Source organism: Hyperolius riggenbachi, chromosome 2 (genome assembly GCF_040937935.1).
Source record: "Hyperolius riggenbachi isolate aHypRig1 chromosome 2, aHypRig1.pri, whole genome shotgun sequence".
Lineage (NCBI taxonomy): Eukaryota > Metazoa > Chordata > Amphibia > Anura > Hyperoliidae > Hyperolius > Hyperolius riggenbachi.
The window spans coordinates 147,889,554-148,024,315 of NC_090647.1; the positions used below are offsets into that span (position 1 = coordinate 147,889,554).

Here is a 134,762-nt window from a genome sequence, read left to right on the forward strand (position 1 = left end):
AGGTTACGGCAGTAGATGATTCCCCCCTGCAAAGTAATCATCCGCTGTCTCAGACACCAGAGGTGGAAGTCAATATAGGGGTGTTACATAAAGAGAGACTACAGTTTTTTGTGTTACACATGACCACCTCCACAGTCATCCTTGGCATGCCATGGCTGCACTTACACTCTCCACAGATTAATTGGGCTACCGGTCAGCTAACTAGCTGGTCAACTCACTGTTTTCAGCAGTGTTTAGGGAGAGTGACACTGGGCCAGACCAGGATCCAGTTGGAGGGGGTACCTGTACAATATTCCGAGTATTCTGATGTGTTGTGTCCCAAGGCTGCAGATAAGTTACCTTCACATCGCCCCTTTGATTGCCCCATCGATCTCCGATCGGGTTGTATGCCCCCTAGGGGCCATCTTTACAACTAGCTAAGGGGTTCATTCGCCCTTCCCGGTCGCCTGCTGGCACAGGTTTTTTTTTTGTTAAGAAAAAAGACGGAGGCCTGAGGCCTTGCATTGATTACCGGGGCCTGAATAAAATCACAGTAAAGAATCGCTACCCTTTGCCCTTGATAGATGACTTGTTTACACAGATAACCGACGCTAAGATATTTTCAAAATTGGATTTACGGGGTGCATACAACCTGGTGCGGATCAGGAAGAGCGATGAATGGAAGACGGCCTTTAACACGCCCGACGGGCATTACGAGTACCTGGTGATGCCCTTCGGGCTGTGTAACGCCCCGGCCGTCTTTCAGGAACTGATTAATGAGGTATTCAGGGAGGTATTGGGCAGGTTCGTGTTGGTATACCTAGATGATATACTTATCTTTTCTAACAACCTCTCTGAGCACAGAACACATGTCAAGTTTGTATTGGGTAAACTAAGGCAAAACATGCTTTACGCTAAATTGGAGAAATGCATCTTCGAGGTAACATTTGTCACCTTTTTAGGGTACATTATTTCCACCTCGGGCCTGTCTATGGATCCTGCCAAGGTTTCTGCTGTGTTGGAATGGCCTCAACCAGTGGGGTTATGTAACGATTGTGGAATCGTCTCCGTGGTCAGCGCACCAGACGTGCGCTGACGCGGCGGATTTCCTCCACAAGCGTATTATTGCGGACACCCAGGCTAGGTGCTATGCACCCGCAGAGGGCAATTCCCACCGGCAGATGGCGCTGTGGAGTGCAGGCGAACACAGCCGCTGCACAGACACAGATGCCAAATGGGAATTGTACAGATCCGGGACAAGGTACAATCAGGCAGGGCTGGATAGCCCACAGGGAACAGAGCAAAAGGACAGAACCAATGTGTGCCCACCAAATTAGTCGCCACCCAGCGACGGCGAACACACAACGGCGGAAACGAAGTAGGAAACGCAATCGCAAGAATGGCGATTGCCAATAGCGACACAAGACTGAGCAGGACAGAGCACAAGGGTAGCAAAGGCACAGCAAATCATACAAAGAGAAAGATAAAGACAATAACAAATGCTAGCTGAACGCGAACACCGCACTCATTCGCAACAGTGCACGCGTTCCTGCGCGGTCTCCGCGTGTTACGCACAACAGAGACAAGCACGCCTAACTAACCAAAGACAGACAAACACGAAACAGAGAATGCGAGCGCTTGCTTAACGGTTACCTCACCGAGCCTACAGCAAGCGTTTCGAATCAGACAAGACAGACACACGAAAACAGGGACAAGCGAGAGATAGGATCCACAGCACTAGCGAAAAGTGGCTAGCGCGATCCAGTTACAGAGTAGCAGAACAGAAGGATCCCCAGCGCTAGCGAAAAGTGGCTAGCGCGATCCCAGAAGACAGAACAGAAGGATCCCCAGCGCTAGCGAAAAGTAGCTAGCGCGATCCCAGGAGACAGAACAGATGAGGTAGGCAGAAACAACCGCTGTTCCAACCTACACTCCAGACTCAATCAGAAGGATCCACAGCCGCTAACGCTAGGGCTTGTGCGATCCAAACACAAGACAGACGGAACAGGCAAAACAGATAATACAACCTGACTGGGCTAGAAGGGGAGCCTAAAGCAACCCCCAGGAATTAACTATACTAGATAGCAATGGCTGACACTCCAGCAGTGTCCATCAGGAACAGACCATGGAAGGGAAATGTCCAGCAAAGCATTCTGGGAGCAGAATGCTTTTATAGTGCCAGTCATCAAAAGAAGGCAGGTAAGGGATTTGCATGACTAATGTATGCAAATCCCTCAGCAACACAAGCTGCACAACTGACAGAAGGTCTCCTTTCCAGAGTCCTGCAGCAAGCAAACCTAAACAATGGTCAAAAGGCTGCCTGCCTGCGCAGGCAGCTGAGCGGATTCTCACAGGTTAAAATCTCTTCAGAGATTTCTAGGCTTTGCCAATTACTATAGAAGGTTCATAAAGGGGTACTCCACGGTTATTGCACCCCTCACCTGTCTCACTAAGAAAGGGGCAGATACTACCCACTGGTCTCCAGAGGCTCTGCATGCATTCTCCACTTTGAAAGATTTGTTTTGCTCTGCACCCATCCTGAGACACGTTGACACTTCCTATCCCTTTATTGTTGAGGTGGACGCCTCAGAGGTCGGGGTAGGGGCTGTGCTGTCCCAGCGGTCAGGGTTGCAGGGTAGATTGCACCCATGTGCCTACTTTTCTCGTAGGTTCTCTCCGGCAGAGAGAAATTACGATATAGGCAACAGGGAGCTCCTGGCCATCAAATTGGCCTTTGAAGAATGGCGTCATTGGTTGGAAGGAGCAGAACATACGATTACAGTTTACACTGACCACAAAAATTTAGAATACATTGAGGGAGCCAAGAGATTAAGCCCCCGTCAGGCTTAATGGTCATTGTTTTTCTCGAGATTCATATTTATAATTCCGTACACCCCAGGGAGCAAAAACATTAAGGCAGATGCCCTGTCTAGATGCTTTGAGCCAGAGACAGCACAGCCCTCCCTCCCAGAGACCATTGTCCCACAGAGACTGGTATTAGCTACAACTGAGACTTGGGAAGATTGGACAGAGACTTTAGGTCCTTTTCAGCAGGACATCCCGGAGGGGAAGCCCAAAGGGGTTATGTTTATTCCACTGCCATTTCGCCTTCAGATTTTGCAGATGTTCCATTCACACAGGAATGCGGGACACCCTGGGGCCTCCAGAACACAGGTCCTTGTAGCCAGATGCGCTTGGTGGCCGTCTCTGGCAGCCGATTGCAAAGAGTTTGTTAGAGAGTGTGCGGTGTGTGCGAAGAGTAAGCCCTCCCGACTGGCACCTGTGGGAAGATTGCAGCCCTTGCCCACCCCGAGTGAGCCATGGACCCACTTATCCATGGATTTTGTGGGTGAGCTCCCCAGGTCTGAGGGCATGTCAGTCATTTGGGTGGTAGTCGACCGCTTTAGTAAAATGGCCCATTTTGTGCCCTTGAAAGGACTCCCCTCGGCCCAGGAATTAGCCGATTTGTTCATCATCCACGTTTTCCGATTGCATGGCATTCCGGAAAACATCGTGTCAGATAGGGGAGTCCAATTTGTTTCCAGATTTTGGAGGGCATTCTGTCACCAAATGGGCATGGAACTGTCATTTTCGTCGGGCTACCACCCACAGACCAATGGTCAGACAGAAAGAGTCAACCAATCATTGGAACAGTTTTTGAGGTGTTACGTTGCAGAAGCGCAAAATGATTGGGTCAAGTTTTTGCCCTTCGCAGAATTTGCGCACAATAATTTGAAAAGTTCCTCTTCAGGATTTTGTCCATTCCAGGTAGTGACCGGGAAGTTGCCTAAATTCTCCCCATTGCCAGTTGCCTCCACTCCGTTTCCAGCTCTAGAGGCCTGGCAAAGGTCATTTAAAGATATATGGTGGATTGTGAAAAATAATTTGGAGAAGGCGTTTCAAAGTCAAAAAGGTCAAGCTGACAAGAGACGTTCCTTAGAGTGGAGGTTTTTGCCAGGAGATTTAGTCTGGGTGTCCACACGTCACTTGAAACAGCCCTCAGCTAAGTTGGGGCCCAGGTATGTGGGTCCATTCCCAGTAACCAGAAAGATCAACGATGTCAATTATGCCATTGACCTCCCTGCCAGTATGCGCGGCGTAAGATCCTTTCACGTATCCCAGCTTAAGCCAGCAGTTCATGTGGGTCCTACTCCTCCTCCTCTTGTGATGATAGATGACCAACCTGAGTACGAAGTAGAGAAGATTTTAGACTCTCGCATAGTTCAGAACTCAGTACAATATCTGGTTCATTGGAAAGGGTATGGTGTTGAGGAGAGATCATGGGTACCTGAATGTCGCATGCATGCTGACAAATGAAGAAGGGAGTTCCACGCGTTGCATCCTGAGAAGCCTGCTAGGGGCTGTCCGGAGTCCACTCCTCGGGGGGGGGGGTACTGTGAGGAAACGCGGAAAAGCCGCCGCAAGGGCTCAGAGTGAGGCGGCTGTTTCCGCGTCTAACATGGCGGCACAACGCGAAGAAACCGTCGCATGGGCAGAGCGGTGGAGTCCGCGTTGGATGAGGCGGATTGCACGCATGGCAAAGCAGCTGACATTGCGGCTGGACGCGGGGAAACCGCCGCTCGCTTAGAGAGCGGGGCGGCAGTTCCCGCGCCTGAATCAGTGGTCACATTACAAGACATGTCTGGTGTGGCTGGGACTGCTGGTCCACGCAGGTTCAGAAGGGCGTGCGCTGAGAGACAGAGCTTATTATATGACGGCAAGAAAAGGGTCAGCTGACCAGGCGGGTCAGCTGACATTTTCACCACCTGCCATTGGTCCAGCACTTAGGGGAGGCGCTGGAGAGCGCTTTGATATATATACTGGGTGCTGGTCATTCTCTGGTTGTCTGCCGTTGCGATCACTACGTGGTAGCACTCAGACCTTGTCTGTATCTGTGTTCTAGCATAGTTTCCAAAGGTGTTGACGATCAAGGAACTCACACCTTAGCATTAGGAATATTGAACTGTATTATTTGTTATGACCTTCTGCCTGTCTGACCATCCCTCTGAACTATGATTCTGTACCTTGCTATTTCTGTTACCCTGTTGCCAATCTCTGCTCGTTCCTGGACTCTGTATTTGCCTCCTGATTCTGTACTATGCTATTCTGATACTCCGTTGCCAAACCCTGTCTGTTTATTGGATTCCGTATCTGCCTACTGAATCTGTACCTTATCTGTCTGTATGTTAACGACCTGGCTTGCCGACCTCGAGAACTGGCCTTACTGTTAGAGGCAGTTCCCAGACCTGTTAGTGACACCCTCCCTCTCGGGTGTCACTCACGCTCTGTCCTTCCTCCCCTCAGCCTAGCTCCTCCCTCCTGGAGAGTCTAGGCCAGAGGAAGGAACATACTCCTGGAGAAGTACTCAAAGTATACTGTTGCATCTAACACTCACTTGTTCTATCTGGTGTCCAGAGGTTAGTAGATATATCTGATTATCGGTGATACTGCAGATCACCAATAATCGGGTATATTCTGTATTCCTGGTGAGACTGCAGTTCACCGGTAATCAGATCCTCTCTGTGTTACACCGATCGTTACACTACCATTTTGAATTTACTTCTTTTTATGCCCCAAAACACTCTTTCATTCATAACTAATCAGCACATAACACATACAGTAAGGGATGATTCACACTACAAGAGCTTTTTAAGTGCTAGAGATTTTAAAAGCTATTGCTAATGCAATTGTAATGATCTGCTCAGCTGCCCGAGCAGGCAGGCAGCTTTTTGACCATTGTTTAGGTTTGCATGCTGCAGGACTCTGGAAAGGAGAGCTTCTGTCAGTTTTGCAGCTTGTGCTTGCTGAGGAATTTGCATGCGTTGTCATGCAAATTGCCTGGCCACATTCATTGGAGGCGTGTACTATAAGTACTATGTGTTTCCCACAATGCTTGGCTGGTCATAAGGATCCCTTCCTGTGAAACACTCCTGGAGGAGTGTCAACCTTACTCTTTGTTTGAAGATCAGCTTAGAGTAATTCCTGAAACTGCGCTAGGCAGGTTTTCTCTAGTGCAGTTAGGATTGCTTATCTGTTTTGTTTGTTCTGTTGCGATTGTCCTGTCCCAGGGGTGGTCGACAGGAAATCGTTCTGATCTCTGTTCTTGAAGTATAGCTGGTGCAGCGGTTGCTACCAGCTATCTCACTGATCTGTCTCATTTTGATCGCACTAGCATCTTGCGCTAGCGCTGTGGATCCTTCTGTTCTGTCTCCTTGGATGCGCTAGCCACTTTCCGCTAGTGCTGTGGATCCTTCTGTTCTGCCTTCCTGGATCGCACTAGCATCCTGTGCTAGTGCTGTGGATCCTTCTGTTCTGCTACTCTGTCTGCCTGGATCGCACTCGCCTAGCGCTAGTGTTGTGGATCCTTCTGTTCTGCTACTCTGTACCTGGATTGCACTATCATCCTGCGCTAGTACTGTGGATCTTTCTGTTCTGTCTTCCTGGATCGCGCTAGCCACTTTCGCTAGTGCTGTGGATCCTATCTCTCGCTTGTCCCTGTTTTCCTGTGTCTGTCTTGTCTGCTACGAACGCTTGCTGGAGGCTCGGCGAGGTAACCGTTAAGCAAGCGCTCGCGTCTTCTGTTACATGTTTGTCTGTCGATGGTTAGTTAGGCGTGCTTGTCTCTATTGTGCTTATCACGTGGAGACCGCGCATGAACGCGTGCACTGTTGCGAATGAGTGCGGTGTTCGCGTTCAGTTAGCGTTTGTTATTTTTCGTATCTCCTCATTGTATGATTTGCTGTGCCTTTGCTATCCTCGTATTCTGTTCTGATCTGCCTTGTGTCACTTTTGGCAATCGCCTTTCTTGTGGTTGCGTTTCTGTTTCGTATCTGCTGTTGTGTGTGCGCTGTCGCGGGGTGGCGACTAGATTGGCGCACACACATACAACCTGTCCCTTTACTCGTTCTCATTCGCAATCGCTTCCCTTGCGATTGCGTTCTGCTCTTCATACAATACCTGTCTGGCATTTGTGGAGGTACAGAGGATTGGTTCCTCTGCACTCCTCAGCGCCATCTGCCGACAGGAATTTCCCTCTACGGGTGCGTAGCACCTTTTGCTGGGTGCCTGCAATTATACGCTTGTGGAGGATTTCCGCCGTATCAGCGCACGCGTTGTGCGCTGATCACGGAGAAAGTTCCACAATTGTTACAGCAATGCAATCGCTCCAATGTGAACACACACATGGCATAACATTAGCAGGAGCTTTTAAAATCACATGCGCTCAGAAAAGCTCTTTGTAGTGTGAACCAGCCCTTACTTCTAGTTTTTGTTACATCAAATTTGAAATAACCATGTTTTTTCATGACGCATTTCTTGCCTTTAACTTTCACTATGTTGTGTCTGCACTATTTTCAATTGCAAATCTTTTTTATCCGTTTTCAGCTTTAGTTTTCAGAGTATTCCAGCTTTTTCGAGTGTACTTGGCCTCTGTGTTGTATGAAAAAGAACAATTATGTATCACTGCTCGAGTGGGCTAAGAACAACAAAACCGAGTATTCCGAGCACGGTTTAAATACATTCATTACGTTAACAAGAAGCACTTTAGAAACATTTCTAGGACTGAATGTGAAGTCACATAATCCACAAATAAAATTAGCCTGAATTATTGTCAAAAAAATATTTAATTATAATTACCCCCTTAAATATTAAAAACAAAAAGTATGCTAAAAAAAACATTACCGCAGTCAGTATGTTACAAAGATGCCTTTAGCCTAAAAAAATCTTCATAGAAGATTTTCAGACCACATTTTGAAAGTTTTCAAGCAATTAGAAATTGTATGTCACAAATATTGCAGACCTGAACTTTTTGAACAAATACCCACTTTTCACTTTTAGTCATTTTGTAGAGAAACATGAATTCATATCACTAGGAGTTATGTACTGCATGAAGTGTATGTTTTAAGGAGATATGGACATTAGCATTTTAGCAAAATTGATATCTGTCCATCACAATTTGGATTTAATACTTGATCCATTTCATCTTCATACTCCAGTTCCTTCCTCTCTGGAATAGCTTTCACTTTCCATGTTGCCTCCTCTGTTTGGCAGGATAAAATGCATTTCCACAGAGTGTGAGTCTGTTGCATTATGCGGGTCTTCCCCAGTGAGTGGGGAAGGGGCTGGTTGACTGAAGTCTCGCTGCTCAAACCCTGTGTAATGCAGCCATAAAGGTGTAGGAGGTGTCCAAAGCCAAGACAAATGTCCCTCAGAGCAGGCTGTTGAAGCACTGTGTACATAGCAAACCTGAGAAGCCTTCTCCACTCGTGGAGGATGGAAGAGTGATGAACATGTCGTTGCTGCATCTCCAGGAGAGTGCAGGTTTCCCCCATAATGTGTATGGAAGTCTCCTCCATGACAACAAGGTGAGGTATTGCATGGCAATAAAGAAAGCTGAACTGCATGACGAAGAGACTGAAGTCCTTCCCTCAATTCCTGTACTTGGCATGACAGGTCTGATACCTGGATTGGACAGAAGGTGATACAATTCATGAGGACGATACATACTTCTGTAATTATTACACCACCACCAGACGATGAGTTTGTCTGCTTCAATTGTTGGTGCTGTTTAGTTTTGTTTTTTTTTAACATATATACATTATTGACTTTACAGGCTAAAACAGTGACAACGTACTAAGAGAATTATCTCCATCTGCCAACACAGTGCTGTCCACCATACTTTGCACTTGTGTATAATATGATTTCTATACTGTAATATACTAAGATTTCTTAATGCAATTTTCATCATCTCTATCCTATACATGCTATGCTAACAACACATGGCCTTTATTCCATTCCCCTTTTCTCCTAAGTTTTGTCATAGGTGATAATTTTTCATCTTTGCTTTAAGCACTTCACCACTGAGGGGTTTTACCCCCTGAGCACCAGAGCAATTTTCACCTTTCAGCGCTCCTTCCATTCATTCGTCTATAACTTTATCATTACTTATCACAATGAAATGAACTATATCTTGTTTTTTTCCGCCACCAATTAGGCTTTCTTTAGGTGGGACATTATGCAAAGAATTATTTTATTCTAAATGTGTTTTAATGGGAAAATAGGAAAAATGTGGGAAAAAATTTATTATTTTTCAGTTTTTGGCCATTATAGTTTTTAAATAATGCATGCTACTGTAATTAAAACCCATGAAATTTATTTGCCCTTTTGTCCCGGTTATAAAACCGTTTAAATTATGTCCCTATCACAGTGTTTGGCGCCAATATTTTATTTGGAAATAAAGGTGCATTTCTTTCAGTTTTGCGTCCATCCCTAATTACAAGCCCATAGTTTATAAAGTAACAGTGTTGTACCCTCCTGACATAAAGATTTAAAAAGTTCAGTCCCTAAGGTGACTATTTATGTATTTTTTTTTAACTGTAAATTTTTTAATTTTTTTTTAATTACAAAAAAAAAAATGGGGAGTGTGGGAGGTAATGAGTTAATTTTTTGTGTATAAGTAATTCATTTGTATGTGAAAAATGGTTAGGGTGTAGTTTTACTATTTGGCCACAAGATGGCAACAGTGACTTTTTGTTTAATGCGACAAGGAGGTTGGGTAAGCGGAAGTACTAGGAGGCTGGGTAAGTTTTTTTTTTTTCACAATGATCGCGCTGCTTAGCGGAAAAGCAGCGGATCATTGCGGGGCTTAGATTAACAAACGGGAATGGATTTTCCCGTTCATTGATCTCTGGGCGAGCGGCGGGTGGCATGTTTACCTGCGGGAATGCGCACTAGAGCGAGCGGGAGCGCGGGCAGCGGCGGGAGCGTGGAAAGTACGGATTTCTCCGTCCCTGGGGGTTAAAGGATGGAAAAAGGGACGGAGAAATTCGTACGGGCGGGGGTAAAGTGGTTAAAATAACTTTTCAGCACTCTGCAGTTGAAAAAGTACTAAAAGGTACTGTCATTCTTGCTCGATGGGAGCTTAAAAGGCATTTTACTGATAAGTTGTGAAAATATCACCTAGTAGAAAACGTAGGAATGAAGGGATTGAATATGATCCATGGTATGGTAAATACTTTTAGTGGTATATTTGACAATATTTGCTTTTTGTAATCTTACTTAACATTTCTATGTAACCTGAACACCCGACAGCCCCTCCGGTAGCTGCCTTGTGGAGGAAGTGACCCCTGGCTGGTCACAACACAAATGAGTGTTTAGACATTTAGGCCCATATAAAATTCACTTTTTCACCTTAGTTTTCTCCTTACTCTGCACTCTGCACTGTGATTACACCGTTTAGTTTGGTTTCTACTGTGAGTAAACATTTTTATATTCTTATAATTACATTATTATACAGTACTGAAATCTGAGGGAACTACTCACTGCTTGACTCAGTCGGTCCATACTTTCAGTAGCTCGTGGTTCTGATGTCAGAAACAAATGATTTGAAGGAAAAAAAATTCAGTTTACACCAGTATACAGTCTACTCAACAATTTAAATTACACATTTTTTACAGCACTCAATTCAATGGCTTGCAATGATGAGGTGCTTGCTGTGATTAATATGTAGACAAACTGACAGGTTTCCTCTTCTTCATCTCAAAGACTCACTGCACAATAAAACACATGTAAAATATTTTTTTAATCAAATGTATTCATTTTAATAAAAGGTGGATTTGGAAAACTGTAAAAGCAACAAATGAAATATATCTTTTTTTTTTCTTTAGAATATTTTGCAACTGTTTTAACAAGATTGCATAAAAATTTAGACGCATCTGATTAACATGAAAGTGGTAGCAAGAAAAATAAAATAAACCATTCCAACGCATCCAGACTTTTATTCTTAAATGCTGTGGATTGCAATGGTGTGAATCACCAAACTCTGAGGCTGACAAAATCCCCCCCAAGAATCAGAACTTCCCAGATTCTGCGTTTGCATTGTGAAATTGCAAAAATAACTGTAATTTACTGCAAATATATTTTGGCACTAATTAAGCACTTCCTGCAAAAAGGGCATTTTAAAACATCCTGTTTTTTGCACTTTTCAGTGCAAAATGGACATTTTTAAATGACCTGTTTGGCAGGGCAGACATTTAAGATACACTCACTGGTGCTGTGGGAGGGGGGGGGGGGGAGGGGAACAGCGCATGTGTACGTGCGCATCCGTGTTGCAACTTTCCGACGCCTATGGGCGGTCGGTAAGTTATTAAAATGCATTATGACTGATGCAAAAACATGCTCACAATGGGTTACTATTTTATTTACGACTTCATTGAAAAAGCTTTAAATATGTACCAAGTTTTGCATTGAATTCATTTTTCTTTTCCCATTTTTTTGCTGTTTACGTGAAAAATAGGGGGATAAAAGTTGTTTTCTGAGTTTGCATTAAACTCGTAAAGTGAAATTGTAACCTACTGTGAACATGTTTTTACAGTAACCATAAGTAAAATGGATACTTACTGTATCCATGCTGCCCGGAGATACATACAGGGTGCATGTCTATAGGTTTCCTTCTCTCCTGTGCAAGAGTTCAGGTCCAGTTTAAAGAAAAATAAGAGGATAAATATGGCCAGCTCCACCCTTCTTCTCTTAAGTTTCACAAGGAAGCAAGCTGTACTGTATGCAGCTCCTTGTTTCCTTACCTGCATCCTACCTAATAAAACAGGTCCCATGTCCCTGTGTGTGTCTTTTTTGTTGTGCGCATGTGCAGAGAGGTACACAGAGACACTGAGGAGAGCTGGGGAATGACGCGGCGGGGGGCCAGGAGGGGCGGGCGTGTGTACGTGAGTGCGCATGCACGCGCGGAAGATGAGCAATGACAGACCTAGCCCGTATTCAAACGGGCTAAGGTCACTACTACATAATATAAGGCATATGTAAAGGCTTTTGTATGGAATAATCCACTCATGCATGAGCAGCTCTGTCTGTGCTACTGCACAGGTGCAGCTGTGCCCTTGCATGGAGAGGCGCACGGACCAGATCTACCAGAGGATCCCAGCAAGTGGTAGTAGGAGCAAGGAGGACATGGGAACCTCTGGAGGATCCAGAATCTTCCCTCGAGCTAGGCAAGTATCTTGTTTTTTTAGGAGATTCCAACTCAGGTTTAAAGCAAACTTCTGCAATTCGAATATCGAGCGATCGCGTTACAGTGCTTAAACAAGCACTGATGGTCGAGAATCGAGGTAGTGTACAATGATTTTACTGTGCTAAATGTGGTAAAATCACCTGCACAAAATGTCAGCGCTAAGCGCTACTATTTTGCACTTTTAAGTGTGAATGGGTCCTTGAACAAGGACATTTGAACTGGCATAAACAAGTTCCTGAACTGTGCATGCCCTTTGAAAGGAAGCGCTCACACATCTTTCCTTTGTGCACTTCCTATTGTAAGGCATGCATGCATGGTTCATAACCCACGCATACCTACTTTCTTGTCCATGGCACTTTTTGTCCATGCTCCATGGTACTTTTGACTGAGGATTCAGCTGCCATTGTAGAATATTAAAAATGGACAGGTCAGGGAATAAAAGGGACCCTGCAGGAAATGAAAAGTAGCATGTGCCTTTAAAGAGAACCCCAGGTGGGGTTCTAAGAATTATATCTGCACACAGAGGCTGGGTCTGCCTATACTGCCCAGCCTCTGTTGCTATCTCAATCCCCCCTAAGTTCCCCCTGCGCTCTGCTATGCCCTCACAAATCACAGCTGCGCTGTCGACACGCAGCGGGATGTGTTTACCTCTGTACTGTCACTCTCGGCGCTCCCCCCACCCCCCTCCTCCTCCCTCCCGATCTCCCCCCCACCTCCCTGTCTCAGTCTGTTGAGTAAATAGATCTACTCACCCGAGGGCTTTCTCCAGCGTTGGCTGCGGCGCACACCCTCCTCCATCTCTGAAGTCTCTGTTCTCTGTACAGTTACATTACGAGACTTGATGAAATCACCAAGTCTCGTAATGTAACTGTACAGAGAACAAGACTTTGGAGATGGAGGAGGGTGTGCGAAGCAGCCGTCGCTGGAGAAAGCCCTCGGGTGAGTAGATCTATTTACTCAATGGACTGAGACGGGGGAGGGGGGGAAATCGAGAGGGAGGGGGAAGGAGGGGGATAGGCCACCCACACAGCCGCCATAGAAGGGGGATCCCCCGCCCGCACAGAGGGGGATCCCCTGCCCACACAGCCACCACAGAAGGGGGTTCCCCCCGCCTGCAAGGAGGGGGATCCCCTGCCCGTACAGCCTCCGCATACAAGGGGGAACCCCCGCACATTCTCTGCCCCGCTGGCTGCCCATGGATTCCCTAGGGTGGCTGGATGCTTGTTCTGCATGCTGGGGTAGCACAGATCGCTACCCACAGCGTGCTAGGAGGGGGGGAGAGGATCGGGAGGGGAGGCATCTGGCTACCTATACCTGGCTGCGCATCTGGCTAACTATACCTGGCTGCACATCTGGCTAGCTATACCTGGTTGCACATCTGGCTAACTATACATCTGGCTAACTATACCTGGCTGCACATCTGGCTACCTATACATCTGGCTAACTATACCTGGCTGCACATCTGGCTACCTATACATCTGGCTAACTATACCTGGCTGCACATCTGGCTACCTATTGTGAGAAAACGCGGAAAAGCCGCTCAGAGCAAGGCGGCTGATTCCGCGTCTAACGCGGCGGTTTGCACGCATAAGCCTACATCTGTCAGTATGGCTAAACGCGGAGAAACCGCCGCATGCTCTGATATCGGTGCGGCTGGTTCCGCGTCCAGCACAGCGGATGCATTACAACACATGTCTGGTGTGGCTGGGACTGATAGTCCACACGGGTTCAGAAGGACGCGCGCGCGCGCTGAGAGGCAGGGCTTTTATGACAGCCAGAAGGGTGTCAGCTGACCAAGACGGTCAGCTGACAATTCTATCAGTTCCCATTGGTCCAGCACTTAGGGGAGGCGCTGGAGAGCGCTTTGGTATATATACTGGGTGCTGGTCATTTCTCTGGTGTCTGCCGTTGCGATCACTACGTGGTAGCTCTCAGACCTTTTTGTCAGAATCTGTGTTATTCTCTAGACCAGTTCCAGGCTGTTGATGACCAAGGAGCTCACACCCAAGACTAGGAATACTGTGTATCATCTGTGTTATTCTCTAGACCAGTTCCAGGGTGTTGATGACCAAGGAACTCACACCCAAGACTAGGAATACTGTGTATCATCTGTGTTATTCTCCAGACTAGTTCCAGGGTGTTGATGACTACGGAGCTCACACCCAAGACTAGGAATACTGTGTATTATCTGTGTTATTATTCAGACTAGTTCCAGGGTGTTGATGACTACGGAGCTCACACCCAAGACTAGGAAATAGCTTTACCATCTTGTTATATTCAGACTAGTTCCAGTGTGTGGATGTACGGAGCTCACACCTAAGACTAGGCATTGTTGATTATTTGTTATGACCTTCTGCTTTCCTGACCACTCTCCTGATCTCTTATTTGGTACTTCGCTATATCTGATACTCTGTTGCCAAACCCTGCTTGCCTTAGGATTCCGTGTCTGTCTCCTGTCTCTATATCTGATCTGTCCGTGTGTTGCCGACCTGGCCTGTCCGACCTCGAGAGCTATCTCTCTCGTTAAGAGATAGTTCACAGTCTGTTAGTGACATCCTTCTATTGGTGTCACTCACACTCTAGTCCTTCCCTCTCTCAGCCTGACTCCTCCCCTTGGGGAGCCTCAGGCCAGTGGAAGGAACCTGTTCTTTGGGCAGTACCCTTTACTGCCTTGCACCCTCTATACGGGTGCTCTCCTCAAAGTATTACTGTTGCACCAAACACTCTTATTACTCAGGTGTCCAGAGGTTAGAGATATATCTGATTATCGGTGATACTGCAGATTATCAATAATCAGGTATATATCTGTATTCTCGGTGATACTGCAGATCACTGATAATCAGATCCTCTCTGAGTTACACCGATCGTTACACCTATACATCTGGCTATACATCTGGGTCTTATACTCACCATTGGCATGCTGATCCCTCGTCGCGTACCTCCGATAGCTTCCCCAGTGTCTTCTTCCATGTCCCTTGGCGGATTTTGCTTCTCCCTCGGCAATCACATGTCCCCCGTTGATCGGCGTTGATGACACCAGGGTCACACAGCGTCATCAACATCTTGCAGAAAACACTTTTTTTTTTGTTTAAATTGAATTCAATACAATAACCTGTATTGAATTCAATATAAAAAAAAATTGATTGCAAAAAAAAAAAAAAAGGTTGAAAATTATTGGAAATTAATTGAAACACTTTTTGCACAGAAATCCTTGGGGAATTGAACACCAGGGTAGTTAAGAGTCCTTTTACATTATATACTTTGTGTTGCACTAGGATTGCAATGGTACGGTGCTTAAAATTCACACTGTGCATTAGGTGTGCGATGTGGCCATACAGAGAAGCATACAGTGCAATTAAAGTATGCTTTACTGCCATTGTAAACATGCACATTGTCGGGTAAACTCACAGCATGCTGTGTGTTACTCCAATGGGACCCACTGCATTGCATCACATTGCCAAGAAGGGACCTATACACACAAAGGCAGGGCAGCTGCTGTACATGGAAAGGAAGGCCCAACAAAGTTAGCCTAGTGGTGAAAGAAGTATATGTGACTACTTCATCTGTGACAAATAAAAGCTCAAAATCACACTATACTGATCTCACCTGAAGCATTTGGAATAGAATTGCAGTTGGAGAATGTGAACTTCTGCTGGTTTAGACCAGTTGTTTCTTCAGTTCCATCAACAACTCTGGAGAAATAAATGGAATTATGTTAATAAAGTTTGTTATAACTATTTATAAATGCCATACTGTAATTTAAAGAAAATAGCCATATAATGAACCAATTGTGAATCAAATCGGTTCATTACATGGCTATGAACCAGTTGTGAATCAATTGAATACTAAGACATATTTTTAAAACGTTATCAAAATGTATGAGATGGTGTTACGTGATATGTCTTGTGTGCCTATTTCTGGCTCCTACTAGGAAATTCAGCAGTGTATTTTTACATTTTTATTTATTTATTTTTTGTGGAGGAAATCTATAAATGTATGTCTGCACCATGAGGCTTTTATATTACTTTCTCTGATACCTACATGGATATGTTCACAGTAGATTATAATGCAGTAGTGCTGCGTTATAAAGTCTTATAACGCACCTTACCGTAATGCAATTAAAACTATGAACATTCACAGTGTGATGTTAGCACTGCATTGTAATGTGTAGCATTATGGTAACGCACTGCTGCAGTGCGTTACCTCTAAATCAGGGGTAGGGAACCTTGGCTCTCCAGCTGTTAAGGAACTACAAATCCTACAATGCATTGCAGGAGTCTGAAAGCCACAGTCACAATTTAATAAAGGCAAATGCATTGTGGGATTTGTAGTTGTATCACAGCTGGAGAGCCAAGGTTCCCTACCACTGCTCTAAATGCACACGTTACCAGGTACAGGAAAACATAATTTTCATTGACTGTATGTAAGAGCATTACATTAACAGTGTAAAAATGGCAGGAATTTAAATATTCCCCTTGAAAATCAATAGGTTGGCTGTTGTAGGCTCCCCCCACTTTCCTGAATATTAATCCCAGTCACCCAGTGACCAACTGTGCCAAGTTTGAGAACCTTGCCATTAACAGTGTAAAGATGGCTGACATCACCTAAACAAATCTGATTGGCTGTTTGTGACTCCGTTACTCCATCTCCTTTTTTGAATTTGAACCCCAGTCACACACTGACCGACTGTACCAGAATTGAGGACTGTACTGAAGAAGCTTGAGGAGTCACTATTGCAAAAACATTATTTGCGAGTACGATAAACAATACCTTGGACTCAGATCTGGTGACCTTGAGCGGGACATCAGTGGTATCTGTAGTTCCGAAGTGCTCAGTCTATGAGGAGAATGCTTTGGTGTCACTTCATAAGACCTGCGTTGTGGACTATAGTTAGAATATCGGGATGGAGACAGGCGGAGACGAGGAGAACTCTTTGGGGTGAGTGCTGAAGCACTTAAATTTGGGGAACCTTGCTCTAAGAGATCTTCTGTTTTGGAAGAGTGTTGAGTGTGGATCTGAGTCTAAAACAGCAGAGAATGACATGATGTTAGTATCAGGAACATATCTAAAGTAACGTATATTGCAAAAGGCTTCAGAGCAAATAGGTCTCCCTTTGTACATGGGCCTACTGTATATAGAGAGATTATGAAAACTGTCATTGCTTAATTTATGATCAAATTTTAATTGCTCGGTTTTGGTGATTTCTGAGAACAACACCGCTAAGGATAGGGAGCTCAGACCTGAACAACTCAGACTGTGTGCGCAGCCTGGGAGTACTGATTGATGGCAAATTAAGCTTCAGGAATCAAATCTCAGCTGTTGTGAAACATTCCTTCTTTCATCTAAGGAATATTGCAAGGATTAAACACCTAATTCCTTCAGAGGATCTTCCAACCCTAGTTCATGCCTTCGTCACATCAGGGTTAGACTACTGCAACGTCCTCTACACAGGCCTGCATAAAAAAGACTTACGCCGCCTGCAATTAGTACAGAATGCCGCCGCAAGGCTGTTAACGAGCCAACCGCGCCATTGCCACATAACACCAACCCTGTGCTCACTCCACTGACTACCGATAAAATGGAGAATTCTGTTTAAGATTGGCTTACTGACATTCAAATCCTTGCACAATCTGGGCCCTGGATACCTGAAGGACTTGTTGCAACTGCATCACTCCCCCCACAATCTTCGATCAAAAAGATGTAACACCTTGGTCACCCCCAGAGTCCACCTCAAAACCTTTGGAGACAGAGCCTTTTGTCATGCTGCCCCTACACTTTGGAACTCCCTGCCACACCCAATCAGGACATCTCCATCCCTGGAAGCATTTAAGTCTAAACTGAAAACCTACCTCTTCAGTCTGGCATTCATGAACATCTGATCTCCTCTGTAACACAACCCAGCCTGCAACCCTGTTTTAATCTGAGACACAACTATGCGCTTTAAGTCCTATGGGAGAAAAGAGCTTTACAAATGTTATTGTATTGTATTGTATTGTATTGAGAAAGACAACAGCAGCAAACATTAAGGTAGCTGAGGCAAAGTAGAGTTACAACTGATCTGCAAATCTGTTTTGGGTTGGTTACTGGCTGTTTTCATAGTTTCTCACAATAGATCCTGCTTTAAAGTCCTAGTTCAGCCCCATTTTTATTACTGAATTTTGAAGAAATGCAACTGATAAAATATATTCAATAAAAACTATTATTTCATTTTTGAATACAAAAAAAAATCAGGCACCACAAGCAGCCTGCAGCTCCCTTGCACCACAGACATTAGGTCTTCTGGTCCCTCCAGAATGCTAGCCAAGCCATGGGGGGGGGGGGGGGGGGGTGAAGAAGCCTGTTTTTTTTCTTTCTGAGGTGAATTGAGGTGAAAGACTGTATACTATATACTACCGTATTTATACAGTGGACCTTGATGCCACTGACAGCTTGCATTCTGAACGTTGGATTCACATATGGCAAAACCAAAATATTTTTGAAATACAATTATTAATGCACCTTTTTCAATACAATTATATTAAAGAGAACCCGAGGTGGGTTTGAAGAATGTTATCTGCATACAGAGGCTGGATCTGCCTATACAGCCCAGCCTCTGTTGCTATCCCAAACCCCCTTAAGGTCCCCCTGCACTCTGAAATCCCTCATAAATCACAGCCATGCTGCTGACAAACAGCTTGTCAGAGCTGGCTGTGCTTATCTCTATAATGTCAGTCTGCTGCTCTCCCCGCCTCCTGCAGAACTCCGGTCCCCGCCTGCATCCCTTCCCTCCCTGCTGATTGGAGGGAAGGGATGGGGGCAGGGACCGGAGCTATGCAGGAGGCGGGGGAGCAGCCGAGACTGACACTACAGATGTAAACACAGCCTCACAGCACGGCTGTGATTTATAGGGGATTGCAGAGTGCAGGGGGACCTTAGGGAGGTTTGGGATAGCAACAGAGGCTGGGCTGTATAGGCAGATCCAGCCTTTGTATGCAGATAACATTCTTTAAACACACCTCGGATTCTCTTTAAGTGTAATTATAAAAATGGAATCTACATTATGAATTGAAAGGCACTCCTGTCACATTTTCATTCTAGATCCCTAGAAAACAGCGGTAACAGCTCTATGCAAATGATTTTCATTTTAAATTGTTTGAGGAAGAATGTTATTTCTCAGAAGATTAAATTATGTAGTTGCTTAACACTGAGGCCACCTATACTCCAGAACAGTTGAAGTAGGTTCGAGACGCATTCTGTTCAAAAGGGCTCCTGCTAAGCGAACTGCAGGCTGGCAGGCCCAGCACCTAATATCATAGCAGGCATCCTTTTAAATAGGATGCGTCCCGGCATTGAGGTTGGGTGACCATGGACTGGGAAGGGGGGGGGGGGGGAGGGTTCAGGTTAGTTGGAGGGTTTCAGGTTAGTTGTTAGTTGGGGGGGGGGCTTAAGTTAGGCACCCACCAGGAGGAGTTAAATGTTAGGCACCACTTCTGTGTGAGTAGGTTGAGGTAAGTTCATAATAAAATATCAGTAAATATTACCAATGCAATGTATTACTATATGAATGACGTTGTAGCATATCTGTAAATCTACTGATATTCTACTACTGCTATTCTGCGCAATTTTAAACTACCACTGTTATCAGATGTGCGCCCTATACACCACTGAGCACCATAGCAACCACCTGGTTTGCTATAGTCACACCCTTAACTTTTTGATGTAAAAACAAAACAAAACACTAAAGCCCATGAATATCAAAAGCAGCCTTTCTCCATATCTTTATGCTGAATGAAATAATGTCTTCTAAGCATATTTACCAGAGAGGTGGATAACTATGTGCCTGTAGGGAGAGTATAGTGGCTGGAGAGTATAGTAGCAGTGGTTGGATGGTGTAATGGTTAAGGGCTCTGCCTCTCATACAGGAGACCAGGGTTTGAATCTTGGCTCTGCCTGTTCAGTAAGCCAGCACCTATTCAGTAGGAGACCTTAGGCAAGTCTCCCTAACACTGCTACTGCCTATAGAGCGCGTCCTAGTGGCTGCAGCTCTGGTGCTTTGAGTCCGCCAGGACTGTTATTTGTCTTTGTCTATAGCACCTAATTATCCAGATACCGTAATTTGGTCTTTCTTGGCTTGACTGAAGTGACTCAGCAGATGACTCATTTCTCACGGGCAAACTAAGACGTTTGACCTTTATTTAATTACTAGAGGTAAAAAGCAACAATATGCATTAACCCATAACACAGAAATATAATTCAGCTGTCAGATGACAACTAATGATTCTTTGTGTTAATATGATACAGAACCACTGTAAATTTATATGTATGATATTTTTCACTTACCTCAGGCTCACATCTGCTACTGCCCAAGTTGTAACTGAGCTGGTGTATGATCTGACAAGTGAATTTATGTGCGTATTCTGGGTACAGCGACAGAGTGTCACGGAGTCCCTTCAGGCTGATTCCCTGAAGGTCACAATACGTCAATGCTTTAACATCTGCGTTGGCTTTAATGACCGTGTCATCACAAGAAACTTCACAACCAATTAGGTCACCTTTACCTGTAGATATAGATAAACGGAAGTCATTAACTGCATATTGAATAATCTTCTAATAAGTTTGCAATAATGTGTAGGCCAAAAAATATGTTCTTTCTCGTTAGGAAAATAAGCTATTGATGATAGAAATGGTCAGTGAGATGTTAATAATTGTAGCTTGCATGCAAATGTAATGTAGCTTGAAATAAACTAGTCCAAACAGTCAGGGTCTGATTGGTCCAATTCCAAGTTGCATACAACTGCAATAAATTTGCATGCTGGACTCAATTATTAATATCTCATGGACCATCTCTATTATGGGATGTTTAAACAGCAATGTAAAGTTGGATTTATGTCTCTGCAGCCAGCAGTTGGGCAGAAAGCAATGGGCAGCTGTTTGCTGGGTGACTGGGAGCCAGTGGAGATTTAAGAATAAATATATTGTATTTATTCTTTTATGGGTCAAAGAGTTCACTTCCTGATTGATGTCAGGAAGTGAATACATTAATTGCTCAGCAAAAGTGCTTAGAAAAGTGCCTACAAAAGCGCTTTTCTAAGCGCAAAGTGCAGGAAAAAGTGATAGCGCTGGCGATTTATAATGTGAACAAAGCCTAAAAGCGTGTGAAAAAATTGGATCACTTTCAAAAACTAAAATCTGGAAATAATCATACCGCTAGGGAGGGTAAAGGGAACCCTCAAGTGACTTGTGATATGATGAGATAGACATGTGTATGTACAGTGACAAGCAAACAAATAAGTATGCTGTGTTCCATTTCTTCTTTTTCTGCCTGAAAGAGTTAATATTCAGCTATGCAACTAACAGTTTCTCTTCCCTCACTGATAAGAAATTACAGCAATAAAACACTTTCCTGGCAGAGAACTGGGCTTCTTCGAGCAAGGGATAGAGAAAAAGGGTCAATAGTTCATATATTTTAGCTTTCTGAGACAGAGGACTGATTGACATTGAGTTGAGACAAAACAATAAATCTATTTATTTATTTTTACAAAAGAACATAAAACAATGGGATATCTAAACGTCATTTTTAGGAGTAGGAGGATAGATACAATTGTTTATCTCATTAGTTTATTTTCACTTAAGGTTCACTTTAAGGCTGGTTTCACAGTGGGACGTTACAGGCGCACGTTAGAGCAGCCTGTAACGCAGCCCACCGCACAGTAATGAAAAATCAATGGGGCTGTTCACAGTGCGGACGTTGCGTTACATTGTAACGCTGCGTCACAAGGCAACGTACTGCAGCCGCGTTAGACTGCTTGCACATGCTCAGTAATGTTGGGGAGGAGCGGAGAGCGGCCAGGCACATGGCTAATTAATATGCACTGCACGTTATGACGTGCAGTGTTTACTTCCTGGAGCAGCCACTCTGTGCGGCGATTGGCCGGCGGGACCACGTGATGCCGCATGCGCACAAGAGTGCGCATCACGGCATCACTGACGCCAGAGTGAGCTGCACAACGCGGCTCACTCTGACGTCCAGATCCAGCACCACCAGGCGTTGAGTTAGGGGGACGTTATGCGACCTTAACGCCCCCTCTAACGCAACGTCCTGGTGTGAAATTAGCCTAAATATTTTTTTAAATGTCAATTCACACATGCTGTTGACGTATGGGAAAGTAACATTGAGGTAACTTAGACTGTGAGGTAGTTATCATCATGATTGTTCATTCTCATTGCCCATTTCTAAATGTTCATGCAAAATATGTTTTATTAGCATGTATGCAATGTAATACCAGGCAATTTGCTTATTTCTAGAATTATAATTAAAGTAAGCCTGGTTACATTCAGTCTCAGTTATTATGTTATACAACTCGTCCCCTTGATACACACCTAATATTGCCAGTACTACGCCATCATGGAGGACTTCCATGGATCCTGAGCAGACGCAGTATAGAGATTCCAGGGCATCCCCTTGTCGGATGAGGTACTCCCCAGGCGTGCAGAAGGAAGGTTTAATGTTAAGTGACAAGGAACGCAGGCAACCTCGACTTGCAAGTGCAAACAGTGGCATCTGCAGCAGATCCTTGTTGAGGTGCATGGCAATGTCAGCTCGCAGTTCATCTGGAAGACTGTGCAGAAGCTGCAGAGTGCAAAAGAACATGACTGTAAAATAAAATTATGGTTCAAAAGTAAAGAAAAGGTAGCCCATGCCCTCACCGAGACTGAAGAAAACAATACATATATTGAGAGAGAGAGAGAGAGAGAGAGAGAGACTGCAGCCTATCAAGGTTTTTTGTTTTTTTTTCTCTGCAGGAGATCCAGCCCTGCTCAAAAGCTGGCCTGGATCAAGGCAACAGGGATGCAAATGACCTGAACCTGGGTGAGACATAAATCCCGTCCTGGACTGTTCCACCCAAATCCTCCCGATATCTGTCACAGTTAAGTATAGGAAAGTGGAAAATCGCTCTGAAAAGCGCTAGATCAGAGCAATTTTTCAAGTGTTTTTTTTTGTTACAGAGGCTGTTCAGTTACAGCTCTACTGTAACAAGATATAAAAAAACGCTACTCCAAAACACTCCTGAAAATCGCTTGGCATGTTTAGAAAATCACTCTGCACATGCCTAGCCCTAAAATCGCTCTGAAAAATCGCTTCAAAAAGCGCTAAGAGTTTGCGATTATGTTAGCGCATTTTGGTGTGCACTGGGTCTTATTTGCAACATTTGTTTTCCCCAAGATTGCAGCAATTTGAAACACGTGTGTGTGTGTGTTAACCACTGGACGACCGCAGTGTTAACCCCCCCTTCCTAACGACCAGGCTCATTTTTGCAGCACTGGGCTGTGCAGGAGGATGAAAAGCTATGGAGCCCAGCGATCGGACTCACCTCCTTTTTTGTCCCTAAGGGGACATGCGGCCGGAGGGGTCCGATCGCTGCAGCCATATTTGTTTTTTGGTTTTTCTCAGCCTCTATAAGGCTCTACCTTCCTCCCTTCTCCCTCCCCTTCTCTCCTCCGTAATTGTTATGGAACAGGACAGTGAGCCGTCCTGTTCCGCCTCTCATAGGCATCAGCCTATGAGAGGACGGCGATCCCCGGCCAATCAGAGGCCGGGGATCGCCAATCTCGTACAGCGTTGCAGGGGACCGCAGCACTGTACAGTTTTAAACAAAGGGGATTCCTTTCCCCTTTCGTTTACAAACAGCCAGCTAGCTGTGATCGGCGGCTAGCAGGCTAATCACAGAACTCCGTTCCGTGAAGTTGCAGGAAACGATCGCGCATGCGCTCGGCCATTCCCTGGGAAACTGCAGCCCCAGGACTTGACGCCAATTGGTGTTAGGCGGTCCTGGGGCTGCCGCCGCAACCACACCCAGCGGCGTAAGGTGGTACCCAGATGGTTAAATTGAACAATTTCTTCAAAACTTCTGATCAACTAAAATTTGGATTGCATTGGTCGAATCAAATAAAAAATAAAAAAAACAAACGTGTGTGGCTCATATCGTTGACTATCTAAACAATACCTTCTCTTTCTTGTCCTCTTACTTCTTTTGGCTGGGTGCACACATAGCATAACATGAAAGGCTGCGTTTGTCATGTGCATATTTTTTTGTGTGTGTGTGTTCGTTTTTTCTGCGGTTTGCATATACAAAACGCATATGCTTTTGTATGCGTTTTAATATTTTGTTTTATGCAAATCACTAGGAAGACAACAGGAAGCGGAAATACATCACAAAACAATAAATAAAAATGCATATAAAAAGGCATGGAAAACGCATGAAAAACGTTCATTTTGTGCGTTTTTGATGCATTTTTGAATGTTATGCAACAAAACCAGCGTTTTTAAAAACGCAAGCATACTGTACAAAATGCATATGTGTTTTTTTATATGCATTTTTTCATGCGGCCTATAGACTTCCATTAGTGGCGTTTCTGCTTGCGTTTCTGCTAAGTGTGCCCCTAGTGTGCAAACTCAATATGGACAAAACAAAAAACAAATTTTTTTTTTAACCTACAAATTCATCCTACTTGTATGACATTGCAATTAACATTGAGAGCACTATGGATGATCTATTAGATGCAAATATTTCCGAATTCATGCAGATTAACTAATCAATTGAAACCTCGGTGGGATTTAATTGGTCCATTTTCAAGCTGCATACTGTATAGTTCAAAAAAATGTACATAAATCTGCATGAACTTGGAAATATTTGCAAGAGAGCACCCTAATAATTTCAGTTACTCAAGCTCATTGCTTTAGTATTATTTGATGCAGCACTCTCATTTGAATGTCACATTAACTAGTTAATCACATCCTGCGATCTCCAGCAAAATACACCTCATAGATCCATTCCTTCCTGATGCAGAACACGACTAAAAAACACCCTCATCATATCTCAACAAAGCTATTGCAACATCCTCCTCTGTGGTCTACCAACGAATAGGTTACCACCTTTTCAGTCCATCCTGAACTCTGCTACTTAACTCACTCCTCAGATACTGTTCCTCCATGCCAGCCCTTTAACTAGTTGTCAAATAAGGGGTACAGTTTAACCCCTTCCCAACCGCCTAATGATGATAGGCGTCGGGAAGGCCATGGACCACCTAATGCCGAAAGGAGTTTACAGGGGTTTTACAGGGGATCACACGCCGATGCGCGCACATTCGCACTTGAGAGATGGAGCTACGCACCTTCACCAGTCTACCAGCGGCTAGCAGACTGTTAGACAGTGAAACCGCCATCTATTTACATTATACAGCACTGAGATCTACGGCAGCGCTGTACTGGGGACAGCCATGTCACTCGGCTGTCCCCTAAAGAGGCTTTGATTGTGATCCCCTTTCATAGGCTGATGCCTATGAGAGAGGATCGCCCTGATTGGCTGTTGGGGGGAGGGAGGGGAGTAGTAAAAATAAATAAAAATAGACGGGGGGGGGGGGGGGAAATACACTTGCGTGCTAAGTGATATGGCTCTGCAGCAAGCTATTAAAGCTACAGAGCACTAAATTGTAAAAAATAGCCTGGTCACTAAGGGGTGTAAGCCTTTGGTCCTGAACTGGTTAAAGGACAACGGAAGCGAGATATATGGAGGCTGCCATGTTTATTTCCTCTTAAACAATACCAGTTGCCTGGCAGCCCTGCTGATCTATTTGTCTGCGGTAGTGTCTAAATAACACCAGAAACAAGCATGCAGCTAATCCAGACAGATCTGTCACAAACATATGTTCTGCATATGCTTGTTCAGGGTCTATGGCTAAAAGTATTAGAGGCAAAGGATCAGCAGGATAGGGAATATGTATTGCTTATAAGGAAATAAATATGGCAGCCGCCAGAGCTCTCTTGCTTCAGTTGTCCTTAGTATCACTTGCATTACCAGACCAAGATGGCCAACAGCTGATATAGAAAGCAGAAAAATCCACAAGGCAAACAAAGCAAGTGCCTTGGACTTGGTGTGCATCCATGAGCCTCTTTGAGCCCCTACTCTACATCAGTTTACCTAAAATTGCGAGTTGGGGAGCACTTGTAGCCAATACTGCCGCCTTGCATAGGGACCCATTATAGCTTAATCCATCTCTGACTCATATAATAATCAATATTAAAGAGGAAATCCAGCCTAAACAAACATACTGTCATTAAGTTACATTTGTTATGTTAATTAAAATAGATAGGTAATATAATCTCTTACCCACACTGTTTTAAAAGAACAGGCAAATGTTTGCTTTCATGATGGCAGCCATCTTTTTGGTTGAAAGGAGGTGACAGGGAGCATGAGACACAGTTCCAACTGTCCTGTGTCCTGAGTACCTCTCCCAGTTGCTAGGCAACGTGAATATCAACATAGGAAATCCCATCATGCTCTGCACAGCATCAGGGAAAAAAAGCCCGGGCTTTTTTTCTTTGATGGGTGGAGCTTAGTTAAAAATGCAGTTAAAAATGATGCTTTGGTAAGAAAAACAAAGTTCTGATGCTGTGAAACTGTTAAAGAAACACCAAGCCTTTTCAGTTCTGCTGAGTAGATTTTTAGTCCGGAGGTTCACTTTAAGGTTTTCTCACCTCATTAGTGTCAATGCCATTGTTCACTGCCCACGTAGTCTGGACATACTCCAACATACGTTGCTTCAGAGGTTTGGGAATGCCATGAATACGGATATAATCTCGAAGATCCCGAGTTCGGCTGTGGTATAGGAAGCGTCTTGCATACAGGCGCTGGATAATTGCTGTCACATTTCCAAACACCAGAGCATGCATCAAAGCTAAGCCAAAATATAAAAAAAATAATATTTTATTAATGAATAAGTTAAGAAGATGCACAGTAACAGCAAACAAACTGGAATTTGCATTAGTGGATACAGTATTGGACAAGAAATGAAAAATGCCTAAACTGCCATTGGCAACTTTACACCAGTGCTTAAAAAATTATGATTATACTAATATAACCAACTGTGAGCTTAGAAATGAGGAAATCAATCATGAAGGCATGCAAAGCCTTCACAAACAGAGAGCGTTCTGTAGCAAGCCCACATTTAGGGAAAGGCCACAAAGTTCCATGTCTTGGGCAGCTGCTCTGTAGGGGGTGGCTAGACAAAGAAGTGGGGTTGTTCCATATGGAAGAGGAGGCTGCAGATGGAAAAGGGAGGCTGCAAATGGGGAAAAAACACATGACAGAGGTAAACATCTGCAAAAAGGAACAGTACACGAAGAGAGGGGATTGCTGGTTGTAGATTTTAAACATGGAAGAGTGGGTTGAACTTGGAACTGGAGGGCAGATTAAATGTGCCCCCAAGAAAGCTGGCCTAGGGGTGGAAAAGATATAAATATGGTCTTATTATGTGGGGCTTAGCGATTTCAAAAAGTAAACTGGGTGACATCTATCCCAGATCGTGGTGGCCTAGGTGACATCACGTCCTAATAATATTCTTCTTTGGCAGCGACCAAAGCGCACAGAGCATAAAGAAAAGAAATGACTAAGGAATGACTATTGGATGAAAACCCCTATGGTTCCCAAATAAAAACATAGCTTACAAGACTTCTTGCCAGCCTATCTGCATGTCAAGATGCAACAATTACAGTATTACTAAACTGAGGTTAACTGCGATGAGTTGAGCATAATGCATTGCATATAATATATTGCATGCTGCTCTACTCATTGTGCGGTAAGACTTTACGCACTCTTACGCATTCTGATTACCACAGTTTGATGAATATACCCCATTGAAACTACCCAAAGCTGGATATCTACCAAACTTCAGATTCCCATTCCTGATGCCACAGACTAAATGTTTATCAGGCCATGTTGTTAATTCCACTGACATCTGTCACCTAATCCCCTTCAAATCACTGTTACGGTGGCCACACACAATACAGTAAAATGCTTCAATTTTACAGCAATTCGATAAATATAATCGGTTGAACAGAATTCTTTACTTTTTCATTTTTACTTGTTTGAGAAATTTCCCAGCTTTTTTTTTTTTAAAAAAGAAGGCAGAGTGATGTAGGGTAGATCGTCAATTTCTTTAAATTGACACACTCAAGCATTTTTATTCAGCATTGTCAATCATTTTTTTTCAGAGCTGGGGAAACATGTGTGGAATATTGGTCAGATTTTGTTGAATGTTACAATCAATCAGGAAAATTGATTGCAATTCTTGAAAAGAAATAAAAAAAAATGAACATAGTTCGGGGTAAGCCGTGCAGGAGGTTTTCTCAGGCCCTGCTGGGCCGATCTGCGTATTTTTTTTTTTTGCTGAACGCAGCTAGCACTTTGCTAGCTGCGTCAGCATACCGATCGCCGCCGCCCCGCGCCGATTCGCCGCCATCCGCGTCGCCGTACAGCACCGCCCCCTAGACCCCTGCGCTGCCTGACCTAGCAGCGCCGGGCAGCGCTAAGGGGTGGATCGGGTCTCCCTTAGACGTCATGACGTCGGTGACGTCATCCCGCCCCGTCGCCATGGCGACGGGGAAAGCCCTCCAGGAAATCCCGTTCTTTGAACGGGACTTCCTGATCGCCTATCGCCGGAGGTGATCCGCGGGGCTGGGGGGATGCCCTAGGCTCGCTACATGATTTAAAAAATAAAAAATAAAAAAAACGGCTGCGCTGCCCCCTGGCGGTTTTTAATAGACCGCCAGGAGGGTTAACAGCTATTTGACACACATATGACTGAATTTGTAATAATAACATGAGCCCCACCTAAGCTGACCATGTCCAAGTTTTGGTTTCAGTTACTATTTATTAAGGCTCCTTTCACATTAGCATAAAAATGTTTCTGCTTAGCAACGGACCGGATGTGAACTGATCCTATTAAGCAATAGGATCCAGTAACATCAGTCCATTAGTAATGTAGCTATTCATTTGGATTCCACATGATTTTTTCTGATTGATTGGGTGCAACAGTTGGCAGTGGAGGCTGAGTGAATCAATGCTAGCCTGTGAGAACAAACGGTTCTCACAGGCTAGTCATGTGCTTTTTGCAAGATACTCACCAGTCTCTGTCCATTCTGGTCCCTGCATGCTGGAAACACCTCGAGGCCCAGATCGGCATACCGGCATTTCCAGCTTGAAGGGACCCAAATGGGTGGCAGCAGCCATGGCTGAGGATGTGAATGGAAGGCGGCAGCAGTGAACAGGTAGCAAATTGTAACGATCGGTGTAACACAGAGAGGATCTGATTACCGGTGATCTGCAGTATCACTGGCAATACAGATATATACTCGATTATTGATGATCTGCAGTATCACCGATAATCAGATATACAAGCTAACCTCTGGACACCTGAGTAGAGTGTTTGGTGCAAACAGTAATAATGAGAGGACTGAGCCTCAGAGCAGTAAGGAGTACTGCACAAATCCTTCTGGACTCCCCCGGAGGGGGGAGTCAGGCTGAGAGAAGGAACGACAGAACGAGAGTGACACTCAAGAGGAAGTGTCACTATCAGGACTGGGAACCGCCTCTAACAGTAAGGTCGGTTCTCGGTAGTCAGACAGATCAGGTCGAAACCACACGGACAGACAAAGTACAGATTCAGAAGGCAAGGCGGAGTCTAAAGTACAGGCAGGGTTCGGCAACAGGGTATCAGAAATATCGAGGTACAGAATCAGAAGGCAGATGCAGAGTCTAAGGACGAGCCGGGGTTCGGCAACAGAGTATCAGAATGACAAAGTACAGGATCAGAGTTCAGGAGAATGGTCAGGCAGGCAGAAGGTCATAACAGATAATCACAATCAAACTAGTACTTTAAACTATCAACAATCTCTAGCTAAGTGTAGGATTACAGCTCCAGCTGGTCCCGGCACACTTTCGGATCTGACTCAGGTCTGCGTGCTACCACATAGTGATCGCAACGCCAGACAACCAGCAACTGAACAGCCAGCAGTATATATACCAGAACACTCTCCAGGCCCCTCCCTAAGTGCTGGACCAATGAGAGGTGTAGAAAATGTCAGCTGACCAGCCTGGTCAGCTGACTCACTTCTGGCTGTCATATAAGCTCTGCCTCTGTGCGCGCGCGCGTGTCACTCTGAATCTTGGTGGACTATCAGTCCCAGCCACACCAGTACTGTCTTGCAATGTATCCAGTGAACTGAGCGCGGGAGCCGCCGCACCGCTCACTACACCAGCGGCGGCTTCCCCGCGCTCAACCCCCTTGTCAGGGACACTGCCATGTGGCAAGTTCGCCGCCTCCAATGCGGATTCCGCCGCTTCCAATGCGGATTCCGCCATTCCCAATGCGGATTCCGCCGTTCCCAATGCGGATTCCGCTGCTCTGCCTATGCGGCATGCGGCGGTTTTTCCGCGTTGTGACGCCATGCTGGACGCGGAAACAGCCGCCTCACCCTGAGGAGCGGCGGCTTTTCCGCGTTTCTTCACAGTACCCCCTCCCGAGGAGTGGACTCCGGACAACTCCTCCCAGGTTTCTCGGGATATAAGGCATGAAACTCCTTCCTCCTTCCTTAACTCGTCCGCATGCATGCGAGTCCCAGGTACCCATTGTCTCTCCTCGGTGCCATACCCTCTCCAATGCACCAGATATTGTACCGAGTTCTGGACCATGCGTGAGTCTAATATTTTCTCTACCTCGTACTCAGGTTTATAATCCACTATCACAGGAGGAGGAGGAATGGGACCCACATGAACTGCAGGTTTAAGCAGGGAGACGTGGAAAGATCTTACGCCCCGCCTGCTGGCCGGAAGATCTACAGCATAAGTGACGTTGTTGATCTTTCTGGCTACCGGAAAAGGACCGACAAATCTGGGACCCAGTTTGTCTGAGGGCTGTTTCAGGGTCAAGTGACGTGTGGATACCCAAACCAGGTCTCCTGGTTGGAATCTCCACTCCAAAGACCGTTTCTTGTCAGCTTGACCCTTCTGACTCAGAAACGCCTTTTCTAAACTGTCTCTCACCATCCGCCAAATGTCTTTCAAAGACCTTTGCCAGGCCTCCAGAGCTGGAAACGGAGTGGGGGCCACTGGTAATGGTGAGAATTTGGGCAATCTTCCAGACACTACCTGGAACGGAGAAAATCCGGTGGAAGAACTTTTCAAATTATTTTGTGCAAATTCTGCAAAGGGCAGAAATTTGACCCAGTCATTCTGCGCCACTGCAACGTAGCATCTCAAAAACTGCTCCAATGACTGGTTGACTCTCTCCGTCTGACCATTGGTCTGTGGGTGGTAGCCCGATGAAAATGACAGCTTCATGCCCATTTGGTGGCAGAATGCCCTCCAGAATCTAGACACAAATTGGACTCCCCGATCGGATACTATGTTTTCCGGAATGCCGTGCAGCCGGAACACGTGTATGATAAACAAGTCGGCCAATTCCTGGGCCGAGGGGAGTCCTTTCAAGGGCACAAAATGGGCCATCTTGCTGAAGCGGTCGACTACCACCCAAATGACCGACATGCCCTCTGACCACCTGGGAAGCTCACCCACAAAATCCATGGATAAGTGGGTCTATGGTTCACTCGGGGTGGGTAAAGGCTGCAACGTACCTACAGGTGCCAGCCGAGAGGGTTTGCTTTTAGCACATACCGCACATTCCTTAACAAATTATTTGCAGTCAGCAGCCAGAGAAGGCCACCAAGCACACCTGGCCACAAGATCCTGCGTTCTAGATGCCCCGGGATGTCCCGCATTCTTGTGTGAATGGAACATCTGTAGCACCTGGAGACGGAATGGCAGAGTCACAAATAAAACCCCCTCAGGCTTCCCATCAGGGACATCCTGCTGAAAAGGACTCAAGGTCTCTGTCCAGTCTTCCCAAGTCTCTGTTACTGCTAGCACCAAATTCTGTGGGATAATGGTCTCTGGGGCAGAGGGCTGTGCGGTCTCCAGCTTAAAGCACCTGGACAGGGCATCTGCCTTAATGTTCTTGCTACTCGGGGTATACGTAATTACGAATCTGAACCTCGAAAAAAATAAAGACCATCGAGCCTGACGGGGACTTAGTCTCTTAGCCCCCTCGATGTATTCTAAATTCTTGTGATCCGTATATACAGTAATCGTATGTTCTGCTCCTTCCAGCCAGTGACGCCACTCCTCAAAGGCAAGTTTAATGGCTAGGAGCTCTCTGTTGCCTATATCGTAGTTTCTCTCTGCCGGAGAGAACCTACGAGAGAAATAAGCACAAGAGTGTAGCCTTCCCTGCAACCCTGACCGCTAAGACAGCACAGCCCCTACCCCAACCTCCGAGGCATCTACCTCAACAATAAACGGATAAGAGGTCTACATGTCTCAGGATCGGTGCGGAACAAAACAAATCTTTTAAAGTGGAAAATGCACTTAATGCTTCAGAAGACCAGTGGGTGGTATCTGCCCCTTTTTTCGTAAGACAGGTGAGGGGTGCAATGACCGTGGAATACCCCTTTATGAACCTTCTATTATAATTCGCAAAGCCTAAAAACTGCTGTAAAGACTTCAACCCCACTGGCTGCGGCCATTCCAGAACAGCGGAGACTTTGGCAGGGTCCATGGACAGGCCTGAGGTGGAAATTATATACCCCAGAAAGGCGACAGATGTTACCTCAAATATACATTTTTCCAGTTTGGCGTAAAGCTGATTCCGCCTAATTTATCCAACACAAACTTAACATGAACCCTATGCTCAGAGAGGTTGTTGGAGAAAATAAGTATATCATCTAGGTATACTAGAACGAATCTCCCCAACACCTCCCTGAAGACCTCATTGATAAGCTCCTGAAAAACGGCTGGCGCATTGCATAGCCCGAAGGGCATCACTAAATACTCGTAATGCCCGTCGGGCGTATTAAAGGCCGTCTTCCACTCATCATGAATAAGTCGTCAATTAGGGGAAGCGGATAACGATTCTTCACCGTAATCTTATTCAGGCCCCGGTAATCAATGCAAGGCCGCAGACCTCCGTCTTTCTTCTTAACAAAGAAGAAACCTGCTCCAGCAGGCGACCGGGACGGGCGAATGAAACCCTTGGCCAAATTTTCACGAATATAAACTTGCATGGCCAATTTTTCGGGCCCAGATAGATTGTACAAATGGCCCCGGGGAGGCATGCACCCTGAACGGAGATCGATGGGACAGTCGAAAGGGCGATGTGGGGGCAACTTATCAGCGGCTTTGGGACAGAACACATCAGAATATTCAGAGTACTGGTCTGGTACACCTTCCACCTGAACCCTAGTTTGACCCAACGTCAGCTTCCCTAAACACTGCTGAAAACAATGAGGTGACCAGGTTGTTAACTGACCCGTGGCCCAGTCTATCTGTGGTGAATGGACCTGTAACCACGGCATGCCTAGGATGATAGTGGAGGTTGACATATGTAACACAAAAAACTGTAATTGTTCCCCATGCAGCACCCCTATAGTGACCTTCACCTCTGGGGTCTGTGACAAGGAATGATTCTGTTGCAGGGGAGAATCGTCCACTGCCGTGACTTGAATGGAAGGTCTCACTGGGGTGAGAGGAATACCCAAATTCTGAGAAAATTCATAATTCATAAAATTAGCCGCTGAGCCAGAATCAATAAAAGCCTCAGTGGCTACAGACTTGTTATCCCATGTAATCCTACAAGGGAGAAGCAACCTTTTTTCCTTAAGGGGTGAGAATTGTGTGCCTAGGTTGTCACCCCCCACTACTCCTAGGCAAGCTAGTCTCCCGGCTTGTTGGGGCAATTTCGATCGACCTATCTGCATAGGCTCGGGTGGAGACAAGACTGGAGCAGATGAGACTGAGGGAGGTGATGCTACTTGAGGTGCAGTGTAAGATACCACTCTGACGCGATGACTACCCCTGATCTGTTCTTGGTGGCGCAGCCTGCGGTCAATTCGGATGGCCGCAGAAATGGCCTCATCGACCGTTCTGGGCTCGGGCTGACTTAACATCAGGTCGGAGACCTCATCAGACAACCCTGTCAGAAAACAATCCAACAGGGCATAGGTGTCCCACCTGGCTGTAACTGACCACCTTCTAAATTCAGCCGCATAATCTTCGACCGGACCTTTGCCCTGACGCAAAAGCTTGAGCTTCTGCTCAGAAGTCGAGACAAGGTCCGGATCGTCGTAAATTACTGACATGGCTTTAAAGAATTCCTCCACAGAGGTAAGGGCTGAGTCACCGGTGGGTAAATTGTACGCCCAGGTCTGGGAGTCACCAGAAAGCAAGGTTTTAATAAATATGACCCGTTGGGTCTCAGTTCCCGAGGATCGGGGTCTTAAGTCGAAATACGATAACACTCTACTCTTAAAATTCCGGAAGTCAGACTTGTGGCCGGAAAATTTATCAGGTACGGGCATACGTAAGTCATCACTAGGAGGGGATCGCACCTCATCAACTGACGTCTGGAGGGTTCGTACAGAGCCTGATAGGGCATCAATTAATGCTTTGTGCTGGCCCAGTGCTTGATGGATGTTATCCACCGAAGTGGCAAGCACACCCAGAGGGTCAGCGCGTGCGTCCATCTATTTTTTGGGTCTGGCGTTCTGTAACGATCGGTGTAACACAGAGAGGATCTGATTACCGGTGATCTGCAGTATCACTGGCAATACAGATATATAGCCGATTATTGATGATCTGCAGTATCACCGATAATCAGATATACAAGCTAACCTCTGGACACCTGAGTAGAGTGTTTGGTGCAAACAGTAATAATGAGAGGACTGAGCCTCAGAGCAGTAAGGAGTACTGCACAATTCCTTCTGGACTCTCCCGGAGGGAGGAGTCAGGCTGAGAGAAGGAATGACAGAACGAGAGTGACACTCAAGAGGAAGTGTCACTATCAGGACTGGGAACCGCCTCTAACAGTAAGGTCGGTTCTCGAGGTCGGACAGATCAGGTCGAAACCACACGGACAGACAAAGTGTCAGGATCACGCGGAAATCTTACCACAAGTCGGTGGGTTGATGGCCTTAGCATCCTCCGGGGATCCGCAGTCCAGATGGGCCTCACTGGGGCAGGAGGCACGATACTCCGTGTTCCATCGGAGGCCAGCACTTCCGGGTGGTCCGTGTGGAGGAACGCGTACTGACGCGTCATCATGGTGGTTGCCGGTGGCTGGAAGGGCGGAAGTACAAGCCGCGACTGTGGGCAAACAGAGTACGCATGCGCCATTCCTGGCGGACAAGAGTACGCATGCGTCAAGATGGCAGTACGCATGCGCTGGCCTTTGCGGCCGTTAGTACGCATGCGTGGCGCGCAATTCAATTGGAAGGCCAGCCCTCCTTCAGTATAAAAGGCAAGGACTCACAGCACTCCACGCTGATTCCTCTGTCAGCTAGTGTGTGAGATAGCCTGAAGCTCTGTTCGTTTCCTGATTGATTCGTTACCGACCCGGCCTGTTTCTCGACTATTCCTGATCTGATCTACCCGGCTTTGACCCTTGGCTCGTCCCTGACTCTCCTGGATTGCCGCCTGCCCTGACCTCAGCCTGTTACCGGATCTGAACCTCTGCCGCCTCCCCTGACCTCAGCTTGTTACCGGATCTGAACATTTGCCGCCTGCCCTGACCTCAGCCTGTTACCGGATCCTCAGTCAACCATCCAGCCTCCACATCGAGGTGTCATCTGTTCTCCTGACCACTGTTGGAGTCTTTCTCGGGTGCAACCTGGTGGGCACTAGGCAGCTAAGTAGTCCGTAACCCACTAGGGGTTGCGGCCCATCACCCCCTCCTGGGGTACTCTGGTGAAGACCCGTGGTCACTTAGACTCTGCACTCGGAAGGCTCTTTTCCTCAGTGGAACGGTCAACGGTACACTTTCATACCAGAAGGAATCAGCCATAATGGACGCCTCTGGAGGAGTATCTCCAATAGACCAGCTATGTCAACAAATTGCTAACTTAACAATCTCAGTTCAGAAGATTGAGCAAGGATACCAACAACTACAAGTTCAAGTACAAGGTCTTGCAGTCAACCCTGTGCCAGTTCAGCCCGCCGCTCAAAACATCACTCTGACTACTCCAGCCCCGGAACCCAAACTTCTATTGCCAGATCGGTTTTCCGGAGATAGGAGCAAATTCTGACTATTCAAGAGTGCTTGCCAACTGTTCTTCTCTCTACAACCCAGAACCTATTCCTCAGAAGCCACCCAAGTTGGAGTCATCATATCTCTTCTGCAAGGAGAACCTCAAGCCTGGGCCCTCCGGATGATGGAGCAGGGTCAGGACTCGGTGAAGACTGTTCAAGCTCTCTTTGATGCTCTAGCGGAACTTTATGATGATCCGGGTCGGGCAGCCTCCGCCGAAGCAGCACTCCAAACTCTACGTCAGGGTAGACGCCCGGTAGAGGAATAAGTGTCTGACTTCAGGCGGTGGGAGGCCGATACCCAGTGGAACGACGCGGCTCTGAGGTTCCAGTTCCGTAAAGGTTTATCGGACCAGTTAAAAGACGAGATAGCACGGGTTGGTGTCCCTGCAACTCTTAAAGATCTGACTGCCCTGTCGATACAGATTGATAGACGACTAAGAGAGAGAAGATTGGAAAGGACTGAAGTCACTGTTCCCTTTGGACCTTATGTTTCTTCCGGCCAAGTTTCTTCAGTTCCCTCCGGAGTTACTGCCAGCACTGGGGATGATACGGAACCTATGCAAATAGGCTTGGCCAGACCATCTCTTTCCACTGAGGAACGACAACGTCGGATTACTTCCCGCCTCTGTCTCTACTGCGGAGCCTCTGGACATTTCAGACAAACTTGTCCCATAAGACCCTCGGGTAAGACTTCATTACTGGAATCAGGACATGAGTTCTCAGGGATCCCTTCGTTCACTCATGTACCTTTGCTTTTGTCTCTTCAGGGGCCAGGAGGAATCAACGAGATTAAAGCCATCCTGGATTCTGGGGCCTGTTCCTGCTTCATAGACTCATCCCTCGCCCAGAAACGTAATCTCCCTCTCCGAGACAAGGAACAAGCTCTTCCCATCCAGTTAGCGGATGGCTCTCCCATCAATTCGGGTCCCATCACTCAAGAGACCATGCCTCTTCTGGTTACAACCAACCATCACCATCAGGAATATATATGTTTCAACCTGATCTGCTCCCCTTTATTTCCAATTATTTTGGGAATGCCATGGTTACAGACCCATAATCCTAAAATTAACTGGACTAAGCAGAGTGTTTCCTTTGAATCTGATTATTGTAGAAATCATTGTCTCCCTTCCTGCGGACCAATCCTCTGTCTAGAAGTCAAGAAACAGAGTTTAATACCTGCTGCGTATCATGAATTCCTGGATGTCTTCGACAAAAGAGGTGCTGACCAGTTACCGCCCCATCGTATTTATGATTGTCCAATTGAACTTCGACCAGGAGCAGAAATTCCTTTCGGTCACCTCTACTCTCTGTCTGAACCTGAACTTTCCACTCTCAAGGATTACATGGATGAAAATTTAAAGAAAGGATTTATCCGACCTTCTACCTCCTCAGCTGGTGCAGGAATATTTTTTGTGGAAAAAAAAGATGGATCCTTAAGACCTTGCATCGATTATCGAGAACTTAATAAAGTGACTGTCAAAAATCGGTACCCTCTACCACTAATTACCGATCTATTTCAGAGATTACGATCTGCCAAGATTTTCTCAAAACTCGACTTAAGGGGAGCTTATAACCTTGTACGGATAAGAGAGGGGGACGAATGGAAAACGGCCTTCCGTTCCCGCTTTGGCCACTATGAATACTTGGTGATGCCATTCGGCCTATGCAATGCCCCAGCAACCTTCCAACATTTCGTTAATGATATCTTCCGAGATTTCCTGGATGTGTTTATGGTGGTGTACTTGGATGACATCCTTGTGTTTTCATCATCTCTGGAGGAGCATCAGGGTCATGTGAAGAAAATATTAGGTAGGCTCAGAGTTCATGGACTGTATGCAAAACCAGAAAAGTGTGAATTCCATAAAGAAGAAATTCAATTTCTGGGTCTTCAGATCTCTCCTCAAGGAATCTCCATGGATCAGAAAAAGATTTCAGCAATCCTTGACTGGCCGGTTCCTGTTGATAAAAAAGGAGTGCAAAGATTTTTAGGGTTTGCTAATTTTTATCGCAAGTTTATAAAAAATCTTTCCTCCGTAGTTCTTCCAATTACTCAACTAACTAGACAAAATCAAACTTTCCAGTGGAACCAGGTAGCACAATCTGCATTTGACAAATTAAAACAGCTGTTTACATCTGCTCCTATCCTTCACCATGCTGACCCATCACTACCTTTTGTTGTTGAAGTTGATGCCTCCGCCTTTGCCATAGGCGCTATTATTTCCCAACGTTTCGGTCCCAAGAGTCTGTTACATCCTATTGCTTTCTTTTCGAGAAAACTCAGCCCAGCGGAAAAGAATTACGACATTGGGGATAAAGAATTACTGGCCATTAAATCAGCTTTGGAAGAATGGAGATATCTATTAGAAGGAGCACAACACCCAATTTTAATATTCACAGATCATAAAAATCTTGAATACCTCCGAACAGCCAAGAGATTGAAGCCTCGTCAAGCCAGGTGGGCGTTATTCTTTTCTCGGTTTGAATTCCATGTGACTTATCGACCAGGTTCAAAGAATAGCAAACCTGACGCCTTGTCTAGAATGTTCCCCGACGATATAGAAGGGGGTTCATGTGAACCACCCGACACCATTCTTTCCAGCCACAACTTCCTTCTTCTTCTCCATGAGTTGAAGGAACAACTTCAGCAAGCATCCACTGTGTTACCTGCAGATGTGAAAGCTCAACTAACTCCTAAGGATGGAATCTTTTATAAAGATGAGAAGATCTTTGTACCTGACAACCTTCGCACCACTGTTCTTCAATGGAATCACGACTATAAATTGGCAGGACACTATGGATTTAAAAAGACACTGGATCTCCTCCAAAGAAAATTCTGGTGGCCGGAAATGTCAAAAGATTGTAAGCAATTTGTAGACTCATGTTTGATCTGTGCACGTGCTAAAACACCAAGGGTACGACCCTGGGGACTACTTTCTCCGCTCCCTATACCCTCCTGCCCTTGGGAAAAAATCTCCTTGGACTTCATAGTCGAACTTCCTCCCTCTCAAGGGTTCACTAAAATTCTGGTCGTAGTAGACAGATTCTCAAAGATGGTGCATTTCATTCCCCTGAAGAAACTTCCTTCTGCAGCTCTCACCGCCCAGACTTTCTTGCAGGAAATAGTTAAACTACACGGATTGCCTTCTGACATTGTCTCGGATAGAGGTGTTCAATTCACGTCCAAATTTTGGAAAGAGCGCTGTTCACAATTAGGAATTCAGGTGTCATTATCCTCGGGTTATCATCCCGAATCCAATGGGCAGACTGAGAGGGTCAACCAGGTGCTGGAGCAATATCTTAGATGTTTTTCCTCAGCTACCCAAGATGACTGGGTTTCGCTTTTACCAATGGCCAAATTTTCCTTTAACAATACTGTACATTCATCCACGAAGCAAACTCCATTTTTTTTAAATTACGGGTTCCATCCTACTAGTATTCCTGGAGAATTGGGAGAGATCTCAGTCCCTGAAGTTCAGGAGAGACTTACCAGGATGAAGGAAAACTTTGAAGTCATTCAAACAGTGTTGCAGCAAACCCAAGGGAGAATGAAGGAGCAGGCAGACAGGAGAAGGAGGAAGAGTCCAGAATTCACGCCAGGAGAATTAGTTTGGCTGGCAACTACTAATCTCAAACTCCGATGTCCTTCCAAAAAGTTGAGTCCCAAATACATAGGCCCATTTGCTATTGAAAAAAGAATTAATACTGTTGCATTCAAACTTACCTTACCGGAATCCCTGAAAATACATCCAGTGTTTCATGTATCTTGTTTTAAAAGATTTACTCCAGATTTATCAGGAAGGGCACCTGCTGGTCCACCTCAACCCATTCTGATAGAAGGTACGGAGGAATTCGAGGTTGAGAAAATATTGGATTCCCGAAGACGATCTGGAAAGTTGCAGTATTTAATTAAATGGAAGGGGTTTGGAGTGGAGGAAAATTCTTGGGAACCCATCTCAAATATTCACGCTCCAAGATTAATTAATCTGTTTCATAAAAGTAATCCAGGAAAACCTAAGCCAGAGGTCATTCGGAGACTGCCCTTAAGGGGGGGGGCAATGTCAGGATCACGCGGAAATCTTACCACAAGTCGGTGGGTTGATGGCCTTAGCATCCTTCGGGGATCCGCAGTCCAGATGGGCCTCACTGGGGCAGGAGGCACGATACTCCGTGTTCCATCGGAGGCCAGCACTTCCGGGTGGTCCGTGTGGAGGAACGCGTACTGACGCGTCATCATGGTGGTTGCCGGTGGCTGGAAGGGCGGAAGTACAAGCCGCGACTGTGGGCAAACAGAGTACGCATGCACCATTCCTGGCGGACAAGAGTATGCATGCGTCAAGATGGCAGTACGCATGCGCTGGCCTTTTCGGCCGTTAGTACGCATGCGTGGCGCGCACTTCAATTGGAAGGTCAGCCCTCCTTCAGTATAAAAGGCAAGGACTCACAGCACTCCACGCTGATTCCTCTGTCAGCTAGTGTGTGAGATAGCCTGAAGCTCTGTTCGTTTCCTGATTGATTCGTTACCGACCCGGCCTGTTTCTCGACTATTCCTGATCTGATCTACCCGGCTTTGACCCTTGGCTCGTCCCTGACTCTCCTGGATTGCCGCCTGCCCTGACCTCAGCTTGTTACCGGATCTGAACATTTGCCGCCTGCCCTGACCTCAGCCTGTTACCGGATCCTCAGTCAACCATCCAGCCTCCACATCGAGGTGTCATCTGTTCTCCTGACCACTGTTGGAGTCTTTCTCGGGTGCAACCTGGTGGGCACTAGGCAGCTAAGTAGTCCGTAACCCACTAGGGGTTGCGGCCCATCACCCCCTCCTGGGGTGCTCTGGTGAAGACCCGTGGTCACTTAGACTCTGCACTCGGAAGGCTCTTTTCCTCAGTGGAATGGTCAACGGTACACTTTCATAACACAAAGTACAGATTCAGAAGGCAAGGAGGAGTCTAAAGTACAGGCAGGGTTCGGCAACAGGGTATCAGAAATATCGAGGTACACAATCAGAAGGCAGATGCAGAGTCTAAGGACAAGCCGGGGTTCGGCAACAGAGTATCAGAATGACAAAGTACAGGATCAGAGTTCAGGAGAATGGTCAGGCAGGCAGAAGGTCATAACAGATAATCACAATCAAACTAGTACTTTAAACTATCAACAATCTCTAGCTAAGTGTAGGATTACAGCTCCAGCTGGTCCCGGTACACTTTCGGATCTGACTCAGGTCTGCGTGCTACCACATAGTGATCGCAACGCCAGACAACCAGCAACTGAACAGCCAGCAGTATATATACCAGAACACTCTCCAGGCCCCTCCCTAAGTGCTGGACCAATGAGAGGTGTAGAAAATGTCAGCTGACCAGCCTGGTCAGCTGACTCACTTCTGGCTGTCATATAAGCTCTGCCTCTGTGCGCGCGCGCGTGTCACTCTGAATCTTGGTGGACTATCAGTCCCAGCCACACCAGAACTGTCTTGCAATGTATCCAGTGAACTGAGCGCGGGAGCCGCCGCACCGCTCACTACACCAGCGACGGCTTCCCCACGCTCAACCCCCTTGTCAGGGACACTGCCATGCGGCAAGTTCGCCGCCTCCAATGCGGATTCCGCCGCTTCCAATGCGGATTCCGCCGTTCCCAATGTGGATTCCGCAGTTCCCAATGCGGATTCCGCCGCTCTGCCTATGCGGCATGCAGCGGTTTTTCCGCGTTGTGACGCCATGCTGGACGCGGAAACAGCCGCCTCACCCTGAGAAGCGGCGGCTTTTCCGCGTTTCTTCACACAAATGAAGGGATTGGAAAACCAGATGAAAAAAACTGATGCACAATGTAATGCTAGGTACACACCATACAATTTTCTGTTAGATTTACCTACAACATGGAAAAAAGCTATCTGGCAGGTAAATCTAAGATAAAATCTAACAGAAAATTGTATGGTGTGTACCTACATTAGATGGATCTACATTAGAAGTAGCAGTTAACCCCACCCAAAGAAAGCCTAATTGGTGGCGGAAAAAACAAGATATAGATCAGTTCATTGTGGTAAAGTTCCCAGACTCTTTCTCCCCACAACTGCCACAATACACAGTATATGGCTGAATTCACACTATACCGGATGAAAAACTGATTCTGTATAATCTGATCTGTTTTCATCGATCAGTTTCTTATGCTAGGTACATAAGAAACTGATCGATGAAAACAGATCAAATTATACAGAATCAGTTTTTCATCCGGTATAGTGTGAATTCAGCCATATACTGTGTATAGTGGCAGTTGTGGGGAGAAAGAGTCTGGGAACTTTAACTGCTACTTCTAATGTAGATCCTTCCCGGTAGTGCTCCAGTAACTCCCATATTATCTACTTACAAACCGACAGTTTAAAAAATTACGGGTAATGGTAAGCTTTTCCTAGGGTTTTAAAATGAGCATCTTACAGTTTTTAATGTGGTTCAGTTTTAATGATGCTGTTCTCTGGCATATTTACAATATATTCTTCTTGACAGCAACATTCTTCCTGACAGCACAGCACGTTGCCAAGAAGCTTCTACTGATATGCATGCAGAACTTTCTGTAACTGTTTCTTATGATTCTATTAATACCGCAGTCCAGGAGACCCTCATCCAGCCAGCATATGCACACATACACCCACACTCGTATGCACACGCTGTTGCCATAGAAATATCACACACTTGTCCCACACATGCATAAATCAGAAATCTGATTTGCTCTGCATACTCTTAATTAGCAAGGATTTAAAAATAAGTAAAAAAAAAAGGCAGAAAATCTTGTGAGGGATAATTATTTACATTTACTCAAATGGCAGATCTATTTGCATATTATCATAATATGTGGTTTAGAAGAAACGGTAATTTGCTTGTCATCTGTTTCTGTCATCAAACAAGGTGAAAATTTTTCCATAAGATTGGCAAGCAAGCCTTCTTCTCCTGGTTACCCCTTTTTACTTCACCAAAATCCACCCAAATGTGTGGATCTAGCAGTGAGCAAGATATCTTCCTCTACTCCTTCTGGAGGAGTCATTGCAGTGTGCATGAAATGCAGGATTGGAGCCACTTTGCAGAGGATGCCATCAACAGCAGGCCCAGAAAGCTGGAAATGATCTAAGCAGTTTTTTTTACTGCTAATAAAGTAGGGAATAGAAATACTCAGTGTCACGGACGATTGCGGGGACGCAGGCGCGTCCTGGAACCGCCCGTGAAAAAAAGAACGATCGCACTCGATTCCTGCGTCGATTGCGCTTCAAATCGGTACAATCTGGATTTATTGTGTAGGAGGTCTGCAGTCCCTTCTTAGCAGAGGAATAGCATCACCTTAACTGCAGGATGGCTCTTTTGATATGCTAATGAGCCTAATCTGCCCTGGAGGGCCCTGGCTTCAAGCTGTGCTGATGGCCATCCATCAGGTACAAGGTGACAAGCATCCTGGCAGAAGCAATCTAGCTGGGGGGAAAGCCAGACCCACTGGCTCCCTCACTGCAGGGGAGATGACACCTAGCTGGCTGCCCCAAACTTCAAAGAAGCCTTTGCCTGGGAATAACCTCTGTCTCATAGCCATATCTATAACTTCCCAGATCTGTCATATTTCTGGGGTTCCTAAGGTGGCAGCAGTGCCAAACGTGGGGGAAGGGTAGCATGAGCCCCGGTGCTGGTTCTGAGGAAGTTTCAGAACATTCTGAGGTAAGGACTACCAGTTAGGCAGTCTCAAAATGCCCTGATGATACCGCAGGGGTCCCACCCCTCATGTCTGGTATCAGGGCGCTGGGTAAATCGAGACAGACCTGAAAATGTTAATAAATCTGCCCTGACCTGTACGGTTCTGTGAGATAGAGCCCATATATGGGTAGATATGATTTCTAGCCCCAGTACAAGAGGAGGGCTCATCTCATCTTTGAAGGAGGTGTATAGCTCCCCGCCCTCACTCCCTCCTACTGAAGCAGGGGCATAAGAATGGCTGAGGACTAAAACTCAGTGTCCTCCATTCTGAAACATCTTGAACTCATTTATGCCAGCTTGAGGATATGCTGGCATCTGCCTGGTCTGAACTCTGGACTTTGATTGAAACCAAGGACTTTACAAGTTTTCCCACTAAAGGACCTCTTTCCACCTACTAAGTATTTTTCTCCCTTCTTTTATTTTCTTACTGGTTATTACTGTCTTAACGATTGTTGATTTTAATAATTGTCTGTATATATTAATTATTTATATTGCGTGAATAAACGACTTTCTCCAAGTCATTCACTTTCCGCTACCCTACTTATCAGCACACACACAGAAGTGATCCCGTGTCTCTGAAGATACGCTACTGTTTGTTGTTGGCTAGACAGAATATCGTGTGTTTAACCGTTTTATTCGCAGGATTAGTCAGTCAGTAAATCGGGTCCACTGGCCCATACCAGTGGTGGTGGCAAATCCCATGAACCAGTGGGTGACGTTGTAATCACCCATATCTCACAGGCTCCCTTCTGAGTTGTCTGCGGCTAATTCTTAACGGTTCCTGCGCATTGACTGCGACCAGAGTTCGCACGATCTGTGCGCTGGCACCGTTTAGAAGGCTAAGTGCGGTCAGCCACGAGGGCTCCTGTGACAGTGGTGGCAGCGGGTGGGATCTGTGTTGTGCTGAAAGTATCTACGATAGCGCTAGCGCTATCGAGAAACGAACTAATTCGTTGGTGTAGCTGGAAGGCAATATATTTTTTATATATACAGAGAGACTGTGTAGCCAGTACCCCTCCCCAAAAGTTTTATTTTATTTGGCATGGAAATGTCCGGGAACTACAAGAAAATGGGCCTGGCGGACCTGCAAAATCTTTGCCAAGAGAGAGGCATTGATGTCGGCCGCAAGAAACAACAGGACCTGGTAACGGAATTGTTTCAATGGGATACCCAGCAACTGCGGGAGCCGGGAGTGTCCGCTGAAGTGGATACCAGCCCATCTGACAATCGAGGGGAACCAGAGACTGAGACTCCTGACCGTACAGAGGTTGTGCATCCTGAGGGCCCTGCATCAACAGTTACGCCGGAGAATGTCAGTGTGGACCCCAATCCCAGAGTTTCTGACAGTACTCGCCCGGAACTGGCCAGTACTGGACTGTCCGTTTGTACTGATCCGCTAATGCAGCAGGCGTTACAAAAGCTGATGGACACTGACCTGGACAAGTACCTGCAGTACATGCGTGAGGAGCGCCAATCTGCAGAAGCGCGGACAGAGCGCCAAATGCGGGAGGAACGGGAGCGGCAAGCGGCTGCTACGGAACGGGAGCTCCAACGGCAGCATGAGCTAAACATGGCAAAAGTGCAACAGGCCAGCCGGAGTTCACCGCCCAGCCTCCCTGCTGAAGGAGCTGCAGCACCCGTAAGTGCAAAATTTAAATTTGCTAATATTGAAAAAGACACTGACATTGACTTGTTTTTGCGGTCTTTTGAAAAAGCATGCCGTCAGTATCGTCTGTCCCCAGACCAGTGGGCCAGACATCTGACACCTTTGCTGCGCTACAAAGCGCTTGATGCTTTCGCAGAATTGCCTGCGGAAAAGGATAATGATTATGCTGCTATAAAAGACGCTATCATTACTAAGTACCAGCTGACGCCAGAAGCCTATCGGAAAAAGTTCAGGGCCTGGCAGAAAAAATCTTCTGACTCGTACCGAGATGTGGTCAGCAGCTTGCTTACCACACTCCGGCAGTGGACTCTAGGCCTCACCAAAGGGTCTTATGGCGTCCTGGAGGACTTGATAGTCCTGGAACAATTTCTGAACATTTGCCCTGCTGATGTACGACAGTTTGTGTTAGAACGCAGGCCGGCTTCAGCCACTGTCGCTGCAGACCTTGCGGAGACTTTTGCAACTACCCGGGTGGCTGATACCCGCAGAACTGTTCCATCCAGCTGGAGAGGAGGTCAGCCCAATACCTCGGCAGACCCTCCTGCCCCTGTGAGCCGTCCGCCACAGAGGCCACCCAGCGCAGCTGCTGCACCCAGGCCTGCAGCGCCTGGAGAGGTCATCTGTCACTACTGCCGCCAGCCCGGACACATGAAATTCGACTGTCCGGAGCGGAGACAGACACCACCAGCACCTGGATCATCTGCATCACCTGCACCTCACCCACAGCAGAGGCAACCCGCCAGCGAACCACAGCCTGGATCATCAGATTTTGTCCTGTTTGCCCGCGGAAAGGAAATCCGCGACCGAACCGACCAGCAGCAACTTGTTAGAGTGAACGGCAAAGTTGTCACCGGATTCCGAGACACCGGAGCTGACATCACGTTAGTTCACTCACACCTTGTGCCAAAGGAGAGCATCAGCTCCAGCCGATCCCTTGCCCTTACTGGAGTAGAAGGCACCCTTTTTCACATAGCCCACGCCAGAGTGAAGCTGGATTGGGGAGTGGGAGGGGTCCAAGAAAGGGTTGTTGGGGTTATGAAGGATCTCCCAGTCCCTGTGTTGCTAGGGACTGATTTGGGCAAGCTTGTGTCCTACTATGAACCTGCCACGACCGCCTTGTCGCTCACGGAAGGAGACGGACTCTCCACCCACCACCAGGTACTTTATACACTTGGGGGAGCACCAGGGGGAGGCGGGTTGAATGTGCCCAGTTCAAGGGTACCAGGTTCAATAGTGCCTGCTTCAAAGGCACCTGAGTTTGATGTACAGACTGTCTGTTGTGAGGATGCTGTAACTGTACCTGAGTTTACTGTACAAACTGTCCGTGATGAAAATGTTCATGTTACTGTTATAAATGCTTGTGACAATGATGTAGGTAATGCCAATATGTGCCATTCTGACAGTGTACCTGTGCTAGCCATACCGCACAGCTGCACTGCTCGGAACCCGAGCTCAGAACAGGTGGAGGGGGTTCCGGCCTCCTCCCCCTCCTCTGACCGCAGGGATGAGACCTTTCAGCCGCTGGCCTCGTGTGACATGAGCCAGTTGGCTGAAACTGACAGCGCCATATTCTCAGCCGCACTACAAAGTGACCCAAGCCTGGAGGTGCTCAGGCAGCGAGCCGCTGAGCCCCTCGCAGACGGGGCCGCTTTCAAGGTGTACTGGGAAGGTGGGAGACTGTACAGTGAGTCTGCACAGCCCCCTACAGGTAGATCCCACGCGAATACCAAATGGCTTGTGGTCCCGAGTGCGTTCAGGGGACATGTGCTGAAATCCGCACATGGTAATCCTCTGACCGGGCACTCGGGTGTCCGCAAGACACTCGCCGGTATTCGGAAACAGTTTTATTGGCCCCGGATGAACAGGGATGTAGCCAACTACTGCAGGGCATGTGCCGTCTGTCAGGAGCTGGGAAGGTCCAGGGATTCCCGCGGGGTTCCCTTAGGTCCACAGCCACTCAGCAGGGGAACCCTGCGTGGGCTGGCTGTTGACCTAACCAACCCACTGCCCGTTGTCCGCAGTCCCGGCAGACACCACGTCCGACTGCAGTGGCGCAAACGCCCTGTCCAGAACGGTCCATGTTGGGTCAACCCTGAGGGTAGCCGACCGCGACCGGTCCAGGGGAACCGAGCCACAGGCTCCAATAGGTTTTCCCGCCGTACCGGCAACTCGAGACCCGTCAGCCAGGCTAGCGGCGCCGCCACACATCTTGCGGATGAGTGGCTAAGCCACGGACAAGGGGGGGGGCTGTCACGGACGATTGCGGGGACGCAGGCGCGTCCTGGAACCGCCCGTGAAAAAAAGAACGATCGCACTCGATTCCTGCGTCGATTGCGCTTCAAATCGGTACAATCTGGATTTATTGTGTAGGAGGTCTGCAGTCCCTTCTTAGCAGAGGAATAGCATCACCTTAACTGCAGGATGGCTCTTTTGATATGCTAATGAGCCTAATCTGCCCTGGAGGGCCCTGGCTTCAAGCTGTGCTGATGGCCATCCATCAGGTACAAGGTGACAAGCATCCTGGCAGAAGCAATCTAGCTGGGGGGAAAGCCAGACCCACTGGCTCCCTCACTGCAGGGGAGATGACACCTAGCTGGCTGCCCCAAACTTCAAAGAAGCCTTTGCCTGGGAATAACCTCTGTCTCATAGCCATATCTATAACTTCCCAGATCTGTCATATTTCTGGGGTTCCTAAGGTGGCAGCAGTGCCAAACGTGGGGGAAGGGTAGCATGAGCCCCGGTGCTGGTTCTGAGGAAGTTTCAGAACATTCTGAGGTAAGGACTACCAGTTAGGCAGTCTCAAAATGCCCTGATGATACCGCAGGGGTCCCACCCCTCATGTCTGGTATCAGGGCGCTGGGTAAATCGAGACAGACCTGAAAATGTTAATAAATCTGCCCTGACCTGTACGGTTCTGTGAGATAGAGCCCATATATGGGTAGATATGATTTCTAGCCCCAGTACAAGAGGAGGGCTCATCTCATCTTTGAAGGAGGTGTATAGCTCCCCGCCCTCACTCCCTCCTACTGAAGCAGGGGCATAAGAATGGCTGAGGACTAAAACTCAGTGTCCTCCATTCTGAAACATCTTGAACTCATTTATGCCAGCTTGAGGATATGCTGGCATCTGCCTGGTCTGAACTCTGGACTTTGATTGAAACCAAGGACTTTACAAGTTTTCCCACTAAAGGACCTCTTTCCACCTACTAAGTATTTTTCTCCCTTCTTTTATTTTCTTACTGGTTATTACTGTCTTAACGATTGTTGATTTTAATAATTGTCTGTATATATTAATTATTTATATTGCGTGAATAAACGACTTTCTCCAAGTCATTCACTTTCCGCTACCCTACTTATCAGCACACACACAGAAGTGATCCCGTGTCTCTGAAGATACGCTACTGTTTGTTGTTGGCTAGACAGAATATCGTGTGTTTAACCGTTTTATTCGCAGGATTAGTCAGTCAGTAAATCGGGTCCACTGGCCCATACCAGTGGTGGTGGCAAATCCCATGAACCAGTGGGTGACGTTGTAATCACCCATATCTCACAGGCTCCCTTCTGAGTTGTCTGCGGCTAATTCTTAACGGTTCCTGCGCATTGACTGCGACCAGAGTTCGCACGATCTGTGCGCTGGCACCGTTTAGAAGGCTAAGTGCGGTCAGCCACGAGGGCTCCTGTGACACTCAGTACCAAGTCTTACCTAATAATCTGGAAACACAGGCACTTATGTATGTTAAAGAGACACTGAAGCAAAAAAAAAAAATGATATAATGATTTGTATGTGTAGTACAGCTAAGAAATAAAATATTAGGAGCAGAGACAGAAGTCTAATGTTGTTTCCAGTACAGGAAGAGTTAACCACCTTAGCGGTATGGACGAGCTCAGCTCGTCCATTACCGCCAGAGGGTGCCGCTCAGGCCCTGCTGGGCCGATTTACATGAAATAAAGAGCAGCACACGCAGCCGGCACTTTGCCAGCCGCGTGTGCTGCCCGATCGCCGCCGCTCTGCGGCGATCCGCCGCGAGCAGCGGCGAAAGAGGGTCCCCCCAGCCGCCTGAGCCCTGCGCAGCCGGAACAAATAGTTCCGGCCAGCGCTAAGGGCTGGATCGGAGGCGGCAGACGTCAGGACGTCGGCTGACGTCCATGACGTCACTCCGCTCGTCGCTATGGCGACGATCTAAGCAAAACAAGGAAGGCCGCTCATTGCGGCCTTCCTTGTTTATTCTGGGCGCCGGAGGCGATCAGAAGAACGCCTCCGGAGCGCCATCTAGTGGGCTTTCATGCAGCCAACTTTCAGTTGGCTGCATGAAATATTTTTTTTTTTATTTAAAAAAAACCCTCATGCAGCTGCCCTGGCGATCTTAATAGAACGCCAGGGTGGTTAAGAAACACCAGTTATCTATGCAAAAGAGCCATTGAGCGTCACGATTTTCAAAGTCGCAGAAAGCTCTGTCTTCTAAAGCTTGTTATCTCAACTGTCACTGTATTTTCTTTTTCTCTCCTGAGGACAGTTCAAAAGTTCACTGGCCTGCTCTGTAAAATCACTTAGATTGCTGAGTAGTGTGTAAACCGCAAATATTACAGAATGATGCAATGTTATAAAACACACTATAAGGCCTCTTGCACACTGCATGCATTTCCGATTCCGATTCCGCTTTTTAATCGGTTTTTACATCCGATTCAGATTCAGATTTTTAATCTTTACTGCATGCTACATTTATTGATCCGTTTTTCTGTTGAATGTATTCAGAATCGGAAACGGAATCGAAATCAGAATCGGAAAACGGATTTGCAGTGTGCAGGGAGCCTATAACTGAACATAAAAACATGAGAATGTTTTCTTTGCTACTAATGTTGTCTCTTTAAGTATGACTGCTTTAGTGCTTTACTAAAATAGTGCTTTAAAGAAAAAAGCACTATGCATTAAATAAAAGTATTCTTCAAATTAGATTAAATTTGGCAATTAATTTTCTGACACCTCCCTTTCCTGGGTTACAATCTGCTTTAAATAACCTTTTTATTTTATTTTTTACAGCTTGGTCTTAGTTTAATGTATGTGTACAGATGCATTGCCCCTTCTGCCCAAGCTTGAAAGCTGCCCGCCATCAATATTCTTTTGAAGTTTAAAAATGTTACAATGTGACCTCTGGCTGGAGAACTGCTGTCTTGTGAAAGATGGCTGCCACATCATTGCATCCTTGCAATCATTTCTGGGAGGGGGCGTGGCACATGCTGCCCACTGGGGTAGGGTAGGGGTTTTACAGCCCCCAAACTCTCCCTATTATTCTCTCCATTGGGATTGATGCAGAGGTTTCTGGAATACATTGCAGATGTGGCAGCCAGTGGGAGGAGGCAAGGCCAACCTACCACTCAGCCTCTCTTCTGCTCTTCCCTCTGGTAGCGATGTGTAAACCAGGAAGGCGAGCAGCACTTGGACAATGGAGAGGAGCAAGTTGTAGCAACATGGTTCTCTGAAAGGTGGGTGAATGGGGTGACAAGTTCTCCAAAGTTGAAGAGTCCTTTAGGTCAGTATGCAGGGAGTTTGGGTAGGTGGAAATACAACTTTAGGGTAGAACAGGGGCAATAAATAATTAATGCAAGTAAGTTTTAAATGCACTTCTTAGAAGGCGATTCTTACAGCTCCTGTGCTAACAAATATCATTTCTTTAGAGAACTATATTATTTTTGAACTTGGCAGTGAAAAAAAAAATCTGTTTCTCTTTAGTTATCCCTATTATTGATTTCCAGAGAATAGACAAAATGCTGGCTAACAATGGATTGAGGAATCTTCAAACACTTTTTTATCATGGGTCTACATTACACATAGGCCTCGATTCATAAAAGTGCTGTCGGTAAGGTAAACTCGAGCGGGGAAACACCGCTGTCGGTATTTCAGCCTTCAGGGTGGTAATTCATAAAAATGTTTCTAGTTGTGATAGGCGTGCGGAGATTTTCCGCTGTAGGCTAGCGTTAGGCTGTCGGGAGACATGCGGAAACAGGAGAAGCTGGCCGAGTCCCTCCGTGCGGTGTTCTCTCTGCAGCTGCTTGGGAGGTCTGTCCCATTCACTGCAATGGATTCCGCACGCTTCTCGCCACATCAGAGGTAGCGGTAATCCCCGTCCGCATACCGCTTCCTCTAATCTTTATGAATTGACATTTGTTACTTTTGTTAAGATAATCACCGCGCAAGGCGGTGATTTATCACTCTGCTCGCGAATGTCGGCTTTTCATGCGGAAAAAGCCGTTATGAATACAGATTTTGCTGTGTGGTCGGTAAAGTGAGCTGTTTTCAGCATTTCCGCATGCGGAAATGCTTTATGAATCGAGGCCATAGTTTCGATTGATAGAACAAGTCACCTTCATGATCTTTTTTAGAATATTTTCCACCACACCCATGTCACACCAGCGAATTCACCAAATACATTTGATTGGTGGGTGCTGTCCTTGTAAAGCTCATTAGCAGACACTGGCATTAAAAACAAGGAAGAAATTTGTGCCTTTAATGCATCCATTTACCCCTATGAAACTTCCCTCTGTCCTGCAGTCCTTCGCAACACAATTTGTTTTTCTTATGTAAACAGGCCCATACTGTAGAAGGATCTTGACAAGAGACCTGGACAGGTAAATGGCACATGCAATTTGATGTTGACACATGTAAGGTTCCATATCTTGGCCATGGGAAAAGTACAGCACCATATCAACTAAACGGGATACATCTGGGGATATCAGACTTGGATAGGGACTGGCAGACAACAACTTAAGCAATTGTATTTAATGCCAAGCAGCAGCAGCTACATCAAATAACATTTTGGGATGCACAAAAAGGGGGAAAAATATGATGCTGGTATAATGTGTTGTTTGAAATTGGGTTTCCTTATTCAGAAACTCAGATAATGCCACGCACATGTCAGGAACCTTGTGTTGCCACTTTCTGCCTGCTGGTTGCGACATGGAGCAGGACTGTCATGGACTTCTATTATTCCATCACCAGATGGCACTGAGGACTTTGCATTGTCCTGAAGCTCCACCATCCACTAGCAGGGGGCCGGTTAATGCTAAGGACTTGCAGTTCTTTGTCTGGCCTGCAGAGGCCTCTAATGGAACGCTCACCACCAGCTGCATCCTGTGTTTGCTATCACATGGGCTATTTAAGGACTGCCTCTTCCTCCTGCTAATTGCCAGAACTTTGAGCTCCCAGGTCTGAGTTTTTGGACATCCAGGTTCCTGATCCTTGCCCCATTTTCTGTGTATGCTTTCCTGTTGCCGAACCATGTTTATCCGGTCTGAGACCTTGCTTTTGCCTAATCCCTGGTACTGTGCTTTTCTGATAACCTGTTGCTGACCTTACTCTCCTGCTGACTCTGATATTCTGCCTGATCCCTTTTGTACTGAGATTGTGTATATATTTGCTGTATATATTTAGTTAGTTGAACAGTCAGGGTGTTGATATATTTGTCACTACTTCCCGGGTTGTTTGTATATATTGTGTGCTGTGCAAAAAGTTTGCATGATATTTGCATTCACGTTTGCATGTATGCCTGCATTTGAAATAAAACATTATATTTGCACCATATTCCAAGGTTCAGTGTCTGTATACTGCAAACTGTGGTCAAAATCCTGTTCCTCCGTTCAGGCTTGTGACAGCACAGCAGTTCAGCACCTTTTACGATCGGAGAGAGTCACAAAGCTGCGAACCACTTTGCGCTTCATGTGACTGTGATGTTTCCTCTTTCCAAGCCAGATCAGTTCATTACTGTTGTTTCCATTCATTGGATAGATGTTCAAGTGAGTTGACTACTTAGTGGCTGGATTTAAAAAATAAATAAATAAATGCTGTTCTTTTGTATTCCGTCATGTTCTAGATGTAGCCTCACAAGTAATGTTGTTCCAATCTGGGTTTCCTTATTTGGAACCCTGAAATCAACAACAACACTACTTGTGAGGTAACATCTACACAGCGATGCCAAACTCCAGTCCTCAAGGGCCGAGGTCATTTTTGGCACATCTCACATTAATTGATGGGATAGAATCAGGACAGAAGTTGTTCATCAAGTAGAGCACATTTCTCTGTTTCTCATTCAATCCTAAACACTGGCATGGGTGTTATCCTTGAGGACTGGAGTCTGACACCTGTGATCTAGAAGATGGAGTACAATTTCAGGTACTACATTACAGGAAAGACATGGATTTTAAATCAACCTAAAAAATAAGCTGCTACATTTATGAATGGTATACATGGCCTCACTCACAAAACGTTAGGCAAAACTGGGGTTTGGAAATGAGAGAACTTGAATGTAGCTATACTTGTTATTAGGGTACCTCTAAAGGCAAAATAAAAGCATGGCAAGTGAAGTTTTTACACCTCGCTCTGTATAAAGGACAAGAGGACATGAACAATCTGTATGCATACAGAAGAAAAAAGATTTTATCACTCATTTAGAAAGGGTTTCTTTACAGTAAAGCTATATACACACTAGATTTTTGTTACCCAAAATATTCTTTTATGATCATTTCAGCTGACAATCTAGCATGAGTAAAGGGGTCTCATTACATTGTTCATAACATGGTTACTGATCCACCATGCTTTCATCACTAACAAATGACCACTATTGTTAAGTTTGTACAGTGTTTGAAATCTCTGTTTATCCTCCACCCTTTCCATTTCATAGGACATAGCAGATAACTAAGCCAAGCATCATGTGTGTACACTAGGGTTGCCGCGGTATACCGGTATGACGGTATACCACGGTTTCAATATGCATGATAATCATACCATGCACTTTTTGAAAATACCGGTTTTTGGCTCTATTTCCGCATCTCCCGTCACTGTCCGGCTCTCCGTCAACCTCCATTACAAAAGCAAGCTCCCGAAGCTAGTTCGTGGTAGCGGGAGGCTTGCCAACAGACTGTGCAGGCGCCGGGTGATGACACAGCCGGATCGCATAGGCAGAGCGCTGCTGGCGGCTGGAGCGCAAACGCTCATTCTGCGTCATGAAGGGACGCTCGTTCTGCGGCTCTCCGTAGTGTGCACTGCGCACACTGTATGACACTCCCTGAGAGACGAAGAAGGAGCCTAGGCGGGGGGTGCCAAGTTATTTATAACGGAGGGGGACAGAGAGAAGGACAAGTGGGAAGCAGAGGCAAGGATGATCCCCTGCGGACAATTAGAAGGAACGCAAGCACCATAAGGTATGTCAGTGCCAGAGACATTAGTCCACCACTACTCAGCCCCCACACGCCCAGTCACTCCAGCGGCCTCTACGTTCCCCCACTGGGAGTTGAGACACAATTACTCAGAGGGCCTGCCTGCCTGAGCACCACACCATTGCACCTCCAGCATTTTTAAAGTGGACCTGAACTTTTGCACAAATTCAAGGAAAACAGAGAACTGGATCCTGTATGCATAGAGAGTGTTTAGACTGTCTAATTCCCCCTCATCTGTGGCACAGCAGCAAACATTTTTGATCTCTCCCGTCCCGTGTCCCTACCTGTGACCTGTCACCTGACTGAGGACAGAAGGAAAAACGAGACATGCACCCTGCATGTATTTAGAGAATAGACACTGTCTAATGCCTTCTCATCTGTGACTGAGCAGCACAGCACATGTTGTATTTTGATCTCTCCCCGTGTCAGCTGACTGCCACCGCAGCTATGCTCATTTTGAAAGCACGTCTGTGAGAAATTGAAGTAAAAGTGGCCATACACTTATAGATTTGCAGCATTTTTCGACCATCAGATAGATTTCTGTCAGATGCCTGTCAAGTGGAATCTAACAGGAATCTATCTGATGTGTGACACACACACTAGGAACAGATTTCCAATAGATTTCAGAATGAAATGCATTATTGGACCATTAGATTCAATGCAACTCTATGGGCCATCGATCTGCTGCCAGCAGCAGATCGACCTAGATTTTTCATCCTGTCAGATAGATCAAATCGATCGAAATCAGTTGAAATCTGCCGCAAATCGATCAAATGGGGGAATTTGATAGAATTGATTTCTGATCAATTGATTCTATAGAAATCGATCGATGGCTGAAATTGACCAGTGTATGGGCCCCTTTAGTTGTAATTTGGTCACCTGTGACCCGTCACCCGACTGCCACCACTGCAGATAAGCTTATTTTTAAAGAGAACCTGTTGCACTGCAGATAGCTGAGGAATACCAGACACAAATCAGGTAACAGAGATGCAGGACGCTGTATCCGAGCCTATACTAGTTAGGTTAATTGTAATGAGAATAAATGTGTAATACCGTATACCGTGATACCGCCATACCGCGGTATTTTTTTTTGACGGTTATCATACCGTGAATTTTCATACCGTTGCAACCCTAGTGTACACAGATCATTCCTAAACCATTTGGCACCCAAATTAATGACTTATGATTGTTTTGGGCAATAGTTACTGGGGATCTGTATGTTGCTATATTGTGGTTAAAATGGGATTAGGTGCATAAAAGAACATTTAAAACCTTTACCTGTGAGTAAAAATGTTCACTTTTTTTGCTAATCGGCAAATGTAATAATTGTGGGCCACATGAGATGCCTTCTGCCTGGTCTCTTCACTCTGCTCCCCTCATTTTCTGCTGAATAGACACATCGCGATGGCAACAACTGAGTAGTCAATAAAGCAGGGGAGGAGTGGGAGCAGAGTGAGAAAAACATGCAGAAAATCAGATAGCTGGCTATACCCTGTAAAATAAATAGATTATCTGCACAAATGAAACAACAAATGCAAAAAATTAAACCAGTATCATATTTAATTTAGTCACCTCCAATCATCATGATGCAGATGGAGAAAATCTTCTCAGTATCTGTGTTTGCAGACACATTACCAAACCCAACACTAGTTAGGCTGCTTAGCGCGAAGTACAAGGATGTGATGTAGGAGCTCCTGGATGAAGGTCCTCCTAGTAACACACGAGCTGTCTCATTGGAAGTGTCATCACTGTTGTTGTTTTGAAGGGACGTGTCTCGAGTAGAATTTTTTCGTCCCATGTAGTACGGGGTTTCCAAACGCTGTGCTAGCTCTTGAAGCCAGCCTGGAAATTAAAAAGAACATCAAAGCTAAATTAAATAAAAATGATTTTGTATTTTATTTAAATAAGAGTGGAAACCTATTATTCTTCTAAATCACCACATTGGCTTTCTTTCTTAAAGTGAACCTGACAAAAATCTTTATTTACTTTATTTAATACAGGCTTTAGATGTGGGAAACTATTGTTCCATGTAAAATATGAGGGCAGATGAGCTTTACACTTTTAGCACTGTTTTTTAATTAATATTTTTATATTAATATTACTATTTGCCTAATCCTGTTGTCTTAGACAGTCCTGTCCCATCTGTTAATACGCTTTCCACTTGCAGCCTTTTTGTTAAGTCAGTAGTTTCTGCTCAGAATTTTGTTTACAGAAATGCTGCAAATAACATCTCTGCTCCAGTGTAACATATGAGCCTGCAAACCGACGCCATATTTGTATCCCGCAAGAAGGAACATAGGAGAGGAATGGAATAATTGCAATGTCCCACCCTGACAGGGGACAGACAAGTGGAAAGGGTTAACACTGACGTTGAAAATGCTGCTGTGCCCTGTTCCACCTACTGGCAGTGTTATCAAATTGCCTATTGTGGAATTCTACCAGTAGGGGACTTATCACTTCAGTGGACTTACCTGCAGGTCTCCATTTCACCAGAGGGTGGTGTTTTGAGTCTGGACCTCTGCATTTCACCAGCAGGTGTTCTTCTGTAGTTAATTATCTGGAACACCTGTCGACATGCTGTTCTCTTCTGGATGCAGCCTATTAAAATCTACGTCCCTGTTTGTATCCTCCCATCTCTGCCAGGGCGTAGATTTCCCTAGGCTGCGTCCACCCATTCCTGCCAAAATGGCACACACCATTTGACAGCTGACATCTCCCAGCACTGATCAGGAGCCATGCCGACTGGCTCCTGATCACTATGATCACCAGCGATCAAAAACTAGCCTCTTAAGACACACTTCTAAATAATAAGTGGTCATAAAGGCAGAGTTATGCTGTTGGCATATGTGCTGGTCAGGCAAGAAGGCTTACTGTAATCTTTACAATTGATGCACCCCCCTGTCGCCTACCTGATAGCATAATTAATGCCTTCCAGCATGGGGTCCCCATTCTTATAAGTTTAAAGTGAACCTCCAGACTAAAAATCTACTCAGCAGAACTGAAAAGGCTTGGTGTTTCTTTAACAGTTTCTCAGCATCAGAACTTTGTTTTTCTTACCAAAGCATCATTTTTAGCTGCATTTTTAGCTAAGCTCCACCCATCAAAGAAAAAAGCCGGGCTTTTTTCCCTGATACTGTGCAGAGCATGATGGGATTTCATGTTGTTATTAACGTTGCCTAGCAACTGGGAGAGGTGCTCAGGACACAGGACAGTTGGAACTGAGTCTCATGCTCCCTGTCACCTCCTTTCAAACAAAAAGATGGCTGCCATCATGAAATCAAACATTTGCCTGTTCTTTTAAAACAGTGTGGGTAAGAGATTATACTACCTATCTATTTTAATTAACATAGCTAATGTAACTTAATGACAGTATGTTTGTTTAGGCTGGAGTTCCTCTTTAATTTTGTATACACAATAAATAAATAAGTGGAATTAACTCTGAAAACTAAAATTTGAGTACCACCATTAAAATTAAAATATGTTGGAAACGTTGGACCTTTTGTTTCCTTTTCCAGAAAATTAAGTTTATTATGATTATCATTCTTTATCAGATCAGTAATATACAGAAAGTACATTCAATATTTTGTAATATATGCAGAGTGGCAGAGGAGGTAAGCAAGCAAAGAAAACCGGCACTGCAAAAATGCTGTATTTATTCTTAGCTTCATGTATAAAAAAGCGTGAGCATACATGCAAATACAAAGTGGACATGCACAGTGAGTAGATCAAAATTGAAGTGGGGTACCTGGTGGTGCGGTGGGTGCTGGGTTGTTAAGCCTGACGGCCGTTTTGCGCACGTCGGCGCATCTACAGAGGCAGCCTCCGTGGATGCGCAGACGTGCGCGAAACGGCCGTCAGGCTTAACAACCCAGCACCCACCGCACCACCAGGTACCCCACTTCAATTTTGATCTACTCACTGTGCATGTCCACTTTGTATTTGCATGTATGCTCACGCTTTTTTATACATGAAGCTAAGAATAAATACAGCATTTTTGCAGTGCCGGTTTTCTTTGCTTGCTTACCTCCTCTGCCACTCTGCATATACTTTTCACCAGAGCACGCTTAGCTGGAAACGGGGCACCTAGAAGGCTACCCAAGCACGCTTGCCACACCATAGTGCCAACCCGCTTTTTTCCTATATATTTTGTAATATATACTCACCAATCTCTGGCACTTCTGATTGGTTACTTTCAATTTCTTGTTGACCAATGAAGTACCAGATGCAAGCTACCCAGTGTGCCAGTAGAGCAAACACAACCATTAGAAGGCTGAGAACAACCGCACTGTACTGGGAATATCGATCCAAACGTGGCAAAAGGCGCAGGAGGCGCAGTAGTCGAACAGTCTTCAAGAGGTGAGCCCCAAAATACTTTATATGTAATTTGGTGGTGAAAGGAAAAAAACATGAATATAATTAATACATTTAAAACCAGAGACTATAGAGCAAGAAAAAAATACATAATACTATAAAATTTAGTAAGCTTTCTCATAGACATGAAAGGACATGAGTCTGTGTACACTTCTGGTTGGCAGCTGATTGATTAGAAAAATAAAAAAAAAACCTTGTTCTGTCGTGATTGTTCTTACTTGATTAGTCATCGACAGCACTGCACCTCCTCCCCTCTGTATACTAATAATATTCTATGATTAGTTGATATGAGCTCACAAATTTACTAATATAATATTCACCAGTCATAACGGAATTTTCATATAACTTAACACATGTATGAAGTGAAAACCCTTACTAAGTGTATTGCCTGAACACTAGATACTTTGAATGCAAGATATCGGGAAGTCGGGAATAGCCAAAGGTCATACACGTATCAGAAACAGAGGTACCAAAGGTTAAGGCAGAGACAGAGTAGATTAACTTCTCTACGACCGCCCCACACCAGTGGGCGTGGCCATGGTGGCAGCCTCAGGACCACCTAACGCCAATTGGCGTCAAATCCTGAGCCTGCATTTTGCAGGAGATCGCGCGCAGGCTGCGTGCACATTTCCTGCTTGAGGGGCGGAGCTCCGCCCCGCCTTCAGTCTCCGAGCGGCGATGGCCACTCGGGAGACTGTTAGTACTGTTGGTACAGCGCTGCGATCAGCAGCAGCGATGTACTGGGGACAGCTGTCTGACACGGCTGTCCCCCTGGGGGACAAGAGAGCGGTCGGCTCTCATAGGCAGAAGCCTATGACAGCCGATCGCCAGGATTGGCCGGCTGGGGGCTGGGAGGGGTTTTAAAAAAATGAAAACAAATAGTAAAAAATACAAAAATCAACAAATATTTATAAAAAGAAATAAACACTGGGGGGGGGGCGATCAGACCCCACCAACAGAGAGCTCTGTTTGTGGGGGGAAAAGGGGGGGATGGGGAAATCACTCGTGTGTGGTGTTGTGCGGCCCTGCAGCTTGGCCTTAAAGCTGAAGTGGCCAATTACAGAAAAAGCAGCCTGGTCTTCAGGGGGGTTTAGCACTGTGGTCCTGAAGAGGTTAACAGGCCGAGATTATAACAGTTATCAGATGACTGCAGTACAAGAAGGATGAGACAAAATCAGAGTGAGGGGCCAGCCGGGTCATACACTGAATATACTATATCAGAAGAATAAAGTTGGTAACAGATATTACAAAATACAAACACAATACTGATCTAACTATAGTACATATATATCGGCAGTGTCTGCATATATATATATAGCTCTGCAAGCTAGCTGACTAGGCACAGCAGTAAAGCAAGGTCCAGCGCTCAGCGAACTGATAGCTATAACGGACACTGGAAAACTGACAAGTCAGGACTTAAGTCCTGAGGTAAGTATAGAACCACACCCCCGGAACTTCCAGCCAATCAGCAGCGCTCCTGCGGAATTCAGTGTCAGCTGACTACTACTTCAGCTGACAAGCCTCACACCCACCTCCTTAGCCTATAAAGGCTACTCTGAATCATGCGCGCCCGCCTAGAGACACGGCCGGAACTGCCGTGCTGACTCACATGCGCAGGGGAGCCGGGGATGCCACCTGATAGAGATGAAGTAAGCGGCCTCCGCCGTTGCCCAAAAAACGCAAGAGCAGCCACCGCCAGCAGCGTCAGATAAGTTTGTAACACTAAGTATAAATATTGTGCACGGTGGAAAACCACCTCCCATTTAGTGCCAGAGGGCCTTATCTAATAAGGTTATCCAAGTCTGGAGAACATTAAAGTGAACCTCCAGACTAAAAATCGACTCAGCAGCTCTGAAAAGGCTTGGTGTTTCTTTAACAGTTTCACAGCATCAGAACTTTGTTTTCCTTTCCAAACCTAATTTTTGGCTGCACAGAAGCTAAGCCCTGCCCCATCAAAGAAAACTGCTCAGGCATTTTTCCCCTGATACTGTGCAAAGCATGATGGGATTTCTGATGTTGTTGCTCTCGTTGTCTAGCAACTGTGAAGGGGTGATCAGGGCAGTTGAAACTGTGTCTCATGCTCCCTGTTACCTCCTTTCAACCAAAAAGATGTCTGCCCTCATGAAATCACAAACCTTTGCCTGTTCTTTTAAAACAGGGTGGGTAAGAGATTATATTACCTATCTATTTTAATTAACATAACTAATTTACCACACTACCATTCACCCTACCTCTCAAGCCCGCTGTCTGGGTGTCACCCTGGACTCCGCACTCTCCTTCACTCCCCACATGTAAAACCTCACAAAGTCCTGCAACTTCCACCTTCGTAACATCTGTAAGATTCGCCCTTTCCTGACCTCTGCCACCACCAAACTCCTCATCCATGCCCTCGTAATTTCCCGCCTTGACTACTGTAATGCCCTGCTGTCTGGTCTCCCTATGACCCGAACAGCCCCACTGCAGTCCATCATGAATGCGGCAGCCAGAATTATCCACTGCTCCCATCGCTCCACTATGGCGGATCCCCTCCTTGAATCCCTCCACTGGCTTTCTATCCAGTCCAGAATCAGATTCAAGATACTGTGTCTGACCTACAAATCTGTCCACAAAACCTCTCCAACCTACATTTCTGATCTTACTCAGAGGTACACACCTAGCCGCTCACTCCGCTCTTCCAATGAACTTCGCCTAACCGCCTCCCGCATCACCCAGTCCCATGCACGCCTCCAGGACTTCTCAAGAGCTGCTCCAACACTATGGAACTCCCTACCTCCACCCATTAGGGCAGCCCCCTCCTTCAACATCTTCAAGAAAGCCCTCAAAACTCACCTTTTCACTCTGGCCTACTACCTCTCACAAGTGCTCTAAACCCACAGCTGAACTCTAGTCTCCTACCTCTCGTGTCCCTACCTCTCCCTTTAGATTGTAAGCCTTTGGGCAGGGTCCTCCTCCTTTTGTGTCCAACCTGATCATGCACCTCCATTACTGTGAACCCATGCTAGGCATCTGAGTGAACCTAACTTGCCTAATCTCCATGCTCCATCCAGTGACTGACTAAGCATTACCTTGTACTCATACTGTGCTGCATGATCTGATCTTTCTTGTATTCAGGTATTGTCATTTTGCTGTATGTCACCCCTAAATATTGTATGTATCCCTATTTATTGTCCAGCGCTGCGTAATATGTTGGCGCTTTATAAATACAATAAATAAATAATAATAATAATGTAACTCAATGCCAGTATGTTTGTTTAGGTTGAAGTTCCTCTTTAAGGATCAGTTGAGAACCTAAGTTATCCAGCAAGCCTGTCTTGAATTTATTGAAAGTTGTCTTCTGCTGCGTTACCAGACTGCAAACCACAGTGAGGAATGTTAAGAGGTTAAATTGTGACTGTGCAATTGTTATACAATGCCCACACTTGCAACCTTTTGCAATAAATCTAGGAGTACCTGGTTTATCTGTGATTGATGACATTTAATTGGTGACCATTTTAATAACCCTTTAGAAATCCTTATTATAATATGACATGATTCAAGTGAGGATTGCCATCTAATAGCAGAAGATTTCCAAAAGCTCCAATTCTAGGTGACTGGATCAGTTCACCAATGTTCTCCAGCTTGCAAAGCATACATATGAAATCGGCGCCGGTAGACTTGGGCGCAGGACACAGCCAGTATATGGCTGATTGATCCTGCTTCTGCACAAGTCCGGGCCGTGCTAATTACTACTCCCCTTCCAGGCCGCCATGGATAGTGGGGAATGATATAATTCGGCTTCCAGCGATTGCTGGAGGCCGAATTATTGTGTTTTTTAAGCAACTTCGGCTCCGTCTTCTGACGGCACCGACGTTACTCACTGAGCGCCGCTATACAAATGATACCCTTTATAGTCTATGGTGGCACCGACTGCGCCCAAATCTTCCTGCACTGAAAAGGACTGCTCCAGCTTGCAAGACCCTTGAAGAGCCTAGCCTGATTTGTGTCAGACCTAATTTGTTACAGTAATCAGTAGTAGCAGTAGGGTGTTGTACCGTGTTAGCCATCAGTAAAAGCAAGAAGTTTTATATCAGGATGATACCATTTATTGGCTAACTAAAAATGAATAAAAATAAGCAAGCTTTCGGCCTTGCAGCCTTCGTCTGATAAGCCAGACGAAGGCTGCAAGGCCGAAAGCTTGCTTATTTTTATTCATTTTTAGTTAGCCAATAAATGGTATCATCCTGATGTAAAATTTCTTGCTTTTACAGTAATCAGAAAGCTAAGGAATAAATGCCACTATTTATATTACATATACATTATATTATATAAAGAAAGAGTCTGATATAAAAATATAAACCTAATTGTAAAGAAAACTACAAAAATGTAAAAGAACAAAAATATTGAAAACAGACAGTAAATCGTATATATGGGGGAATGAAACATCATGTAACAATGTTCTTTTTAGTGCTTAACTCTCACTGAAAGAAGATAATGTCAAATAGGATATCATGATGGCGCTATTCAGGTTTATGTTCTTAATGTCCTGCATTTAGTATCTTGGTATCTTCTCTTTTGACAAATAAACAAATATTTACTATTTTATTGTATAGGCTGAAATATGCATTACTTCATATATGTTCTGGGGCATTAAATATTGTTCTGAGGATCCTCTTTCTATCTTTTCCTTTCCTTGTTTAATTTCTGAAACTCCAAGGGTCACATCAGTTCACTTATTGATAATATTAGGGTTTTTTTCTAGGTTTTGTTCACAGGTTCCTTGTCATGGTTTAAAAATAAATGTCTTAAAGCGAAATTCAGAATGTTCACTTGAAACATCCACTATTGTATACAGTAAGGTAAAAATAGAATTCTCTTTGCATGTGAATGTGATTAGATGTTTATCATGAAAAGTGAGATTTTACTGCTCACCTACCACTTTAAAAAACTAAGCCCAGTTATTTCAAAGCAATTACGTATAATTTTTAAAGAGTCTTTAGAGCCATGACTATTGTGGGCTGGAGTAAAGCTAATGTTATGTCAATATTTAAAAAGAGACCAAGGTTTTAGTCACTAGTTATTAAACCTGCATGCTTGATTTCTATCTCAGGGAAGAAAACTGAGGGTCTATTAGGAGACCACATGGAAGAACCTGCATTAAAACAACATCATACGAGATTGTCAACATGAATTTATTTAAAACTGGTGCTGTCAAATGTACTTCATTGTTATGAAGACGTTAATAGATCATTAGACCTAGGGGTTCCTGTGGGAATACTATTTTTGTACACTGAACATAAACATTTAAGTTTCCTCACGGACACTTTGTGTAGATGCAAAGGCCTGTGGAGTAAGCAAAGGTCTGTTGGTTTAGAGAATAATATATTCAATAGAAAACTGACACATATACTGTGTTTAGAGATTCAAGATCCATAATTCATACTCTAACTGGCCCACAGTTAAAGCGGTTCAAAACCCTGACATAATATTCAATAAAAACATGTTTTCACATTTTATATGCCATACGGTTATCATATTTGCATTTGTGCATACGTATTATTATTCATTTAGATATTATAGGTTCCCAAAAGTACAGTTTTTTGTTTTGTGAGCTGAGTTTTTTTTATTAAAGGGAAACTTGTAAGGAATGAAGAGGCAGCTGCGGTGAACAGCACCGCCGCCACAGCTGCCTCCGTGCCCCTGCCCGTTTCTCCGGCGTCTAGGACGCCGAAGACAGGGCTGTCATTACACCATAGGGTCGCTGTCTCACGCGGGCGCGCGCACAGACAGAACCTTTATGCGGGGAGGAGGCGCGTCAGCTGACCTGCTGGTCGGCTGACGTCAGAGGAGACTCACAGCGCCCTGGATTGGCTGATTGCAGGGGGCGTGCCTGTGAGGTCTCCTCCACTTCTTAAGCCTCCAGGCTCAGACCTTAGACTAGTGCCCGGTGTTGAAACCAAGGACTTCACACCAAGACTAGGATATTGTTTACTGTTTTGATTACCTGTGTATGATTCTGGCTATACCTCTGACCTAGCTTCCTGCCTAACGTTACTGTACTTCTGCCTATCTGACTAGTTGCTGAACCTCTGCCTGATTACTCGTTATCCTTCTGCCTCACGATTCTGTACTGCAATTACTTCTCTGTTGCCGAACCTTGCCTGTCTGACCATTCTACTCACCAGTGGGCCCTTGCCACTGGTGAGGTGCTCTATACCCACCAGCTCCACTGGTGAGGTGCCGCTTGTGACTGTTAGTACCTTCCCAGCCCCTCTGGGAAGGTTTAGCCAAAGCTATCTAAGTCACCTGATATACCTTTCCAGCCCCGCTGGGAAGGTCTATCCTATTACCGTATCCTCCTAGTCCAACCTACCCAGCCTTACTGGAAAAGGTCGGTGTGATTGTTTGTCTGATTTATTGGTCGTTTACCAGCTCCCCTGGTATAGACCAGCAATACTATTTCTGTACTCTCTCTGTTAGTACCTTCTCCAGCTCCTCTGGGAAGGTTTGATCAAATCTATACAGTCAGTGTACTGATAGTACCTTACCAGTCCCTCTGGTAAGGTCTCGCAAAACTAATAAAGTTACGGTTGCACCAATCACTACTCACTCAGTCTGTATCTGCTATACTGGTATTATTGGTGATTCTGCAGATCACCTAATAATCAGACGTCTGAGGCTAAACACCCAACCGTGACAGAACTGAAGTAAGAGGTATACGGAGGCTGCCATATTTATTTCCTTTTAATCAATACCAGTTGCCTGGCAGCCCTGCTGGTCTATTTCTCTGCAGTAGTATCTGAATAACATCAGAAACAAGCATGCAGCTAGTCTTGTCAGAACTGACTTTAAAGTCTGAAACACCTGATCTGCTGCATGCTTGTTCAGGGGCTATGGCTAATAGTATTAGAAGCAGAGGATCAGCAGGGCTGCCAGGCAACTGGTATTGCTTAAAAGGAAATAAACATGGCAGCCTCCATATACCTCTCTCTTCAGTTCCCCTTTAATAACTGGTTTTATTCTTTATGTAGTGAAGGCAGACATGCTTTGACTCTCTGTCTGTGTCAAGCTGCTTCTCCACAGCCAGAGAATGTGTCACATTCCTCACTTGATACATTTAAGTAAACACAAGATAACAAATTAGGATGCGTCCACATTTCACTACAGTGAGCTTTGAAGCTCTGTGTGTAACCCTTCGAATGCTGGTCTAGTAAAAAAAAATGCTGGTTGCATTTAATATGCTGTAAATAATGTTTTAGAGCAAAAATGCTGGGTTATATGCCGCTTTAAAACAGAAGTGCCACAAGGTTTTTTGGGGGACCTTTACTATTTGATTGTTCAGAAATTATATTAAAGTTTTGTCTCTATGTTAGCTGAATAATCAGCTGAGTACATGGCAAATGAAGTTCATTGGAGATAACTAAAAAGTTATGTATGTGGGGGGGAGGGGGGGGGAGGTGTGAAATTGGTTAAATCAGATAATTTCAGAAAATAATCTGGATGTCTTTGTAAATGATAGACTAAATAACAGTATGCAACACCTATTTGCTGCTTCTAAAGCCAATAACAGCTAGTATTTTCATGAGCTATCTATATTTTGGCTATATACAAAGCATTAGTAAGACCTTTCTATAAATGTGCAGTTTAGTTTTAGACAAGAAAGAGTGCAGAGGAAAGAATGTAGAAAAGGATTAAATGGTACTGTTAGGACCTCAGTTAGCCTCAGAGGAAATTCTGTATTAACAAAATTTGATTACCGGTATGCTTGAAAAGACGACATTAAAGCACACCTGAACTCAAAAATAAAAGATAAAATAGTCATACCCACATAATACTTACCACTCACATAGACTATTATTATTATTTATATAGCATTGACATCCTCCGCAGCACTGTACAGAGTATACATAGTCTTGTCACTAACTGTCCCCTCAGAGGGGCTCACAATCTAATTCCTACCATAATCATATGTCTATATTGTGTTTACATTTAAGTGGTGCATACGCCTTCATCTTCCGGAGAGTTAAGTATGACTAGATCTAGTCAGAACTGTAAGAAGGGGGGTTCTTAGAAGAAAAGGGTGAGCTTCTGGGAGGAACTGACAGCGAGGTAAATGTGTAATATTCATTTGCAGGTACATCATGTGCTTATTTAAAATAATTTTACTCAGTTCAGGTAAGCAGTGAAACTGTTTCCTGGTATAAATATATAAAAAGCCTATAAAAAAAATGTTGCGAAATGTTTTTCATTTAAAAAGCCACTACAAAAAAACTTGACAATATCCCCAGAGGTTTCAGTTAAAAAGGTTTAACCTCCACCTGCTGAAAGAGCTCTTCACTTTGAAGATGTGGAATAATTTTCCATTAGCTCTAGTTCTAGCAGATACAGTATAGTACTATAAAAATCATTTTCAGTTTTATTAAAAGAACAAGATATACAGAGCTACATACACTTACAGGAAGCAACAGAATGTTGACATACAGGCTATAGCTGAATTCCATGTAGTCAAATAGATTTTTTTCCTGACATACAGGCTATAGCTGAATGCCATGTAGTCAAATAGATTGTTTTACCTGACATACAGGCTATAGCTGAATGCCATGTAGTCAAATAGATTGTTTTACCTGACATACAGGCTATAGCTGAATGCCATGTAGTCAAATATATTTTTTTACCTGACATACAGGCTATAGCTGAATGCCATGTAGTCAAATAGATTGTTTTACCTTTCTAAGGAAAATTGGCTAAAATAATTAGAGGGTTTTCACATTCCTATAGAGCAATGTGAGCATCAGAGGGTGCATAAGAGTGTTCTAGTTTAGTTTTTTTTATAAATATTGTTTGAACTACAGTACATGGACATTTCTTTAATCAGTTAAACTACGTAATTAATCATCCTTTGATAAATAATGTACCTGTATTACTGGAATTACATTCCACTTAATTTTGAAAGCTCCTTTAATCATTTTTATATTACAGCATGATGAATGTCTCAGATAAGCCTTTGTAAAAAAATGATAACCTTAACAATTGCAAAGCTCACTATAACTCTAGTTTACCGCTATATATTTATTAACAAAAAGAGTGTATGGCACCACTAAACTGCAATGGTCATTATAACTAGCACTTAAAGGGACACTTAAGTAAAAAAAAAATGAGTTTTACTCACCTAGGGCTTCCAATAGCCCCCTGCAGCTGTCCGGTGCCCTCGCCGTCTCCCTCCGATCCTCCTGGCCCCACCGGTAGCCACTTCCTGTTTCAGTGACAGGAGCTGACAGGCTGGGGACGCGAGTGATTCTTCGCGTTCCCAGACACATTAGCACCCTCTATGCTGCTATATGGTATATGATATATGCTATAGCAGCATAGATGGCGCTATTGTGGCCAGGAACGCGAAGAATCACTCGCGTCCCCAGCCTGTCAGCTCCTGTCACCGAAACAGGAAGTGGCTGTCGGCGGGGCCAGGAGGATCGGAGGGAGACGGCGAGGGCACCGGACAGCTGCAGGGGGCTATTGGAAGCCCCAGGTGAGTAAAACTCATTTTTTTTTCTGACTTAAGTGTCCCTTTAAAGCAAACCTGAAGCGAAAATAAATGTATGATATAATGAATTGTATGTGTAGTACAGCTAAGAAATAGAACACTAGTAGCAAATAAAAAAGTCTCATATTGTTTTCCAGTACAGGAAGAGTTAAAAACTTCAGTTATCTATGCAAAAGAGCTTCTCTGAGCTCTTTGACCCACTAGCTCTAATGCAGTCACATTCTCTGAAGCCCTGAAACAGCAAAGAAACAGTGAGAGACAGCTTGAGATACGGTTCTACTGCAGGATAGTTCAAAGGGTCATAATTTCATTATTTCTGCATTGTTTTATAGTATAAAAAACAGTGTCCTTTTAAAACCACAGCTGTGAGAGAATGATAGAGAACAGAGAGAGAATCCGCAACAATGTCTTCACAAATTCTTTATTTAGGACATATCCTTAAGACAGCCAAAACCAACAGCTAGACATGTTGTTTTGGCTGTCTTAAGGATATGTCCTAAATAAAGAATTTGTGAAGACATTGTTGGGGATCCTCTCTCTGTTCTCTATAAATCGGGCCTGGCTGCCTGCGGTACAGCACTGTCTGTCACGGCACAGTGGAGCGATTATCCTGATCTTGTGTGACAGAATGATGCAATGTTATTAAAAATAGCTATATAACTGAAAATAAAAATATGAAACTTTTCTTTACTACTAATGTTCTATTCCTTATCTGTACTACACATTACATTATACTTTTTGGTTTGCTTTAAGGTATTGTTTAGTACTAGTTTAAAATTACATCGGTTTTTCACAATCACCATACTAGCATATATCACACCTCAGAGAAAGTGCCTGTTGAGTTCTGGACAATAAATAATAGAGGCAAATTAAATACTCTTCTAGTGAATGTGAAGTTCTTCAGAAGATCTTCTTGCCAAAAGCATTCCCAAAATGTAATAGCAGGTACAATATGATATAAAATGGTACAGAGGTTACTTACTATGTTGACTTTAAAGCTATATAGCAGATCCACAGGTAGAGCAGCTAGAAGATCAAGCAGGAACCACGTTCTGATGTAATGTATAAAGATGAGACGTGAGGAGAACACCACCTTCCCAGACTGGCTGACAAACGTTGTGCGGAAATTCAGAATGATATCTGTTTACCAATAAAATGAGAAATAAATCTTGTATTCATTTCGCATAATGCAGATCTCAAACACAGGCATTAGTTTAAAAAGAGATCAAATGTAGACAATGAGATAACTCAACCAGGCACTATTCTGATGGGAAAAGGGGTACGACAATCTGAAGAATCTTAGCTCTATAGTTTTCTGTCTACTGTACAGTGGGGCACACTTTACTAAATGATTGTTGGTTTAGAGTGGACCTCTATTGTATCAGGAAAACAATCACTCAACTAAGGAAATGTTACTATTTATAAAATAACCCCTAATGAGACCTACAAATCCCAAAATGAACTTCTTAGTTGTTTGACAACACCATGAGGTGAGGATTTTTCTAGGATGTAGACTAGCATCTTTCTCTGAGAAATCCATGTGCCGTGTAATTTTTAGCTGCACATAATCTCAAGTTCAAGAGAGTACTTGTCAAAAAAGTGACCTAAAATCATACGGCTCAGGGAGGTAAGTGAACTGCACATAAGCAGTGGCACATTTTAGATATGCAAGGAGAAAGACTGGGCAGTCACACTGCTGATCAGCCCAAATTTGCATGGTAGAAAGAGCACATTGCACAGTGACTCGGCTCCCTAAAAAATGGAGTACACTGACTGCATGTAATAGGTCAAAGCAAAATGACACCTCTCATACCACCACTATACTACCATTATGCTGAAAAAGGACCTTGGTAATCCACACTGGCAGTAGAGACAAATTTGCAACACATCAGTATTTCCAATAAAACTCCACTCTTTATTATAAGTCAAGGCAGGACAGATAAAAATGAATTGAGTGCTACAAGACTTTTGTTCCAAAGACTTCAGAAAATGTATTCTAAAGACTGTTGCCTAGATCCAGTGGTCCTAGCTCCCATAGACTAATATCAGACTGAATGTGTGCCTCCTGTTTGACCTTTTTTTCTCTGTCCAGAAGACAGAATTGGTTACCATTGCAGCTTAATTGCTACAGAACCCACCATTATATGGTAGTTAAGTCCATTTTTGCCTACATATTGTGATCCTGCAGTGGTCTTAGGTCCCATAGACTAATGATAGGCTGGGTGGGAGCAGGCATGGCACCTAATGCTAGTCTATGAGAGCTATGGCTATCCCACAGCCTAATGTGTAGGCAGTAGCAATGTGGTTCTGTCTCTAAAAGATTGACAGGTTCTAGGAAAACAAGAGGTCGCACACCAATACACAATGGAAAATGACTGTTTTGGCAGGTGAGACAAGCAGGGCAGTGCTGCACTAACCCTGGTGTCTGATTTTCAGTTTTCACTATACAGCACTGTGTATAAAATTTAGTTCACTGCTTGTCTTGATAGTTTTTTAACCACAGTAGTCTGAGTTTTAGAACTTGGAACATCCATCAGCTAATGGATTAACCACTTGAGGACCTAGGGCTTTCCACCCCTTAAGGACCGGCCACTTTTTTTCCATTCAGACCACTGCAGCTTTCACGGTTTATTGCTCGCTCATACAACCTACCACCTAAATGAATTTTGGCTCCTTTTCTTGTCACTAATAAAGCTTTCTTTTGGTGCTATTTGATTGCTCCTGCGATTTTTACTTTTTATTATATTCAGCAAAAAAGACATGAATTTTGGCAAAAAAAATGATTTTTTTAACTTTCTGTGCTGACAGTTTTCAAATAAAGTAAAATTTCTGTATACATGCAGCGCGAAAAATGTGGACAAACATGTTTTGGATAAAAAAAAAAACCATTCAGCGTATATTTATTGGTTTGGGTAAAAGTTATAGCGTTTACAAACTATGGTGCAAAAAGTGAATTTTCCCATTTTCAAGCATCTATGACTTTTCTGACCCCCTGTCATGTTTCATGAGGAGCTAGAATTCCAGGATAGTATAAATACCCCCCAAATGACCCCATTTTGGAAAGAAGACATCCCAAAGTATTCACTGAGAGGCATAGTGAGTTCATAGAAGATATTATTTTTTGTCACAAGTAAGCGGAAAATGACACTTTGTGAGAAAAAAAAAAAAAAAAAAAAAGTTTCCATTTCTTCTAACTTGCGACAAAAAAAAATGAAATCTGCCACGGACTCACCATGCCCCTCTCTGAATACCTTAAAGGGTCTACTTTCCAAAATGGGGTCATTTGTGGGGTGTGTTTACTGTCCTGACATTTTGGGGGGTGCTAAATTGTAAGCACCCCTGTAAAGCCTAAAGGTGCTCATTGGACTTTGGACCCCTTAGCGCAGTTAGGCTGCAAAAAAGTGCCACACATGTGGTATTGCCGTACTCAGGAGAAGTAGTATAATGTGTTTTGGGGTGTATTTTTACACATACCCATGCTGGGTGGGAGAAATAGCTCTGTAAATGACAATTTTTTAAATTTTTTTACACACAATTGTCCATTTACAGAGTTATTTCTCCCACCCAGCATGGGTATGTGTAAAAATACACCCCAAAACACATTGTACTACTTCTCCCGAGTACGGCGATACCACATGTGTGGCACTTTTTTGCACCCTAACTGCGCTAAAGGGCCCAAAGTCCAATGAGCACCTTTAGGCTTTCACAGGTCATTTTGCGGAATTTGATTTCCAGACTACTCCTCACGGTTTAGGGCCCCTAAAATGCCAGGGCAGTATAGGAACCCCACAAATGACCCCATTTTAGAAAGAAGACACCCCAAGGTATTCCGTTAGTAGCATAGCGAGTTCATAGAAGATTTTATTTTTTGTCAAAAGTTAGCGGAAAATTGATTTTTATTGTTTTTTTTCACAAAGTGTCATTTTCCACTAACTTTTGACAAAAAATAAAATCTTCTATGAACTCACTATGCTACTAACGGAATACCTTGGGGTGTCTTCTTTCTAAAATGGGGTCATTTGTGGGGTTCCTATACTGCCCTGGCATTTTAGGGGCCCTAAACCGTGAGGAGTAGTCTGGAAATCAAATTCCGCAAAATGACCTGTGAAAGCCTAAAGGTGCTCATTGGACTTTGGGCCCTTTAGCGCAGTTAGGGTGCAAAAAAGTGCCACAAATGTGGTATCGCCGTACTCGGGAGAAGTAGTACAATGTGTTTTGGGGTGTATTTTTACACATACCTATGCTGGGTGGGAGAAATACCTCTGTAAATGACAATCTTTTGATTTTTTTACACACAATTGTCCATTTACAGAGATATTTCTCCCACCCAGCATGGGTATGTGTAAAAATTCACCCCAAAACACATTGTACTACTTCTCCCGAGTACGGTGATACCACATGTGTGGCACTTTTTTGCACCCTAACTGCGCTAAAGGGCCCAAAGTCCAATGAGCACCTTTAGGCTTTCACAGGTCATTTTGCGGAATTTGATTTCCAGACTACTCCTCACGGTTTAGGGCCCCTAAAATGCCAGGGCAGTATAGGAACCCCACAAATGACCCCATTTTAGAAAGAAGACACCCCAAGGTATTCCGTTAGTAGCATAGCGAGTTCATAGAAGATTTTATTTTTTGTCAAAAGTTAGCGGAAAATTGATTTTTATTGTTTTTTTTCACAAAGTGTCATTTTCCACTAACTTTTGACAAAAAATAAAATCTTCTATGAACTCGCTATGCTACTAACGGAATACCTTGGGGTGTCTTCTTTCTAAAATGGGGTCATTTGTGGGGTTCCTATACTGCCCTGGCATTTTAGGGGCCCTAAACCGTGAGGAGTAGTCTGGAAATCAAATTCCGCAAAATGACCTGTGAAAGCCTAAAGGTGCTCATTGGACTTTGGGCCCTTTAGCGCAGTTAGGGTGCAAAAAAGTGCCACACATGTGGTATCACCGTACTCGGGAGAAGTAGTACAATGTGTTTTGGGGTGAATTTTTACACATACCCATGCTGGGTGGGAGAAATATCTCTGTAAATGGACAATTGTGTGTAAAAAAATCAAAAGATTGTCATTTACAGAGGTATTTCTCCCACCCAGCATGGGTATGTGTAAAAATACACCCCAAAACACATTATAGTACTTCTCCCGAGTACGGCGATACCACATGTGTGGCACTTTTTTGCACCCTAACTGCTCTAAGGGGCCCAGAGTCCAATGAGTACCTTTAGGCTTTACAGGGGTGCTCACAATTTAGCACCCCGCCCACTTGCCAGGACAGTTAACAAACCCCACAAATGACCCCATTTTGGAAAGAATACACAACAAGGTATTCCATGAGGATAATGGTGAGGTCATTGAAAATTTTATTTTTTGTCACAAGTAAACGGAAAATGACACTTTGTTAAAAAAAAAAATAAAAAAAAAATTCTGCTAACTTGTGACAAAAACTAAAATCTTTTATGAACTCACCGTGCACCTCACATAATACTTTAGGGTGTCCTCTTTCCAAAATGGGGTCATTTGTGGAGTCTGTCCTGGCATTTTAGGGTCTCTGCAATCATTACATGTATGGCCAGTATTAGGAGTTTCTGCTATACTCCTTATATTGGGTATACAAGTAATGCACTCTGGGCTGAAAGGAAAAATGAACGGCAAACATACCTTGCTCCACATCAATGGCAGTGATAACCTCAGGAGAGAGACACCCCGTGCCACCCTGCACTCAGGGTGAGCCACCAACTTATGTGACTGGGCCTCAGAACTTTAGTGTACAGCATTATGCCTGTAGGATACAGCAATATGCCTGCCAATTGAGATGACTCTGTGTGGCATTAAAGCATCATCATAGGCCCAAATCACATATAAACCGGGGGTGTCCACACTCAAGGGAAATTCAAACATGCCGTCTTATATCGCCAACCCAGGACAGATCAGCAATATCAAGCATGGAAACCGATCCTTCTTCCGACTTTTATGCTTACCCGTTTGGTTTTCAAGCTTACCTCTCCTCTCCCTGCGACAATGTGCGAAAGACCACTGAGTGTGTGCATACTCCTGTGTTTGGAGTTCCCTAGGTTCTAATAGTGTACCTGCTCGTGGTACCTCTCAAAACACGGCCCTACGCATAGGCCAGGCTGGTCAGGACAGCGGGGACAATAAAAACTGGTGTCATTCCTTCTTCCAGTCCTGCTGCAGACACGACAACGTTTTCTTCGGATGCGTTGACCTGGGGCACACGGAATCTGATAGGCGTAATGCCTACCATGCAGTCGGCTAGTTGCATCTGGGGGGGGGGGGGGGGCCTGGCACCTCCTGGATACAGGATGTCCAGAATGATCTGTTCCTGAAATTGGAGGAAAGATCCAGTTCTCCCAGCCTTACTGTAGAGAACAAAGCTGTTGTAAACTGCCAATTGAATCAGATAAAAAGACACTTTCTTATACCAGCGTCTTGTTTTCCGGGTAACTAAATAGGGCGCTAACCTCTGGTCATTGAAGTCCACCCCTCCCATGTTGACATTATATTCGTGGACGACAAGGGGCTTTTCAATGACCTTAGTTGCCCGTTGAATTTGGACTGTCGTGTCTGTGTGAATGGTGGACAGAAAGTAAACGTCCCTCTTGTCCTTCCATTTCACCGCGAGCAGGTCTTCAGTACGCAAGGCAGCCCTCTGCCCCCGTTGAAGTCTGGTGGTAACGAGCCGTTGGGGGAAGCCCTGGCGACTAGGCCGCGCAGTGCCACAGCATCGGATTCCTTCTAACTTTAAGTGCTGAAAGAGGGCCACACTTGTGTAATAATTGTCCACAAAAAGATGGTACACCTTCCGGAACAAGGGTGACACCAAGTCCCACACAACCTTTCCACTGCTCCCCAGGTAGTCAGGGCATCCGACCGGCTCCAATTTTGAGTCTTTTCCCTCATAGACCCTAAAACGACATGTATAGCCTGTGGCCCTTTCACAGAGCTTATACAGTTTCACCCCATACCGGGCGCGCTTGCTTGGGATGTACTGTTTGATGCCAAGGCGCCCGGTAAAGCGTAAGAGGGACTCGTCTACGCAGATGTTCTGTTCAGGGATATAAGCATCTGCAAATGTTGAGGACAGGTGGTCTATGAGGGGCCGAATTTTGTGGAGCCGGTCATAAGCAGGGTCTCCCCTTTCAAGACAGGTTTCGTCGTCGTTGAAGTGCAGGAAGCGCAGGATGGACTCAAATCGTGTCCTGGACATGGCAGCAGGGTACAAGGGAACATGATGTACTGGGTTCGTAGACCAATACGACCGCAATACATTTTGTTTCATTAGTCCCAAGTGAAGGATAAGGGCCAAAAAGATTTTAATGTCGGAAACTTGGACTGGTTTCCACCCGAAAGGCTGGGCATACATGCTCTCCGGGTGCTCGGTGATGAATTGTGTGGCTTTACGATTGGTCTCAACCACAATTAAGTCCAGGAGAACCTGGGTGATGAACAGCTGCAAAAAGTCTAGGGCCGTTCCTAGATGAGCTGTCGCCACCTGGACTCCAGACTGGGCGGTGAAAGGGGGCACTACGGGTGCGGCGGAATCAGGGGATTGCCAATCTGGTTGTGCCAGCACCTCTGGGAGTCTATGGGTACTACGGGCCCGTCTTCTTCTTGGTGGCTGCGACGGGGGTACTACTGCACTTGCCACCGTACCAGTTTCCACTTCCATGCTGACGCTCACCACTTCGCCAGGGTCTACGGAAGCACTGGCACTAAGTCCAGGAGATGCTGCGCTGCTGGTGCCTGCCTCACCAAGAAAACTATCAACAGCGCTAGCACCACCCTGCTGCCCTTGAGGCGGATCCTGCGCCACCTGCGGTCTAACGACTTGGGGTCTGGTACGCCTGGCTCTAGCCGGGACCATAGCCTCGTCATCACTATCGGTCAGGGAACCACTGCTTTCTACAGGTTCAAATTCGGACCCGGAAGATTCGACGGATGATTCTTCCCAAAAGAACTCATCCGACTGGTCCATGTACCTGTATACCTCGTCATCGGAAAGCCCCCTTCTTGCCATTTTGGATTGCTAAATTTATGGGGTTTTCCTCCGAGACTACCCAGAAAAAAAGAGCACCTACCTAGCAAAAAGGGAGTATTTGAGAGGTATTGGGGTTGGTGGGAAGTGGGGTCTCAGAGGACAATCAAATACAATTACAGCACAATCGACTCCAATCACAGCACAATCAAATCTGATGCACTCGGAAGGTGATGGGGGGAGGGTGGGATTGGGTGTGGCGGGAAGTGGGGTCTCAGGCAATCAAACAATCACGGGGCAATCGAAGCCGATCACGGGACAATCAAATACAATTACAGCACAATCGACTCCAATCACAGCCCAATCAAATCTGATGCACTCGGAAGGTGATGGGGGGAGGGTGGGATTGGGTGTGGCGGGAAGTGGGGTCTCAGGCAATCAAACAATCACGGGGCAATCGAAGCCGATCACGGGACAATCAAATACAATTACAGCACAATCGACTCCAATCACAGCACAAGCAAATCTGATGCACTCGGAAGGTGGTGGTTGGAGGTGGTGGGGGGAGGGTGGGGTTGGGTGTGGTGGGGGGGGGAGGGTGGGGTTGGGTGTGGTGGGAAGTGGGGTCTCAGGCAATCAAACAATCACGGGACAATCGAAGCAGATCACGGGACAATCAAATACAATCGCAGCCCAATCAAATACAAGCGCAGCACAATCGAATACAAGCGCAGCACAGTCAAAAACAATGCACTTGGACGGTGATTAGGGGGGGGGGGGTCTGAGGGCGATTTGAGGGGGTGGGGGTTGATCAGGAGCCTGCACGGGGCAGACTGAGTCCTGATCTGATGAGAGGCAGACACAGGGGGTTACTGATCGCAGATCAGTTAGTGATTGCTGGGGAGGACAGATGTAAACAAAGAGCAGGGGATGTAATCAGAAGGGGGGTATGAGGGCAATCGAGGGCCTGGGCAGGTGATCGGTTACCCCCGCGGGGCAGTTAGGGTCTGCTCTGATGGGTGGGGGTGCCAAGGGGTGATGGACAGGTGATAGACAGGTGATCAGAGGGGGATCAGAGGGTAAGGTAGCTGTATACAGATGTATACAGTATACAGGGGGGTAGTCTGGGATGGGGTCTGGGGGTGATCTAAAGGTAGGGGGGGGGGGATCAGGGGTGACTAGGAGGCAGTTAGGGACCTAACGCAGGGGATAGCGTTTAAAGTTAGTGATAGGTGGGGGGGTTGGGGTTTTTAAAGGGGTGCAAGGGTGCTGGCAGGGGTCTGCTGGGGTGATCAGGGGGGGTATGAGGCCTGGGGTGGGAGATCAGGGGGGCTGTAGGCAAAAAAAAACGTGTGTGCTGTGATACTCACAAAGTGCTTCCTCCTCGCTAGTGGTCTCTGCAACAATGAGACCACGAGGCGAGGAGGAAGCACGTATAAGGCACTTTGTTTACTTAACAAAGTGCCTTATACCTTCTGATTGGCGGATCCCCGAGATCCCTCCGCTCGCCGGCGCTGCTAAGTGGCCGGCGAGCAGAGGCAAAATGCCGGGCTTCCGACTCCCGGCGGAGGATCGCGTCACGGATGACGCGATCGCTCCGCCCACGCCCATACAAGGACCGCCGCATTTTGTCTATACGGCGGTCCTTGCGGCGTCAGCTTCCCGGCCGCCATTTGTCTATATGGCGGTCGGGAAGCAGTTAATTAAAGACAGAACATTAGGGCAACAGCTAGAGAAATCAGCAATATCTCTTTCCGTATGCTCCTCAGTTCAGGTAGCTTCCAAAAATTTTCCACCTATATTAAGCCAATCTCTCAATTGATGACAACTTTAGTTTAAAGGACCACTATCGTAAAAAAACAAAAATATTAAATTTAAAAAGTGCATGTAAACACATACTTATTATGAGAAGTACATTTCTTCCAGAGCAAAATGAACTATAAGTTACTTTTCTTTTATGTTGCTGTTCCTAGAGTAGGCAGTATAAACCTGACAGATCTAAGAGGTTTTTGGCAAGTTCATCTCCTCATGAGGGATTCTCAGCATTCTCTACAAAAGCAATTCCTGGAAAGGATGTATACAAAGATGACAGACATCCTCCATTTTGGCCGTTGAAATGTGTCACTGCTATTCAGTAAGTGATTTTGAAAAGAGAACACCCTGAGAATTCCCTAATAGGAGATGGACTAGTCTAAAACCTGTCAGAGCTGATTTTTACTACCCACTGTAAGTGACAGACAGAAACATGCATTTGACTCTGGGGCAGATTTACATTTTACCCATATACAAACACATGTATTTTTCATTTTACAATTTTTTTTTACATTTTACAATTTTTCACAACATTGGTCATTTAACCATTCTGATGTACCCTGCAAAGAAAAGCCTTCTTTGCAAAAAGATAAAACAATTTATTAATTAGATTAGATGTATTAATTAGATCACATCTATATTCATTTCATCCTATAGTCACCTAGTATGAAAAGGATTTCCACAGCAAGATCACAAGCGCTGGGTGGGCTTCGTGGAGTCTGAGCACCTTCCTCCTTTGTATTACTGAAGCAGACACTATATGGCACAGTCACTGCTACATAGAAGGTGGCTAAAAGGATCAGACAGTCCCAGCAGGCCTTGAATGGGCCATAGTGTAGAAGAATGAATGGAGATTTACGCATAGACACAACTTTGTATTCCGGAACTCTAGGCTTTTCACCAAAAACTCCCTGCGAAGGAAACAACAAGTAACAATGCAGCAAGTCTTATTAAGAGAATATAACATTTGCATACAAAAACTGGGAACACTACTCACAAAAACACAAATGTTATGGTCCTCAAAGTCATTTGCTTATCTGATGCTTATAAGAGCCATTTCTGACCATTCTCATGCTCCAAGCAAGACACCTCTTGTGCCTCGTGTCCCTGGTGAAGTAATACTACCTTTCCATGCCATCTGCTGTCAGCTTGTGCCCCATATAACAAGAGAAGCCATTATGTTCTCTTATAACTAGTGCAGCAATTGTGTCCTCCCATAACAATTGCAGCTATTCAATGGTTGCCACCTGCTGCTGATTATTTACAACCCCCCATCAATCAATTTGTTTTTTTAGGGGGTCTTGAGAAGGTGGCACCTTCCCATGTGACACCCCTGGTTGTCTAGTGAGACCCACATGTGATAGCCCTGGTGAGATTGTTTAAAAGAAAATAAATATGGCCGCCTTCATATCCCTCTCACTTTAGGTTCCCTTTAATAAAATGATTAGAAACTAATACATTACTTAAAGGGATACTGCAGGGGGGTCGGGGGAAAATGAGCTGAACTTACCTGGGGCTTCTAATGGTCCTCCGCAGACATCCTGTGTTGGCGCAGCCACTCACCGATGCTCCGGCCCCGCCTCCAGTTCACTTCTGGAATTTCTGACTTTAAAGTCAGAAAACCCCTGCGCCTGCACGCCCGTGTCCTCGCTCCCGCTGATGTCACCAGGAGTGTACTGCGCAGACACAGACCATACTGGGCCTGCGCTGTGCGCTCTTGATGACATCAGCGGGATCGAGGACACGGCAACGCAGGTGCAGTGGTTTGCAGACTTTAAAGTCTGAAATTCCAGAAGTGAACCAGAGGCGGGGCCGGAGCATCGGTGAGTGGCTGCGCCAACACAGGAAGTCTGCGGGGGACCGTTAGAAGCCCCGGGTAAGTTCAACTCATTTTCCCCTGACCCCCCTACAGTATCCCTTTAAAGTTGAACCAAAGTTTCAAAAAACAAACAAACAAACAAACAAATACACACATAGGCTACACAACACATCTATACAGGGTAACCAACCTAAATTTGTATTTCAAGAATCAGCCGCTCTTCTTTTGTCCTTTAAGGGGCATACTCATGCACAATTACTATGGCTCACAGGAATCAGGCTACTATATACGCGCTTGATTCTTGGCAGAACAACGAAGGTGAACAAAGGTGTAATTTTCTTTTAAAAATAACAAACTGCAATGTAAATAACCTTCTCCAGTACTTCCTAACTACATCTCCCTAACTATCTATAGCCCAACTGTGAGGCCCAGAAGATCCACTGTCTTATATCAGTTCCTATGCCCCAATCTCCTCTGCAGTCTTCACCTTGTGTGGCGTGTCTCCAGTCAGCCGAGGGATGACAAGTGCATCGTCCCAGGACCTGGTTACACCCAGAGCTTGATATGCACAAGGTATAGAAATTAGCTGCAAGACAGTGTTACAACCAGCAACACACAGGGTGAGAAAATCAGACAGTCCAGGTCAGCAACAAGTGATTAGAATAGCATGGTACAGAATCTCAAAACATAAGCTAATCCAGTAACAATTCAGGGTTCATACGCAGTAGTTCCCAATAATATGGCACTAAAGGATTAGGCAATATCAGGTCAAGTACCATTCCAAAGGTCAGTTCAGGCAGCAATCTAATAACACGGTCAAGAGGCAAAGCAGGGTCATACACAGTAATTCACAAATAATATCACACCCAGCAGAGTAGCAGCTATCGCTATCACGGGTAATGACACAATGAACAGAACAGGCTGCAGAAATAGGCTGAGAGCATCATGGAACCACAAATCCCAGTATCTTATTGGCTGCTGAATAGTATTGCAGTATCCATTTTTGAGGTAGCAGGAAATTTGAAATGTATTGTTTTTACATTTTTAATTTATCATTTTTGAAATGTATAGTTGTTTGTGTGTTTACATTATTTGCAGAGTAGGTAGGGATGTGGGGGGATGATTAGGGTTAGGCATCAGGAAGGCGGGGGGGGGGGGGTTAAGGTTGGGCATCAGGATGGGGTGTTTTAAGGTTAGGCATCATGAAGAGGGGTTTTACGGTTGGGCATCAGAAGGGGGAGGGTTCTGTGTAAGAGTAGGGCTAGGTTTAGCTATAGTTAAAAAAAAAGGTAACATTTACCAATGTTTTACTGTTGTCATTACCACGGAAAATGTTTTTCCGTTTTCATTTGGCGCTCTATTCATGATGGTAATTATCGTTTAGACTTATAGTGGCTTAACACTGCATCCATTTTTTCTCACGTCTCTGTTTCATGCATGCTACTAATAGTGCTATCTGAGACAATAAGAAGAGTAAAGAGATGCCCCTCTTGCGTCTATGGCCAGTCGGAGCCGTGCATGCAGACATACGTGCATGGCTTCTGGGCTTCTGGGAATGTTGTGCAGGCCCAGTAGCTAGCTGTTCAGGCCGGCTACCAGAGGATGCGGACTCATCGTGCATTGGCTCAAACAGTAGGTACGTTTCTTACACTAACTCTATTCAATTAGGTGAGTCCCCGAATGGCTAGAGTCTAGAGAGAATGTTAAAACTTACAGCAAATAACTTTTGAAAAACATACAATTTCAACAAAAGTTTAAACTACTTATGACACTTTGTGGAGTTCCTCTTTAAGAGAGGCACTATAATTTATTACACTTCCAAAGGCTGTAAGAAACATAATACTGTTCACTACCGTGGCGTGCAGCAGATTTCATTGTCATTGGCTTTATTTTTTATTTGATGTTGTTAACTTTATTTTGTGTTTTACATAGACTTCATCATGTATCCGGGTTACAGAATTTATTTCTGTACAGCATCTTGCACAGGCTGTCCATTTTCTATGTCATCATTTATGCAGTACAAAGATAGGGCACTTACCTTACCGAGCTTTGCTTTGGCTTTATTTTGTCTTTGTAGATGACCTGAGAGATGGTAAAGTACAGCGCGGCTTCGCCTACGATTAGCATTGAAACCTTTTCCTGTTAAATGAGTATGCTGCTCTCCCCTTCCTGCCAAAAATAAGACACTGCCATCAACCAGTACTTGATATGCTACTCCCACTGTCTACAGGATCCAAGATCATGCACAATACAGATTGTTCAGCATACGGAGACATTCTCCCAGTACCTGTCTCTTTCCAGCTCTCAGTCCCCGGTCTGGTCTTGGCATCTGTGATATCCTTAAATGAAACTAGAAACAGAACAACCTCTCCTTTCTCATTTTTGATAGGTACAACATCCAGTAAGCACCAAAACTTACATCCTGCAAAACAGAAAATCAGAGTAATGAATGATAAAGGCACTGAACTGCACTGAAAAAATAAGCATTCTTATGTTGTAGGGGACATGGGGCCATATGCAGTTAGCTTTTTCTCCTGAGTTTTCTCCTAGGAGATAATTTTTCAACTTAGATTTAAAATAACTTTTTAGCAGTTTGCAATGGAAAAGTACCAAGAAGAAGGTGAAAAAGTACTGTCAACGTTATTTTTTTTAAATATTCTTTATTTATAACAAAAATTTTGAAGTACAAATAGATGTAAAGTAAAGACATCGCATACAACATGGAAATATTAATGAACTGGTACAGCAATAAATAGTTTTTGGTAGCAAACAAGCGCCACCAAAAAAGAACAAAACAGAATATTAATACAAGGTACCACAGAATGCATTTCAGACTACAGCGGCCAGCAGCATAGCTTTATACAGTAGGGGATACAGGGAGACATTTATCAAGAGTGTCTGAGATAAAATATTAGTAGGTTTTTAGAAATCTGTGCAGAAATGTCTCAGACAGCCTAAGAAATCACTAAATAGTGCAAATTCCTTCTAAAACTGTTGTAAAATAGGAGGAGCTAGGAGGAGTCTCTCAGACAGTGCAGTGTGTGAGGGGAATTGGTGTTGATAAGGTAACCAACACACCTGCTGTATTGATAGCAGCCAGCTCTGAGGAGCAATTCAGCAGGGGGGAGGAGCACCACACAAATCATGTCTAGCCTGCACTCTTCAATCATGTGTAGCCTGCAATTCTACATCTGTGGAACTGCTATCAAGCACTTCTTAATCTGCGCCAGTTTAGGGATGGATTTGCACTGTTCTTAACTGTAGTGCAGCTCTAGAAATCCACGCTAAATTGCCACTATTACCTAGGATAAATTTAAGAAGGTTCTTATTATCATGCAGATCTGTTCGCCCTGCTGGTTAGAACAGATTAAGAAGATAAAACTGTCGGTAATGCTTTGATAAATCTGGCCCACAGAAACCAAGTTATGAGCGAGAACATTGTGCAAAGGGAGCCCAAGGCCCAAAGGGATCATACACCCAGGATCCCATATTAGTTTATTCATAACTCAGTCTTGATAAACTGTCAGGCAGAGCCTCTGGATTACTATACCGAGACAGCATGTAACATTGGGCTAAAGATAGCCAGATGAAGAGGCGGCCACGGTGTGCAGACTTGAGAGATAGAGAAAGAATTACAAAGAATCAGAAAAAGGAGGTTAAAAGTAAAGAAAAGAGTAAAAGTTGAGGAAAGTGCTCCATGCAAGTCCCAGGTGCCCTCTTGAAAATAAATTCAACCCCGGGGGGGGGGGGGGGGGGGGGAGGCTTACACAAAAAAAATGAAAAAAATGGAGTACGTCAAAGGGACTGCAGCATTATAGAAAAGAAGTTCTATCTGGATGTGAGAGAAGCATATCTGGGTGATTCTTTAAATTCGAACCCGCTAAACCAGGTCTTCTAGAACTGCTCTCATGTCTCATGCATAGTGGAGGTTAAGTCTTCAATTTTCTCTATCCAATCTATTTCCCGAAACCATTCCTGTATGGTAGGGGAGTCAGACGATTTCCACCATCTGGCTATCAAGATTTTTGCCGCATTAATTAAATGTCTGGTGAGAATTTTTTTTATATCTAATCGACCACTGATTGTGGTGTAATAGAAAAAAAGCAGGAGAGTCCGGGGGGAGGTAGTCCAATAGGACATGCATTAGCTCTCACATCCATCCAGAACTGCCTAAGTTTACTACAGGACCAAAAGGTATGCAATAGTGTGCCTGTCTCCAATCCGCATCTCCAGCATAGAGGTGAAGTCGATGGGTACATTTTATGTAACCTGGAGGGGGTCAGGTACCACCTGGTAAAGGTTTTTTAACTTGCTTCCTGACTCCTAGAGGAAATAGAGGATTTGTGGGAGAAGACAAGTATTTTATGCCACTGTTTATCAGAGGTCATATTCAGGTCCCTTTCCCATTTATCTTTATCTGTTTGACAGGGGTTTTTGGGTATAATTTAGTAAGGAGTACACAAAGGAGAGAGAGCCTTTTATCGGCCCTTCCCCCATGCACGCTTTTTCAAAGGGAGAGAGTGGTTTAGAGAAGCTCGCCTTAGAGCCTTGGGACATAAGAAAGTGTTTAAATTGGAGTAAGCTCCAAGCATCGAGGTTAGGAATATTAAAAGATGACTTAAAGAAAACCTGAACTGAAAATTAAAAGTCAAAATAAGCATACACAGGTCATACTTACCTTCCATGTAGTCTACTCCTCAATGTCTTTCTCCTCTCCCGCTTCCTGTTTGTCCACTGTGATCAAGGGTATTTTCTGTCCTCCATTTTGAAAATGGCCATTACGCATAACAGCTTTCTGGTCAGCACACAGTTAAACTGTAACATCGCCCACTTGAGCCATAGGGAAACATGGACATTACCTGGTACATCAGTTTTCCTCTCAGCTATAACTGACAGCAACTGATATTTTATTGACAGCAACTGATATATTTCAGATCTGACAAAATATTGTCAGAAGAAAATGGTGAGCTTCTAAGAGGAACTGATGGCAAGGTAACTATGTAATGTTCATTTGAAGTTACCTCAGGTGTTTATTTTAAATATTTTTACTCAGTACAGGTTCTCTTTAAGGTCCTCCAGATTGACCCAGTTTCCTCCCAAAATCAAATGCAAAGCCCAAGGGGGAGGGTCAGTCCACCAGGAAGGGTAACTATTCTTGTTAAGACCCAACAAAAAGTTGGGGTTATCCAGAATAGGTAGCAGCGGGGATGGTCATGGAGATATAAATAGTTTGCCTCTAAAATTTGTGAGTGTTTTAAGGGTCAGTGCAATCATTGTCATGGCCACTGTTGAGATGACGGGGGAGCATGTCGAGCAGGACAGAAGATCCAATTTAACTCCCATTAGTGCTTCTTTAAGACCCACCCAGCGTTTGTGTGCTGCATGCCTATGCCAGTCAATGACACTAATAAGGATTGCTGCAATGTGCTGTCAATATTATTTTGAGTATGTGTTTGTTTGCTTCCATGATATGTAATTAACAAATTTATGTGCAATTTTGGCAGTGATCCTATCAGTAGTCGCCCAGCAACAGAAGGTTTTTTAAGTTTCTTTTGAAGATTGATAGCATTGTTGGCCACAGTCACTCCTAATGCTCCTTTTTTTGCTAGCTATACCTCACAGCTGCTACAGGCATAGCACAGCCGCCTTGACGATGCTGCAGTGACATACTGTAGTAGTTGATTTACCTGCGTAAGGAAGCTCCCTCATGCATTCAGCAAACATGGCAGCCCTGCTTGTGGTACAGAGTCACTTTAAAATCTTCTTATATTCAAGAAAAGTAATTACAGCGAATTATAAGAAATCTCTGTGCAGCTGAGCCATGTCTCAAATTTAGAATCACAAGCAATGTACCTTTATAGGCATATCATTCATTGGATTGTGTTAGACTCTATTGCATGGGTAAAACAAATATACCACAGTAGAACAGTGGTTACAGCAGGTGACATGGTTTTGCATACATTAAGCTACTGTAGTTAAAGGGATACTGTAGGGGGGGTCAGGGGAAAATGAGTTGAACTTACCCGGGGCTTCTAACAGTCCCCCGCAGACATCCTGTGTTGGCGCAGCCACTCACCGATGCTCCGGCTCCGCCTCCGGTTCACTTCTGGAATTTCAGACTTTAAAGTCTGAAAACCACTGCGCCTGCGTTGCCGTGTCCTCGATCCCGCTGATGTCATCAAGAGCGCACAGCGCAGGCCCAGTATGGTCTGTGTCTGCGCAGTACACTCCTGGTGACATCAGCGGGAGAGAGGACACGGGTGTGAAGGCGTAGTGGTTTTCTGACTTTAAAGTCAGAAATTCCAGAAGTGAACTGGAGGCGGGGCCGGAGCATCGATGAGTGGCTGCGCCAACACAGGATGTCTGTGGGGGACCATTAGAAGCCCCGGGTAAGTTCAGCTCATTTTCCCCCGACCCCCCTACAGTATCCCTTTAAGCCCACTTTTACTACTGCTTTGTTTTCCAGAAATGCCACAGATCCTTTTAAATGCTAGCAAAGCCCCTGTTTATAAGACAGGCAAAAAAATAATAATAATAATAAAGTTTCCAAATTTAGAAATGCGCTCAAAAAAGGCTGGATCAATAACAAGGACAGTGTCCACTTTTCATCCACAAAGGCAGTTCCAATACTGTGGGAAAGTCAAGTATCTAGGAAAGGAATCTCTATGGAGCGCTCTATGGTGCATTAATCATTTATTATGAACTGCAAAAAAAAAATTTCACTTACAGGACTGCAGTAAAAACAAGCATATCACGCATCATGTGTATACAGAACACCCCCTATGCCCAGTATTGCCGCTTTCCATCTTCATTGCCATGGCCAGCAGCATGAAATTCCAGTTGGAATGGATTGGGTCAGGCAGCGGTGGTGGAGATCCTGTGTCAGTGTGCCAATAGCAGTATTACGCATGTCAGCATCATAGGTAAAGAGGCAATACGGGACCTAGGGGGTCTCCTTTATACACATGACATGTGATAGGCCGGACTAGTAGTTGCCTGGAAGACTGGCTGTAAACCCCAGGTGCTCCTTTTTCCTTTCCAAAAAAACCCCCGAACCTTCTGGAAAGTACTGAACACAAGCCTAAGGGCCCACTTAGGTGATTAGTGCACGTTTACCGCTAATCAACGAATGAATGGTGATTGCTAGCACTTCAAAAAGCGCTAGTGCAATGTAATCTATATGGCAGTGATCTCACTGCCACGATCGCTGGCGATTCACGATTAGTGTGAAATGCAAACGCGCTGCATGCAGCATTTTTTTTTTTGCATTTTTTGATTGATCGCGATTGCAATGTATTTCAATCACAAATCGTGATTGCTCAAAAAACGCGAAAATGTCCAGTGAAAAATATGCGTTTATCCCGTAAAAATCACCACTGCATAACGCTAGCACTAAAGGCTAGCGTTTTCTGATTGCAAATGTGAACGGGGGCTTAGATAACTAATGAACAGAATGATTGAAACAAAACCCACCGTCCTCCACTGTAGGCTATGTTGTCTGCCACTCTGAATGAAAAGCCTGCCATTTGGTAACCAATGGAGGGCGATTATGCTGATCAACTGGTAATAAATTGGGCAATCAGCCCTAAAGACAGTTAAATAAAACGCATGAAAGGGGCAATCATTTAAGCTGTCATTCTTTCTGACGGCTAGTAAAGCTTTTTAAGAAATAACAGCACATTTTTCTGGGAACAGCTTGTTGCCTTGTTGATAAGCAAAACATTTTATAGTTGCATAATACTTATTGACAGTCATTTTTTTTTTATTTTAAAGACTGCCAATAAGTAGCTTGTGTATGAATCCCATTACTCACCATTTTTCTTATAAAGAAGGAGCTCAGCCTTAAGCTCTTGTTTATCATTCAGGGCTTTCTGGACACACTGTTGTAACTGTTCCCCCGTTTCTTCACCATAGAGAAAGGTACAAGCGCATGGCCTCTGCATGACCTCTGCTCGGGCAAAGCCAGTGAGTTCACAGAAGCCATCTGAGCAATACACCACGGGGTAGGAGTGAGGCAGCTGAGCATTGCCAAGGACAAAGTTGCTGTCTAGAGAGAAAAAGTGATAAAAATACTGAGACAAAACAAATGCAGAAAATGAAAAACAGAAGATGCGAGGGAGGAATAAGAACTAGGCAGGCAAGTTAAAACACACAAGATTATTCCATGAAGCAAAGAATCATGCACAGTAACGATGTAGAACATACAACTGAATTCATATCCATCTGCTCTGACTGTTCTAATGAAATATATCTGACATTGGTATGCTGATTCTCTGCCTCTAATGGTCTATACATAGCGCTGTTGTACATTCAGTACATACATAGTACATTAAGCATAATTTCAGCACCGGACAGCAGGATGGGGTGTGTTTCATTTAGCTTCTGGATTTCAAGGAGGAAGGAGGGAGCATCAAAGCTAAATGGAGCGCACCCTGTCCTGCTGTCCGGTGCTGAAATGGTGCTCAATGCGGCTGTATGGGTTCTGAATCACAGAGTCCCAAATTTGAACAACACTACCTATATGGTAAGCTAACCATGTAGACTTATTGAGAGGCTAAACTGAGTAAATACTGTAGAATGGAATTGCGTCTATCGTCTTGTCTATTATAGCAATTGATAAAGAGCTGTCTGTAAGCAACTCTTGCTCATTGCCCATAAACAGTTTTTTAACAATAGCTATAAGAGGTAACCCATAATGCTTTACACACTATATTATTATTATTTTACTACATGCCTAAGTGAACATTATTTGCAAAAAAAAAAAAATGTTAAAAGGTCATCAAAAATAACATTATTTAAACCTGTAAACACCTGCCCATATAATTAAGTAAATTTAAAAGCAGTATAACTTCCCATCCAGTTTTTTTAAAGGATACATTAATATAAACACCACAAAAATAATAATAATAATAATTTTAGATGATAAATATGCAGCTACATAGAATTTTCTAAAACTAAAAAGAAGTTCAAATATGGTTATTTTCAACTGTGGCACAAGTATTCAGACTACAATAAAGAGCAAACCCAACTCCCCATCTTCTTACATGAATAATTCACAGCACAAAGGTGGAAGCAGAATTTTAGCATCATCCTTAGGTTTAATTTGCTGCTATACCCATCTGGCTAGTGTGAGGTCTGACAGATCCTTTGTCTTCTTTTAGACTCTATACCCCAATCTTATACCCAGGGCCGGATTTCCCATAAGGCACTATAGGCACGTGCCTATAGGCGCCTTACATTCCAAAGGCGGCTCTCCTCCCTCCCCAAATTTGTGCCTCCATATGCTGTCAATCTAGTGGAGCGCAATGTCAGTCACGGCCTCTCATCAAGGCAGCCGCATAGCCAGCGTCCCCGGTGACCATGCTCTCCAGTTGCGTAGCGTGCGTGTGCAGCAAGGGGCGGCACGTGCTAACATCTATTTGTTTTTTTTTCCTGCTGCAGCCGCGGGAACTTGGGGGATTGGAGTGTACCATGAGGGCTGTGGAAGGGTGGACAGGGAGCGGAGCTAGGCTTTTGCTCTGCTCCCAGTTGTCACAGGGTCTGGTTTTGCTAGCTAGGAGGAGCGGAAGAGGAAACATTTGCAGAATGAATGGGGCCACCCCAGGATCGGCCCGGGACAGAAGGAGGCAGAGAAAGAAAGTTTGCAGCGGCAATGCTGCATGGGATGCCTGCCAGGAGGAGAGGACAGTGAGGCTATTGGGAGGTGAGGTGAATGCTTCCTGAACACTCTCCCTCTCTTTGAGTTCCTCTTTCCGTGTTCCCTTGTCACCGTAATGTCTATCACTCTCTCCAGACAAGTGGGGATTCACGAGCCTCCTGCTGCTGGAGCCCGCCCCCCCACAGCTTCAGGTTTCTTTGCCTCTCTCTTTCACACCGCTGATCCCTGCCTGTGCCTGGTGGATGAGAGAGAGAGAGAGAGTGTGTGTGTGTTTGTGTGATGTCTGTCTGTGTGTTAGACCCTTGTGTCAGTATGTCTGTGTGTTAGACCCTTGTGTCAGTATGTCGGTGTGTGAGACCCCTGTGTCAGTGTGTGTGTCTGTGAGACCCCTGTGTCAGTGTGTGTGTCTGTGAGACCCCTGTGTCAGTGTGTGTGTGTCTGTGAGACCCCTGTGTCAGTGTGTGTGTCTGTGAGACCCCTGTGTCAGTGTGTGTGTCTGTGAGACCCCTGTGTCAGTGTGTGTGTGTCTGTGAGACCCCTGTGTCAGTATGTGCGTCTGTGAGACCCCTGTGTCAGTATGTGCGTCTGTGAGACCCCTGTGTCAGTGTGCGTCTGTGAGACCCCTGTGTCAGTGTGCGTCTGTGAGACCCCTGTGCCAGTGTGCGTCTGTGAGACCCCTGTGTCAGTGTGCGTCTGTGAGATCCCTGTGTCAGTGTATGTGTTTGTGAGACTCCTGTGTCAGTGTATGTGTCTGTGAGACTCCTGTGTCAGTGTATGTGTCTGTGAGACTCCTGTGTCAGTGTATGTGTCTGTGAGACTCCTGTGTCAGTGTATGTGTCTGTGAGACTCCTGTGTCAGTGTGTGTGTGTGTGTGTGTGTGTGTGTGTGAGACCCCTGTGTCAGTGTGTGTGTGTGTGTGTGTGAGACCCCTGTGTCAGTGTGTGTGTGACCCCTGTGTCAGTGTGTGTGTGTGACCCCTGTGTCCTGGTGTGTGTGTGTGACCCCTGTGTCCTGGTGTGTGTGTGACCCCTGTGTCCTGGTGTGTGTGTGTGTGACCCCTGCGTCCTCGTGTGTGTGTGTGTGACCCATGTGTCCTGGTGTGTGTGTGTGTGACCCCTGTGTCCTGGTGTGTGTGACCCTTGTGTCCTGGTGTGTGTGTGACCCCTGTGCACTGGTGTGTGTGTGTGTGTGTGTGTGTGTGTGTGTGTGTGTGTGTGTGTGTGTGTGACCGACCGACCCCTGTGACCGCGTGTGTGTGACCCCTGTGTCCTGATGTCTGTGTATGTGAGACCCATGTGTCCTGATGTCTGTGCGAGACCCCTGTGTCCTGAGTGTGTGTGCGCGACACCCCTGTGTCCTGATGTCTATTTGAGTGAGACCCCTGTGTCCTGGTGTGTGTGGTGTGTGTGTGTGTGTGTGTGTGTGTGTGTGAGAGAGAGAGACCCCTGTGTCCTGGTGTGTGTGTGAGAGACCCCTGTGTCCTTATCTCTGTGTATGAGACCCCTGTGTCCTGATGTGAGACCCACGTGTCCTGATATGTGTGCGACACCCCTGTGTCCTGATGTCTGTGTGATTGAGACCCCTGTGTCCTGATGTGTGTGTCTACACACAAATGCCCTAACCCCCACTTATGCCTAACCCTAACCACCCCCACCAACTTTTAACACTAAAACCAGTGCCCCCACTATTTTGGGGACATAGCCACTATTTCATTGTAGTGGCTATTTGTGCCTTACGGGGCAGAGGCAGCTCCCTGAATGGCCCTGTATACATCAACAGTACGAAGCGTAATGTTACTATCACCCCCGTGGCCTGCCCCATCCTGCCAATGATCGCATCGCCCTTCCCAGCCAGCCCCACATAGTGACAGGCTAGTGTCCTACTCCCCAGTGGCCATCCGCTGCATTCAATCATGCTGCAACTATAGCTGGGTGCATAGGCATCTGGGAGCAGAGCGTTTTGGTTCTGTCTCTGTCTACTGGTGCTGGGAACCATGTGGGAGAGAGAGCAGAGGTAGGCTGCTGATGCAAAAAAAAACAAAAAAAAAAACAAAAAAAAAACCTGTAGGCTACAGCTTTGCCTCCACCCCTCCACACGTGTGTACTGGTGCAGCCTGATGCAAGCGACACGGTGCATGCAGACCATCAAATTGCATGCCTACAGACAGTACAGCCACGAGCCATCAAATCTGGGGACACTACCAGATGGTCAGCGTCAGCGAGATGTCAACACGTCACTACCTGCCGCCACTACAATGTACCCATCACTACCTGCCGCCACTACAATGTACCCATCACTACCTGCGGGCAACTACAATCTACCTGTCACTACCTGCTGCCACTACAATTAACCCGTCACTACCTGCGGGCAACTACAATCTACCTGTCACTACCTGTCGACCTCTAGAATCTACCCATCACTACCTGCCGGTTACTACAATCTGCCTGTCACTACCTGTTGGCCACTACAATTTTTTTTTTATTATAATGTCCTTGTTATTTGTATTATTATCTGCTTGTTGTCGGTAATATCAGCCTTTATTTGGTAAATTATAGGTCATTGGTAATATCTGCACATTGTTGATATTCTCTACTTGTCTTTGGTAATATTTACATTACTTCGTGTAGATTTATTTAAAGAGAACCAGAGATGAAGCACCCTCTTGTATTTTACCTTATAAATCAGTGGGAACATGACAGTAAACACCTAATCTGCCCTTTGTTTCATTGTTCTCTGTGTAATCTGCCTGTAATCACCTCTGATAAGAATCCCCGACTGAGAAGTCAGGCTGCTCCGTCTAGCTTTGCTACAGAAAGATTATAGCTAAGTCTGTATTCTGTGGTGTTATTTCAAGCCCAAGCCTGCCCCCTTGTGGCTTTGCTATAATGACTCAGCAATAATCATTCCCAGCAAAGCCAGATTTAATTGCTCAGTCTGGGATTCTTGTGACTGCTGTTAACAGACACTTTTAGCAGTGAGGGTGAAACAGAGAGCATGGTAAGTGTTTTCTCTAATGTTCTTACTGATATACATGGTAAAATACACAAGGGTGCTTCCTCTCTGGTTCCCTTTAATAAGGAAAGGGGGTGTGGTTTGGGGGTGTGGTCTGTGGTAGATTTATTTAATAAGGAAAGGGGGTGTGGTTTGGGGGGCGGGGTTTAGGGCGCTAGCACTTAAGTGCCTATAGGCTCCTGAGCTGTAAATCCGGCCCTGCTTATACCACGCTCTTCACCTAAACAACAAGCCCCACGTGAACAGGAGGTGAACTAGCAGCACCTACCCAACTATGGTTACCCTGCAGGACATAGGCAAGAGACTGAGGCCGAGATGACCAGAGTACTACCAAACCAACTAGATAGTCCAGGTCAGCAACAGGAGGTCAAGAGATAAAAGTACCAAGTCGTGAGATGTGAGAGGATCTATGGAAGTCCAGGTCATAAACACTAGATCAGAGATATTGCAGTACAAACGAGCAGGCAAAGGCAAGGTCAGTAGAATCCAAGGTCAGTTCTGGCAGCAATCCTCAGAAAGGTCAATAATAGGAGATAATATAATAGGCAAGGTCAAACACAGGATATCAAATAATAATAAGAGCACTGAACAGGCTTTTAAAACAAGCATTCTCCAATCAGTGGCTGGCCACACACAGCTCACCCAATTAGCTTTCACTCATCCAGACCCTACTTCCACCGGCGTCTAAGTGCATAGGATGGACGTGTGGTTACGAGTGCTGGCCTTGCATTAGACCCAGAGTGTGCACACGCTGCCCCGCTGGGAGGAATGCCGGGGACATCACGTGTAAGCAAAACGACCATGCGGACCCGGAAGTGGAGGGAGCTGGCCGACTCTCTGCGGGGTCGGCCGCATCACTGGATCCAGCAGGTGAGTTCCTGACAATTTCTCTAGGACTGACCAAGTGGTTGTGGCAAACTCACAGTTTCTTAAGGATTCACAGTTAAGTGTTTACTGCGTTGGTCTATTTTGGTATCATGGCATGTACACAATGGGCTGAGGAAAGTGTCTGAAATCTCGCTGAAATGATTGCAGTGTTCAGGCCTAACGTGGAGACAACGGCTGTTGTTCTCAGTGAAAAGTAATTTCCTCTTGTAAGTTACAAAATAAAATGTGACTGTTTGCTAAGAGCAACACCATTGATTTTCCTTTGATCATTTCATAAAATAAATTGCTTCAATTCCCTTTATATAGATAATAATAATAGAAACCCTACACTGTCCTATATTGCTTTCTTTTATTTCTTTCCATGTCTTAGCCAGTTGTTTTATAACACACATTATTTTGTGTAAGAAAAGCTGTATACGTAAGAAGCAGAGATAGATCATATATATATACATGTGTGTGTATATATATATATATATATATATATATATATATATATATATATATATATATATATATATATATATATATATATACTGTATATATCAGCCAGCAAATTGGCTACCTGTGTGCAATCAATACATTTTTCCCAGAGGCTCCTCCTTCCTAATAGGGAGAGAAGTGTCAGCAGTGATTTAGTGGCACATTAACCAAGTAGCTGATAAAAAAAATCTTCAGAACAAACAATGGATAGAGGATATTTATCAAGCTGGGAGTTACTAAGTACTAGCAGCAGACAAAGAATGTTATCCTACAGGAATAAGATACATGGTATTAAGTCCAACACTGCATCTAGTACAGATAATAGTGCTGCTGTTAAAATATTTTCCTCATTGGAGTTTAATGTAATTTATTTGATGGCTGGTGTACTCAATACCATTTTCAAGCATGCCATCAGTTATTACTGACATTGCATGGATCTGTGTGTTTAAGTGGTCAAAGCAAATATTATATATTTTAGTTTCCAAAGTGCTTTAGCTACTTTTAAAACAAGCAGATAAATGTAAAAGAACTGCTTTCATTCTGCACATAACTTTTCAAAAGCCCGTTTTGTATCTTACATATATTCCTAAGAAGTAACAGCAAGTTCCTAATTGAATCACTGACTACTCATCTAGCTGCAGACGGTCTTTGCAGCAATGATCTGACCAACTAATACTGGGAATTATGGAGCAAAGCAGAAAGCACAAAAGTCACAGGGTCAGGTCAAGGGATACCAAAGATCCATTTGAATCTGAAGAGGGGTACAGTCCACTAGAACCAGATTAACAGGGAGGTGAGATGATGTTGCACCTTTGGAAACAAAACACAAAGATAAAGCTCAATGCTTGGCTACATTATTGTTTCTGGCATGTATATCTGGCCAGATGAAGTGGGTTGAGCGGCGTACACCACTTTTTTGTCATCTGTGAGGTAATCCACCTCTTCATTTTTCTTTTTATTGTTCTTAAAGAGAAACTCCAACCTAGAATTGAACTTTATCCCAATCAGTAGCTGATACCCCCTTTTACATGAGAAATATAATGCTTTTCACAAACAGACCATCAGGGGGCGCTGTATGACTGATTTTGTGCTGAAACCCCTCCCACAAGAAGCTCTGAGTACCGCGGTACTCTGGGCAAACTGCCACAATGTAACAATGTTCACAGACAGGAATTAGCTGTTTACAGCTGTCTGTAACAGCCAAAACAGCTAGGAGCAGCTACATAACCTGCCCACAGTAAAAATCTCACCATGTAATAAATGTCAAAATGTAAATCGGGGAGAGGAAAGATTTTACAATGAGCAAACACTGACTAAATCATTTATACATAATTATTGTAAAAATGAAGCACTTTTTTTAATACATTATTTTCACTGGAGTTCCTCTTTAACCTAGTTTATCTCCTGCTTGCCTCTTTTCGTACCTAGATTAAGGCCAGATGAGGCTCTAGCTAAGTTAACAGCTTGGGCCCCCATTTTGATAACATAACACAAAAGTTTAATTAGGACCATAATTTCCCAGGACTGACATTCTGCAATCCAAACATTTAACGTTTACAATTGTTCATCATATTTATAAAGTGACAATTAGCCAATAGCCAAATGGTGTTCACCATTTTGAAAGTGGAGCCACAAAACATAGTGGAGAAGTGGGTGCGTTTTTATCAGTAGTTTGGGATTTCTGAGCCATTGATCATTTATTTAAAAAAATAAAATAAAAAAAAAAACTCAGTGTTTTTAGGGGGATGTATTTTGCTCTGAATTGCTAACTTATCATTTTTGATGCATGTGAAAACATTTTGAATATTGTGAGCCATGGGAAAGCTTAAATTACCTAACATTTATGCTTATAGGCCAAGTTTGTATTTTCATTCCAGCTTGTATCTCAGTTCTTTCCAAATATCTGTTCAAAATGGTGATTTACTCTTAAAGAGTAACTGTCTGGCATGAAATAAAAAATCAATTATTTATGTGTATCTGGTAAACAAGTAATAAGGTTGCTAATCAGGCAATCCAAAAGTTAAAATCCCTATTTCTTTTCTAGTTGATAAATGATCATTTCCCAATTTACTTGACTCTTATTTGGTACTGTGCTACACAAAGGAAGTTGCAGGGCATTCTGGGTTGTCTTTTTTTGCTTCTTTACCTTGCTCTGAGACTTAACTAATGCAGCCTGATTGGCTGGAGCCTACCTCCCCCCCCCCCCCCCCCCGTTTTTCCCTCCCACACCACTATTCCTCTCTGATTGGCCAATATTTCTCATGCTGAGACAATGCACTTTCTATTGCAGAGCTTTGTGGGAGTGCATGTGAAGAAAACAGGCAGAGGAGAGTAAGGGAGGAAATTACATCAGGATTGGCCTCAAAATAGACAGTTAAAATAGAGAATCCTAGGAAGTATTTTCTCTTTTTTTATTATAGAAAAATCACCAAAATCAAAACATGGACAGTGCAATATATACAGTACAGACCAAAAGAGTTTTCTTTATTTTTATGACTATGAACATTGTAGATTCACACTGAAGGCATCCAAATCAACACATATGGAAGTATAGTACATAACAAAAAGTGTGAAACAACTGAAAATATGTCATATTCTAGATTATTCAAATTAGCCACCTTTTGCTTTGAATACTGCTTTGAAGACTCTAGGCATTCTCTTGAAGAAGTAGTCACCTGAAATGGTCCTCCAACAGTTTTGAAGGAGTTCTCAGAGATGTTTATCACTTGTCCTTTTGCCTTCACTCTGCAGTCCAGCTTACCCCAAACCATCTCGATTGGGTTCAGGTCTGGTGACTGTGGAGGCCAGGTCATCTGGTGCAGCACCCCATCACTCTCCTTCCTGGTCAAATAGCCCTTACACAGCCTGGAGGTGTGTTTGTGGTCATTGTCCTGTTGAAAAATTAATGATAGTGCAACTAAATGCAAACCGGATGGAATAGCATGCCACTGCAAGATGCTGTAGTAGCCATGCTGGTTCAGTATGCCTTCAATTTTGAATAAATCCCCAACCGTGTCACCAGCAAAGCACCCCCACACCATCACACCTCCTCCTCCATGCTTCACGGTGGGAACCAGGCATGTAGAGTCCATCTGTTCACCTTTTCTGCGTCACACAAAGACACGGTGGTTGGAACCAAAGATCTCAAATTTGGACTCATCAGACCAAAGCACAGATTTCCACTGGTCTAATGTCCATTCCTTGTGTTCTTTAGCCCAAACAAGTCTTTTCTGCTTATATAAAGTCAGCGCAGGTCTATAGTAATACAGCTTTCATCATTTTTTGGTATACAGGATCTTCGAACAAAAGGGTAAAGAAGCAAGGCTTACCAGATTCCAACAACCCACATTATAAGGTTGTAAACGAGTTTGATAGGTGGTCCGCAGAACTTTCAAATGCTGTCGTTTCACCAGCGATGTTGCACACTACAGATTCCTCCGGAATATAGTAGATATCCTGAGATCGCAGAGACTCACCAAAGGGGAGTCCAGTAGGATAGTGACATGAAAGAGATGTACGGCACATCTAAGTGTAAACCGTCTTTATTACATAACAAGTAAAACAATTAAAAACAAGGATAAAGGAAAACTCACATACGGGGCCCGTGCACTGGGAACCCCGAAAAAGTAGCGCGCATAAAATGGTCAATAGAAGACCTCAAATAAAATGGTGCCGCCTGTCGGCACCATTTTATTTGAGGTCTTCTATTGACCATTTTATGCGCGCTACTTTTTCGGGGTTCCCAGTGCACGGGCCCCGTATGTGAGTTTTCCTTTATCCTTGTTTTTAATTGTTTTACTTGTTATGTAATAAAGACGGTTTACACTTAGATGTGCCGTACATCTCTTTCATGTCACTATCCTACTGGACTCCCCTTTGGTGAGTCTCTGCGATCTCAGGATATCTACTATATTCCGGAGGAATCTGTAGTGTGCAACATCGCTGGTGAAACGACAGCATTTGAAAGTTCTGCGGACCACCTATCAAACTCGTTTACAACCTTATAATGTGGGTTGTTGGAATCTGGTAAGCCTTGCTTCTTTACCCTTTTGTTCGAAGATCCTGTATACCAAAAAATGATGAAAGCTGTATTACTATAGACCTGCGCTGACTTTATATATTCATTGCTTGTGTGGACTTTTGGACATTGTCCTTCTCGGCTGCGGTCGCCTTCTGCCTTGGCGCTGACACTTGTTGTTTATTTAAGTCTTTTCTGCTTGTTGTCTGTCCTTAGCAGTGGTTTCCTAGCAGATATTCTACCATGAAGGCCTGATTCACACAGTCTCCTCTTAACAGTTGTTCTAGAGATGTGGCTGCTGCTAGAACTCTGTGTGGCATTGACCTGGTCTCTAATCTGAGCTACTGTTAACCTGCGATTTCTGAGGCTGGTGACTCGGATTAACTTATCCTCCGCAGCAGAGGTGACTCTTGGTTTTCCTTTCCTGCGGCGGTCCGCATGTGAGCCAGTTTCTTTGTAGCATTTGATGGTTTTTGAGATTGCACTTGGGGACACTTTCAACGTTTTCCCAATTTTTCGGACTGACTGACCTTCATTTCTTAAAGTAATAATGGCCACTCGTTTTTCTTTACTTAGCTGCTTTTTTCTTGCCATAATACAAATTCTAACAGTGTAATGCCGGGGAGGCATACTCTGAGTCAGCGTGTGTGCTCCAGACTATGTAGCTGGGTAATGGAAGAGGCTCCACAGATGGACACAGGAGTAATGAACAAGGGATCAAGATTGCCCAGAGCATTTGCTGCTCTGGGTCGCCATTCAGGCTAGATACTATGTGATACAATACACAACAGATGTAGTCGGTAACAGGCTTGGGTCATACACCATAGATCAGATGGCAGTAATACAGAAGGGCTAGGCCAATTCATAGTCAAGAGGCAGGCAAGGGTCAGAACACAAAACAATATGCAATATTACAATAATACAAATACTGACTGAATAGAGTACATATATATCATGCTAATGTGCAGTATATGAAATGTAGCTCTCAATTAACTCACTAGCTAAAGTACAGGTAATGACAATTAACAAGACAGACAACAGACAGACAGACGGAATGCTTAGCCAATCTAGTTGCTGCTTCAGCGACAGCAACATTCACACTGAGATAGACAAGACTAACAGGTAGGAGCGTAACTAATGGCAACCGCTGCTATAGTTCATCTTCAAGAACAAGGCAAGAAGGAATACTACCAGTCACTAACGTGGTGCTGGCAGAATCCAAACTATCAGGGTCAGAAGGACTTTACTGAACCCCGCAGGTCAGCAAACGTCCAGCAGACATGAAAATACAGAGTAGAGAAAATACAGCATGGACCCAACAACAACTCAGAGAGCTGAACACTATGTCGGGCAGGGTCTGAAATGGGAGGCAGACTTTTATGTCGGCACCAGCCAATGGATGCAGGCATGCAAATTCCCACACAGCTGAATGGTAATTACGCAATCCTGAGACAGCTTGATCACAAGCTTTCAGCTGAAAAAAGACTCTCATAACAAATACATGCAATACTATGCAATGGCATGCATGTAGGAAATCCAGGGATATCTGGCTGCAGTTCAACTGCAGCAAGCAAAAGGAGGAGCTATGACAGCATCCTGAACTGCTCTGAACTGCAGAGTGACTGCAAATGACAATGAGACTTTTTTGCGAATGCGCAACTGAATGCAAGCAGATAAGTCAGAACTGCCTGGTTGCAGTCCCACCGCAACCAACAGAACATGCTACAGGAGAGATTATGACAAACAATCTATTCAGTAGGACTATCAGCTGTGTATCCACCTGACTTCTCCACAACGCAATGGATGGTCCCAACCCCATTTATAAGGCAAGAAATCCCACTTATTAAAATTGACAGGGCACACCTGTGAAGGGAAAACCATTTTAGGTGACTACCGCTTGAAGCTCATCAAGAGAATGCCAAGAGTGTGCAAAGCAGTAATCAAAGCAAAAGGTGGCTACTTTGAAGAACCTAGAATATGACATATTTTCAGTTGTTTCACACTTTTAGGTTATGTACTATACTTCCACATGTGTGAATTCATAGTTTGGATACCTTCAGTGTGAATCTACAATGTTCATAGCCATGAAAATAAAGAAAACTCTTTGAATGAGAAGGTGTGTCCAAACTTTTGGTCTGTACTGTATGTTATGTAAGTAGAGCAAGTATTTATCTACTTATGTATGTGTTTTTTTCTATATATACATAGTACAGTAACAAAAAATAAAATAGGAAACCCACGTGGAGGGCTCTATATCACTTATGGATCTAGCTGGTGATAGCATTTAGAACATATAGATTTGATGCACTGACTTCTTCAGAAGGAATGTTTTACAAAGTTCAATGTTATTTGTAGATTACTTTTGTAGATTGCTTTGGTTGTTGAAGCCTTGCTCACTGCCTGACCTTGATTGGCCTGCTCCACTTACCAACTGCTCTCTGTTATAGGACCACTCCTTATCTGTAGTCTGCTTTGACCTCTGGCAATTAATTGAGCAATCTTTCCATCTGCCTCAATCTTTACCTTGAAAAAGACTAATTTTGTCTGCCACCTGCCTTGACCACTGCCAATTACATAATCATTCCTTGTTTTCCATTAGTCAGCTACCTCTCCCCATTGTGGGCTCTTCTACCTCCACTTGTTACCAGTGAAGCAATCCTGAGGGATACGGCTTGGTGGTTCCCACAGCAAAGAATCTGTCTCTTACTAGGAGTGGCAGCCTATTATCCCTAGCTAGGCAAGCTGGTGAGGACCAGGCTTCCATTTTGCACCTTAGGAGAGCACACACTTACCTCAGGTAACTGTATAACACTCAGAGCCCCCCTCCTCAGATCACTGACCTCAGAAGCTTACAGTCTAATCCCTGCCTCATATCACTGACATCAGGCACTTACACCCTAATACTTGTCTCATGTCACTGAGGACTATATGAGACAGTGATTAGAGTGTAAGATTCTAAGGACAGTTAGTGACTTAACCGGTTCAGTGCCGAAAATCTCATGCATCCGAGCAACGTTCACCTCCCATTCATTCGCCTATAACTTTTTATTGCTAATTATCACAATGAATTGATCTATATCTTGTTTTTTCCGCCACTAATTAGGCTTTCTTTGGGTAGTACATTTTGCTAAGAATTATTTTTTTCTAAATCCATTTTAACAGGAAGATTAAGAAAGAAATGAAAAAAATTCATTATTTCTCAGTTTTTGGCCAATATAGTTTGAAATTAATATACGCTACCGTAATTAAAACTCATGTATTTTATTTGCCCATCTGTCCCGGTTATTACACCATTTAAACGATGTCCCTATCACAATTTATGGTGCCGATATTTCATTTAGAAATAAAGGTGCATTTTTTCAATTTGCGTCCATCACTATTTATAAGCTTATAATTTTAAATAATATAATAACATACTTTCTTGACATGCATATTTAAAAAGTTCAGACCCTTGGGTAACTATTTATGATGTTCTTGTTTTTTTTTATTGTATTTTTTTTTATTATTTTTTTTAACCAGTTCACCCCCAAGGGTTTTTACTCTAACGGACCAGAGCAATTTTCACTTGTCAGTGCTCCTCCCTTTTATTCCCTAATAACTTTATTACTACTTATCACAAGAAAATGATCTATACCTTGTTTTTTTCACCACCAATTAGGCTTTCTGTGGATAGTACACTTTGCTAAGAATTTTTTTATTCTAAATGCATTTTAATGAGAAAAAAACACAACAATAGAAAAAAAATCATTATTTCTCAGTTTTCAGCCATTATAGTTTTAAAATTAAACATTCTCCTGTGGATAAAACAAACACATTGTATTTGCCCAGTTGTCCCGATTATTAAACCATTTAAATTATGTCCCTATCACAATGTATGGCGACAGTATATTATTTTGAAATATAGGTGTTATTTTTCTGTTCTGTTTTTTTTTGTTCTGGCCATAATTACAAGCCCCTATGTAATAAATTAAAATTAATTTTCCCCCATAAAATATAGATTAAAAAAAGCTGAGTCCCTAAGACAAGTATTTATTTATTTATTTTAAGCTAAATTTTTTTTTACAAGTGTTTTCTTTTGGAGGGGGAGTGTTGGAAGTGTAATTTTATTAATTTTATTACTCATGTGTATGTACTTGTAAATGTATGTATTTTGTACGTGTCATATACTTTTTGGCCACAAGATGGCACTAGTGAACACTCGTTATAGTAAGTGTTCACTTTTTTTTTTTTTTTTTACACTTTATTTAATTGTTACATTTCCTGTTTTTGTGAATGGACGTAGCCGCTGTTCGCGGTCACGTCCATTCACTCCAGGCACTGCGATTTGGTAGAGGACCGTTTGGTCCTCTTTCCTATCCCTCAGCACGGGATCCTGACGGAAACGGCGGCCGTAGCAGCGCGCACACGGCGGTAGCAGTGGCGGGAACGCGCGACTTATTAATACGTCATGTTGCCGTTAATAGGGTAAAGCATGACGTTTTAATGCGTTAGGATGCCACTAAATGGTTAATAAAAAGTGTATGTGGGTAATTTGTGGTGTGGGAGGGAAATTGCTAATTTTAAATGTAAGATAATGTAATTCTTTAATTAAAACTATGTGTGGGTGCAGTTTACTATTTGGCCACAAGATGGCCACAGTGAGAAAAGTCCTGGATGCGAACGATGTCGCATCCAGGAACTTAAATGCAGGGGAGTTGTTTCCTGGGGGGCAGAAATACCACGCTCTCTGGATAGAAAGCGTCGGTATTTCTGCGGGGAAGTTAGATCGGTGAATGGGAATTATATTCCCATTCACTGATTGGGGGGCTAGCGGCGGGTGCGCGCGCAGGCGTGCGCCCGATCGCGCGCACCACGCAGGGAAAGCAGCAGTGCCTTTCTGGACGAGAAAGCTCGTCCAGAAAGGCCGAACTGGATAAGGCAGGGATTAAAGTTTAGAATATTTTTCTTGAGGGTGTGGCCTGTGTTCAGGGGCGGAGGTTAAGGTGCTAGAACACCTGTGCCTACAGGCTTCTGAGTTGTAAATCCGTCCCCAATAACACTGATTTGCTCAGTCATGTCCAGGAAATGATCACAGCAAAGCCAGAGCCTTGCATATCAGCTGACAAAACTGATCACAAGGCTATTTATTATTATTATTATTATTGTTGATTTATATAGCGCCAGCATCTTCAGTGGCGCTGTACAATAGCATACAAGGTATAACAATACAGAGTATACAATACAACACTTGTTACAAGACAAGAGGGTATAACAGCTAATACAGTGGACAAATTAACTACGTATTTTACACAGGGGTGGGAGGTATGTACATCCATTACACAGCATTGTGAGACAAAAGAGGAAAGAGAGCCCTGGCTAAAAGGCCTTACAGTCTAAACGTTTAAGGTATAGGACAGTAGGTAAAGGGAAGCTGTGTGTGGAGTGTTAGAAATGGTGGTTAGTGGGCAGGGTCCTAGGTAGGAGAGTATGCTTGCCAGAAGAGGTGAGTTTTCAGATTGCACCTAAAAATAGTAAGTGTGGGTGAGTGGCGGATGTGTTGAGGGAGAGTGTTCCAGAGGAGGGGAGAGGATCGAGAGAAGTCTTGCAAGCGGGAGTGAGAAGAGGTGATCAGGGAAGAAGACAGAAGGCTATTGTTAGCAGAGCGGAGATTGCAGGTAGGATGGTACCTGGAAATAAGATCAGTGTTCTCCCCAGGCTCTTTTAGCCGGGTGCTCCACCCGGCTGGATTTCGTGACCACCCGGCTGTCATCGGCTCACCTCCTCAACTCCTCCTATGCTGTAAGCAGAGTTGCCCTGCATTTTCAACTCGCCCCACCCGGCTACTTTTTCCTGCCACCCGGCTACTATTTCATGCCACCCGGCTGGAAAAAAATTCTGGGGAGAACACTGAAGATCTATCCATAAGTTCATATACATGTGATCATTAATAGTGAGGTTAGCCATGATAATGTCGCTTACCAAGTTTTTACAGTCGTAAAGCCGTTGTGCCAAAACTACCCCCCCCCCCCCCCCCCCCCCGATGCACTAAAGTTGTCATTAACATTGCAGGCTATAATATTGCCGAGGTTCGAGGCGAACCTCTGCGTTGAAAGTAAATGTGTTGTCAGCAGGCAGTTAAGGTTTGAATCAGACATATAATCTGATGAGCAGTGGCCTCGCATGGGATAACTGGCAGGTGCTGAACAACGGCACTCATAATTTGTTTAGTGAGGCAAGTGGCTATGTGTAATGTACACTTGTACTAATAGCTATTGTACTGCTGAGGTGCAATGTGAACTTCTGCATTGAAAGTAAATGCTTTGTAAGCTGGCAGTTAAGGTTTGAGTCGGACATATAATAGGATGATCAGTGGTTATGCAATAGATAAGTAGCTCCGCAATAGATCAGTGGCTCCGCAATAGATAAGTGGCAGGTGCTGAACAACGGCGCTCATAAGTTGTTTAGCATGGCAAATGACTTTGTGTAATGTACACTTGTACTAATGGTACATTTTCACCAAAGACGATGCAAAATGATTGTCTTAAGACTAGGTGGGGTGCACTGAATCAGGAGAGGTTGAAGCAGCTAAAAATCAGGATATCACAAATCCTTGCTTTACCCAATATTCTGTGCCATTAAAATGTACATGTGATGTGTTTGTGTGTGTTTCTCCCCTTGCTTAATAATTTTTCTCCTTGTTGACTTGCCATGCAGTGCAGTCTCTCATCTAAATAACATGTATTGATGTGCTCCTGGGGGAGTGCGAGAGATCTCACAGCGTATTATTATTGCTGGCTCACAGCCCTTCCTTTCACCTCCAGTTATATAGGGGGAGGACAGAAACACACAGCGGCTCCAAAGTATCTCTGCGCAACACGAGCTGCCACAGATCCTCTGATTAAGCTTCCATGGAATACCAGCAAATGTTAAACTAGTTAACTAAAGCTGTTGTCTCACCGACAGTCGTGTGAAAAATGGAGACAGAAGCATATAATTAGGGAGGTAGTGAATGTACCACACAACTGTCATTAAATGCTAATTTTTCACAGGAATTACAAAGGACCACTCAATACAACCTGGCTCACAAAAAGGATTACATTTATTTATTTATTTTGCAAATGTGTAAAAATTCAGGATTGCAATTTTTGCAGACAAATATGGAATTGTGAGTGAATTATGAGGATGAGCTCAGTTCAAAACATTACAGAGAAATGGTAATCCACTCAGTCAAGCTGATAACCAACATGTGAGGTGCTCAAGAAGCTGGGCAGGGGAACTTATGGCAAAATTTAAAGGGGGCACAAGGATACACTATATGTTTTGGATGGAGCAAATTTTAAAGGGACCTTGGCTCAAACTCACGTGAAGGAAGTGGATAAGTATAGCACCTCAAAAACCTAGATTGTTGGCCTTTTAATAACTCAGTGGCATGACCACATCTTTGGTATGTAAAATCAACAATCTAAATTTGAAGGTGTGTATCCACTGGCTTCATGTTTGGCATTCCAGTTTAGGCCAAGGTCCCTTTAAATTTTGCTCCAACCAAAACATGTAATGTATCCTTGAACCCCAACACAACATTATTTCTGTAGGCCTCTGAGATGAGTTTTTTGTCCTGGATAAGGGTGTATTTCAAATAAGGGGAGGATTTCCCCCTCCCCCCTGTAGTCAAGAACCATGAGAGCTGGTATTGTTCAGGTGGTAGAGGTCCATGCGTGTAGAATGGGGAAAGTTTCAACGTGTGTGTGTGTGGGGGGGGGGGGGGGGAATTTCTACAATAAATACAGTTATTATCACCAGAAATTGTTATTAAAAAATCATAATCTGCATATACAATGACAGTCAATGAAGGTTTTTGGGGAGCATCAATTTTATCTTTTGTGATCCAAGGCTGCATTCAAGTAGATAAAGTTTCTGATATGCACGGTAAGGTAATTATGGTAGACAAAGTCAGAGCATTGCCTTCCGCAATAAAAATCAGATTGCCACTTTATAAAAAATCGGCGATCTTAAAGGGGCAATCTGATGGTAAATCAGATCTTAAAGTGGCAATCTGTTACCAGATCACCTCTTCTTTATAAATCGTCCCCACATAACTAAATCAGAGTTCCTTTGTATAAATTAGCATAATTTGCAGGGAAAATTAAATCGTTTTAGAAACCAGAACTTAAGATTGTGTGAAAATACAGTAGTCACCAATTCTTAGCTTTAAAATCCAAATGTCTCATCTTTTATGGGCTCCCTTATAAATCTAGCAAGTTGTCAAATAAAGGCGCAAGGCTCCAATCTCTACAGGCTGTTATAAAATATCAAGCATGTTTGAGCCTTGGTAAAGTAATCTTGGGCTGAATTCCAAAAACACATACTAAACAGATTTCTCTCACGATTTCATAACTCTCTTCAGATTCAAGGTGCACTGCCATCATTACAAATGCTAAACTAGGAAATTAACATTTGCACACCAGAGTACAAGTTCCAAAAGCTGAGAATAGCACAAGCACATTAGCCTTGCGAATTAAACTTTATGTCTCAGTCAGGCAAATTTAGTAAAAGTAAATTTAGTAATTCATTCTGAAATTTGGATTTGGCTAAGCATACAAGCATTACAACTGTGTTTGACTGGCATCATAAACTGAGCAAGTACCGTACACCACTCATCCAGGCCTACATATTTCTGTAATTGAGTAGAAAAGCTTGACCTCACCTTGGCCCATATGCAATTAACTTTTTCTCCTGAGTTTTCTCCTAAGAGATACATTTTCATCTACTATTTACAATAACTTTCCAGGACTATTCAACTGAAAAAGTACCAAAAAGTATATGAAAAAGTACTGACAAAATTATTTTCATTTTTTTTTTTTTTTTTTGCTTTATGGTGGCTTAGAAGGAATTTTATTGATAAGTTTAAAAATATCACCTAGGAGAAAACTCAGGAGAAAAAGTTAACTGCATATGTGCCCTTGTCTACAGAACTAGAAAAATGCTTCAAGGCAGGTCAGAATGACTCTTCTCATCCCAACAGAACAGCTAAATGGATATTCTGTTCATGGGCCTCTGCCATGCTCTGGTATTATGGCCCCACTGTGCACCCATCCAGGGCACCTGCCTTTTTCTGCTTTCACCATCACAATCTTACTCTGTGCTGGCTGACTTTGCTCCTTCATGTGTACCCCTGGGTATGCATGTCTTAGGTCACTGTTTTTAAACCTATGCAGAAGGCTTGACTATAATTTGGTGCCAAGATTAGAGCTATTTAAATTCTCCTGAGACAGCAACCTGTGTTGTTTGATCTTTACAACTGCAGTCTAGCTTGCTTAGCAGCTGTTTGTATGCTGTCATCCCTTACCATGACCTTTGATCTCCTCCTGACTTTAGTCCTCAGTTCTGATCTTGGCCTGTGACCTCACCCCTCATCTACTAACTACCAGCTCTGACCTTGGCCTGTTACCTGGACCCTGTTCAGTTAGCTGCCACTTATGTTGGCTTTGTGAACTCAACCCTGCTTTGCTCACCATCAGCCAAAAGCATAGGCTTCCCACCTACTTCTTCTTCTCAATGCTACATAGTTCCTTCCTGCTTTTTATCTTGTCTCTGGTGTAGTAACATTGGGGGTTGCAGCCAAGTAGACATTTGCATTATTCTGCTGTCCCCTAGGAGTAGCACCCCACCCATCATCCCTTGCAGAATGCTTTGGTCAAGACCAATCACTTTTTAGACTCCACTCCAATCCATAAGCTAAAATATCATTGGTTTACTATAATACGAAACTTTTCATCATCATTCCTCTTTTGCACTGGGTGGCATAGTGGTGGTTTAAACCTGGCCGTACACTGTTAAGTGCTGCAGAAGATGTCAGTGTAAAATAAATATACAGTAATAACTACAAAAATGCATTGATTCATTCAATAAGCTTGACATTAGCAAACAAAATATTCTTTCACTGACATAAAAGCTATATGGTTCAAACATGTTTGTGCTGTGATGGAGAATACTGACACATATCTGCCTACTGACCTTGAAGAACAATAAGCTATTGACAGAACTGGGAATATAGTTTTCCATACACACTATGGGCCCAAGAATACCTTTCATGGCAGCATCCAGCACGGTCTCAGCAACAGGTTGTGCTGAGACAGTGCTGAGACAGTGCTTAATTGTTAAATTTAGCATCAAGTAACAACCTTTAAAGGGTAAATAATGGTCCAAAGTTCTTTCTGCTGCAATGGACCCTAAGGAAATAGTCAAAATATACAGTACTTGTACTCTTTTCATGATGTATACAGTATGTTAGCAGGAACTATAGACATTGTGGGTGTTTAAGAGATGCCTTAAGCAATAACACAAGATGCTTTATACCTTATGGAAGTTGTTAAGAAGTTCCTGCTGTAACCCAATGCAGCTGCTACATGGATGAATTAAATAAGTTTAGGAAACAGTTGAGAATACTGGAAAACAAATGACCCTACAAAATTGGTCTGGATTTAAAGAGAAACTCCGACCAAGAATTGAACTTTATCCTGTAACGATTATGGAATTCTCTCCATGATCAGCGCACAAGACGTGCGCTGACACTACGGAAATCCTCCACAAGCATATAATTTGCAGGAACCCAGCAAAAGGTGCAATGCACCTGTAGAGGGAAATTCCTGTCGATAGGGGGAGCTGTGGAGTGCAGAGGAACAGCTCCTCTGCCCTGCCACACACGCCAGACAGGAATTGTACGAAGGGAAGAAACGCAGGGCAAGATAGCCCTGAAAGAGAGAGATCAAAGCGACAGAGGGTATGTGTGTTCACCAAACTAGTCGCCACCCTGCGACGATGAACATACTACCAGGAAGACAAAGCGAGAAGGCAATCGCCGGAGATGGCGATTGCTAACAGCGACACAAGACCGAATAAGCACAGATGAGGAATGTATGTTTGTCCACCAATCTAGTCGCCACCTGCGACGGTGGACACACAACACAAGAAACCAAGTGAGAATGCAATCGCAAGAGAAGCGATTGTAGAAGAGAATGAGCACAGGGACAGATTGTATGTGTGTGCACCAAACTAGTCGCCAACCCGCAACGGTGCATACACAACAGCAGATATGAAGTTGGAACGCAATCGCGAGAGAGGTGATTGCCAGAGGTGACACAAGGCTACAGCAAAGCAGAGCACGAGAGTAGCAAAGGCACAGCAAATCATACAATGAGGAGATACGGAAAATAACAAACGCTAGCTAAACGCGAACACCGCACTCATTTGCAACAGTGCACGCGTTTATGCGCGGTCCCCACGTGATAAGCACAACAGAGACAAGCACGCCTAACTAACCACCGACAGACAAACATGAAAGAGAGGACGCAAGCGCTTGCTTAACGGTTACCTCACCGAGCCTCCAGCAAGCGTTCGTAGCAGACAAGACAGACACACGAAAACATGAACAAGCGAGAGATAGGATCCAAAGCACTAGCAAAAGAGGCTAGTGCGATCCAGGAAGACAGAACAGAAGGATCCACAGCACTAGTGCAGGAGGCTAGTGCGATCCAAGTACAGCAAGAGAGTAGCAGACCAGAAGGATCCACAGCACTAGCGCAAGAGGCTAGTGCGATCCAGGTAGACAGATCAGAAGGGGCTACCAGTAACAACCGCTGTTCAGATTAGCACCCAGACACACAGAACGATTTCCTGTCCGCTGGGACAGGACAATCGCAACAGACAAACAAAACAGATAAGCAATCCTAACTGCACTAGGGAAAACTGCCTAGTGCAGTCCCAGGAATTACTCTAAGCTAATCTTCAACAAAGAGCAAGGCTGACACTCCAGGCGAGTGTTACACAGGAACTAAATCCTTATGACCAGCCCAGGACTCTGGGAAACATAGCTCTTTATACTGCCAGTCATCAAAGGAGGCAGGTAGGGGATTTGCATAACGAGTTGTGATGATTTGTTCAGCTGCCTGTGCAGGCAGGCAGCTTTCTGACCATTGTGTAGGTTTGCATGCTGCAGGACTCTGGAAAGAAGAGCTTCTGTCAGTTTTGCAGCTTGTGCTTGCAGAGGAATTTGCATACGTTGTCATGCAAATTGCCTGGCCACATTCATTGGAGGCATGTACTATAAGTACTATGTCTTTCCCACAATGCTTCGCTGGTCATTTCCCTTCCATGGTCTGTTCCTGATGGACACTGCTGGAGTGTCAGCCGTTGCTATCTAGTATAGTTAATTCCTGGGGGTTGCTTTAGGCTCCCTTTCTAGCCCAGTCAGGTTGTATTATCTGTTTGTTTGTTCTGTTGCCATTGTCCTGTCCCAACGGTGGTCGACAGGAAATGGTTCTGATCTCTGTTCTTGGAGTATAACTGGTGCAGCGGTTGCTACCAGCTATCTCTTCTGTTCTGTCTCCTGGGATCGCGCTAGCTACTTTTCGCTAGCGCTGGGGATCCTTCTGTTCTGTCTTCTGGGATCGCGCTAGCCACTTTTCGCTAGTGCTGTGGATCCTATCTCTCGCTTGTCCCTGTTTTCGTGTGTCTGTCTTGTCTGCTACGACCGCTTGCTGGAGGCTCGGTGAGGTAACCGTTCAGCAAGCGTTCGCGACCTTTGTTTCATGTTTGTCTGTCGATGGTTAGTTAGGCGTGCTTGTCTCTATTGTGCTTATCACGTGGAGACCGCGCATAACCGCGTGCACTGTTGCGAATGAGTGCGGTGTTCGCGGTTAGCTAGCGTTTGTTATTTTCCATATCTCCTCATTGTATGATTTGCTGTGCCTTTGCTATTCTCGTGCTCCGCCTTGCTGTAGCCTTGTGTCACGTCTGGCGATTGCACCTCTCGCAATCGCGTTCCTGCTTCGTATCTGCTGTGGTGTGTGCACAGTCGCGGGTTGGCGACTAGTTTTATGCAAACACACACAATCTGTCTCTGTGCTCACTCTCAATCGCTTCTCTTGCGATTACGGTTCTTCCCTTCATACAATTTCTGTCTGGCGTGTGTGGTAGAGCAGAGGAGCTGTTCCTCTGCACTCCACAGCTCCACCTGCCGTCAGGAATTTCCCTCTGCAGGTGCATTGCACCTACTGCTGGGTTCCTGCAAATTTATACGCTTGTGGAGGAAATCCGCCGTGTCAGCGCACGTCTGGTGCGCTGACCACGGAGACGATTCCACAATCGTTACACGAGTGTATGCAAATTCCTCAGCAGCAGAACAGACCAGAAACTTGTAATGGAAAAACAGGTCTCTCTTGCAGAGACCTGCAGCCCACAGACTAGAGGAATGGTCAAACAGCTGTCTGCCAGTGCATCCAGCTGAGCGGATCATTACATATCCTAATCAGTAGCTGATACCCCCTTTTACATGAGAAATCTATTCCTTTTCACAAACAGACCATCAGGGGGAGCTGTATGACTGATATTGTGGTGAAACCCCCCCCACAAGAAACTCTTGAGTACGTACTGCAATGTAAAGTATATAAGCGCTGGTGTAATCGCTCATCAAAACCTGCACAAAGCAATTTTCCTAGTGTTTTGAAATGACTGCACACTTGTAACAAGCATGGATATGGCGGCTGCTGACTCGTAGGGGGTGTCTGCAGCCGCCTCTCTCCCTGGCTCTCAAGTGTTATCCGTACCCTTGGCATCTAGCACACCGGGAGCGGTGTTGTCTCCAGCTCATAGGGTGTCTGTCTCGCGCGGAGACAGGACCTTTATGCGGGCAGGAGGCGCGTCAGCTGACCTGCCGGTCGGTTGACGTCACTGGTGACTCTCGCCGCTTGGATTGGTGGATTCCGTGGTGGGAGTGGCTGGAAGCGTACCTCCGCTTCATAAGCCTCCAGTCTTCATTCATTCCCTGTCTGCTGTCGTGAATACTTTGTGTAAGTGCTCAGACCTTAGACTAGTGCCAGGTGTTGAAACCAAGGACTTCACACCAAGACTAGGATTATTGTTATATTGTATTTGCAGACCTTAGACTAGTGCCAGGTGTTGAAACCAAGGACTTCACACCAAGACTAGGATTATTGTTAATTGTATTTGATTACCTGTGTATGATTCTGGCTATATCTCTGACCTTGCTTTCTGCTTAGCGTTTATGTACTTCTGCCTATCTGACTAGTTGCTGAACCTTGGCCTGTCTACTCGTTATCCTTCTGCCTTACGATTCTGTACTGATACTACCTCTCTGTTGCCGAACTTGGCCTGTCTGACCTTCTACTCACCGGTGGGCCCTTGCCACTGGTGAGGCACTACTGGCTCGCCAGCTTCTCTGGTGAGATAGTCTCTTATTTGCTCTATTAGTGACTGATAACACCTTTCCAGCTCCACTGGAAAGGTCTGATCAAGTCTATACAGTCACTCACTCCACTAGTACCTTGCCAGCTCCTCTGGTGAAGGACTAGTCTGTATATTTCTATTCTCTTTCTGTTTGTACCTTTTCCAGTCCTCTGGAAAGGTCTGTGCTATTTTATACATTCAGTATACTGTTAGTACCTTACCAGCTCCTCTGGTAAGGCCATTCAATACTATTAAAGTTATGGTTGCACCAATACACAACTCTCTCAGTATCTTGACCAGCTATACTCGCATTATTGGTGATTCTGCAGATCACCACATAATCAGGTATAGTGTCTGTATTGTTGGTGATACTGCAGATCACCTAATAGTCAGGCGTCTGAGTTGCAGCATCCAACCGTTACAACACTGTAGCAAAATTAAAATGAATTGAAAGGACCAATCAGAATTTAAAACTCTAATCGCTACTCAATTGCTGGAAAAAAGCTGACACTTTTTAAATACGCTACCGCAATCGCTTATGAAATCGCTTACAAACCGCTCATACAAAACGCTAGCGATTGCGATTAGCGATAGCGATTTGTAGTGGGTTCCAGGCCTTACTGACTCTTGCCACCTAATTGCAATTGATCTCAAATAAATCAAGTCATGTTACTATTCTATACTACTCTTATTTAAAGTGAACCTGAAGTGAAAATAAACTCATGGGATAATGAATTCTATGTGTAGTATGGATGATAAATAAAACATTAGTAACATGGAGATGGGTCTCATATTTTGAGTTCCATTTTAATGGCTTATTTTTGAAGATTGCCTTAGACTCTTACTGTTGCTTTTTAGAATTCACACCTTGTTAGGCTAAAAGAGAAAAATAAGTAATCACCCTTTGAACTTTCCTGCACTTAAACCTTATTAGAAGTCTTATCTCACTGTTTCCTACTTTTCAGGAAACTGGATTGACTTCGACAAGCTCTTTTGAACAGATAACTCCAGTTTTTTAACTCCTGTTGTATTGGAAGCAAAAAGGAAATTCAGAGAAATTCTCACTAGGGCTAGTATTAAATGTACCTGTAACGATTGGGGAATTATTTCCGTGGTCAGCGCACAAGATGCACGCTGACACTGCGGAAATCCTCCACAGGCGTATGAAATAACAGAACCCAGCTATGGTGCAATGCACCTGTAGAGGGAAATTCCCACCGGCAAATGGAGCTGTGGAGTGCAGAGGAACAAACCCTCTGCACTGCCACAGATGCCAGATGGGAATTGTACGAGGTGAAGCTATACAGGGCAAGAAAGCCCTTGGAGAGAGAGAGTAAGCACAGGGACAGGATGTATGTGTGTCCACCAATCTAGTCGCCACCCGGCGACGGTGAACACACAACAGCGAAGACCAAGTGGGAACGCAATCGCATAATTGGCGATTGCTATCAGCGACACAAGACTGAGCAAGACAGAGCAAAGGAACAGAATAAAGACAGAACTGATAACAAACTGTAATCCAACACACAGGAGCAGACAGGACTAACTACACACGGTCACCACACGTTAAGCGCAATAGCGACAAAGCGCGTGCGCGGCACGGTCGCCACACGAGAAGCGCAATAGCGACAAAGCATACCAAGCCTGACTAACCAAAGAAACATGAAAACAAAAGAGAAACGCGAACGCTTGCTAAATGGTTACCTCACCGAGACTACAGCAAGCGTTCGATCCAGACAAGACAGACAGAAGGAGTAACCAGTAGCAACCGCAGCTCTAGCCTACACTCCCAGACAGAGTACAGAAGGAACCACCGCCACTACCACTAGGGCGAATGCGATCCAAACAGACAGACAGATGGCGCAACCAGTAGCAACCTCTGCTCTGGCTATACTCCTAAGGCAGAATACAGAAGGAACCACCGCCTCTACTGCTAGGGCGAATACGATCCAAACAGACAGACAGATGGAGCAACCAGTAGCAACCGCTGCTCTGGCTACACTCCCAGACAGAGTACAGAAGGAACCACCGCCTCTACCGCTAGGGCGAATGCGATCCCAACAGACAGAACGATCTCCTGACAACCGCCGCTGGCGACAAGACAATCGCAACAGATAGACAGTACAAAGCAATACAGGAACAAACAACTTGACTATGCTAGCAGGAATGCTAGGGCACTCCCAAGGATTACTCTAAGATAATCTTAACAAACCATATGCAGAGGGCTGAGACTCAAGGTAAGTCTAGCAGGATCAAACCTTTATGACCAGCCAGGAATTCTGGGAGCAAATGGTATTTATACCGCAAGCCATCAAAGGAAGCAGCTAAGCAATTTGCATGCCAAGTGCTCAGCAAGTTGCACAGTGAAGACAGGTCTCCTTTCCAGGGACCTGCAGCACTCATACCTACAAAATGGTCAAAAAGCTGTCTGCCTGTGCAGACAGCAGAGCAGATCATTACAGTACCTATGTTTATCTCATAATGTCACTTTAGGTACGATTTAATGTTGCTAACCACCATCCAGTGGCATATCTAGAAGGGTGCAGGCATGGCTCATGCCATGGGCGCCATGCCTGCAACTGCTTCGCTCTGTCTGCCTCCCCTTCCGGTGTCACGTCCCCCAAGGCCCCCTCCCCCAGTGCTGCCTGAGCCACGTCTCCTCCGGCATCATAGTAACACACAGACCTCAGATCAGTGAGACAGAGAGGGTGCAAAAGCAGCCCGTGCCCGTTGTACTAAAAATGCGGAAGTGACCAGTGACGTCAGTGATCCTACCAAAAAAGCCAGGTGTCGATCAAGGGTGGGCCCAAAAGCGGTACTTGCCTAGGGTTTAACCTTAATCCCTTTTTGCATGTGACTATTTAATTTTGACGCACATGGTTAATCAATTCTAATATCTAGGGGACCATGGCTTCTGAATTGATGTATTCAGGGGCATTTTAAACTCTGGTATTTAGCATTTATAGTGCAGCCTGCAGATAAAAGCTAAACTGCCTCTCCGGCAGTAATTGTACTAGTCACCCATTTCTTGTTGGATTCAAATCTTCCAACTTGCCTAAGTGACCTTTCAACCAATAATCAGGGAGGGCAGGGGAAAAGGAGTGGGGTGGGGGCACAAATTTCAGTGTTTGCCATAGGCACCGTATTATCCAGATATGCCTCTGCCACCAGCAATCATGTTTCATTGTTGTATGTCTTTTAAACTGATGAGTGCTTCTGAATAGGATATAGCACATCATTTTACCTATACACCTAACACACCTGGTTAGATTTGATTATTATGTTCATCTACTTTGCATTAAGTGTGTCTTATTAACCTTGATATCGAAATACAATGAAATATACTGAAAGCCATTTCCTCCAGTAATATACAGTATATCCAGTAACATGTACATAGTACTCACGTGTTCCATCAAATCTGGTCGCTATGGTATCTAAGAAAGTATTCTGAGGAGCAAGCAGTCCTCTCATGGCTGGCATCTTTAGTTTCCACTGCTGCCACTCTTCAAGCTTGGGCTGCAAGACAAACCAGTCCCATTGTTAATCTGCATGTCTGCCTGTCAAGACCTATTAGACATGTGAAGCCAGTTTATTTGTCAAGCAGGCTATGATTTTTGTCCTTGATTGTGTGTGTGTAAAGGCACAGTTTTGTCAGACAAGCCAACCATTATCTGCACAGTGTGATGACAGATGACCTTGTCTTGTGGTGAAAATACAACACATACAGTAATAATGTTTACAATACTATTTCCATCGCCATCTTGTTTAAATGTAGCAAACAAACCATTGTTTGCATTTTCAATCAGCTAGATTTTGTAGTAGAGGTCTGAAAAGTGATGCATGATTTGCTGAGCATTGGAGGGGTTGAAGTGGTGGCCAATCCTTAAAGTGACACTGAAGAGAAAAAAAAGTATGATATAATGAATTGTATGTGTAGTATGGATAATTAATAGAACATTAGCAGAAAAAACAAGTCTCATGTTTTATTTTCAGATATATAGCTTTTTTATATCAGTTCATCTTTCTATAATATTTGCAGTTTACAAAACCACAATCTGTGTTTTAAACTATGAAACAGAGCAGAGCTAATGACCCTTTGAACTTCCCTGCAGTAAAACCTTATCTGGAGCCATCTCTCACTGTTTCTTTGATGTATATGTGTTTCAGAAAACAGCACTGTAGCCTACGCAAGTTCAGAGAAAATCTTTTGCATGGATAACAATTGAAGTTTAACTCTTTCTGTTCTGAAAACAATATTAGACTCCTATCTGCGCTACTAATGTTCTGTTTCTTAGCTGTACTACACATACAATTCATTATCTCATAGGTTTACTTTCGCTTGAGGCTAGATTCACAGTAGGACATTACGTTATGATGCGACATTAAGGTCGCAACGCAGATCGTAACGCAACATAAAGGCGCACATTGCGTTAAGTCCTACTGCGTTATGCATAAACGTCATTTAAATGCGACTTTATGGTCGCATAATGATGATCATAAATGCCATCATGTCATTATTTACTCTGTATCTGTGAAAGTCAGTACTGAGCATGTGCAAACAGACTAACGCAGCTCATGTTGTGTATAACGCACTGCATGCAGTACTTTCTTTTAATGTGTTGCGTTATACAACGCAGCGTGTGCACTGTAAACGGCGCATTGATTTATTATTGCAGTGCATTTCTCTGTGTTACAAATTTTTATATAATGTGCGACTTTAACATCCCGCTGTGAACTTAGCCTCAGGTGTGCTTTAAAGAGGTTGTTTTTATCCTTTGCTTAAATCCATTCCATTGCTTGCAAATGAGTGGAAGGTACCAAGCCAGGACATTCTGCAGGCTAGGAAAATGAGTGTTTACAGGGGGATTGCTACTTACTGTTCCAGCGGGTAAAATGCATGGTAAGCCACATTCACATATTTTGTCAGTCAGATATTTTTCAACAATGTATCTGATTGGCTTAGTCACTTTCTAACTTATTGTGAATTTATATTTTATCTGTAATGCTGGCTACATAAACATCTTCTGTACAAAATTATTTTATTTAGAAAAGATGCTTTTTTTTGTAAACTAAACTTTCCACTGCATGTGTTATTATTTAATTCTTAGATGGCATTTACTAATGTTAACTTTATTAAAGAGAACCCGAGGTGTGTTTAAAGAATGTTATCTGCATACAGAGGCTGGATCTGCCTATACAGCCCAGCCTCTGTTGCTATCCCAAACCCCACTAAGGTCCCCCTGCACTCTGCAATCCCTCATAAATCACAGCCATGCTGTGAGGCTGTGTTTACATCTGTAGTGTCAGTCTCAGCTGCTCCCCCACCTCCTGCATAGCTCCGGTCCCTGCCCCCGTCCCTTCCCTCCAATCAGCAGGGAGGGAAGGGATGCAGGCAGGGACTGTAGTTCTGCAGGAGGCGGGGAGAGCAGCAGACTGACACTATAGAGATAAACACAGCCAGCTCTGACAAGCTGTTTGTCAGCAGCATGGCTGTGATTTATGAGGGATTGCAGAGTGCAGGGGGACCTTAGGGGGGTTTGGGATAGCAACAGAGGCTGGGCTGTATAGGCAGATGCAGCCTCTGTATGCAAATAACATTCTTCAAACTCACCTCGGGTTCTCTTTAAGAAAAAAATAAAAATACAGGAAAAAACTCTTCTAAAAATTATTTTGCACACTGTTACCTTAAGTGTGCAAAAAGATTTTTAAACAATTTTACTGAACTTTTTTTTTTCTTAATAAAGTTAACATTATTAAATGCCATCTAAGAATTAAATAGTAACAAATGTAGTGGAAAATGTTGTTCAAGAAGAAAAAATTATATTAAAAAAGTCAATGCTGCACTTTACAGTATGTTTTGTAGAAAGTTTTTTTTTTTTTTTTTACCTAATTTTTAGTCCACTAATAAAATCCTTGTGGCTCTGAGTCACCTTAATGGCTACTCCACATCACTACCTACACAAGTCTTACCACATACAAAATCCTACATACTTTCCGCTGAGGAGGGGTAAATATCTTGAAACATCTGTTTTTAATTTGGATTTAGGATTGTGTAAGGCCTCGTCCACATCATTTAGCGCAGATGGCTGTGCGATCGGAACGCCATCTGTGCCACTATGTGCTGTGCTGCTGATCCCATTTACTACAGTTGGTACAGCGCTGCTCTTCCCGAACGATGCGTGCAGCAGTGTGATAGCGCATCGCACTGCTGCACAACGCATATGATGGGAATGGCAGAAGTGCTGTCTATACACTTCTGCCGTTCTTGCATGTCGCACATCCTACACGCTGCCGGAATGCATGTGGCAGCAAGTATAGTGGGAACGAGGCCTAACTAAGGATGAGATATCAAGCAGCGGGTCTGGATCCATGATTGGCTCATGACGACAAACTCCCACTCGCCTTAAATGATGCACCATGGGTGTTATATTTTAGACAAATTGATTACATTTATTATTTTATGTCTAAACAGGTAATACTGTACATTAAATTTGTAATAAACAAAGTTTAATTATACCACACACAATAATGCTAATGAAAAAAATAATCTCACCTAGTTCTGAATTTTCTTTTTAGACAGCCCTTAAAGGGACACTATTGATTAACATGTTGTTGTTTTTTTTAATTGAGATAGGAAATGTTTGGGAAGTGCTGCTAAGTACTGCTGTATACATTTCACTGCTTATCTATTTGATTACTGTTACCTAATTCCTTTCACATTATTCTGACGGCAGTCTGCTGAAATTCTGATGGCAGACTCAGCCATGAGGAGAGGAGGGAAATTCCCTCACAGTGTATCTGTTAACCCTGTGTGTGCAGAGAGCTCAGTCAGAGACAGGCAGAGCTTTCTCTCACAGAGAGCAGAGGAAATGTATCTTATGTGCAACATAAACATTTGTAATACAGTAGTGTGTGAAACCTGATACCTGTTTTCAAATAATGTGCTTTAATATTACCCTGTTCTTAGCATGTCAGACTGCAGAGATTCACCTTTGCAAATGAGACATTCCAAACGTAGCTAAAATCTACATACAATGAATGAAAGCATTTGCCTCTGATGTTTAACATAAATAGTAGAAAAATGTTAACACAGCTATTTAGACATTATTTGTACGTTATCATTTTAGAACACTCGGGCATTGATGGTATTCCTTTAAAGAAAATTATTGACCGTAACTGAAATCTGGTCAGCCATGAACAAATTTTAGTCAGAGTTATAATCCAGCAAAAACTGGATACCTGGATGGGCAAACTGAAATTGTCCTGAGTGCTTACAATTAAAAAAGTTGCATGATACCAATACGGCTATTTGGACAGCTAGGTTAACCACCATAAAAATGTAGAACCATCTACAAACAACTCACCTATAAATTTTCCCTACATATTCACCTGCGGTAAATACCAAAGTATTGAATAGTTAGGACACAACAACAGATTACTTAACCTGAATGTTTCAAGCTTGACAGGATCGTTTAATAAGCTCGTGCAAAGCCATAGCAACAGAGCAGAATGTTTCATCAGTTTAAAATAGTCCAAGCTACTGAAGATTAGTTACAGTGATAACTGTACTTCGCTCTTCAAGCCATTTGTGTATGTGTGTTTTACAGTGTTAAAAGTCATTTAAAGCGTTAATACATCATGCCAGAATGTGGTACACTCAGGTACTAAAAATTAAACACCATTTTCACTCAAGTAAACACACAGCTGGGTACATGTGAGTCTCATAGAAAGCAGAGCCTGCTTAACAGTTTTGCTGTGATAGTAAAATGATAGAAGTGTAATAAACCTTTCACACTCAGAGGCATAGCAGTAGATTTTGTAGGTATCTGAAGTTGAAAGCATCAGTAAATTGTGAAACTGTAAAGTGCACAGATTTAGGATCAGAGGTATCATCACATTCACATTGACACCTGCACTTCCTCACCTGATGTTGCCCATCTTCCCTCAGTCAGCGAGCAGCAGATGTGTAGGAGGGGGAGGATCACTAGTTGACACCTGTGACAGCGATGATGAGAGTTACCGCTATCCCATCTTCCCACCTAAACTTCAGCATCCAAAATGCTCCTCTCCCTCCTCTCTGCTTGCCTGTCAGCCTCCTGTAAACGGCTTGGGAACAGATTTGCCTTTATTCTCAGCTTGAAGTTTCCATAGTTACCCTTGACACACCCGCTCTTGTTAAAGAGACAATGCAGAGATCGCCAGTATTAGAAGAGAATTCACTGAGGCAGTGGTATACCAGTGCTAGCTGATGGTAGTAGGCTATAAATCTCATATATATGCTTTTTTAACTCAGGAATGACAGCATCAGGAGTGGAGGAGAGACAGTAAAGTTGCCGGTCATACTTGGCAAAGGTAAATGTAGATAATGCTGGATTTATACTTTCTGCAGCCCAAAACAGTTTTTCTGATTTTCACAATCTCGGTTTCATTTTTTAAAAGAGGGTTAAGGCTTTCCTTTTGTAACAAATACTTAACATCTTTAAATAAATAAATACATTTACCCAAAACAACATTTATGAAAAATTCCCCTTTTTTTTAATTTGAGAAAAAATATTAGAAGTTAACATGCATTTTACAATAACAATAATAAAAACAATAATAAAAACAAGTTTGTATTCATTAATGGACTATTCATCAATTACAAATTATAACTTGAATGTTATTAAAGTGAAAAAACATACATTGTTATTTATTGTTAATAATGTAATGTTTTTAATTGATAAATCTATATTTTTACTCTATTTTAAATTTCCTTTTCAACGAAGGATTATTATTTTTTTTTTACACAGATGAAATCGCTGCTACTTTCAATCTGCTAACACTGCACATTACTGAGAAGGGATCTCTAGTGACATCTGTGTCTCTCCTGGTCAAAATATCAACAGTCTCAGCATAAGCACTGCATACATTACTCGTGTGTATTGATATAGCACTGACATTTTCCTCAGCACTTTATAAAGTTCTTAATCATTTAATTAACTGTCCAGAGGAGCTCACAATCTAAACCCTACCATAGTCATAAACTCATGCCCCCTATCATTCTAAGACCAATTCTGGGGACAGCCAGTTATGTTGTTTGGATGTGGGAGGAAACTGGAGTACCTGGTAGAAAGTCATAGGAACATGGGGATAACATCTCAGCTCTATGGAGATAGTGGCCCATATGCAATTCCCTTTTGCACCTGAGTTTTCTCCTAGGTGATATTTTCACAACTTGTCATAAAATGCCTTTTAAAGAGACTATAAAACCTCCTTAAAATAATGTTTTTGTTTTAAAAACCTCTTAAGCATGTTTGCCCAACCTAAAACGCCACATCCCCATGGCTGAAAACTAAATTAATCACCCCTAACATCCCTGACAAAATCCACTACTTTCTTGACCGTGGATTCTGCCGCCCTAAGGAGGCAGAGCTTTCAGCTGCAGCTCTGCCTCCATGCGCATCAATCCACGCGTATCTCCGCCTCTCCCCCGCCCCTCTCAGTGAAAGAAGACTGAGAGGGGCGGGAAGAGGCAGAGATTCGCCACAGATGGACACATGTAGAGGCAGAGCTACAGCCTAAAGCTCTGCCTCTTCACAGAAGGAGCCCCGCAAACCGCCCCAGCAAGTTTGGGGTGATTAATTTAGTTTTCAGCTACGGGGATGCAGCGTTTTAGGTTGGACAAACATGCTTAAGAGCTTTTTAAAATAAAAACATTATTTTAACGAGGCTTCAGAGTCTCTTTAAGCCACCAGCAAGCAAGAAAATGCTCAAAATAAATTTGATAGTACCTTTTCACCACGTTTTGGGTAGTTTTTCAATTGTAAAATGTTAAAAAGTTAGTTTAAAGATTGTAAGGAAACGCGGAAAAGCCGCCATCTCTCGAGGTGAGGCGGCTGTTTCCGCGTCCAGCATGGCGTCACAACGCGGAAAAAACGCCGCGTGCCGCATAGGCAGTGCGGCGGAATCCGCATCAGAGGCGGCCCCCGCACTAGATACATTGCATGACAGTACTGGTGTGGCTGGGACTGATAGTCCACCAAGATTCAGACTTACACGCGCGCGAGCAGAGAGGCAGAGTTTAAATAGCAGTTAGAAGGGTGTCGGCTGACCAGCTGGGTCAGCTGACAAATTCCACTGCTCTCATTGGACCAGCAATTAGGGAGGTCCTGGAAAGGTCCTAGAGTATATATACTGCTGGTTGTTCACTTGCTCTTTGTCTGGCGTGCGATCACATACGTGGGAGCACCCAGATCCGTAGTCAGATCCTGAAGTGTGCCGGGACCAGCTAGAGCTGTAATCCTACACTTAGCTAGATATTTGATAGCTAAAGTACTAGTTTGATTGTGATTATATGTTATGACTTTTGCCTGCCTCGACTATCCTCCTGAACTCTGACCTTGTACCTCGATATTTCTGATACTCTGTTGCCGAACCTCGGCTCGTTCCTAGACTCTGTTTCTGCCTCCTGATTTTGTACCCCGATATATCTGATACCCCGTTGCCGAACCCTGCCTGTACTTTGACTCCGCCTTTGCCTACTGTATTTGTACTTTATCTGTCCGTGTGTGTACGACCTGGCTTGTCTGACCTCGAGAACCGACCTCACGATTGGAGGCGGTTCCCAGTCCTGTTAGTGACACTTCTTCCTGAGTGTCACTCTCGGACTTTCCTTCCTACTGTCAGTCTGACTACTCCCGTCTTGGAGAGCTCAGGTCTGCGGAAGGAATCCGTGCAGTTCTCCTTGCTGCACTGAGGCCTAGGCCTCCTAGTGTTACTGTTACACCAAAACACTACACTCTACTCAGGCGAACAGAGGTTAGTTTGTATATCGGATTATCGGTGAGACTGCAGATCACTTATAATCTGGTATATATCTGTATTTCCGGCGATACTGCAGATCACCGGTAATCAGATACTCTCTGCGCCCACCGATCGTTACAGAACGCCAGACCAAAAAATGCAAATGGACGCACACACTGACCGTCTGGGCGCACTTGCCACTTCGGTGGAAAACATCAACCAAGTGCTGGGTAGCCACAAGACTATGATTGATGTCCTATCAGGCTCTGTGCGAACCCTCCAGACGTCAGTTGATTCAGTGCGATCCCCTCCTAGTGCTGACATACGTATGCCCGTACCAGATAAATTTTCCGGCCACAAGTCTGACTTCCGGAATTTTCAGAGTAGAGTGTTATCGTACTTCGAGTTGAGACCCCGATCCTCGGGGACTGAGACCCAACGGGTCACCTTTATTAAAACTTTACTGACTGGTGACTCCCAGTCATGGGCATACAACCTGCCTCCTACCGATACTGCTCTGACCTCGGTAGAGGAATTCTTTAAGGCCATGGCCGTAATTTACGACGACCCTGATCTTGCGGCAACCTCTGAGCGGAAGCTCAAACTTTTGCGGCAAGACAGGGGTTCAGTCGAGGATTACGCGGCTGAATTTCGCAGATGGTCAGTCACGGCCAGATTTGATAATTTTGCCCTCATGGATTACTTCTTGTCTGGGTTGTCGGAGGAGGTCTCCGATTTAATGCTAACCTTGCCCGAGCCCAGGACAGTCGATGAGGCCATCACATCGGCCATTCGAGTCGACCGTCGATTACGCCATCAGAGGCAGATTCGGGGCAGTCACCGTGCCAGGGTAACATCATATGTGGCACCCTCCGCTGCACCCTTAGTAACGCCACCTCCGTCTGTCTCATCTCCTCCGGCCTTGCCTCCACCCGAACCAATGCAGATTGGTTGTTCGAAATTGACCCAGGTGGAGCGAAGGCGGAGAATGATGGATCAACTGCCCGAACAAGTCGGGGAACGAATTTGCCTAGGAGTAGTGGGGGGTGACACCCTAGGCACGCCACTTGCACCCCTTAAAGAAAAGAAATTGCTTCTCCCTTGTACAGTTACATGGGAGAAGAAATCTGTGGCCACTGAGGCTTTTATTGACTCAGGCTCAGCGGCCAATTTTATGAACTTTAAGTTTGCTCAGGAGTTGGGTATTCCGCTCACTCCTGTGACACCCCCCATTCAGGTCACGGCAGTAGACGATTCCCCTCTACAACGGAATCATGCTCTGTCACAGACCCCGGAGGTGAAGGTCACCATAGGGGCACTGCATAGGGAACAATTATCGTTTTTTGTATTGCACATGTCTACCTCAACTATTATCCTAGGCATGCCGTGGTTGCAACTTCATTCACCTCAAATAGACTGGGCCACGGGTCAGTTAACCACTTGGTCACCTCATTGTTTTCAGCGGTGTTTGGGGAAGTTGACCTTGGGGCAAACCAGATTTCAGGTGGAAGGGGTACCAGATCAGTATTCTGAATTTTCCGATGTGTTCTGTCCCAAGGCAGCTGATAAATTGCCCCCACATCGCCCTTTCGATTGTCCCATTGATCTCCGTTCAGGTTGTGTTCCCCCCCGGGGTCATTTGTACAATCTGTCAGGGCCCGAAAAATTGGCCATGCAGGAGTACATCCGTGAAAATTTGGCCAAGGGTTTCATTCGCCCGTCCCGGTCACCTGCTGGAGCAGGGTTCTTTTTTGTCAAAAAGAAAGACGGAGGCTTGCGACCCTGCATCGATTATCGCGGTCTCAACAAGATTACTATAAAGAATCGCTATCCGTTGCCACTGATAGATAATTTGTTCACTCAGGTTACTGACGCTAAGATTTTTTCTAAGCTAGATTTGCGGGGCGCGTACAATCTGATACGTATAAGAAGGGGCGATGAGTGGAAGACGGCCTTTAATACACCAGACGGGCATTATGAGTACCTGGTGATGCCCTTCGGGTTATGTAATGCTCCGGCCGTTTTTCAGGAACTCATTAACGAGGTATTCCGGGAGGTGTTGGGGAAATTTGTACTAGTTTATCTTGATGATATTCTTATCTTCTCCAACAACCTCACTGAACATAGAAACCATGTGAGGTTTGTGTTAAATCAGTTAAGGCAGAACTCGTTATACGCAAAGCTTGAGAAGTGCATCTTCGAAGTAACATCTGTTGCGTTCTTGGGGTACATAATTTCCACCACAGGCCTGTCTATGGATCCTGCCAAGGTCTCCGCTGTTCTGGAGTGGCCACAGCCGGTTGGGTTGAAATCCCTTCAGCGCTTTCTTGGCTTCGCCAACTACTATAGACGGTTTATAAAGGGGTACTCCACTGTCATTGCTCCCCTTACCTGCCTCACTAAGAAGGGGGCGGATACCACTCACTGGTCTCCTGAGGCTTTACATGCTTTTGCCACCCTGAAGGGCCTATTCTGTTCAGCACCCCATCCTCAGACATGTGGATGCCTCTTTCCCATTCATTGTGGAGGTAGATGCCTCGGAGGTTGGGGTGGGGGCTGTGCTGTCACAGCGGTCAGGCTTGCAGGGTAGAATGCACCCGTGTGCTTATTTCTCTCGCAGGTTCTCCCCTGCAGAGAGGAATTACGATATTGGAAACAGGGAGCTCTTGGCCATCAAATTGGCTTTCGAGGAATGGCGACACTGGTTAGAGGGAGCTGAACATACCATCACGGTTTACACCGATCACAAAAACCTAGAGTACATCGAGGGGGCTAAGAGGTTGAGCCCTCGCCAGGCTCGATGGTCGTTGTTCTTCTCCAGGTTTACTTTCATTATTACGTACACCCTAGGGAGCAAGAATGTTAAGGCGGATGCTCTATCCAGATGTTTTGAGTCAGAGACAGCACAGCCCTCCATTCCAGAGACCATTATTCCCCAGAAATTAATACTGGCAGCCACTGAAACTTGGGAGGATTGGAGGGAGACATTGGCTCCCTTTCAGCAAGACATTCCGGAAGGGAAGCCCGCAGGGGTCCTGTTTGTTCCTCTGCCTTTTCGCCTGCAGGTTCTTGAGATGTTTCATGCACATAAGAACGCAGGGCATCCTGGGGCATCCAGGACACAGGATTTGATAGCCAGATGCGCCTGGTGGCCTTCCTTGGCAGCGGATTGTAAGGAATACGTAAAAGAGTGTTTGATATGTGCCAAGAGTAAACCCTCCCGGCTGGCACCTGTCGGTACGTTGCAGCCTTTGCCCACCCCGAATGAGCCGTGGACCCACCTGTCCATGGATTTTGTGGGCGAGCTTCCCAGGTCTGAAGGTATGGCGGTCATTTGGGTGATAGTCGACTGTTTTAGTAAGATGGCCCACTTTGTGCCTTTGAAAGGACTCCCCTCGGCTCAGGAATTGGCCGAGTTGTTTATCACTCATGTCTTCCGTTTACATGGCATTCCCGAAGACATAGTTTCAGACAGGGGAGTCCAATTCGTCTCACGGTTTTGGAAAGCTTTTTGCCACCTCATGGGCATAAAGCTATCTTTTTCATCGGGCTATCACCCACAGACCAACGGCCAGACTGAGAGAATAAATCAGTCTTTAGAGCAATTTTTAAGGTGTTATGTGGCAGAGGCGCAGGACGATTGGGTCAGATTTCTGCCCTTCGCAGAATTTGCCCAGAATAATTTAAAAAACTCGTCCTCCGGATTCTCTCCCTTTCAGGTGGTGACGGGGAGATCACCCAAATTTTCCCCATTACCTATAGCCTCCACTCCTTTCCCAGCCCTGGAGGCCTGGCAAAAGTCATTGAAGGACCTTTGGGGGACGGTTAGAAGTAACCTGGAGAAGGCCTTTTTGAGTCAGAAGGGTCAAGCTGACAAAAGACGGTCGCTGGAGTGGAAGTTCCGACCAGGAGACTTGGTCTGGGTGTCCACACGTCACTTGACCCTAAGACAACCTTCGAATAAGCTTGGTCCCAGGTTTGTGGGTCCATTCCCGGTTGTCAGGAAAGTCAATGATGTTACTTACACCGTTGATCTTCCCTCTAACATGCGGGGGGTGAGGTCTTTCCACGTGTCCCTTCTTAAGCCAGCAGTCCAGGTGGGTCCCACTCCTCCTCCTCCTGTCTTGGTAGATGCCCAACACGAATATGAGGTGGAGAAGATTCTAGATTCACGCTCTGTACAAAACTCGGTACAATACCTCGTGCACTGGAAAGGGTATGGCATTGAGGAGAGGCAATGGGTACCGGGGACGCGCATGCATGCAGACGAATTAAAAAGGGAGTTTCATGCCTTACACCCCGAGAAACCTGGTGGGAGTTGTCCGGAGTCCACTCCTCGGGGGGGGGGGGGTACTGTAAGGAAACGCGGAAAAGCCGCCATCTCTCGAGGTGAGGCGGCTGTTTCCGCGTCCAGCATGGCGTCACAACGCGGAAAAAACGCCGCGTGCCGCATAGGCAGTGCGGCGGAATCCGCATCAGAGGCGGCCCCCGCACTAGATACATTGCATGACAGTACTGGTGTGGCTGGGACTGATAGTCCACCAAGATTCAGACTTACACGCGCGCGAGCAGAGAGGCAGAGTTTAAATAGCAGTTAGAAGGGTGTCGGCTGACCAGCTGGGTCAGCTGACAAATTCCACTGCTCTCATTGGACCAGCAATTAGGGAGGTCCTGGAAAGGTCCTAGAGTATATATACTGCTGGTTGTTCACTTGCTCTTTGTCTGGCGTGCGATCACATACGTGGGAGCACCCAGATCCGTAGTCAGATCCTGAAGTGTGCCGGGACCAGCTGGAGCTGTAATCCTACACTTAGCTAGATATTTGATAGCTAAAGTACTAGTTTGATTGTGATTATATGTTATGACTTTTGCCTGCCTCGACTATCCTCCTGAACTCTGACCTTGTACCTCGATATTTCTGATACTCTGTTGCCGAACCTCGGCTCGTTCCTAGACTCTGTTTCTGCCTCCTGATTTTGTACCCCGATATATCTGATACCCCGTTGCCGAACCCTGCCTGTACTTTGACTCCGCCTTTGCCTACTGTATTTGTACTTTATCTGTCCGTGTGTGTGTACGACCTGGCTTGTCTGACCTCGAGAACCGACCTCACGATTGGAGGCGGTTCCCAGTCCTGTTAGTGACACTTCTTCCTGAGTGTCACTCTCGGACTTTCCTTCCTACTGTCAGTCTGACTCCTCCCGTCTTGGAGAGCTCAGGTCTGCGGAAGGAATCCGTGCAGTTCTCCTTGCTGCACTGAGGCCTAGGCCTCCTAGTGTTACTGTTACACCAAAACACTACACTCTACTCAGGCGAACAGAGGTTAGTTTGTATATCGGATTATCGGTGAGACTGCAGATCACTTATAATCTGGTATATATCTGTATTTCCGGCGATACTGCAGATCACCGGTAATCAGATACTCTCTGCGCCCACCGATCGTTACAAAGATAAGATGAAAATTATCTCCTAGGAGATAACTCAAATGAAAAAGTTAATTGCATATGGGCCAGTGTCTTGTCTTGATTTGAACTGGGGATCCAAGTGCTGCAAGGTGTGAGTGTACAGCACTACAGTGATGAGACAACTGGGTGCTGTGCACTTTACATATGCTCTACAGTGGCTAGTAGTGGTTAAAAGGTGATCCATTGCTTCATGCCGCAGCCGCTGTGTTAATTGGCCATACTTACTGTCCCAGTACAATATACCTCATTAGTGATGAGCTTGAAGTTCACATAGTAGTAATTATGCGGAAAAATTACTACTATGAGAAATGCAAAATTAGACACTTCGCTCGCATTCAATGGACGTAGGAGCTAGGAGAAAATATGCAAAGTGGATTCTGTGGATGTCATTTTCTGTAACTTGCAAAATGTAAGTGAAATCAAGATGATGAAATTGTAATTATGATTAGATTCATAGTTTTAAAAAATGTGGAAATTCACAAAAGCAAAGTTATCCATTACAATAGTATCTTTCATATATGACTGAACAGCAAGCATTACTGCTTCTCATACCACAATGCCCCTAATAAGGGCCTTTTTCCACTAGCCTGCGATTTGTGATTTGATTCTGATCGCAAATCGCAAGGTACATTAAACTAATGGAAACTGCAGCGGCAATTTCCATTAGTGCGATCCGATTGCGATGCGATTTTGGTCAAAGCGCAATCGCCGTCCTGGCGCTTTTTGTATGCGATTGAGCTGTACTATTATGAGTATAGTAGCTCAATCGCAATCGCATGGTGGAAATTGAAACGCGATTTCGATAGCGATCACAATCGTGATCGCATTTCATAGTGGAAAAGAGCCCTAAGGCCATGTTCAGATTCGCGATTTGCTGCAATGCACCACCTATGTGACGATCCCAGTACGGCTGGTGCTTTTGCAATAGTCACAGACTGCATGCTGTTACCACAAAAACTGCTTTAAAGGTTACGGTGAAGCATAGTTTTCATTGACTGTTTGCGACGCAAGCATGGGTAACATGGTGCCGCTTTCTGGATTCATTGTGTAGTGTTCCTGCTGTCACAGGGAACGAAACAGCCACTGTGAACAAAATAAATTTCATCCAGTGTTTGTATTAATATTATTGCAAATTATTTACAGCATGAAGAGATCAGCAGGCCAAATTTGACAAGTTAATTTTGTTGCAGATCTGGCCAATTTTTGTTTATTGAAAATTTGCAGTCAAAATGTTTTTTTTTTTTTAAGTGACCCAAATCTGGAATTTGGAATGGAAAGTGCTGACTTCCAGGTCCACAGTGAGGGTCCGTTTCCACTATCGCAAATCCGCATGCGTTCTCCGCATGCGGATTCGCACAGCCAATACAAGTGGATGGGCCTGTTTCCACTTGTCAGTTTTCCTGTGCAGGATTTTTCTGCACAGCAGAGCCCTCAGAATTCGCTTGCGTGTGGAATGCAGGCGAATCGCACGCAATGTATTTAATAGGGAAATCGCTTGCGTTTTCCCCATGCGTTTTTTGCAGCGAATTTGCATGCGAATTCGCATAGGTACCAATGTAAATTCACACAGGCAGTGACATGGTTAAAATCACACATACCCTCACCTATGCGAATTTGCGGCAAAAACGCATGCAGATTCGCACCCGCAAGCGATTTCGCCTGTGGTGATTCGCCGGCGATTCCGCAACGCAATAGTGTAAATGGGCCCTAAAGGGGAAATAGAGTGCCAGCATGTGTTTAAAGACATCATCTGGCACACTTTAGTAAAAGATTTTTTTTACAGTATTGCAAAAACAATTATTTTTGTGTGTGTGAAACTGTATATACAGTGGGGGAAATATTTATGTGATCCACTGCCATATTTGTAAGTTTGCCCACTTGAAACAAGTGATGAAATGAAACAAGAAATGAACTGTGGGCAGCAGTGGTTTGTACTCTTGCCTTACAGCACTGGGTCCCCGGTTTGTATCCCAATAGGGTGAACATCTGCAAGGAGTTTGTATGTTCTCCCTGTGTCCCCACATCCCAAAAACATACAGCTAAGTTATTGGATTCCCCCTAAAATTGGCCCTAGACTACAATACATACACTACACAATACATACATAGACATATGACTATGATAGGTATTATATTTAGAGCTACTCTGAGGTACAGTTAGTGACAAGACTATATATATATATATATATATTCTGTGAAGTGATGAGGAGTAAGTGATGAGGAAGATGTTGGTGCTATTTAAATAATACAGAAGATGTTATGCTAGTTTCAATTCTATTTTGGGAAAAGACCATCAAGCAAAAATCCAGAAAATAAACCCACTTTACACAAAAGTTACAAATTGATTTGCATGTCATTTGCTTCCAAGTATCAAAAGACTTACTGGTATCAAATATTTATTTCACTCGGTGAGATGCAAATCAATTTATGACTTGTTATATGTGTTTTTCCTGAATTGTTTTGTTGATATTCTGTCATTAAAATGAATCTACCATACAATTATAAATGGTTTGCTTCATAGATTATGTAGGCTGACATATTTGTTTCCTTTTAAACAATGCCCATTGCCTGCCTGGCTTTCTTGCTGATCCACTGCATTTAAAGGGACTCTGAGCACCTCTCATGTGTATGCCTTTAAAGGGAACCAGAGACGAAGCACCCTCATGTATTTTACCATATATATCAATGGGAACATGACAGTAAACACCTACCCTGCTCTCTGTTTCATTCTTCTCTGCTAAATCTGCCTGTTATCAGCCCTGATAAGAATCCCCAACTGAGCAGTCAGTCTGGATTTCACCTGAATGATTATAGCTGAGTCAGTCTTCTGTGTCTTTTCAAGCCCAAGCCTGCCCCCTTGTGGCTCTGATTTGCTGCTTTGAGGATAAATAGCAGTAAATCAGTGCCACAAGGGGGCAGGCTTGGGCTGGAAAAGACATCACAGAAGACTGACTCAGCTATAGTTATTCCGGGAAAAGCTAGACTGAATGCTCAGTTGGGGATTCTTATCAGGGCTGATAACAGGAAGATTTAGCAGAGAAGAATGAAACAGAGTGCAGGGTAGGTGTTTTCTCTAATGTTCCCATTGATATATATGATACAATACATGAGGGTGCTTCGTCTCTGGTTCTCTGTAAGCCAGACGACTTCCAACAAAGTCGTGCTATGCCCCCTCTGGAAGAGCCTCTTGCAATGGCTATGCATGTGACCTCCTCTTCCTGCTTCATTCAGTGATGCACTCCTCTAACAGAGAAGACAGGGGTGACTGCAACACACACAATTGCTCACTAACAGTTCAAGCAAATTCCTACCTTTATCTGGTCTGGGGTGACCCAGAAGTTATAACATAGCCAAGATGGTAGCCGCAATTTTTAAATTGAAATCGAACGAAAACCATTTGGTGTAGAACGGTGATTCAGGCATCAACGAAAAGAGGAGAGCACAAGCTACAGAAAGTTATGCATCTGTAAGTACTTTGCAGTACTGGTCGGAGTCTTAAAGGCATACCCATGAGAGGTGCTCGGAGTCCCTTTAAGGCTGCTATCACAGTGGGACGTTACAGGCGCACGTTAGAGCAGCCTGTAACGCACCCCCACCGCACAGCAATGAAAAATCAATGGGCTGTTCACAGTGCCCACGTTGCGTTACACAGTAACGCTTCACGTCAAGACAACGTACTGCATGCAGTACTTTATACACGGCTAAGCCGTGTTAGACTGTTTGCACATGCTCAGTACCGGTGTTTTTTTTATTTTAGGGGCGGAGAGGAGGCAGGGAGAGGCCGCTACGTAGCCAGGCACATGGCTACTTGGCATTCACTGCACTTGCAGTGTTTACTCTTAGGAGCGGCCGCTGATTGGCTGGCGGGACCACGCGATGCGGAGAGCTCCGCTCACGTGGTCTCCGCAGCGCCTCCGACAGAGCAGGCGCACCAAGAGCTGCTTGTAACGCGGCTCTTGGTAGCGTCCTGCTCCAACACCACCGGGCGTTGCGTTAGGTGCACGTTATGTGCCCTATAACGTCCCCTAAACGCAACGTCCTGGTGTGTAAGTAGCCTAATACTTTTAGCCATAGACCCTAAACAAGCATGCAGATCAGAAAGGATTAGTTGCATGCTTGTTTCAGGTGTGAATCAGACACTACTGACAAAGTTCAGCAGGACTGCCAAGCAACTGATACTGTTTAAAAGGAAATAAATATGGCAGCCTCCATATGTCTCTCATCTAAGAATCCTTTTAAGTCAGCAAACCTACAAATTTAGCAGGAGATAATTATTTACCCACTGTATGTTAGTGAAAACGTTGGCCAAGTAAAATTATCTGTTTCATTGAACATTACTCAGGGATCCAGCAGCTGACATCAGCAAGATATGAATCCACAGACCATTTAGAAGTGTGCATGTGGCCTTAATTAAACAGCTTATACCCCCATGCCATATAATATGGGCACTTGGTGCAATCTAAGGCATGTCATATCTGTGCCATGGATGACCGGTTTATTTGCAGATTGGATTGCACATCTGCAGGCAGAATTTGTTGCCCTTCTGCTGTGTATCTAATACTATTCCACTTCTGTGCATGGGGTTATACACAATTCACTTTTTCTTCCACCTTTTCACCTTGGAGATCATTTTAACTCCTTTTTAAAATAACTTTTCAGCACTTTGCAACTGAAAAAGTACCAAAAGGTAGCCAGTGTTTTCTTGCTTGCTGGTGGTTTAAAAAGCACTTTATTGATGAGATGCGAAAATAACACCTAGGAGAAAACGCAGGAGAAAAAAAGTTAATTGCATATGGGCCCTGGTGTTGCAGGGGGAAGAAATGCATCCTGCCGCAGCTTTAATTCATTATTTAAATTAAGAAAATGATCTTTATGTGATGATGATGGTCCAGTAAATGCAATCATCTTTGCATTTACAGTTTCTTACTATGTATGTATTAAAAAGTTGCACAAGGGGACTTCAGTATGTTGCAGTGCTGCATAATAAATATGGTGGCGTATTTCAGAGTATCCAGGCTTAGTTGGGAAGCATCTGTGAAATCTTACACACTCTCATACTTAACGACCGCCTAATGTCGATAGGCGTCGGCAGGTCGCAGTGGTGTTTCCATGGCGGCCGTTCCATGTCAGTTCACGGTGGGTGAAACACGTGGGTAAGAAATCGCCTGTATTTACATCCTACAGCGCTGCTGTCGCAGGAGCGCCATAAAGGAGATCCCCGACCTCTGATATTGTGGTGAAACCCCTCCCACAAGAAACTCTGAGGATCGTGGTACTCCTGGCAGTTTCCTGTCTGTGGACCTTGTTGCATTGTGGGAAATAGCTGTTTACAGCGGTTTCCAACTGCCAAAAAAGCATGCAGCAGCTACATCACCTGAAAACAGTAAAAATGTCACCATGTAATAAATGTCAGAATGAAAGATTTTACAATGGGCAAACACTGACTAAATCATTTATACATAATTATTGTAAAAATGAAGCACTTTTTTTTATTACATTACTTTCACTGGAGTTCCTCTTTAACTCTGACATTCACAATTTTACATACAGATCCCTAAGGCTGCATTTCCACTTGTGCGGTACGAATCGCCGCGGTAAAAATTTGCAGGTCCATGCGAATATTCATGCGAATTCGCATGGATGACGATGTATGCGAATTTAACCATGGCAGTGCTGGAGTGCTTTTCCATTGTTTCTATGCGAATTCGCATGAAAAATTCGCATACCCAAACCTCATGCGAATTTCGTATTAAATACATTGTATGCGATTCGCATAGCGGTATGCGATATGCGAATTCTGATGGCTCTGCCATGCGAATTTTTTCTGCGCAGAAAAACGCAAAGGAATCCTGACAAGTGGAAACAGTCCCATTCACTTGTATTGCTATGCGAATTTGCAGGCGAAAAACGCATGCGAATTCGCGATAGTGGAAATGAGCCCTTAGGGCTCATTTCCATAGTTAAATTCGCATACATCGTCATCCATGCGAATTCGCATGCGAATTTGTATGAATATTCGCATGGACCCTCATGCGAATTTCGCATCCGTATGCGAATTTTTACTGCGGCGATTCGCACCGCACAAGTGGAAATGCAGCCTAAATACTTCATGCATTGCCATATCCTGGTCCAAAATGCACCTCATGTAATAAAACAACTGTTCCCTCTCCTACAAGT

At 44.5% G+C, this 134,762-nt stretch overlaps 1 protein-coding gene across 3 annotated transcripts; it reads right to left on the bottom strand.

Moving 5' to 3' along the window:
* Positions 1-7,631: 7,631 nt before the first annotated feature.
* KCNH3 (potassium voltage-gated channel subfamily H member 3) lies at positions 7,632-120,467 on the bottom strand. Of its 3 annotated transcripts, none has more exons than XM_068267662.1 (16): positions 120,264-120,467; positions 115,744-115,855; positions 87,874-88,107; positions 82,348-82,482; positions 82,099-82,229; positions 78,903-79,152; positions 69,419-69,576; positions 58,712-58,919; positions 56,121-56,390; positions 26,517-26,716; positions 22,361-22,610; positions 20,321-20,538; positions 16,772-17,022; positions 15,608-15,693; positions 10,300-10,340; positions 7,632-8,439 (listed from the first exon to the last, which is right to left on the bottom strand). In XM_068267662.1, exons 2-16 carry the CDS (start codon positions 115,817-115,819, stop codon positions 7,963-7,965), a joined length of 2,985 nt encoding a protein of 994 aa, XP_068123763.1. In that variant the 5' UTR covers positions 115,820-115,855; positions 120,264-120,467; the 3' UTR covers positions 7,632-7,962. The 3 variants fall into 3 exon arrangements, with proteins under 3 accessions (XP_068123763.1, XP_068123762.1, XP_068123764.1); XM_068267661.1 differs by having other exon boundaries at positions 10,300-10,361; XM_068267663.1 differs by lacking the exons at positions 7,632-8,439; positions 10,300-10,340 and adding an exon at positions 10,501-10,526.
* Positions 120,468-134,762: the final 14,295 nt, after the last annotated feature.

Excerpts from the sequence above, each read along its gene's own strand:
- KCNH3 (XM_068267661.1), bottom strand. The coding sequence starts at position 115,819 with ATGCCAGCCATGAGAGGACTGCTTGCTCCTCAGAATACTTTCTTAGAT. Across the intron at positions 82,230-82,347 it reads TGAGAGCTGGAAAGAGACAG|GAAGGGGAGAGCAGCATACT; the intron begins GTACTGGGAGAA and ends TATTTTTGGCAG. Across the intron at positions 22,611-26,516 it reads ATGGCATTGACACTAATGAG|CTTCTGCACAGTCTTCCAGA; the intron begins GTGAGAAAACCT and ends TGCACTCTGCAG.